The sequence below is a fragment of the Camponotus vicinus genome, unplaced genomic scaffold (genome assembly GCF_025532165.1).
Source record: "Camponotus vicinus isolate PSW18456_S1 unplaced genomic scaffold, iyCamVici1.0 SCAF_6, whole genome shotgun sequence".
NCBI lineage: Eukaryota > Metazoa > Arthropoda > Insecta > Hymenoptera > Formicidae > Camponotus > Camponotus vicinus.
In genome coordinates, this window is record NW_028141978.1 from 13,502,186 (window position 1) to 13,627,500 (window position 125,315).

The 125,315-nt window shown below is 31.0% G+C and overlaps 9 protein-coding genes, 2 long non-coding RNA genes and 2 pseudogenes across 13 annotated transcripts in view; all 13 read right to left on the reverse strand.

The window, feature by feature from the left end:
- Nucleotides 1-2,871: 2,871 nt before the first annotated feature.
- Nucleotides 2,872-6,580, reverse strand: LOC145973615 (cytochrome P450 4C1-like). Its single transcript, XM_083103140.1, has 9 exons — nucleotides 6,400-6,580; nucleotides 5,800-5,893; nucleotides 5,158-5,260; nucleotides 4,893-4,998; nucleotides 4,547-4,653; nucleotides 4,399-4,467; nucleotides 3,992-4,160; nucleotides 3,208-3,387; nucleotides 2,872-3,135 (listed from the first exon to the last, which is right to left on the reverse strand). Exons 1-9 carry the CDS (start codon nucleotides 6,485-6,487, stop codon nucleotides 2,969-2,971), a joined length of 1,083 nt encoding a protein of 360 aa, XP_082959266.1. The 5' UTR covers nucleotides 6,488-6,580; the 3' UTR covers nucleotides 2,872-2,968.
- A 688-nt stretch (nucleotides 6,581-7,268) lies between these two features.
- LOC145973627 (uncharacterized) lies at nucleotides 7,269-8,323 on the reverse strand. The gene is made up of 2 exons (XR_014439521.1): nucleotides 8,097-8,323; nucleotides 7,269-7,741 (listed from the first exon to the last, which is right to left on the reverse strand). It is a non-coding gene; the product is annotated as an uncharacterized LOC145973627 (long non-coding RNA).
- Nucleotides 8,324-11,330: 3,007 nt separating this feature from the next.
- LOC145973614 (uncharacterized) lies at nucleotides 11,331-32,661 on the reverse strand (annotated as a pseudogene). The gene is made up of 4 exons (XR_014439515.1): nucleotides 31,784-32,661; nucleotides 31,204-31,278; nucleotides 30,119-30,300; nucleotides 11,331-11,619 (listed from the first exon to the last, which is right to left on the reverse strand). The product of XR_014439515.1 is annotated as an uncharacterized LOC145973614 (transcript).
- On the reverse strand, nucleotides 16,205-18,953 carry LOC145973222 (uncharacterized). Its single transcript, XM_083102464.1, has 2 exons — nucleotides 17,712-18,953; nucleotides 16,205-17,446 (listed from the first exon to the last, which is right to left on the reverse strand). The coding sequence occupies exons 1-2, from the start codon at nucleotides 17,884-17,886 to the stop codon at nucleotides 16,215-16,217; spliced, it is 1,407 nt and encodes a 468-aa protein (XP_082958590.1). The 5' UTR covers nucleotides 17,887-18,953; the 3' UTR covers nucleotides 16,205-16,214.
- A 19,322-nt stretch (nucleotides 32,662-51,983) lies between the features above and the next one.
- Nucleotides 51,984-58,286, reverse strand: LOC145973603 (G-protein coupled receptor Mth-like). The gene is made up of 5 exons (XM_083103130.1): nucleotides 57,363-58,286; nucleotides 56,773-56,851; nucleotides 55,673-55,854; nucleotides 55,364-55,529; nucleotides 51,984-54,923 (listed from the first exon to the last, which is right to left on the reverse strand). Exons 1-5 carry the CDS (start codon nucleotides 58,228-58,230, stop codon nucleotides 54,650-54,652), a joined length of 1,569 nt encoding a protein of 522 aa, XP_082959256.1. The 5' UTR covers nucleotides 58,231-58,286; the 3' UTR covers nucleotides 51,984-54,649.
- Nucleotides 58,287-60,965: 2,679 nt separating this feature from the next.
- On the reverse strand, nucleotides 60,966-61,267 carry LOC145972954 (uncharacterized). Its single transcript, XR_014439321.1, has 2 exons — nucleotides 61,138-61,267; nucleotides 60,966-61,039 (listed from the first exon to the last, which is right to left on the reverse strand). It is a non-coding gene; the product is annotated as an uncharacterized LOC145972954 (long non-coding RNA).
- A 385-nt stretch (nucleotides 61,268-61,652) lies between these two features.
- LOC145973242 (aminopeptidase N-like) lies at nucleotides 61,653-63,612 on the reverse strand. The gene is made up of 3 exons (XM_083102485.1): nucleotides 63,351-63,612; nucleotides 62,735-63,012; nucleotides 61,653-61,835 (listed from the first exon to the last, which is right to left on the reverse strand). Exons 1-3 carry the CDS (start codon nucleotides 63,610-63,612, stop codon nucleotides 61,653-61,655), a joined length of 723 nt encoding a protein of 240 aa, XP_082958611.1.
- Nucleotides 63,613-77,084: 13,472 nt separating this feature from the next.
- On the reverse strand, nucleotides 77,085-80,290 carry LOC145973613 (putative G-protein coupled receptor Mth-like 10). Its single transcript, XM_083103139.1, has 5 exons — nucleotides 79,849-80,290; nucleotides 79,267-79,345; nucleotides 78,175-78,359; nucleotides 77,866-78,031; nucleotides 77,085-77,440 (listed from the first exon to the last, which is right to left on the reverse strand). Exons 1-5 carry the CDS (start codon nucleotides 80,255-80,257, stop codon nucleotides 77,170-77,172), a joined length of 1,110 nt encoding a protein of 369 aa, XP_082959265.1. The 5' UTR covers nucleotides 80,258-80,290; the 3' UTR covers nucleotides 77,085-77,169.
- An 11,811-nt stretch (nucleotides 80,291-92,101) lies between these two features.
- LOC145973607 (putative G-protein coupled receptor Mth-like 10) lies at nucleotides 92,102-97,315 on the reverse strand. Its single transcript, XM_083103136.1, has 5 exons — nucleotides 96,307-97,315; nucleotides 95,716-95,794; nucleotides 94,652-94,833; nucleotides 94,343-94,508; nucleotides 92,102-93,916 (listed from the first exon to the last, which is right to left on the reverse strand). The coding sequence occupies exons 1-5, from the start codon at nucleotides 97,154-97,156 to the stop codon at nucleotides 93,643-93,645; spliced, it is 1,551 nt and encodes a 516-aa protein (XP_082959262.1). The 5' UTR covers nucleotides 97,157-97,315; the 3' UTR covers nucleotides 92,102-93,642.
- A 4,320-nt stretch (nucleotides 97,316-101,635) lies between these two features.
- LOC145973245 (uncharacterized) lies at nucleotides 101,636-106,071 on the reverse strand. The gene is made up of 5 exons (XM_083102491.1): nucleotides 106,051-106,071; nucleotides 103,984-104,162; nucleotides 103,463-103,819; nucleotides 103,295-103,364; nucleotides 101,636-101,953 (listed from the first exon to the last, which is right to left on the reverse strand). Exons 1-5 carry the CDS (start codon nucleotides 106,069-106,071, stop codon nucleotides 101,813-101,815), a joined length of 768 nt encoding a protein of 255 aa, XP_082958617.1. The 3' UTR covers nucleotides 101,636-101,812.
- Nucleotides 106,072-115,141: 9,070 nt separating this feature from the next.
- LOC145973604 (putative G-protein coupled receptor Mth-like 10) lies at nucleotides 115,142-119,152 on the reverse strand (annotated as a pseudogene). Its single transcript, XR_014439509.1, has 5 exons — nucleotides 118,119-119,152; nucleotides 117,527-117,605; nucleotides 116,445-116,626; nucleotides 116,136-116,301; nucleotides 115,142-115,712 (listed from the first exon to the last, which is right to left on the reverse strand). The product of XR_014439509.1 is annotated as a putative G-protein coupled receptor Mth-like 10 (transcript).
- Nucleotides 119,153-121,210: 2,058 nt separating this feature from the next.
- On the reverse strand, nucleotides 121,211-124,931 carry LOC145973618 (uncharacterized). The gene is made up of 5 exons (XM_083103141.1): nucleotides 124,685-124,931; nucleotides 123,627-123,805; nucleotides 123,108-123,464; nucleotides 122,940-123,009; nucleotides 121,211-121,590 (listed from the first exon to the last, which is right to left on the reverse strand). The coding sequence occupies exons 1-5, from the start codon at nucleotides 124,748-124,750 to the stop codon at nucleotides 121,450-121,452; spliced, it is 813 nt and encodes a 270-aa protein (XP_082959267.1). The 5' UTR covers nucleotides 124,751-124,931; the 3' UTR covers nucleotides 121,211-121,449.
- LOC145973606 (glutamyl aminopeptidase-like) overlaps nucleotides 124,826-125,315 on the reverse strand; it is a 9,103-nt gene continuing 8,613 nt past the window's right edge. The window contains exon 7 of the mRNA XM_083103135.1: nucleotides 124,826-124,962. Within this exon, the coding sequence (XP_082959261.1) occupies nucleotides 124,941-124,962 (22 nt within the window). The 3' untranslated portion in view covers nucleotides 124,826-124,940. The remainder of the gene's footprint in view (nucleotides 124,963-125,315) is intronic.

Below are 125,315 nucleotides of genomic sequence, written 5' to 3' on the forward strand. Positions count from 1 at the left end.
TATAATGCTTTTATTCTAAAAAATGTGTTTGAGGACAAAAGTAACTTTGTGGACGAAAGTAACATGTTTCAATGCTTAAAGTAACGCGCGGCTGGTCCCATAATAACTGTACCAAAGGCGATTCTTATTACGTATGCCATAATTGTGATTCGGAATAGATCCTAATCTCTTTTGTATAAGTAGTTATCATGCAATTTTTACACTATTATTTAGAACTATTATTTAGACTTAAAAAAGTACAAGACTGGTGTGATATTAAGTATAATTATTTTATGATATTACTTATAATTATTTTGCTTAACGAAGATTATTTCTTTTAAGTTTTTCAAAGATGATAAAAATAAATATTTATTTTATTTTTTATTTTAATATAATATAATACAAATTTATAAAAAAAGTTATCTTGCTTAATAAAAGATTATAATAAAAGTTGCCTTAAATTGAAAAAAGTCATATTTATTTTATTTTTCCGAAAATAAGAACTGGTACTTTTATCCCCAGACTATGTTACTTTCGTCCCCGGCCCCCAAAATAAAAGTAACAATCAACGTACTTGCGAAAAACTATAATAGCTCTTTAAATATCTATCATTTGAGATTGAAACATAGGTATAATAATAGAGCAATAAATGGAGTATTTTAACATATAATCTTTTTTTTTATATCTCTAACGATAATTAATTAGTGACCTATAATACAAAAAATGTTATTTTTGTCCCCGGTCTCCCCTACTATACAAAAGTTGTGAAATCAACACTATTGAAATCAACAAACAAAAACTGTGCTTTTGTCAAAGAATCTCGTTCGTCAATGTTGAATTCACCGTGCAGTGCAATATACCTTCCTGTTTTATTCTCTATTTTTACATCAAGGTACGAACGACAATCTCGATGATCCAACAATAATTGATCGATCAATTCTTCTTTTTTATTCGTTATCAATCAATACATTTGTAGTCAGGAATTTCCTCGCGATCTTAAAATGAAAGACCGCAAGATTCTGCAAGTAAGACAAAATTTTGAAAATCTGATTTTGAATATCATATTTTGAATCACTTATTATTTGTAATTGGAATAAATATAAAAATTTTTTTTTGCGCGTAATGATAAAAGAAAAGCAATTCGTTCGGTTGAGTTGTCCGTTTAAGGTATACTTCCATGATTATAATATCCCACACAACACAGAAATTGCAGCAACATTGCAGCAACATTAAGGTAATATTGCTGCACTGCTGTATGGGATATTATCAAATTAAGAAAGTGTTAGTATTTCGTTCATGAGCAACAACAATAAGACGCTTTATGTATTTATGCATGAGTCGAATAATATGAACATTTTAAATGATTAAAATTTGCATGATATATTTTTCATTTTTGTTTAGCAGAATATACATTATTATTTCATTATCAAAGTATTTATATATTATGTCATTAAATTTAGATACTTCATTGCAACAGCCTTTAATATACACTAGTGTAATGTAGTGCGGATAATGCAAATTCATCATTAATACGCAGTTTTTCAACTGGTGCATGTACTTGACTCCTTTTTTTTATCTTTTTTTAAAAAGATTATATTATTATTATATAAAAAACTTTGTACAAAAAATCATGATATTAAAGATCACTACATTAATGATTTTCTGCTTTAGCCAATGCATGAGCAAATGTAGTACTTCAGTGGCTTTTAATATGTCGAACATACATGTACTCTTCTTCTTTCTCTATTCTATTTATTTATCATTTTAAAAGAGACATGAAGCGTCCGTCTGAAAAAAAGTCTGCTCATGGAACGTTAATACATCAAAAATATTCATCACCGAAAATATCGATCACCGAAAGATCGATAATATTAATGATGAATAAAAAGAATGATTAGGCGTATATTAAAACATGGTCTTCATGATAAAAATAGAATCATATATTGTTACATTTTACATAATAACATATATCATTTTTATCTTTTGCGCTCATTATATCTGCATTACATACTAAAATAAATTATATTATGTATCAACAACAAGTATGTCTTTGTTATAGGTACATCTTAATCGAAAAAACTTAATTTCCTTGTCCTATCATATTCAAGTTTTATAACATGCAAACACTTTTTGCCAATTCGTAATTAATATTTAACAAATCATTCGTGTTATATGAATAAAAATATTGATTTTTTTAATAAATATATTATTTTCTTCAGTTATTATAATCCCTCTAAAAACAAACCTTATAAAGGTAAAAAAATACGCAAAGTACATAAAAAATGTTATACCTTGTATGCAACAAAATGTTTAATAAAAAAAATCCTTAAAAATAATTTATTATAATTAATAATTTTCCCTTAAAAAATCATTTTTCTAAAAAAAATAAAACTTCAAAAAATAATTTCCCTAAAAAAATACTAAAAAATAAAATATCATAACTAAATATGAAATCAATAATTACGATAATACATATTAAATATCATAACTCTGTATATATATGCAGAGTGTCCCAGTTATCGTGTGTCAGAGAGAAACCATAAATAGATATCGCTAAACTAAACTAAAAAGTTCTAAATACCATTTTGCAAACAACCATGTAAAATTTAGAGATATTAATTAAAGAAAATCGTCTAATAAGCTCCCGATTGGCGTGATTAAGCAGTCGGCCATTTTAGCAAGGATGGCGCGGAATAATCGGATCGTATTTTTACGACATTTCCACGCAATTTATAAGAAATTTTAATCACCTTCTAGTCAAATAATTATTTTTTAAATGAGAACTATATTGATTTTTAAATGTTAAAAGTATTGAAAAATATCTATATTTTTTTTAGCAAACAATATCCATCTCCATATTTTTACAATTAAATATAATGTTCATTTACAATGTGTATTTTGTTTATAATTGCATATATAACATATATAACGATTTTCTCGCAATTTGCACATCTTACATTGATATAGTATTTGCATTAGTTTTAAACGGCTATTTGCATGTGATGGGGATGAATCTCACATGAACCGGATGAGAAGGACGAAGTATTATATCGGTCCTCAACTGAATATTCTTCAAATATTCAACCGGCTCCAAATGAAAATTGTGCACCAAAGGAGCTATCATAGCCTTCAATTCCAACAGGCCAAATCGTTGACCTAATAATATACAATATTCAAAGTCTTAAAAACTATCAGCCTGAAGAGAAACGAAAATCACGACCAATTCACCTATGCAATTTCTTGGTCCTGCGCTGAATGGTAGATAGGAATAAGGATGACGATTCTGCATCTTTTCTGGTAAGAATCTATCTGGATCAAATACTTCTGGATTTGGCCAAAAATTAGGATCTCTGTGAGCTCCGTAAATATTAAGATGTAAGGTCGTTCCAGCAGGTATGACATATGAATCTGAAGTTTTACAAAATTTGAAAATTTACAAAAATATGTTTTTTTTGAGAAAAATAAAATGTACATAATATTGTATTTGTAAAATATAATATAATATATGTATTAAATTTTTATATGTATTAAAGGATCCCGCATATTTTATATGAAAAAAGTGGCTTCGGTCAAATTGAAATATGTTGTAGTTTAGGTGGTGCTGATCAAAAGTTTCCTGGGGCAAAAAGTCCAAAAATCAAAAGTGTAAAAGATACGTTGATTTGAAGTAAGTAGTATTGAAGTTTAAAAAATATTGTAGAAGTGATACACATTATATATAAATATTTTTTTCAAACATTTATATATTAATTTAATCTATGTATTCAAAAACAGATGTTTTTTAAACTTCAATACCACCCACTTCAAATCATCGTATCTCTTATACTTTTGATTTTTGAACTTTTTGCCTCAGGAAACTTTTGATCAACACCACCTAAACTGAAACATATTTCAATTTCACCCAATTTGACCGAAGCCACTTTTTTCATATAAAATGTGCGGGGTTCTTTTACGTTCGATAATATATGCTTCGTGTTATGTGACATTTAAAAATAATAAAGTGATTAATTACGTAGTTTTACATCTTCCGCAGTATCTCGAAATATTAAAAACACACTGGGATACAAACGTAGCGCTTCTCTTAAACATCTGTCTAAATATGATAAATTTTGCAATGATTTCATGGTAAGTTTCCCTCCGTTCTCTTGCATCACGGTATTAACTTCAACCCTCACACGTTCCTATGTCATCGATAATAATTTAAAAAAATATTTTTCAATTCAGGTTTTTATGTGTATAAATATAAATAAATTCATAATAAATCAAAATATATTGTTCATATTTGTTTTGAGATATTTTAATTTTTTTCGGAATTTATATATGTATAGAAAAATATACTGTAAAAAAAAACCTGATATTTGTACTACTTTGAATAAAAATCGCAATTTAAATAGTATATCATAAGATATTGAGGTATACCTGGACATCTTTGTGTTCAGCTAATAATAATAAAGCAAACATTATACCCACTGCTGTAGTATCATGACCCTGTAATCAGATTGTCATATTGTTATATGTACTTAGATAATATGTACAAAAATTAAAACAAAATATTACATATGCGTACTTCAAACATGAAAGTATCGACTTCCTCCCTTATGTCCAAATCAGTTAAAGAACTTTCTCGAGATGCGGATATTAAAAGGTCCAACATGGCTAGCCGTTTTTTTTTAACTAGAAGTCATTAGCGATTATCTCATTTTTGCGTATAGCGCTTTAATTATATAACATTGTTCTAGTTTAAAAATTTAAACTTTCTTACAAATAGTAATAATTTATTCTTATAGCGAACATGTATTGCATCATTTCGTGTAATTATACATATATTTAGTGTAAATAGAGCAAGTATAATTTATAATTTTAGAGAGATTGTGAAGTCGAATTTAAGTTAGAAGCTCTGATTTCTTACATACTTCCAAATACTTCGACCTCTTCTGCCTCCGTCTCTTTATCATCTTCAAGATTCTTTAAGTATCGATTACCTGTGCGTTCATGATAAAGTTTTCTTTCCGCGATGACCTATACACGAGTACGATATTTAATTTTTGTATTAAATAGCAATGGCATATTGTATTATATTACAAGTATTAATAATGTAATATGCTATTAATATTACAAGATTTATTGTAATTTTTAAAAGTGCTTGAAGGACTTGAGATAACATGACTTATGACGTACTTTTTCTGTAAATCCATGCAATATCTTCAAGACCTCTTTTTGTCTACTTCCTTGTGACGATAGTGAGAATAATAAATCATTAAGCAACCAAGGCCTTATTGCTCTAAAGCGAAATTCATTTATAGTTATATAATTTCAATAATAATGTTATTTTGTAAAAGCCTTATTTAAAGTCATCATGAAGTAATAGAGTAACCTTAATTCTAAATAATCATAGATTATAGACAATATATGAAAAATTTTAAACTATATGTGTGACGAAAAAATTATGTAGAACCTTCTAAAAACATTGTATTTTTGTTTTAGCTAAATATTTTTTTATCAAAGCTAAATATTTTTTACTCTACAAATTTTATTGCCCACACAATTCATTTTTCTTAATTTTTCAATAGTTTCAAGATTGAGAGCAATTTTAAATAAAACATTTAATGGAGCATGTACAATACATGTTAATTGCTAATTGCGGACTTAAACGAATCGATATTTAATATTGATATAAACATTAGTTGTTCACCTTCACATGACTGGTTAATAATCAATCTATTTTTCAAAATGTATAGCTATATCATTATAATAATTTAAAGGATCATAGATATGTCACACATTTATAATTATTTGTTATACTCTCATATATCGAATTACCTATAAAGTATCAATTCGATTATTTCATGAATTGCATCCCGATACTGTTGTTGGAACTCGCCGAGTTTTTGCAGAGAGACGCCCATGGCAGTTTCTAAAATATATTTATTATATAGAGTGTTTCAGAATTCGTGGACATAAAATGTACAATATGATTGTTTATGCCAGAAGAAACAACTTTTTCCTCTGGTAAAAGTGCGTTTTAATACTACTTTTTAAACGAGAACAATTATTTAAATTACTCATGAATCAGGAGTGATACGCACACAGCCTGCGTTTGTAAGAACTACAACTATGCATGATATTTTTCAATATCGCTATTTTGAATACAATTTATTTAATAAGAGAACAATTTCTAATTGATAGTACTGAAACAATGATTGAAAATAAAATAAATAGATTAGATAATATGTGAATAATTTTGATTCCTACGTTTTTAAAAGAATTAAAAAATAAACATAAAATAGCGTACAGCCTCAAACACCATGCACACCTTACAATATTGGCAAATAGGTCGGGTTTTTCGTGCACGCGCAGTAAACACGGCATCAATAACGTATTTAATGTAGATAAAAAGATGAATTATTCACAGAATATTACCGCATATGGCATTTAGCGTATATTCACTAATAAATGGTAATAAATCCTTTACAACTGTCCCTCCGACATCCTTCAAAGATTTTGTCATGCAATCACTTTCCTTGATCAAGATATCAACAAACTGATTTAATATATTAAAATGGAATGCAGGAGTTAATATCTTTCGCCGTGCTTGCCATATAACGCCTGAAAGAAAAACAAGATAACGCAAAATTATGCGATAAAATACAAATAATAGAATATAAGACTTATAAATATTATAGTGCCTCTTTAGTTTAATGTTTACTGCCCAATATTAAATAACAATATTATTCTACATTTATTTCTTTTTATATCGCAAAATTCTTTTATAATCCTTTAAATATATCTTCTCATGAAATTTCTACATAAGTGTTGAAAGTATTAACTTGAATTTAATTATTATTTTGTAATCAAATCTTTATAGATTGATAAATAAAAAATTTACTAAAATTTATTAAAATATCTGTTAAGTAATGATGTTTGATTTAAAGTTGAAAATTTTTAACTGAAATATCTCATAGAGAAATCATCTCTATTACTTTTACTTAATTAAGAATATATATGTATCGGGCAAAATTATTTCTCGATATTTTCTCATTTGCAGGTTTCTTTTAAATTTATTAATTTATAAAACGAGAAGTTATATAAGTTATATTATATAAGTTCACCATTAAAGAAAGATAATATTTAAATCTAATTGTAATATTTCATTGTAGTTATTTGATTTTTTTGTGATAGAGATAAATTGATAACAAACTGCAGTGCAACCGAAATAATTAAGTATTAAATATTTCGAGTGAAAGTGAGAAAAATTATTTCAAAAGGATGTGAGTCTTATTAAAATTGAATGTGTTTGTACAATGCGTAATTTATTTGTCACACGAAAATTCTGTTACTTCAAAAAATCATATTTGCGTCACCTTCGACCGGATTTATTTATTTTTATTTTTTACAACTTTAACGTTTCGACCGGTATAGCAATTCTTATTATTTTTTTATTTATTTGGTTCATTATTTGTTTTCAACTTTGCGTTATTATGTTCACACAAGGGGGTATTAAGGGAGTATTCTAGTCTAAAAGCCGAAATTTTGTATACTATTTTCGCAAATTTAAAAAAAAAAAAGTGTGTTTTTTTTGGATGCGGTTTTTCTCACCGCATCCCAAAAATTTATATGTACATACTTGAAGTATATTTCAAAATTTTTTTACTAAAAAATAATTATAAATAAGTGCGGTACACAAAATTGAATAAGATAATAAAAAGAAATTTGGCTCCAAAGTCCATGGCTCTTATGATTCTGGCTGTTCTGCTTCTAAAATCTGAAACAAAAAAACCAGAGAGATTTTTAATTAGTATGAGTTTGGCTATAGATATCGAAATGAAGAAAATATTGAAAATTTAAAAAAATGTCATTTAGAAAATTAAATTTCGATTTTTGCCATTCTTTTTCACCAATAAAAAGCTGTAAAAATTAAAAGAATAATATTTTGACTTGATTTTGGGAGGGGCTTTAACTATATTTATGCTGAAGATGTGTACATATTTGATTGATCAACTCATATCAAATTGATCAACCGGTTTTTGAGACATCATAAGATATCATAAGATATCATGAGAAGCAAAAAAAGTATTTACAGATTTTCACATTGATTACATAGAGATAATTTTACTTACAATCAAGCTAGTGCAGGGCCATACACGGGACCTTTCTCCTGCTCATAAAAGTCCTACTGAGCTGTTCTCTCTTCCCTGCGATTTAGTTTTTCGTCTCTAACGAAATCAGTTGAACGCCGTTTCGAGCGGGTAATACGAGCTTCGTTCCGAGAATTTGCATCTTCGCTTGCTGTGACCAATAGTGACTCATTAAGTTCGTAACTTTCAAAATCGGTATAAATCCTTCATTGAAGATAAAAAAAAAAGTTGCTATACTTCAATCTTTGCTCCAGAATGAAGATGTTTTGGAGCAAAAGTCCAAAAGTCAATAAATTCAAAAAGTTTTAGTTGTTATTTTGTGTTTCTCTTAAATAACGTTCCAGCAATTCACTAGCCGAATCTAGCCGAAATATAAATGCCGACACAATGCTCTATTGTGCACCGTGCGGCCCGAATGCCGAGTGCGCGCCGGAGATCGCTCTCTACCGGGGAGCTATAACTGTGCTATAACTGTGTCAATTTTGTCAATTGGAAATCTTTTTGTAGGCATATTTTTCATATCAAATACTTGCAAAATATCCAAAAAAGTCCGACTTGCTAGACTAGAATACTCCCTTATAATATACGACAATAAACTGTAATAAAAAAGTTTGTATGTTAACAGTGTTATGTTACCTGTACTGGTGAGGAGACCTGTGCCGAACCAAGGATGTAACATATTATATAAACGACTTTTCTCGATGTGCTTAGTGCTGCTTAATATCTTCTAAAATCACCGGAAACATCTATTTATTATAGCATTCAATCTCAGATGCACAAATAATTTATTAATTGTATCTCATATTTTAATCTAATCTGTATAGAGTTCTGTATCAATCCTTTTTATGTTTTTAAGAAATATTTTCAGCAAATATCTTCTTGTGAAATACAAGATTCCTAAATCTCTAACTAAAGTAATGTCTAAAAAGAATTAAATATTTCCAGAAATTTCCATATTACCTCCAGATCATCTGGATGACGGATAGACACACTAAATTCGAATAATCCCCATACTTTCATAATAGGATAATACTTATTCCATAGTGTACACAATAATTTCCATTGTTCCACTAAAAAATATATTATAAATATCGATACAGAAATTAAATAAAATTAAATAAAATTGAATAAATTTGAAAATTATTTCGAATAATAATAATTAAAAATTAAATCAAAATTGGCAAATTAGAAACGCAGCGCAGTAGTTCGAGTGCAAGAAAGAAACAACACTTCTTTCCTTCTGATTATTCGTATATTTCAAATTAAATATAATTACACTAACAAAAGCGAACGTTTTGGATGATCTTTTAATCCCCCCTCAGTTCAATGCGCATTAAATTATAAAAATATCTGTCTTCGATAGATAACGTTAGAATAACGTAGTGTAGATAACGTTAAATTATATCTCACAGATATCTGGTACATTTTACATTATTTCAAATAATCCTTCAAATTATTGTACAGTAATGTGCCAATGTGTTAAATCCAGGGTCTGTAAACTCCTTTGTTAGTATTTGTACCAGCGTTAGTAACGCCATCTAGAAGTCTGCTTTCAAATAATATGAACTATCTTCCGAAAAAATCAATATACTGGATCAAAAACGATAGATCAAATACGCTTGAAGACATGTGTTACAATATATTGTTGTCAATTGTAGTGTTAATTAATTGTTTAACATTACAATTGACAACAATACATTACATTATCATTACATGAGACTTTATATATTGCTGTATGAATCTTTTGGCATTATGTTTTTATGACAAAACTACGAAATTTATCTAGGCCGAAATAAAATAAATCTCGTGTGATGATCGCTAAGAATTCGTTTAAATTGTTCCGAAAATCATTATTGATATGTAAGGTATTGAAATATGAAGAGGGTTTTTCTAGGGATGGTTCTCATTAAACTCTAAATTTGCTTGATTCTTGGCTAATAGCAATCTCAGATGTTCTCGTATTACATTGAAAATATAAGCTAGAGGATAACCATTGTCCAAGAGAATGCTCATTATCATAGATCAAAGTTTTTTTGATGAAATCTGGGATGTGACAATAAAAAGGCACGATATCCATCAGTCCTACAATTATTCCTCTCTTATAGCATAGTGGATGATTCCATTTATAATTTAGATATCTCCCAGAAAAAGTGATTTTATGATCTCAAATTCAATTAAATTATTGTTCGCGACTATCGTAACATCGAAGAAATTAAATTTATTATTCCTTCCTCCATTGTAAACTGAAATCTCGGATGAACAGAGTTGAAGATATCCAAGATTCCATTGAACATGGAAAAGGGAACCGCCAAAGATATATCATCGACATACCTGTAATAAAATAGCAAATTGAAAGAAATATGTCCAATTCCATCTCAAGTCCAATTGAATCTCAAGTCAACATGAGAGATACACAACGATATATCATTATCAATTTGTAAAAAGCACAGAATCTGATGAGTCATGTTTATGACTAGTAATTAAAATGTAAAGAGTTAATTTACGTATATTTCGTATATTGCATATATTACGTATATTATGTAATATTTCTTTGTATTCATATTTTTACTTGTTAGATTTACTTGGGATTTAACACATTGGCACATTAGAATACAATAATTTGAAGAATTATTTGAAACAGATATCTGCGAGATACAATCTAACGTCTATGCGTTCTAACTAATCTACGGGTCAAAGGCAGATATTTTTATAATTTGATGCGTTAAACACTTATATAATACTTTGTAATGCATATTGTTAATATCGCGCTGAAGAGGGATCAAAAGATCATCTGAAATGTTCATTCTTGTTAATGTAATTATATTATTTAATTATATTTAATTTAAAATATACGAGTAATCAGAAGCAAGGAAGTGTTGTCCCCTTCTTGAGCTCCAATTACTGCGCCGTATCTCTAATTTGCCAATTATGATTTAATCTTTAATTATCGATTCAAAAATTTTAGTGCTAATTTTATTGTTATTTTTAATATTAACGCATCTTAATCTTGAAAACAGACAAATAATAAAAAAAAATTAATTACAAATGATTATTCCAAAGGGAAGTGCTCAGATATGTAATCTGTATGCAATAATCTTGGTATACGTTTAGAGCAAAGGATTTATAAATTTAATATTTTTGCTTGAATGTATGCACGAATGACGAGTCATTTGTCAATTAACGTAAATAGAGTAGAAATTTTGTACTTGCCTGCTGAAACTTGGATTAGGAATGCATGACCAAAAATCGGAATGCTCGGAGGTCCCGGTAAAAGATGAAGAAGTCGTCCATTTCTTCCATAATGTACGTAATAATAATATATCAATAAAATAAACATGAATAATAACAATGTACTTATAAACATCGTTTCTTTACGTTGATATTCTTAACTGTTAAATTAAGCTTCTTCTCTTTATTGTTTCTTTAATTCTTCACACGTGTCCCAAATAAGTGGTATTAATTCTTCGACAAAATTGTAATTATCTTGTGATTCTAAATGGTAATCCTAAATAGAAAGAGATATAAAGAGGGAGAGAATAATAGAAAGATCACTGAAATGCGTTAATCGTACATTTTTTTATAATTAACTTTTATTTATGATTAACTTTAAAGATTCATGAAAAAGTATGATAAATTTGTTCATTATTTATATAATAAAAAAATGTATGAATCCAATAAAAATATTTTTAACTTTTTGACCATTACTTGCAATTGCTTTTTATTGTAAAAGATAAAATTTCGAGAACTTATTGCAAAATCATTTAATTAGGGCGAGTATTCCTTATCTCAAGAGTTTTCTTTATATCAATTCTTATATTAATTCTTGTCGCAAACATTTAACATATAAATTGTTTTTAGCATTTTAGTATTTTAGTTATAATTTTATTTAATCTATAGCTGTATAAATGTATAAAAATCTTAAGCGATTACATCACAATATATCCACTTAAAATTCACTTGTATGCAAATCTTTGTTCGAAAATATTTTAGATCTATAAATAAACATTTATTGTTTTATAAACAGAAGTAGATATGGGCCACTATGGTGCGTCAAAACAAACCCCCACCACTCGGCCCCTGGCGCCGTGGGCGTGGCCAGGTGAAGTGGAGGGAGGCGTTCTGATTGGTGGAAACAATGCCCCACCTCCCGAAGTCTCGATTTTAATTGGCTTGCACCATAGTAGCCCAGAGTTTGATTGGCTTGCACCATAGTGGTCCAGAGTTTGATTGGCTCGCACCATAGTGGCCCAGAGCTGCGATTGGTCGACGCCGGCTGTGTCGCCGATTTATCAAATTTTTATTTCCCTACCTCCGCGGTACTAGACTCGAAGAAGCAATCCTCCTCCCACTCCAGCCCTGGCCCACCTGTATAGGGTTCCGAGTCAAATTCCCGTTACCTAGCCCTTAGTCGCTCTCGCTACGTCTTGGCAGAACGAACCCCCCCCCCCACCTACCGACTTTCGGAGGGTAGCCGGCGGTATATGTCTCGAGGAAACAATCCTTACCTCCCCACTCCGTCTCGGGGCCCGCTATGGAATATCGAAACAAGCCCCCTCCGCTCGAACGGTTCATGACGCACTTTATCGGAAAAAGAGACAAAGCATCTCAGTAGGAGACAATAATTATTATAATTATTATAATTATTATAATTAGACTACATTGCACTACAGAGGTAAAAAGATGAACATGCGGATGATTGAACGCGAGGCGGGGGTGTTATAAAGGAAGAAGGGAAAAGTTAAAAGTATTAAACTCGAATTAAGATAAAAAATTTTTACATTTATTAATATTTTTCAAAACCAGCCATTTTTTAATAAAATTTTTGCTTATTATTAATATACAGAAATATATACAAAGAAGAATTATATTTATATTGTTATAAATTTTACATTTTTCTTATGCTACTTACAATATTTATAATTCTATTTTTTAAAATAAAATCGGTAAATGCGCGACTTTTATTTAAAAAAGAAAAAGTCACCCAAGAAATAAGAATATTGTTATACCGCCACATATCCGTATGGTAGCGAATATCTGCTATTGATAAATCTACGCTTTACTAATACCGGCGCACATATTTTTGTTTCACTTCGCGTAACAATTTCATGAAACGCCGTACGTCGAATCGCATTAAAGCGTAGATTTATCGAAGTTTCGTTATTTTCTTCTTCTTCGTTTTCCTGTGTGTGTTTTTCTCTCGCTAATAGTAGCTTTTTTATAGCATTAAAATTAATTCGTCGCGAGTTCTCGTAATTGAGAGTAATACCCTTAACTTTACAAGTTTCGTGAGTATTACCCTCCGGTGTTCGCACGAACGTCCGGTGTAGGCGTAAAATTTCGGGCCCCCGGACACGAACGCCTCGATATAGCTACCGCGGCCGTAGCTTTCGAGTTCATCCGTCATGTCGCCTAGAAAATTTCCCGTAGGCGGCATGTATTCGTTCGAATCACCGGTGCTTATAAAAATACACGAATCCGTATCGTAATATAATACACGACGATCTAAACGTTCTAGGTACTCGTACAATTTTAAACGCGCTAGTGCAGTCGTATACGCTGCTATCACGACGTTTGTTATCGGCGAGGGAACGAGAGCCTCTTGTCGCAGTCGCCACGAAACATACATTACCTCGTCATTCACGGGTAATATGTCGGTTATCTCGTATTCGGCGCTCGTTAGTAATGTCGCGAAACGTTGTTGTGTTTTTACGATTTCGGTAGTCGGCAAATTGGATCGTTGGCCGAATTTTCCCCAGAATGAATTTAAGCACAGTTTCGCAACCGAGCGTAAACCAGGATTCCGCGCGATGTTTCGCTTATCAAGAATGATACCCTCAGTTTTTTCATATTCCCTCAAGTATCGCTCTTTTGCCTCATCGTCGTTTTCCCCGCATTCGCTCGGCCAACCACTGGCTTCCTGTTTAAGCTGTAAAAACGTATTAATATATTCGGCGAACAATCCACCTTGCCGCGACGCACGATCGTATTGGCTAACTCTATATTGCCAAATTTCGCTTACCGACGTTACGAGATAACCTTTCTCGACGGCCTTGCGTAATTCGCAGGTTACCCAGGTACCCTCGAATTCACGCTCGCTATCATTATGAGTGCACGGTGTCTGAGAAAATGTTTCGCAGCAACTACGACATAACGCGAAGAGTAATTTTCCTCGTACGCGATGCGGAAGTACGGGGTGAAATAAATCACGAGGAGGGAGTACTCTACAGCGTATGAGGCCTTCGAGCGAGTCGAAATTATAATTCGGTGACCTTCCGACTAACGCGCTACATTCATCGCCGACGTAAATTTCCGGATGACCGATCGGAAAAGCGCCCGTCTTCAATACAAACGGGTATAATGAGCATACGTCGACGTAGCGTATTTTCTCCGTACCTGTGACTTCGTATTGAGTTGCGATATTTCCCGTACGCCCACCGAAAAACGCGTCGCGAGGATCGAGCGGTGGTGTTTCTACCATCGGATGGTTCGCGAGAAAATCATACATTACGCGATTGTCGCGCATTTCTTGGTCGAAGGCGCACTCCCACTTTTCCGACACTATGTATCCCCGCTGACGAAGGCGCCATGAAACTGCGAGAGTTCGTTCATATCGCGAATTTAATGTATCTCCGCGATCCTCCCCCGACGAAAGCGCTTTATCGCGATTTACAGGGAAACAAGTTGGACATCCGTGCCAAAAGCAACCGTGAAATTGCAACACGTGACGCTGCGTCCTTCCCGCAACAGACGTTTCGAAATAACCATCGACGAGCGTACCCTCGATCGTGCGATATTCCCGCGCACGCCCCGCGTGATTTATACGGCGGTCGAGTTCGCGCTCCATCCATATCAGCCATTGTAAGGCTTTACGCGAATGATTGCTCGCGCATCTGTATCCCTCCGTAGGAATAATGCCTATCGTATCGGCTTGCAAAAAGTTTTTCCGGAAAACCGTCATGCAGGTCGAAGCAATAGTTGTACATTCCTCGAACGGGCATACATTTCCGCGATCTAGGAAAATTTTTCTAAACGCTATGCACGCTCGTCGAAGAATATCAACATCGTTACGACAATAGCGCACTATCTCGCGTTGGAAGTCGAACACGGTATTTTTTTCCCTCATTTCGGTATGCCATGTGAGAAAGCGTTCGCGCTCTTGCGATTTCATGTTATCCGGAGAATAATATTGTACATCGGGTAACGGTCCGACGTACGTTTGATTTTCGATAGTATTAAATAAATGCGGAAAAATGCCCTTATCCTCAGTATCCTTTAGCCCGAAAGCCTTAGGTAATTCGGATAAGCGCAACGGCATATAATTAACGCTATCGATGAATTTTGTATGTCCCGCGGTTAAAAGAATAATTTTTGTGCCGTTTAAAATTACTTTCGGTTCAATATCCCTACAATTTTCCACGATATATTTCAAAATAAATTGCGCGTCGAACGCTTTCGCATTATGCGCTATACAAATTATGTGTTTAAAATATTTTACCGGACGCGTAACGAAATCTACAAACTGTTTAACCGGATCGCGTTGAAATACGAACTCTCGCACTCCGCACCAACGACACCACACGGACATGTTATTTTCCCCCACGCATGCTTCACAAATCTGTTGCGCGATGCATAGCGTCGGAATATGTTTTTTTATATTTCCCGTTCCTTCGACCGTCTCGTCCTGCCGCGTTTCGAAATCGTAAAATACGAAAGCCACACGTCCCTTTCCGCGTTCATATGCACGTTCGTTCTTTTCCGCGTTATCACATATGTTCCGTGCTTCTTCTTCTCTCGTGTTAGATATATCTACCTCATCCGGTACCATCGCTGATGAAGATGGCCCGGCAGAGGAAATATCGACACGTTGTCGAAGAGGTTGCATATAACACATATGATTGCGCGGTTGTTGTGAACGGCATAATTTGCAATAAGAAACGCCGCATTCGTGTTTTAAATTCGATTTAACGATACGCCCGCAACTATCGCAAAATCGCACGATGCTACAAACATTAGCGCGTGTTCTATCGTCGTACGATTTCTCGCTACGATGACGCTCGAAACACCTTGCACCGTAAAATAGCCGATTGCACGCGTCGCATTTTATTTCGGCGTAAGTGGAATCGCACGGTGGTGCGGATAAGCATCGCGGGCATTTAAGCACCGGTGACTATTGGGTCTATCGTTTCGGAAGCCTACATTACACGCTACGCAATAATCGCGAGTACCAGCGGCGGCTTTTAAATTTAAAATAGGATTATAATGTCGCGAATCCTCGTAATACATGATATTTAATCGCCGCGAGGACTCGCGTCCGAGAGAAGCGAGTATTTCGGCACCGTCATACATCGGTTTTTCGCCGCGACCGAAAGTATTAAAATTATACACAATAATCGCGATATTGTCGGCGGCGAAATAACGCTGGAAACGTTCGATTTCACGAATTCCACAACCCTCTTCCGGTATTGCGACACCGGCATTTCTCGTTAATTGCAATGCACATTCGCGTTGTAACGAAGAATGCTGATATCTTATTGCGTTCCATTTCTCATGCAGCTCACCCGTACGGATATTACCACGCTCGCTATAAGTTTGAGCTACTACGAGAGCTCGAGGGAAGCACAGGTTATCGGAATTATTAATTTCGACTATCGAACGTTTCGCGACATCCTCCCGTGTTAACGTGACGCGACCGCGACCCGAAGGCATCGAGACATTATAAACCCGTATGTTAAATTGGTCGGCGATATCGAGACCACCGGCGCTCTGTGCTAACGAACTCACAAGTCTCCAAATGTCCTCGTAACTCAAATCACGCGCCGGACGAAAAGATATACCCGCAGGACCATGCGATAAATTCGGCGAATCAAACGATAATCCTACGTAATCGCCCGGTTCACATGAATTTAACGCATACGCGTGAATTTCGCGAAACGCGTTTTCTAACGAGTGATATATATCGTTGCCTTCAGTCAACGGACGTATCGCGAAACTCGCTTCTCTACCGATTACCCGGAATCTTCTAAATTGTCGTGCATTTTCCGATATTAAATTTACAAAATTAAAATTATTATTTCCGACCTGTTGGTGAAGTTGTTGCTGCTGCTGCTGATGTTGCTGTTGTTGTTGTTGCTGTTGTTGTTGTTGCTGTTGCTGCTGGTACTCATGCTCCTCCTCCTCGTCCTCTTCACCCTCCTCGGTCTCGGATGAAATATTTTCCGAGCGGGGTAACTCGGCTACCTCCCCCTCAGTCTCATCCTCTTCCGCTTCTTCTTCCTCATTGGTGTGGGAGAGCGCAGAATTTTGTTGGCCGTCAACACCACCTCCGTATTGTACTGTTAAAAAACCGTATAAATTATAAATACTATTTTTGTTATTTTTATTATTTTAATATTTTTATACTCGAATGTAATCCGTACTATAAATATTATAATACAACGAAATAATCTCACCTTTTTAGCAATATTTGTTGTTTTTTATTCCACTACTAATATTCTGGGGAATAGCTAATCCCCTAGCGACGAGTTTCTAAAGAAAAATTAAGAATTTGGATTAAATTCGAGCATAAAAATATATCGAGAAATAAATTATTAAAGTTACCTTCTCTGGAGGGAGCGTATATATTTTCCTCTTCTTCCTCTCTCACAGTCTCTTCTTCTTCTTCTTCTTCTTCTTCCAGCACTATCACTTCTTCCTCTTCCTGCACTTCTTCTTCTTCTTCCCCACTCTCTTCTGGCTCTTCTTCGTTAATCTCCACTCTCCCGCGCTCCTCCATCTCTCGCGGAAATTCTAATAATATTTCAAGATTCGAATATTTAATATTATAGAAACAAAATTTAAAACAGTTCTAAAATTATTTTTATATTTGAATTTTCGTTTTAGCCTATTTTTTACATAATCATCATCTTTACCCGGCGAGAACACTTCGCTATCAGGGCTACTGATTGCATATGTGATGTCGTCAGCGTTCATGTTTTCCTCGTCGTCGTCGTCGTCGTCAAGAACGACAACGGGAATCGCCGGATTTTCCTCGAGTAATCGCGGTCTTTCTGAAATGTAGAATATTTTTTATTAGTATTGATTATTTTTATTACTACCGAACATTCTATCCGAGAAAAATTAGCACTCGTTTTCATTACGTGCAAAACTTACGCGAAGGACCTGCCTCGGGTTCTTCCTCTGCGCGGCGTCTACGTGAAGGTCGCACTATCGCTGTTCTCGCGAGATTATTGTTTCCTGTGATTAATTAGTAATTAAATATTTAACTTTATAATCGCGATTTTTCGTATTTTTTCTTTGAAAGCAAAAATAAATAAAATAAGTAAAATAATTACCCGTCGACTGGATCCTACTGTAGTTTCGAAGTAGGTAGGTTATATGTCCACCTACATCTTCCTCTTCTTCATATTTTTCATCTTCGCTCAAGGCTCTTCGTGCACTAATTATTTCGCCGGCAATATTTAGTAATTTCGCGTCGCCGCCGAAATGCCCCAATTTATATAAAATCGCAAGCAATGTATCGGAGCAGGCACACGCGAAATTCGAAAATACGCTGTAATTATGTTCACTTGTTTCCGTTAATTTGGAAATGTAGCTCGCGGAATTTATCTTTGGAGATAAACTCGCAGCCAACTTTGCACAACTCGATATCAAATTTTTATTACACGCCATTTTTTTTCTTAAAGGAATAACACGCGAGTGAAAATCGTACAAGTTTCCTCGGGCAAAGAAAATCTCGAAAATGCTTATATTCGGTTAAGCGTTGTCCATTTTATATATTTTCCTCCCCACTCAAAAAGGAAAATCAAACAAACCTTTATCAGCGCACGGAGAAGTCCATAAAAAATGTAAAAGTTTGAAATTTCTTGTAGTCGTATATACCGTATTGTAATTATATTTTTTACCGTAGCGCGAATAATCTATTTCATTTCTTATTTTATTTTTCGAGAAAGCAACTGACGCTAAACATTTTGCTAATTACCTTAATTAAGTAATGGTTTACGCATATGATTTCTTAAAAACTAGGCGTAATAAAAAAAATTTGTAATTATTTTATTTGTCAAAGATTTTTATTTTGCGTCGACCATAGCTATTGCTCGAATATAATAAATTTTTAAAATTATTTGTTTCTTTATAAGAAAAAATACACGTTTAATGCTAATAATAATAATAATACACGACGTGTTGCTGCGTGTTCGCAGTAAAGGACAGAAGGAGATATCGGGAAATATGTTGAAAACGTAGTAAAAAGTACTCTGTGAATTTTTTTTTTAAGAAAAACTTGTTATGTTATTTATTATATTTTATCGATGTACATTTATTTATTGGTTTTCATAAAATTTTCGTTTTTGTAAAATCGCACGAGAAATTTCATTAAATTTAAGCGAAAGTATCTCTACAAATATAATGCTGAAATATACATCTAAAAATGTTAAATTATTAATTTGAGTTCGAACACTTTGTTCGATTTGTTCATAATTTCCTTTAATTGTGAGTTTTATAATTTCGCAATCTATGTACGATGAGGGAAGTTTTAATTCTATTTCGTTTATTATATAGTTAGCACATGTATTGACAGTATCAACGATATTAATTAATTGCGACAAATGCGTATCTATGCATTTTATAATATTTTCCAAGCCGAGGAAAGTAACTTTCTGCATCACGATAGCGGTGTTATAAGTTTTTCGTTTCTTCGACGGAGGTTGTTCTTCCTTCTCGACATTACTCGCGGAATATTCGTTGGTTTCCTTGTATGCCACTAGAATAGCCCTCGAGCCATAAGCGCTGGTAAAGTTGATGGTGATATTGTTAATAATAATCGGATTTATTCCTCCCGTTCTTTTTTGATCGTCGTTCAAATACTGTCTCATATGTTCCATGCAGGATTGAAATTGCTGCCACGTGTCGGAGTCGAGACAAATCCCATCGGCATTATTGCTCGTTAATTTAACAATTGGAACAAAACAGTCTTCCTTCGTCGATTGCAATCCCACTTGTATCTTCTTAGTGAAGGATGAATTAAGTCCGTATGTTGTTGATAGCAACAAATGTCGGTTTCTTCCACCGTTGCCGATTTTATTGTCTCCATTTCCCGGCTCCTTAATATCGCAAACATGCGAGGATTTCACAAAACTGGCTATTTCGGTCGTTCCAGCCATTACTATTAACCACTCGAAACAAACTCGAAAAATGTACTGTGCAAAAAATAATCACAACAACAACGTTAGCGTATTTGCGTAGAATTTTTCTTCTTCGCTCGAGACTTAACTTCTGTTAACGACGAAATTCGAATGAATACACGGTTTGTCCTCGCGCTTATATTACTGCTTCTCCCCTAAAAAAAAAATCTAAGCAAAAAGAGTGGGGGGAAATAATATGGGCAGAAGTGAGCATAAATGCGTATTCAAACAAAATATTTTACAATAATCAAAGAAAAATACCGAGAAACTTCTATAAACGTTTCTAGAAACTTCTAAAAATTTTCTCTAAGCTATATCTCTAGTGATTCACCACGGGAAAAATATTTAGGGGATGTTTTATTAAGGAAGATTCGAATGATAAATTTATAGATATTACGGGCGGGGGTATATCTGAATGTTTAATTTAAAAAAAAATGTGAAATCTTATCAGATTTCTTAGTCGATACGGTATATATGCTGTTTCAGCATGAGAATAAAATAGGTTGAGGATTTAGGATGAGGGTTTCGCTAGGGTAGATTCAAGGTGAGAAAGATTTTCCATATCTTCCTAAATTATTTGGAAACAGAATTGTTTTCTTAATCACTATTGCAAATATAGCGGGGTTATTTTAAAATGAAAACTATTGACGGTTATCTTAAGATGAGATTATTTTATTGAATGTCTCTAGTTTTTTAACGTGTGTTTAGGGTTTTAAGAATCTCTAGATATTATTATTATATCACGGGGGGATAGTGTTTGTCTGAGTCAGCTATCGGTTGATTCATAAAATACGAGTATGTACAGGTATTTTGTAATTTAGGCGATACATCGATTTAAAATATATTTTCCAGAATTTAAGCATTTTATTTTTACTATAAGCGTATATGGAGAATCAATTATAAGCTCATTAGCGTTGGTGCTCGCGAAAGTCGCCGATGCGAGCCTACCCTCGCGCGAATACGCTTACTCGCGGTCGCGCGTCGTGTATCATCTAATCAGCGGTGCTTTCCGCTCGCACGCGTAACAGAACGCTAGCGCGAGCACGTGGCCGGCGCGGATGGGGCCCCACGCGAATAAGCTTATTTTCTTCTTACATTCCTGCAAATAATATTCGAGGAGCATGCGCATTTTTTTCTTTCTTAGATTATTGTTGTTAAATATCGTCGTTTACTTTTTTATTTATGAGATTGTTCCTAAACGCGAAATCGATTATTTTGTGTAATGGACGTGCGCTGGAAACATCCTTGGACGTCGATCGTCTGCGGCCCTACGGGATGCGGGAAAACAATTTTCGTGAAAACATTTCTTCGACATTTATCCCGCATGTCCGATGTCCGATTCGAGAGAATTTTATTTTATTACGCCGAGTGGCAAGATGCGTATCAGTGCTTACATTGCGACACGGGAGAGAGAGAAGAAGAGAAAAGCGAGAGCAAATATAGCGATAATGCTTTAATAAAATCGAGGAAAAATATAATCGAATTTCGCGAAGGGTTACCGCGTCCGGAGGATTATTCTAACGATGCGCTTTCTCCGAAATTGGTGATAATCGACGATCTTATGAGGGAATCGTCTTCGTGCGACGCTATCGTGGATCTATTTACGAAAGGAAGTCATCATAAGAATCTCAGCGTTATACTCATTTCGCAAAATCTTTTCCATCAGGGACGTGGACAGCGCGACATATCTCTCAACGCGAATTATATAGTAGTTTTCAAAAATCCGTGCGATCGTGCGCAAATTCGTCATTTAGCGCGTCAGGTATATCCCGACGATCCAAAATTTATGGAAGAAGCGTACTACGACGCTACCTCGAAGCCGCATGGATATTTATTGCTCGATTTGAAACAATCGACTCCAGACGAATACCGATTTCGCACGTGTATCTTTCCGGAGGATACTCTACATTACGTCTACATACCACGTAAATCTGTCATTAGAGCCGGAAGCGTATAAAAGAAAGGTATTCGCAGCCGCGAGTTGTAGTTGTGCGATTACGACGCAATGGTGAAAAAAGCAGACTCTAACAAAACATCATCGACAGCGACATCGAGGATATATTTATCGAATAGCGCAATAAAGACTGCAAAACGTTGCATCGGAGAGAGGAACCTGTGTCTCTTAAAAACTCTATGCTATTTGAAAAAAAATCAAAGAGCGGCGTTCTTACGCGATGCCGACAATAAATTTGTAAAGTGTATTCAGGAGTGTATTTTCAATACGCTCGAAGGTAACGTACCGCTCGAATCTAGCGAAAAAAAGCGCTTGTCCAAGCATAAAACGACTTTACGGCGCATCGCGGCAAAGCGGGGTAATTTGAAGACTAAAAGAAAACTATTGGTACAACGCGGAGGATTTTTACCCTATATTATCGGTCCTATACTCGGAGCTTTATTATCACGGATTATCGGCGAGTGAAAAGAAATACAATTCTTTATATTCTTTGTGAGGCAAAATAATAATATTTGGAAAAGTATTAAAAATGGAAAAGGCTAAAAAAATGGTTTTAATTTCTACGGAAAATCTCGAAAAAATGCAACGAATGCAGCAGCAGCAGCAGCAAAATCAACAGTCGGAAAATGTTAATAATACGGAAAATGATAATAATAAATCTGTACGGACACCGGGAACCCCTTTATCGCGACTCGATGCGGAGATGTGTCGTATTCTCAATCTCTCGACTCCCGCCGACGAGGGTGAAAGATGGAAAATGTATAAAGAAGTACTTCAACGTTATCTTTACGTTATCTTTGTTCGGGATGCAAAAAAGCGTTTTCGCAAAGATTCGCGTGGGGCTTTAAACGGCGACGCCGATGATAAAACTGAGCAAGACGAGGACATGTACTTAGAAGATGACGATACCGAAGAATTTACGCGTACTTTAATTAGTAGCGTTGAAGATGGAGGAGGAGGTGACGCTAATAGTTTCGGAAAAAAACGCGATCAATCGGCGGAAATGATTAAAAATATAATCGAAAGTGTGCCGAAAACTTATCGCTACAAAGCTCACACGCTATTGAAATATTTACTCGATGCTCCGTCGTCAAAGATCGGTTGGGATAGACAAGGACTCGTGACTATAAACGGTGCGGTTGTAACGGGTTCGAATATTAGCGATCTCATAAATGACGCGATACGCGAGAGAAAAACAGTAAAAGCAATCGGAAGAGTTCAGTTTGCGCGATTACTGCAGGACATAAACACACCTTCCAGTCTCATAGGAAATCGTAGTTTTTTACACGTAGGCAAAATAGCTCGTCGTATTAAAAGCAGCGAATTAGCAGCTGTTACTTCCACTCCGAAAACTCGTCGTTCACGCAGCAGGTTAAACGAGACAGTTGTATCCGAAGGAGATACGGTATTTATATCTGCCGATGAGGATGAGGATGAGGCCGATAAAACATTAGCAAGTAAGGACGAGAATTCCCCGACGAAGAAAGCAAGAGGTTTATTCGGTTGGAGCAAATTCTAATAAGATGGAACTCGAAAAATTATATTACGATCCTTCGCACTACGCGGGTTATTCAGCGACGGTCAATTTATCACGAGCGGCTAAGCCGAATTTCTCGCGTAACGAGGTTGTCGACTGGCTTAAATCGCAAGACGCGTACACGCTGCATCGTCCAGTACGACGAAAATTTCCGCGTTTACATTATAACGTGACAAATATCGATGATTTATGGGAGGCTGATTTAATCGATCTTCGTAATCTTAAGAGTTATAACGACGGATATACCTATCTACTGGTGGTTATCGATGTACTTAGCAAATTTGCTTGGGTAGAACCTTTGCGCGATAAAACTTCGGCGTGCGTGATAAAGGCCTTTCAGAACATATTCTCGAGAAACAAAAAACGTTTACCCGTTTACCTACAAACCGACAAAGGTAAAGAATTTATCGCGAGCGCTGTACAAAAATTCTTAAAAGAAAAAAATATCCGATTTCGTGTAGCGCGAAATCCCGATATCAAAGCAGCTATAGTCGAACGTTTCAATAGAACACTTAAGGAGAGGATGTGGCGCTATTTTACACATAAAAATACTCGCCGTTATATCGATATTTTGCAGGATATTGTTCACGCTTACAATCATACTCGTCATTCTAGCATTAAAATGCAACCAGCGATCGTTACGTTGGAAAATGCGCGTATCGCGCGAGAAAATATGAATCGACGTTGGAATATCAATGCCGAAGATGCTGAAGGAAGAAAAAATCGCGGGCGCAAACAAAAGTGTAAATACAGAGCGGGCGAGCTCGTACGCATTAGTAGAGCAAAAGCAGCGTTTGAGAAAGGATACGAGGCGGGATGGAGTGAAGAAATATTTTGAATTCATCACGTTCTCGAATGGAGAAGACCTCCTGTATACGAACTAAGCGATTTACAGGGCGAGGTTATAGACGGGATTTTTTACGAGCAGGAATTAACGCAAGTTATTAAAGACTTACGAGAGGGAGAATTTATCGTAGACCACGTGATAAAAACCAAGGGACGGGGCGACAATAAACAATTACTAGTTAGTTGGCGGGGATATCCTTCTAAATTCGATTCTTGGATATCAGCCTCGAGTTTAATATCAAAATGAGAGGGGAAGAATTTCACATAATCCTCCCGAGTAATAGTAGCATGCGCTACTTTCCGGAAAATAAAACAACGTGTTTCACCACCGAATTACCTCAGCGTATAGACTTAAGCGGTCGTTGGGAAGTAGCGCTCACGGAGATCCAGTTTCCGTGTAGCTTTTTACATATACGCCCTGGAGAAGGAACAATAAAATTTATCGATATTAATAAGAGCATCGATGCGTTTTCTCATGCGGATGTCGAAGTATCACCAGGCGTTTATTCGAGCGTACGCGATATTATAGAGACAATGAATGACGCGTGCAAACCCGTAAAAGCCCATGTCGTTTGGGAATTAAAAGCTGGTGGTAAAGTTGTTATGAGACTTTCCTGCAAAGAGAGGAAATGCGATATGGAACATCATGTGCATTTTTCCGACAAGCTTTGTCGTATGCTCGGTTTTGATTCACGCTGTGGAAGTTCGAACGATCTACTACCGATCTACTACAATCCTGACATTCCTCCTTCTTCGAGCATTGCTTTTCCAAAATTTCCTTTTGTACTCACGGGTGACGACTATATAATAGCCGACATACCAGCTAGTTTGTTGCGAGGTATTCCAGACAAACTTTTCGTCTACTGCGACATTTGCGAACCTTATATTACGGGCGATGTACAATCGCCTCTTCTTCGAATAGTCGCGCACGATGCACGAAACGATTATCCGTTTGCATCCACTCAGATAAAGCATTTTTCGCCCGCGCAATACATCGCGCTGCGGCGAACGAGTTTCCGTACGATCGAAATAGATATAAGAGATCAGCTGGGGAAGAGCATACCATTCGAATTCGGAACGTTGACGGTAACTTTGCATTTTAGGTGTATCGATTAGATATTATAAAATACACGGAATCCGCGAAAGAGAAAAACGCATCTGACCGTTCATTATTATTATTATTATTAATAGACTATTACTCGGTATATCGCGACGAATTACAGAACGGAGGCGGTCGCGGCGGAGGAATCCCGCGAGTTTTCGTCGGATCGCCCTATCAGCGCGGTCACGGAATCGGCAGTTTTCTCGGGGGATTATTCAGACGCGTACTACCATATTTAGGTAAAGCCGCGCGAGCTGTGGGAAAAGAAGCTTTACGGGCTGGCGTTAATGTAATCGAAGACGTCGAAAACAATACGCCATTTAAGGTAGCGGCCAAACACCGTTTTGAAGAATCGCGAGACAAACTCAAGAGAAAAGCCAAAGAAAAAATAAGTAGTCTAATGAAGGGTTCGGGATATAAGTCTGATGCGAAAATGCATGTAGCTCAGTTCCCTTTTGTCGGGCTTGATAATCACATCGCACGATCCGCAATAACATCGGCTCGCAAGCGACGACGGACGAGTAAGAAAATCAAAGCGGTTGGGAAAAAAAGAACGAGTACAAAAGCGCAGAGAAATAAAAAGAAGAAGAAAAGTCGTACGGTTGTGAAAAAAAGACTTAAGACGTCTGCGAAACGACGTAAAATCGGTAAAAAACGTACCGTATCCGATATATTTTCTTAAGCGGTTATATTCGGAGCATTCTAATTTAACGACGGTGGCGAGCGACGGACGACAGCGAGCAATTTGCGAAATATGTCTTTTCTTCACACGCATTCGAGCGAGTGTTTAAAGAGCGAACTAGATCTCTTCTCTCTACCACCTACGCAAACTAGCATCGAAAATTCGCAATGGATTCATTACAAATCCGTGACCTCTCTCTCGGACGACTCGCCGATAGAATTCGTCATCCCCGGACACGGAGAAGAATATTTAGATCTCACGCACACCACGCTGAGTCTTCGTCTACGTGTAGAAACAAACGCCGATTCCGCGAGACAGGCTTCAGGAACAAGCGCCGAAAGAATAGCCGCAGGCCCTGTAAATCATTTGCTTCATTCTATCTTCAATCAAATCGACGTGTATTTCAATCAAAAGCTCGTGTCGCCTCCAAACAACGCTTACGCGTACCGAGCGTACATAGAGGCGTTGTTAAATTATTCTTCACCCGCAAAAACTTCCCATCTAACTTCCTGTCTATGGGACATGGATGCACCCGGACACATGGACGATCTGTTGGAAACAAATCCCGGCAATCCCGCTCTCGCGAGACGCGCTCGTTACATTTCCGGAGGAAAGGCGTTAGATCTCGTAGGACATCTCCATTGCGACGTTTTCAATCAAGACAAATTTTTAATTAACGGTGTAGAAGTACGGTTGAGATTCGTTCGTTCGAAAGATTCGTTCTGTCTCATGGAAAGTAGCGGAACATCGAAAATTCACATTCTCGACACTACCTTGCTCGTTAGAAGGGCGAAAATAAGCTCGGGTTTGTTACTCGCGCATGCTAGAATGATGAGTAAAGTTACAGCCAAGTATCCTCTCACGAGAGTCGAGGTTAAAACATTCACGATTCATAGCGGCGTTATGGGTGAATCGTTAGATAATGTAATACTCGGTCAATTACCGAAGCGAGTAATAGTCGGTTTCGTTAGTAATAAAGCGTTTAACGGTGACAGAAAATTAAATCCGTTTAATTTCAAGAACTACGGAATAAATTTCTTCTCGCTGTACGTCGATGGCACGCAAATCCCCAGTAGGCCTTTGCAACCAGCTTTCTCCGAGGAGGAACCGCTTTACATCGAAGCTTATCAAACGCTTTTCTCGGGAACAGGTATTCATTTTTTGAACGAGGGAAATTCTATAAGCAGAGACGACTATTTCAAAGGATATACTTTATTCGCTTTTGATCTTACTCCCGATCTATCCGCTAATTGCGCTGGACATTGGAATCTCGTCAAACATGGTAGTTTATGATTAGAAGTGCGATTCGTAAGAGCACTTTCCGAGACGATTAATTGTATTATCTATGCCGAATTCGATAATGTCATAGAAATCGACTCGTCTCGTCAGGTCATCGTCGATTTTTCGGGGTAAATTTTTTATAGACGCTTAAAATTGTTCCCCCTCTACTTCGCTCAAAACTCCGACATCAGTGCGCAACGTTTCGAAAAATATTCAGTTTCGTTGGAGACACGCTCGGCGTCGTTGTTTTACATAGAGCCTCGCGTCGAATCACATAAGTTTTTTTCGTAAGATGGATATAGTCGTCGATATTCAGGGTTTCCGCGATGCGAAGAAAAAGTTTATCCCTAAGGAGGTTGCTGTTGTAACGATTGACGCTCCAATCGTCGATCATTGGATTATGATACCGACGCATTCGTTTGCCGAATTACCTGAAAAAATAAGACAAGAAAACAACTGGCTCACGCGAAATCATCACGGCATGGTTCGATGGCGAAACTAATCCGAAATATTTTACATCGCAACTGCGGCAAATTACAAGATGCGTGCGTCACATTTATGTTAGAGGAAACGAGAAAGCGAGTTATTTGAGGAATCTACTTTCTAGAAATATATATAATTTGGAAGGCATCTCACCGGCATTCAAAATTCTGACGGTAGAAGAAGAGTGCGGACATCACGGATTTCGAAAATTCGGAATCTTTCATTGTGCATTACGCAACGCTTACAAATTAAAAAGCTGGATTGTTGCGCAAAATAATTTCAGCAGCGACGGAGACAGCATTACTCAAACGACTTGCAGTTCTCCCGAAATTTTGATAGTAAGCGACGACGACGACGACGATGAAAATGAAAATATTAAAGCACAATCAAATAATAAAATAGAGAAGAAAAATCTGCAAAAAATCGAACGTGCGGCTATTAACCGCCCCGCGCAAACAGAAAATCCGTTAGCTGTACAACCCGAAAACAAGCCACCAAAAGAAATTATTCAAATAATACCGCTTGTTCGCTCGTCTTCGCTGCAAACAAATGGACTCTCGCGAAATTCTGCAAGCATTGCGTCAGCTAGATGTCAAACATGTGGGAGTCTATCCTGCCGACAGATTGCCGATGGCGTGGACGAGGTCGACGGCCATCGTCGCTAATACGGACAATCATAATCGCCCTGAAGAACACTGGATCGCTTTCTTCCTCGACGAAGACGGTACAGGGACATACTTCGATAGCTACGGAATACCGCCCTTGTATCCGGGTTTTTTCCTACGTCTCCGGCGAAATTCCAACATTTATCGATGGAATACCGAACAACTACAAGGGCTTTTCTCTCAAACCTGCGGACTCTACAGTTGTGTATTTTTATATTATATGTGCAGCGGTTACGATCTCGATGGATTTCTTAGTCTTTTTTCCGAAAATTGCAAATATAACGATCATTTAATCGTAGAATTATTTCATAAAATTTTTCTTCGCGAAAAAAAACATGAAAAATATAATGTTAATTAATAGCGTGTTTAATTGTAAGAAGATATAAAAAAAATTTTTGCGAAGTACTACGAATTGTATGCGGGTATATTAATAAATGTGAAAATTTTTTATCTTAATTCGTGTTTAATACTTTTAACTTTTCCCTTCTTCCTTTATAACACCCCCGCCTCGCGTTCAATCATCCGCATGTTCATCTTTTTACCTCTGTAGTGCAATGTAGTCTAATTATAATAATTATAATAATTATAATAATTATTGTCTCCTACTGAGATGCTTTGTCTCTTTTTCCGATAAAGTGCGTCATGAACTGTTCGAGCGGAGTGGGCTTGTTTCGATATTCCATAGCGGGCCCCGAGACGGAGTGGGGAGGTAAGGATTGTTTCCTCGAGACATATACCGGCGGCTACCCTCCGAAAGTCGGTAGGTGGGGGGGTTCGTTCTGCCAAGACGTAGCGAGAGCGACTAAGGGCTAGGTAACGGGAATTTGACTCGGAACCTATACAGGTGGGCCAGGGCTGGAGTGGGAGGAGGATTGCTTCTTCGAGTCTAGTACCGCGGAGGTAGGGAAATAAAAATTTGATAAATCGGCGACACAGCCGGCGTCGACCAATCGCAGCTCTTGGCCACTATGGTGCGAGCCAATCAAACTCTGGACCACTATGGTGCAAGCCAATCAAACTCTGGGCCACTATGGTGCAAGCCAATCAAAATCGAGACTTCGGGAGGTGGGGCATTGTTTCCACCAATCAGAACGCCTCCCTCCACTTCACCTGGCCACGCCCACGGCGCCAGGGGCCGAGTGGTGGGGGTTTGTTTTGACGCACCATAGTGGCCCATATCTACTAACATACTTCTATTTTTAAAATGAATTCTCAAAGGGTTAATTAATAAGATGTTTTGTTAATAGAGTTATGTTAATAGTGACATACACTCACCATAAGACCAAAAGCTATCGACGCAAAATTCCGGTCGGAAGTTTTTCGGCACGTTGGGAACGAAATCCATGATAATACAAATAATAATAAAAATGAAGGGACCTCCCCAAGCAAAGATATAATATATTAATTTTTTTCTCTCTTGTTTTGCTCTCTTGCTTTTTGGTAACAAGCGAAAATCTCTGCGAAATGCAGAGTTTATTTTACAATTAATTAGTAACAAATAAAACAAATTGCGATGCAAATATTAAAATAAATATGCCTTTCATCAAATATCTTGAATGTCTGCTTTATATAAACGATAAAAAATTATTCATGCTATATAATTTCTCAAAATAATAAATATTACCATATATTGAAATATATCGATATTTTACTAACATTAGCTTAATTTTGATTTAGCAAAGTGTTTAATAAAAAAATGAGAAATCAATTTCCGTTAAAAAGCTTGAGTATTTTGTATTATTATATAAAAAAAAAGAAAGAAAATTTTAAATGATATTGGCTTAGGATTTATAAAATTTAAAAAAATGAAAAATTACAAACAGGTTAGTAATATTATATTATGAATTTTGAAATTATATTATGAATTTATTTTAGAATTTAATATAACTTTATTAATAATTTAAAATATGTTATTTTAATAATATATTATTTTTCTTTTAACAATTGAATGCTTATAAAATACACATTAATTTTTTGTTTTAAAAAAAGCAGATTAGAAATTTCCAAAAAAAAAAAATATATATTTCTGAAATGCAATTTGTGTCATATCTGCACTAAAATTATCGTTTCTCAAGCCAAATAATTATTTTTATAGTACCAATTAACAAGACACGATATATTCTTTCTGATCAATGCAAATCATTATTCTTTTTTATCTTTATGGATTGTTATAGACATAATCTGAATGTATTATTTATACATATCACACATGAATATTTTATCATATCGTGTTCGCGTCGTATAAAAAATATCACAATCTTATATAAATAAATTTATATTATAGATAAAGTATAGCATATACACACACACACACACACACACATATATATATATATATATATATATAATAAACAATTTACCTAAGTGTCCACCAAATGTTGAAACTCATTGCACTTAACCAGAACTTGACAAAACACAGTAATAGCGGACTAAAGCTGCAAAAATAAAATAAACAATTTTAAATTGTCACTAATTGACAAGTATTTTATATATTATTAAGAACTGTATTATATTATAAAAAGTTTTCTTCTAACTTTAAGTAAGAATTTATCACAGAAAGCAATATAATTAATTAATATTATCAGAAAAATATTAGGCGAATTAATTTAAGTTGTGTTTTACGTTAAAGTAAAATAAAATATTATTTTAATTCTTTTCACTATTAATTCTTGTTTATAATATTTTAATGTATCGTACATTCTAGTATTATCGTAAAAAAAATTAATAAAAATTAAATACCAATGTACTTTTATTAATGTACGATACACTAAAATTTTATAAACACAAGAATTAATAGTGAAAAAGATTAAAATAATATTTTATTTTATTTTAACGTACAATAAAATTTAAATTACTTCGCCTAAATGTTTTTTACAAAAATTAACAAAGAAACTTGTACACACTGCATTGACTGCATTATTACATTTGGCTGTACTGTACCAATTATAAGACAGATGAAATATGAAAAATCTACTACGTCGATCGGATATAATGGTTGAAAACTTATAGTTTCAGTTATGTATGCGAAAAATAACAAACTGCAGTATTTGCGCAGCATGAAACTATGTATGTTACGAAGCTCCGGCAATATAGAATACACCACAAATATTGTCAGCAAAATCAACATAGACACTATACGGCAAATCACAAATAAACAACTTGTTTCGTATAAGGTTTCATTTACGAGATCATTCACCATGTCCACTTTTTTATAGATGGTTTCGTACACAGCCTCCAAACAGATAAATGCATCAAATTGATTATGATCCACAACGGCCAAATAATAAAATGTTGATTCGACAAATATGTCCAAATAAGGAAGATACAGAGAGCTGTTTGCGAAGAACATATACTTCAAGTACTTGAGATAAAAGTCCGGATAAAGATAAAAACGTATATCTTCCTGGCACGGATTTTGAACGATTAGTGGAAAAAGCTCGTCCACCTTTTTATTTCCGCTCTGTATTGAATTGTTCGAGTAGCTATATATGTTTGGGAAAACATATTCATTTTCACTAGCAATGCAATTCGTGCCAACCAAGCGATCACCGAGCGGACAACAGAGCTGAATGCAAGTTGTATTGCCGCATTTTTCGTATGGAACGATGTGATTTTTATTATTATCATTATTCGTTTTGTTTCTAATAAAGTTCGTATGATTATATGTCTCCTTCGATATGTTATCCTCTTCGTTGTCACTTGTGAAGTTTCGCGGAGTGTTTGAAGATGAATTGAAAAGTAAAACTACGCAAAACCAAAATGCAAAACTTCCACCGCACATCGTCAACAATTTGTGAACTCAATTTAATTTCTTTTTAATCTGCAATTTCTTAATCTGCTATTTTTCAAAATACGTATGATATTGTTCGTCTGCGATGGTTAAATCACGACAACAACACTCTCCTTCTAAAGACAAAACTTGTAAAACTACTTATTATAAAATAATAGATACATTCGCGCCAATAATAAGACGCAATCATCATCGACAACAAACTTGCTAATGAAACAACTTAGTTAATTGTCACAGAAGAACTTATTAATCTAAATGACGTCAGGGACCGACCTAGCTCTACCCGCTTATTTTATTATTATTTCTAAACTTATAATTGCAAGTAGCTGCTTACACTGTCACGCAATAACATATGAGAAAAAATTTTTTTACAATTAGGTTAATTTAAAATATTGTATCATGTTCTGTTCTTGTCGTTACCAATTATACATATGATATAAAATACGTTTGTATATTACAGAAAATTTTATTTCGTCATGTTATATGTTATGTCCGGTAAACTCCACGATTCTTTTCTTTCCTCGAAACGATTTCGGAAGAAAGAAATCAAGGATGGACTTGCATTTGGAATGTAAAGCGATTCTTCTTAGCAAAACTTTCACCGCACATCGTCAACAATTTGTGAACTCAATTTAATTTCTTTTTAATCTGCAATTTCTTAATCTGCTATTTTTCAAAATACGTATGATATTGTTTGTCTGCGATGGTTAAATCACGACAACAACACTCTCCTTCTAAAGACAAAACTTGTAAAATTACTTACACTAGGACCTCGATTTAGTGAACTGCGGTGGGACCGGCACCGCATCACACTTGCATAAATCGAAGGCTGTGCACGCTCCACCCAAGCAGACTCTGCGCAACTGATGTAGTCTCTTGCAGAACCGTATCAGCAGCCACGTGTAGGGACGGGTCCCCGATTTTGTTTTCGACATTTTTCAGTTAAAAATATTTTTTCACTTTTTTGGTCTAATTTGTCAATAATTTTCAACCGATCACAATATGTAATTCGAGCGCGTTTCGTCGACGTTGTCATTGTTGTTAAATATGTACCTCTCTACACACAGTGCTTAATAGCGCGCTACGCGCCTGAATGTATACGCCCGACGCTTCTCCTACCACGCTCGCCACCGATCGATATCGGTCGCATAGTGGGGAGACTTCACTATATCGAAGTTTACTAAATAGAGGTCCTAGTGTTATAGAGGCCCTGTATTATAAAATAATAGACACATTCGCGCCAATAATAAGACGCAATCATCATCGACAACAAACTTGCTAATGAAACAACTTAGTTAATTGTCACAGAAGAACTTATTAATCTAAATGACGTCAGGGACCGACCTAGCTCTACCCGCTTATTTTATTATTATTTCTAAACTTATAATTGCAAGTAGCTGCTTACACTGTCACGCAATAACATATGAGAAAAAATTTTTTTACAATTAGGTTAATTTAAAATATTGTATCATGTTCTGTCCTTGTCGTTACCAATTATACATATGATATAAAATACGTTTGTATATTACAGAAAATTTTATTTCGTCATGTTATATGTTACGTCCGGTGGACTCCACGATTCTTTTCTTTCCTCGAAACGATTTCGTGGAAGAAAGAAATCAAGGATCGACTTGCATTTGGAATGTAAAGCGATTCTTCTTAGGAGACGCAATCATCATCGACTTGCTAATGAAACAACTTATCTATTATAAAATATACTGTATGTACAGGATACTTCGCAGAAAAAACTTTATTGCTAAGCTATAGTTTTAAAAATACTATGATATTTAAGAATTTTATGAAGCAACGGATAAATAATGAAGACTTTTTTATTTATATTAAATATATCATACGATTGAAAAATTTATCTCGAAAAACAATTAAAAAATCAATTACGGATGTAAAAAAAAATTTTATTCATTTTTTTTATCTCACATTATAGATGATAATATATCTATTTAATTGGAAATTGTGGAATTTTATGCAAAATCCGGTTTGCAGTTATTTACATCTCACGTACAATCGGAGTATTTACATTCGGAAACGATTAATTAAGTATATTTTTAGGATATTGGAGATAGAATGCCCATATAGGAATAGCCAGACTTGACAACAGGGCCAATGCTTGGCCCGATATATGGTAACCGATGATTAGTCGATATTTGATATTCTATGCTTGGGGAATAATTGGGTGCCATTTACATAAGAAAACGCTACACTTTGCTACAACGCCAATGCTTGGCCCGATATACGGTGACCAATGATTGGCCAATACTTGGCTTACTGTATTCGCCCATGCCTGGCATTTTCAAATTTGCCAGAAAATTCTAGAAACTTGGCAGGTATAAATAGCCAACGAAAGAAATCCTCTGCGCAGTCCGTAACCGCTCTAAATTCGTTGTTGCACAGCATTTCTTTTTTTTCGCAGCAATTTTGCAGCAATCGCTCGAGTCCGAGTAAACGTTTTTTATTGCTTTGTTGCAGCAATAAATTATTAAAAATATATACTTATAAAATAGTTTATAGGATGTTTTTCGATTTTTTATTAAAAATACATTAACGTATAATAATTATATATAAGTATTCTTAATAAAAAGGGAAAAAATTTTTAGTAAAATATATTTTGATAAATGTATATTTGTAAAAATGTATTAACGCGATAAAGCAATAAAAAAAATAATTTGGCTAAGTCGAGCATCGTAAGAACGATATTATTAGCCAAGTATTGGCATAATAGATTAGCCATTAATGGCGAAATATTGGCAAGATATATTGACTATTAATGACCCATCATTGGTTATCATGTTTGGCCGTACATTGTTACCTATTGCTGGACCGAAGTTATCATTCCAGAGAAGTTCCATTGCTAGGCCAGTCATAGGCACCATTATCGCGCCAATATTGGTGACTTGGCAACCAATTTTGGGCCAGAATAGGACCGTTAGTAAAACCCTATATGGGTATTTACATCTCACGTACAATCGGAGAATTTACACCCGGAAACAATTAATTAAGTATATTTTTAAGATATTGTGTGTGAAGATAGAATGATGGTTCAAATGATGCTAACTGTTTTCGATTGATATTTTTTAATTTTTCTTTAAGAAAAAACTTTTTCATTCGCATAGAATTCTTCAAAATAATACAATTATACAGGAAATGTAATGTACAAATTGTGTACAAATTGTGTATTGTTTTAGATATAAAAATCGTGCATCAGAAAAATATAAGTCAATTGCAAATACCATTTAATACCATTTATTTGTATTCGATATTATGGTAGATTAAGTGATTTATATATTTAACAACTCATTTATACATTATGATGTATTTATATGTGATATATGTGATAGATTATAAATTTGATATTTTTATAAATTCATAAAAAAATATTTATATGTAAATATACATATAGATATTAATGAGACATGTAAAAGGCTTAAAAAGAAGAATAAAATTAAATGATGACAGTTGTGTGTGCTCACAGTAAAATAGTCAATAGACTCATAAAAAAGAAGTAATAATAAATTTCAAGATTTTCGAGAAGAATTTGATTCAAATATCAATTTAACATGCTTTTTTTAATGATTAATTTGTGGAGAATTAATTTTTCATACATATCATACACTTATAAATATTATATTATTTAGTGCAATTTACAAAAATATTTAAATACAAATCGCCCTCAAGTGCATAATATTATATGATAAACATTCATGGCGTTGACGGCGCAGGTGAAATATAATTATATGAAAATAAATTGAAATCAAACATATAGAGAATTTTAAACAACGGATACATTTAAAAGAGTCGTGTTCAAATATTTTTGTAATTGATTTGAATCATATCAATTTGAAAGTTAGGATTTTATTCTCTCTTTGTATATTATTTATTTTTGTGAGAGGAAATTTATCAACATTATACAATACTCTATACAGTTCTTTACAAGATCAAAATTTTTATGGGACTACAATCATTAATTTGACTCAAATGTATTAATAATGAATTGACAAAAGATTCATTGTTAGTATGAAATTAAAAATTAAAAATAAAATTTTAATTTCTATTATGACAATATTATATTTAACTGTAATAAAACTGTCTAATACATACCTCGACAACAATTTCAGATTAGTTTCGCTGGATGTAATTTCTCTTTTTACTAACATGCCAACAGATCTGATTATTGACAGCGTTTCTTCCAGATGGAGTAATATCTCGCCAAATTGTGACATACCATGCAATGAATTCCTTTTAGCAGTTAAGTTTGTATTGGATTCATCCTTTTTCACCTTTAACGACATCACTTACAAGCAATCCTTTGGCTCGCCGATGGGCTCCCCCTTGTCTCCTATTGTAGCTGACATAGTGTTGCAGGATTTGGAAAACAAAGCTCCTTTCCTTAAAGTTTACTCCCCCCTTTTATTTAAGGTAAGTTGATGATGTTCTGTTAGCCATTCCTCCTTCTTTTTTTAAAGACACTTTCAATTCTTTCCATCCTCGTCTACAATTCACAATGGAAATTGCTGTAGACAATAAAATTAACTTTTTAGATGTGACTTTAATTTCCGACAATAATTTTATAATTTTTGACTGGTACCGTAAAGATACCTTTTCCGGTAGATACCTACACTTCTTATCTCAACTCCTCTTTGCCAAAAAAGAGGCACAGTAATTGGTTTAATAGACAAGGTTTTCCGCTTGTCTCACCCTGTTTTCCATTATAAGAATATTAAATTGGCTATCAACATCCTTTTAAGCAATGGATACCCTTTAAATTTTATTTTCCACACATGTGTTGACCGCCTTAAGAAACACCTTTTCAAATCAAATTCCTTAGTGAATAATACCCAGGTCATAAACACAAATGATCACATTACTTATTTCACGATACCATACGTTCCTTCAATTTCCGAGCGTTTTAAACATATCGTTAAGGATTTGGATGTTCGACTCTCATATTATAGTATCAATAAAACTTCATCAGGGCTCATAAGGATCCTCTTCCTACCTCCAATTCTATGAATGTCATATACAAATTGAACTGCATGGATTGCGATGCGTCCTACGTTGGACAAACTTGCAGACAACTGCATACCAGAATCAACGAACATCGCAGTCACATTAGACATAACACTAATTCTCAATCAGTCATCACGAGTCACAGGGTTGGTTTTGATCATACTTTTGATTGGGATGGCGTTCAGGTTTTGGATCGGGAACCATATTTGAGTAAAAGATTGATCTCCGAAATGCTATATATCAAAAGGCAAAAAAATGATCTCAATTTGCAAACGGATACTGAACGTTTACCAGAAATTTATTTAAACATTGTCAACAACTTGCCAAAAATTTAACACAGTTTCTATCATAACAAATAGGTCTGCGACTTTGCGTATGTGTACATTTATACATTACTTGACTCTCTTTACCGTTTATATATAAGTCACATTTATCCGTTAAAGACGAGTCGATCTTTGTCTTCGGAGATGTTAAGTTGTCTCTATTCGTCTCCTCGGCGCGTCATTATCTTCGATGCCTGGAAGTAAGTTTTATTTCCGTAGTTTTAACTTCTTATCCCTTTAATCTTTTTAATTTTTATTTCTTTGACTATATGTTCAGTTTATATTTATTTAGATCATTTTTAATAAATTGACATTAAAATAACTTCAATCTCGTAATTTTCATGGTTAATTCTTAGTACTCTTTTCTTTCTTTATAACTTAATTTTTTTTCTTCTTTTTTTTTTTTACTTTATGTTCAGTTTATATTTATTTAGATCATTTTTAATAAATCTACATTTCAATCTCGTAATTTCATGTTTAATTCTTACTTTTTTCTTTCTTTGTTCATATTATTTACATTATTTATTTAACTTATTTTACTTTTTGTCCTTTGTTTTTACATAGGCATCGTCAAGATAATGAGATACCGAGACATTTATTATCGCTTTAGACAGCACCCTTTGTAACAGACTCCGATATAAAACACTTTGTTAATTTTTCATTATATTATCTCTTATTATATACTTTCGCGCTGAAGATGACCCAAAAATAGGGTCGAAACGTTCGCTATCCTCTCTTTGTATTCTTTTAATATCAATATTTATTTGATTGTATTATAAATAAATGTGTTATAACATCGACACTCGACTCGTATTGCCTTTATAACTGTTTTGTTTAATTTTATATTTCGAGTCTTATATTTATTAATTTTTGTAATATTATATTTGATATAATAACACTAGTTAACATTGATTTTATCACAAAAGAAATGACAGGTCATTTCGATAGGATTTTTCCCGTAGTTACGAATCTGAAACACAAAATGTTCCATCACGTTTTTGAGAAACAAGAAGCCAAACGGTAAAAAAATCCGTTGGGGTACTTTTTGAAGATTTGTCACAAAATAATGGGACGTGATAGAATTCTTTACGTGGGCTCAAATTAAAGCTTGAACCTTAAATTTTAATGTTATGGAGCAATCGTCCATAAGTTATAGAGCAAACGGGCTTTTATTTTTTGACGTCAAAAACGTAACGTGATGGAACATTTTGGGTTTCAGATTCGTAATCTACAAAAAAAATCCTATCGGAATGACCTATCATTCCTTTTATGACATAAAAGTGTTGAAAAATGTTGACAGTGTAATAAATAATCACATCACTATAATAAGTATGTATTTTACATTTACAAAACAAATAATAAAATTTCATTATAACTTTTGAAGTAATAGTAGATAATGCCCAAAAAATTTAAAAAGTACATATAATATCTCTTAGATTGTAAAATATATTTAAAAAAGCTTTTAAATAAATTTTTTAAAGCACAAATTATTAAATAATAAGAGAGATCGAAAAATTTTCTACGTGAAATGTGGGGTTGAGCTTTGAAGATCAAGACAAAACATTAACACATGTAATATCGTAAAGTTAATCCTCGATTAAAAAATTATGAGATATATTCCATTACTGATTAACCGTTGATTACCGATCTATATCTGATAACATTTTTTTTGAGACATTAGAGTTCAGTCTGATCGGATAAACTGTTTGTATGACAATTCCGTTGTTTGCAAGAATTCATCTTTTCCTACATGGATTTCTCTCCTGATGTGAAGGTGCTCGACGTTGCATTTATTACGCATTGAGCTTCTGGAAACAAACTGCTGCCGAATCGTTCAGTAACATCCATTTAGCTTTCTTCTTCCATAGGAATATGATAAAAATGCAGAAACTCTGTACAATGTTCATCAAATTAATAGCATACGAGTAAATTTGATGTACTATTTCCAGACAATCAGCACTGCCTTCATGAACCATTTTTGTGTTTATCACGATAAACAATACGATAAATAGCTTCAGATATGAATTAAATCTGTAAACAGTATATATAACAAGTATATATACATATACATACATACATGAAATTCTTTAAAAAGTTGTACAACTTTGAATTGTGCATTTAAATGTCTTTGTGTGAAAATAACAAATAAATGCTATTAATCAAGTTTAATTTATTTTTTAGAAACAAATTTTCGAAAAGAAAATTAAAAATCTATTTTGCTAAAAAGTTATAGTGTAACTTGGTGAAATGCTTACTGTCTTCGTTTTGTGTCAATTTGCACTTGTCAACTATCAGGAATAAAAAGAAATAAAATGGGAAAGATGTTCAAGGAAAATTTGTTATATTATATCGCGAAATATTAGTTATTTTTGCTTCCAAAAATTGACTTAACAAAATAGAAATTAACCGTTTGAAAATTTTCATGCAATAATTTCAAATTTCCAAAAAACTATTTAATTCAAATCGTAATAAAATTTCTATATTTTAAACTTATAATTGTTATAGAAGAACTTATCGATTTAAATGACGTCAGGGACTGATCTAGCCCTACCCGCTTATTTTACTATTATTACAAAACTTATAATTGCAAGTAGCTGTTTACACTGTCACACAATAACATATGAGAAAAAATTTTCTTACAATTAGGTTAATTTAAAATATTGTATCATGTTCTGTCCTTGTCTTTACCAATTATACATAGGATATAAAATACGTTTGTATATTACAGAAAATTTTATTTCGTCATGCTATATAATATAATTCAATTCTATAAAGATAATTTAAGATAAAACAAATTTTAAAAAATAAAAATATAAATATGAAACTTGACAACTTACTTGAACGTCCACATCATATCAAAGGTTACTATAATTAGCCAAACCAAACTTGATAAAAAACAGAAGTACTTAAAGAAGTTGCAAAAATGGAATAAACAACATTTTATAATTATTGAGTGTTAAAATGTAGATGAACTCACCACTACGTTTCCGTTAAAAAATAGATTTATTCTATCTTTTTGTACTAAAATTTTATGGGACTGTACTAATATATTTAATAAATACATACTGATATGAAATTAAATAATATTTGGATTCAAGACATAACTCTGTAAAATTCTAAAACATAAAAAAGATATTTATTGAAGGAAATTTCAGTTAGTTGTATATTAAAGTGCATCTAAAATTGAATTTAATTTATCATTATTTCCTATGTTTTTAAGATTTTAACAAATCATATTCAAATTATTAAAGAAATTAATATCCGAATATATTCTGTATACATGACAAATATATTTATTGCATTGCAGTTATGTAATTTAAATATACTGTATTGTAATACAAACGGGATTTTGTATAATATCCGTTTTGATTCGAATATTAACAATATCAATTGCGTATGCAAGGGATAAGACGCCGCAGTAGTTGCATAATTTGAAGTTATATATGTTTCGATGTTTTAATAATATGGAATACATCAGAATTACCGTTACCAAAAATAATATAAACATTATATGGAAACTCACATATATGATTATTATGTCATCGATCGAGGTATCATTATCAGTTATCGTATTGAAGATCTCGTTAGAAGCCTCTAGAACATAATATGATGTTGATTTGACAAATATTTTATAATAAGATAAATAAAGAAAACCATTGGCAAAAATCCTGTAATCGTACTGGTAATCCTCGGGTAACAAGAAGCGATTTTCCTGGCTGATCGTGAACAACCAGTTGAAACACTTCATCTACTGTCTTATTTTCGCTCTGCAACGAATCGTTCGTATATCCGTACACATTCGGCAAAAGATATTTTCCTCCACGGATGCAATATTTATTATCAAGTAGACGATTATCGAGAGGACAATATAACTGATAATGTAGATTGTATTGTTGCATATGTCGTATGGAACAATATTATTTTTACTGGAATTTTGAAAGAACTCGTGCGACATAAAATCGTTCCAGTCTTCGAGTCTCATGAAATTTTCATAAATTTCTCATGATGTGAAGTTTTTCTTATTGATAATCTTCGTTGAACTCCTACGAGATTGCACAGATTTGCTTATGATCCTCATGATTCTGTATGCATGCCAAGTTCATAATGCACTGAGTTATCATTGTCATCATTATACTTAAAGTTAATATGATATTTGTACTGCGTATCGATATATTGAATATTTTTAATAGAACTTTCATACAAATAATATCGTGGCTTTTCAGTTCGACCATAATTTGTGGTAGAGTTTGCGTTCAGCGCCGTCAAATTGTCATCTTTCTCTTCGTTGTTCGTAAAATTTTGCTGAAATTTTAACGACGAAACAACAAGGAGAAAAAACAAACAATACCAAAACATAAAATTATTTTTACACATTGTCGTACTATTTTATTTTTTTTTAGAACGTACAGTTTAAAAAAACAAATGAGATGCATGAACGTTTGATTTATATATTTGCTTTCAAAAACTTTTGATTATTTTTTAACACATGTACTTTGATTTTGTCTTGTGACAATCAAGATTAGTCATTACATTTGAAATCTTCGAGGAGAATCGTTTTTCACGTTTATACGTGTCCATTTTTGTATACATGTCTATTTTAATATATAAATTATAATTTAAAAATTTCTGAGAACATAGAAAATATATAAAATAATTAAATTTTCAAAACAAACGAACTTAATGTCCATTATATCTTATGTATTTTAAGTTCCGAATTTTGAATAATTAAAAAATTCCATATTACGTTTATATAACTTTAATAACTTTGAATGACTTGAATAACTTTGTCTTTACATTAATTGAAAGAATATGCGTTACACAAGTATATAATGCAAGTATGTAATCAGCTGGAATTATTATTTTTTTCTCGGCGAAATCTCGAAAGAACAGTTTTATTCTAACACTGTTATCTCTTGTAGTTACAGTTTTTAATTATATCCACTTTTAATTATATCACTAGATTTAATAAAACTAATATACTGTATATGATTTTAACTTCTCTTTCCGAAACGAACAAAAGAAGAATATGCATGTGTTCATTCGAGTCGGAGGAAATGAGATTACCAAGGACGACGAGCCATCAAGGAAATTTTCTGATTTGAAGGAGTCGTTTGGAATCTATGTATATAAAAGTATATATATATATATATATATATATATATATATATAATTATTATATAAATAGTTAAACAGAAAGTTTCATTGACAATGAAACAATTGGTACTGACTAATTCAGCAACAAAATTAATTAAACTTTTAATTATTTTTTTAAATATTTAATGCTTGAATAGAAAACCATGATATTTTTAAGAATACTAAAGTAAAAAATAGAGTGATATGCAACAACTGATAGTGATCAACATAAGTTTTTTAATTATACTATAACTAAAAGAATTTTTTAATTTTAAATTTATGTTAATAGATACTACTAGCGCACTATACGCGTCATTTATTTTATGTATATATATATATATATATATATATATACATCTTATATATATATATATATGTATATACAGTTTGATAATTATTAAGAGAAACGAAAAATTATAGTTAATATATTTACATATTTTATATATATATATATATATATATATATATATATATATATATATGTAAATATATTAACTATATATATATATATATATATATATATATAAAATATGTAAATATATTAACTATAATTTTTCGTTTCTCTTAATACTTATCAAACTGTTAATCTTTTAAATTGTCAAATTATTAATGTTCCAAATATAATGCAAAACGTAAATCGAGACAACCAATCAGCATCGCAGAAAGAAGTAATAATTGATATATTCGATTGATATATTCGAGGTTCTACTTTGCACGCCTTTCTTTAGAGAGGAATATTAAATTTTTTAAATTTGTGATAGATCAAATTTATATATTATATGAAATTTTTTAATTATTAAAATATGTGTACATGATTAAAATGAAGATTTATGAATTTATGAAGATACGAAAGCTCGTTAAAAAAAATATTGAAATTTAATCATTATTTCTCATACAATTTTAATAAAAATATAAATATTTTAGCTGTTTTTATAAAAAAAGCCATTTGCTAATTATTGGCGTTAATATTGTTCAGTAAAATCGATCGGCTTCCTTGTGCATATGATATTAAAGGTATTAAATGATGCAGTAGCGCTAATGCATCAATTCAATTAATATACCATTATTCTAATTGCTTTATAATTGATTCCATCATTTTAATAAGTGAACCATGGACCGATAAAAAGGAATTTGTACAAACTTGTAATGTCAGTTCGTTTCAAAAACCGCGGAGGTAATGTAATTATGGCGACCACTATAGAAGAAGCTTTATATCCTTTGCTGCTGACTTCGTCGCTTCTCGGTTTTGGTGCTTACTTGCCAAAGAAAATTTATTTAAATATTTTTTATAATCTGATAGTTTGGATTATTTATCCTTGTCTATTTTATTACCTAATAATCCAGTTTAAAATAGAAGAGTGGTTTTATAAAACTTCTCATGTAACCGCTGTACTGATTTCCTATTTGATCCTCATCATATCTATTATTACGAATATTTATTATAACAAGGTACGTATATACACACATACACACACGCGCGCGCACACACGTGTATACATATTCTCAATATTGAAATTAATAATGGAAATAATTAAATTATTATATTTTGTGTAAAATGGATGCAGTTTTTATGCAAAGTTATATATTGTACATTATAAATAGAAAATTAAATATATTCTGAATACTGCTTAATATTGTTCTCGTTTAATATTGTTTAGAGATTTTGGATATTTATAAAAAGACTTGCTGCTGTAGACAACACGTTAGAAAAATTAGGCACTCCAAAGGTATATCACAAATTGAACGTATATGCAAAACGGTTGTTAATTGGATGGTTAGTGTCTACAAATATAATCAATATGAATGATATGATATGATGGAAAACGATAGAAAAACAATACGTCTTAATTTTCATTTGTATTATAAACCACCATATCCACGTTAACACATTTATGGATATATTATTTGTAACTCTTCTATGGTTAGTATTGTATCCAAAATATATCTATTTTACTAGATTTTAATAATAAAAATAATTAATGCTTTAAATATATATTACAAATTAAATATATATGTGTGTCTGTGTGTATGAGCGCATAATACTGATAAAAAGTATAAAATATTTTATATGACAAAAATATAATATTTTTTAAAATGTTTTCCCAAATACAATATATAATGTTTTCAAAATAAAAATGTTTTTAAGACAGCTATTATTCATGTATATTTCGCAATTTTTTCTCATAGATCATTTTTATAATTTTTAATATCAAAATAATATAGAAAATTTATATAAAAATTTTCTCTTAATAGGTAGACATAATAATTTATGTTTGATATATTTTAGACTATATATAAGTGCTTTTATTTTAATACATTTTACATTAACACAGGTATATTGGTATCAGATTTGACGAAGTAAACAAGCACATGAGATGTCTGCTAATAAAACAGGAATATGGGTTGCGATGCACGTGGAAAAACACTGCATTGACTCATAGATATATCATACGTACTAACTATTACAAACATATACTATGGACATTAATGTAAATCGACACACATATCTGTTCAAATATATCTGTAATTTCTGGATATTATATAAAACTAATAAATTTAATAACTTTGATTTAAAACATTTAGTACATTTGAAAATTGGTGGAGGAATTCGATTTATCCAAATATCACATAACAGTTCTTTTCTTTATATAAATGTGTTTTTTCTATGTTTCTTCATTAATAAATCTTGTTTTTTTAAAGGCATCTCCATTTGGAATTGTGTCGAATTTCTCGCGAATTAAACGAAATATTTGGCATACAGATGACTATGCAAATGATAACTTATATGATATGTTTCGCAACATTTTGTGCAGTTTTTTATCTACTTGGACAAACGAAATTTCTCTCACAATTATCACTATTATATTGGCTTGATATCCAATTATGGTTATTCTTATATGGGATTAGGATCTTTTGTTTAAATTATGTTTGCGAACATGTCAGCGCTAAGGTAAATTTTTAATACAAAGTGATTCACATAACTCATAAAATTGTTTGTTTTCAGACACAGATTACGAAAAATATTTATTTTATATTCATTTGAGATTTTAAAGTTGCGCTTTGTGTTTGGAAGAAGATCTTAACGTAGATTTAAAGGCTCAGTGATTTATAACCCAGGTAGCAAGCACACGTCATTTTGACGTTTCAAATTAGTCATTCATTGACTATTCTTGACGTCACGAGTTGACGTTTTTATGATGTAAAAGTGACGGTCTAATGTCACAGATTCTTGACGTCATGATATATACCGCATTTTGACGTCATAAAATGTACCATATTTTGACGTCTTTTTCTTAGCATAATAATGTATTTAATAGCGTTGTCCAATAAAACAGATTAACCGATTCGAGAGCAACATTGAACAATTACAGCCATTCTATTCTTCAGAAGAATCTCGGATTGATTAAACTGCTTTATTCGAAAACGTTGTTAAACGCAAATATGGTAAGAAAATAGATCATAAGTTTTATATTTGTTATTATTATTTTATTTAAACGTAAATAAACTTACTTCTAATATCATATAATATTTTAACAAATAATGTCTTTCGTTGCCTGCGTTTTATAAAAATATATTTTGCCAATCAACTGTATTATAAAAGAAATGTGTATATTTTTTGGGACTTTAATTACACTCGATTGATATAGCTAATATTTTCACTGTGCACTAATTTAATGAGTACTTGAGTGGTTAAGCAACATGAGTCGTACACAGATAAACGCATGCCTCGAAAGAAAAATTGTTAAAGTCTGATCGCGAAAGTTATTTTATATAAAAAATTTTAAAAGATTTTTTTATCGGATCGATGTACTATCTAATCATATTAATAATAAAATAATCGTTAGTTTATAACTGAAATATGACGTCAAAATAATGTTATATCAAGACGTCAATATAAAGTCATGTAGCAAATTATTTATTTTGACGACATATGACCAAAAATGACCAGTTTGGAACGTCAAAATGACGTGTGCTTGCTATCTGGAAAAATTCAAGATCAAATCATTAAAATTGATCTCATAGTTCTTGAAAGTGTTAAAATGTTAACAGTTATGTGAACCGCTATAAATATATATACATATATATATATATATATATGTATATATATATATATATATATATATATATATATATATATATATATATATATATTTACATATTAATAATTACATATGTAATTGATTATTATTATTAATAAAATATTGATTATTTCTTTAGGCTAATGAAATGGAAAGAATTATTCATCAACTAACAGATTTTCTCCGATATGCTGATATTCGTGACGAAGTAAAATAAAATTTTTATAATACAAAAAAATATTTTACATAAATTGCTTAAATAATAATAATTCTGTATATGTGTATATGTGCATAAGAATTCTGTTCGTACAGATTTATCAGTTTACATTGTATATGATATACCATCCACTAAAATTCACTGGATTGGGTTTCTTCTATTTTGGCAGTGATCTTCTGAGAAAAGTTAGTTTTTCTATATAATTATCTTCTTACTATACTTTATCATACTATAAATTATTATCAATAATTATATTATTTTATCATACTATAAATTATTATGTTACAAATTATTATTTATATACTTTTTTATCGCATTTTACATGTTTATTATTATATTCAATTATGTAATGAAAATTTATATTTTATAAATTAATCACACAGAAATGTTATTCTTTTTTTCCGTGTCTGTCCTTTTTTATGAAATAGTTTTAGATGCAATTAATTTATAATCTTTATTATAAATTCATTGTCTGCAAGATAATTTAATCTACATATTTTTGTTTAGTTTATCATGGTGTTAATAACAGTTATGGTCATCATAATACAGATGTTTCCAATATCAATATATGACAATGTTGGGCATTATTTAGATAAAATTTTATTTAGATAAGGATAAGATTTTATGCGATAAAATTTTATTCGTTACTTGTAAATTAATATCTATTCAAATAAACATTTATTTACAAATCAGAAAAAAAATGAATATTTTACTAGATATATTATGGTTTATGTAAAATTAAGATATTATTTTAAGCCTCATAACTCGAAAAGTACTCAATGAAAAAATACTTAATTATACTGTTTTGGAAAGCTCTCGAGATGAGCTGCAAGAATATGCAATAAAAAGTTTAAAAGGCAGTTCCGTTTAAAAAATTGAAGGTGACCTTCAAGTAACTATTCAAGATCAAATTAATGATACCATCTTATGGCCCCCTTTAAGCCATACAACTATTGTCTGAAACATTTTTTTCTAACTCTAAGTAATATCGAGATATTTGACTGACAAAAATAAAATGGGACACCCTGTATATATGAAACTGTCTCCAAGATATGATGAGTCAGGTACAAAAGTAGCAAAATTAAAGAAACCGATTTATGGATTAAAACAATCCGGTCGAAATTGGAATAATACTATTGATATATTTCTAACTAAAAACGGATTCCAAAGATTGAAAAGCAATAATTGCGTATACATGTATGAGAATGATCTTATATTAACTATATATGTAGATGATATCGTGTTATTTACTAAGAACATAGATAAGTTAGAGAGAGTTAAGTTATTGTTGATGTCACAATATGAAATAAGAGACTTAGGAACAGTATCATATTTATTAGGCGTAAGAATAGATTACAGCGAACAAAACATAAAATTATCTCAAGAGTTAAACATAGAAAAATTATTAAATAAGTACAACATAAATGAATGTAGAACAACGAAAACACCCGTTGAATTAGGTATAAAGTTATCAAGACATGATAGTTCTTCAAATGAATATGAAAAAGAAGAAATGAGAAATGTACCATATAGGCAACTCATTGGTTCTTTAATGTACGTAGCATTAGACATATTACGACGCGTCCAGACATATTATATACAGGGTGTCCCATTTTAAATAATACGCTCAAATATCTCCGAAACGGTGCGTTAAATAAAAAAATGTTTCAAACAAAAGTTGTATGGCTTGAAAGGGACCATCAGATGGTGGCAGTTATTAGACCTTGGAGAGTCATTTGAAGGTCACGTGAAGATCACCGTCAATTTCTTAAACGGAACCCCCTATTTTTTATTGCATATTCTTATAGCTTATTTCGAGGGCTTTCCAAAACACTATAATAAAATATTTTTCCGTCAAGTAATTTTTGACCAATGACTCCATCTTATAGCCCTCTTCAAGCCATACAACTTTTGTTTGAAACATTTTTTTATTTAAAGCACCGTTTCGGAGATATTTGAGCGTATTATTTAAAATGGGACACCCTGTATACTCAAAATACAACAAAATTATCACAATTTATTTCAAATCCCGGAAAGATACATTGGATGCAGGCTAAAAGAGTTTTGAAGTATTTAGCTACGACAAAAGATAAAGTTTTAACATATAGCATAGATAATAATGAAATAGAGATATTTAGTGACGCAGATTGGGCATCAGACCTGGACGATAGGCATTCCTACAGCGGAATGGTAGTATTTTTAGGAGGAAACGCTATTTCATGGAAATCGAATAAACAAAAGTCTATATCTACTTCCACAATGGAAGCTAAATACACAGAAAAAAAGGACATTCTTGTTTTGAAAATATATTTAGTTTTAACATGGAAATCTTCAAATGAGATTATATTGCGTTAATTAAAGAAAAATATAATTGCTTGAATAATTGCCTACTTGAATGAAGTTATTTTATATAGTTCAATCAAGAAAAATATATTCTTATGATTTAAGATTTAATTTTCTTGAATGGAAAAGGAACAATGTTAGATAGAAAATAACATTTTTAAATCAAAGATTATAATTTGAGTGTTGCTTGCATTGGACTCTTTTGTGTTGGACCAGCCTTGATGGGCTTGTGGAACTCTCCGCGACTTTGTATGTATGTGACTATGTAACTTCTCTTTTCGCATTTGTCACTATTATTGCGTTTTTAGTATTATTGCATTTGATTCCTGTTGTAATTTTTGTTATTGGAATCACTGAAGAAGACTCGAATTGAGTACGAAACGTTTGATAATAAAGACGCTAAGATCATTTATACTGAAGAAGAATGGATTGTTGATTTGAAGTGAACGTCCTCAAAAAATTTCACGCCTCACAACTGCGTTGGCTCTTTATAGCCTTCTTACCAGATTTTCTAGTTTGATTATAATTTTCTTAAAGTAGAATTAAATAATTATATATTCTTGAAGTGACAATTACAATATTAAAATAAGACTATAATATTGTTAAAATTTAAAATTATTAAATTCTTCTAAGAAAATTATAAATTGTTGCGAATATACGAAACAACTCAATAAACACTGTTTTGTAACTTTTACAGAACATTCACAAAACAGCTGTTCGCTGTTGTGGTAACTGTTATGTCCACGATTAAGTAACGTTTAGATGGAAATGTCAGCAACATTATGCTTGTATATAATACATAATAAATACATAAAATTTAAACGTAATAGACACAAAATTAAAACGTAATAGATATATAAAATTTATATATGAAATTACGTAATTGTAACAGAACATAGTAAACACTGTTCTGTAACATTTACAGAATAAATATGGTAACCGATAAAACGTAATAAATACATAAAATTTATATATAAAATTACGTCACTGTAACAGAACATAGTAAACACTGTTCTGTTACAAATTATTTACTAAGTGTTACATCGCATTTTTATTGTCTTACATTTAACTAGATACAGTACAATATCCTTTGTAATCACGTGTATATATATATATATATACATATATATATATATATATATATATATATATATATATATATATATATATATATATTGATTTCCGACATTGATTTCCGACATTCACCCGACATAAAAAAAAATTATATTCGTATATTTATCTCGAAATTTTATTACTTTTTTTAACTACGTTTGTTTTTTAAGATGCAGCCTATATGATGATTCTATCTGAAAATTAGCGTTTTTTGTAATGGATTAAATGTTTCCTCGTATTTGGCAAACACACTTACCTTGGTGGGACTCGAACTCGGGACCTCTGGATTGTGAGCCAACTGCCTTACGTGGTAGACTACTTCTTCATTTAATTTAAGTGTTATATATTATCTACATATGTTATAACTAGCGCAAATATATAATTTTCCATAAATTATTTTAAGAACCAAATTTATTATTAAGAAACAAATTCAGTTTTAAGAAAGTAATAAAATTTCGACATAAATATACGAATATAATTTTTTTTTTAATGTCAGGTCAATGTTCAAAATACATAGTTGTTTTGAAGAAAAAATATGTAATTTGCAATTAACAATTCCATATTTTTTCTTAAAAACAACTATGTGTTTTCGTTACACCAATTGATTCCTCTCATTATTTTGTACATAAAAGTATTAAGGTAAGATAATCGAAAAATGAATATTTTACAAGATATTTTACGGTTTATGTAAAATTAAGAAATTATTTCAAGCCTCATAACTCAAAAAGTACTTAACGAAAAGGTACTTAATTATAGTGTTTTGGAAAGCTCTCGAGATAAGCTACAAGAATATGCAATGACAAATAGTAGGTTCCATTTAAGAAATTGAAAGTGACCTTCATGTGACCTTCAAATGACTCTTCAAGGTCAAACCAATGATACCATCTTATGGCCCCCTCGAAACCAAACAACTTTTGTCTGAAACATTTTTCTCTCCCGGGCTTGGTTTTCGAGTTATTCTCCATTAAAGGTTAAAATGGTCCACCCTGTATATATATATATATATATATATATATATATATATATATATATATATACCTGAAAGCAATAGCGAAACGGTTATAGAAAGCATAATATTAGAAGAAAATTTATTTTACATTTATTTATATCAACAGTGAGATAATTTTATGATTATTTATTTATTGACATCGTATCTAGATCTTTTGCAATGTGTATACATATAAGTATATCCCAATCACAGTTATTAAGCACAAAACAAAATGTTTCACCTATCTGTTGTTCATGAGTGCATTGAGGAAAAGATACATATACATTTCGATCAAAATTTCTCGTTTATATAGAATCGTATACAATTATGCATGATTGTATCTGAACTATATTTGTTACTTATATATATTGATATATGACGCAAGACTTATATATATAATTATATATTAAACTAACAGAAATCCATATATAATTATACATAAAACATTGTGAACATTATATATAAGTATGCAAAATGCGCACTTATATATAATTATATGTAACAGTTATTGCATTTATATATAAATATATATAATGTCCTGTACTCTATCATTTATAATTATACATATTTTTGCACAATTATATATAGTTTTGTACAATTATATTCAATTCTGCATGAATATACATGAAAAATTTTTTACCGGGTTATCGCTTTTAAATTATATATAAATATATCGCAACTTTTCTTTCTCAAAATCTTTCATTTTCTTGTTTCTGCATATTTCTCCTCTTTTTACGAATTCTTTTTACAAGATTTAAACAAAAATGTATACATTCACATCAATAAAATACTGTTAATGTTACATGTTTAAAATAACGTTACAATTATGTCGTTAAAGTTGCATAGCATTCATGAAGTTTTTAAAGTGTACCCATTTACATTCACCAAAATACATAAATATTATGTATTTAACATAACGTTTCAATTATATCATTAGAGATACGTAGCATTTATGAAGTTTTTAGAGTCTACACATTTACATTCACCAAAACACATAAATATTACGTATTTAACATAACGTTACAATTATATCGTTAGAGTTACATAGCATTTACAAAACTTTTAAAGTATACACATTTACGTTCAACAAAATACATAAATGTTACGTATTTAACATTACGTTTCAATTATATCGTTAGAATTACGTAGCATTTACGAAACTTTTAGAGTATACACATTTACATTCACCAAAATACATAAATGTTACGTATTTAACATTACTTTTCAATTATACTGTTAGAGTTACGTAGCATTTACGAAATTTTTAGAGTATACACATTTACGTTCACCAAAATACATAAATGTTACATATTTAACATAACGTTACAACTGTGTCGTTAGAGTTACGTAGCATTAACGAAACTTTTAGAGTGTACACATTTACGTTCACCAAATTGCATACATATTACATAACAAAGTAACGACAAAATTACATAACAATTTTATGTAAGAATTATAGATTCATTATGTTATTGACATAACTGATACGTTATAGTTTCATTTTAATGATCTGTAATATATACATATAGAACATTATGTAATTGTTACGGAAATGAGTCCTGCGTGTTTACTGGGAATGAATGCGTTAGTTTAAGTATATAAGTTTTGATTTGACACTTATTTTCTTTCTGTGTATGTAGCGTTGGCGAATGCTGTTAAAGAAATCATAAGTATGCATATGATGTTTGATGAATTACGAAATTCACTCAATATTGATGTACCATGTAAGCCATGCTTACATGGTACATCAATATTGAGTGAATTTGCTTTAATTTTGTTATCTTGACACATTTCTAATGTTACAGATCACTTTAACGAGTATTTAAAAAGAATGGAATATTGATACGTGACAGAAAGAGTTGAAATAATTTGCATAATCATGATATAAAATAATTTTGTTACGTTTATCACTATTTCTCATGCTTTCGCTAACAAGTTATATCTGTTTACCTTGTAGCGTTCTTTTAGCGATAAATATTTTATCTCCAAAAATTATTATAAAACAAGACTGCAATTTTATCGCACAATATCCTGTACGTTATATTGCATTTTAGCAAAATACAATGTAATACATGAAAGAGGAAGGTATGAATATATTTGTTTTATTTCAAAATCTACTACTTATTCCAAAGTCTGTTATTTATTATCTTGTCACTCATATATCTATTTCAACTTATTTTTTTTAAAGTTAAATTATTTTCTTTTTTAAACCTGTTTATGCATATATTTCTGGTAGTTATATGTTTTTAAATTTGGAAAAATGTTCTTTATAAGTTATTTATATATATTATCTGTAATATCACCCTCTCTCTCTCTCTCTCTCTTTCTCTCTCTCTCTCTCTCTCTCTCGCTCCCTGTTGCTCTCGTTCTTTTTTATACATTAAGTTTGCCAAAAATGTTAATTTCTATAAATCGATTAGGATATTATTGAAAAATTTTTTTTTTTCGAAGAAAGTAATACGTAAAAATTTTATAATAATGCATAAAATTTGTTTTTTATAAATAATAATAATTTTTAAATTGCTGCAAAACAACTGACATCATATTTAAATATGTACAAATTAAAATAAAAATATGAGATAAACACATCTAATGGAATTAGAGATATATCAGAGATACATAAATGTACACACTTATGCATCACATATCAAATTAGATATTCTAATCTTGACAAGGATAAATATATATAAGATTATATATTCTCAGACAAACTTTTTGTGTGACGGTTCGCTTTTCCATAATTAATGTTTTTCCATAAAAAAATTGACATGGTACAGTTATTCAAACCTGTAACCGTTTCATGTCGAAGTTTTGGAAAAACATTTGCAATTCGGACAGAAACGCTTCAATAGCTGTCGCATGATTGTCTTCTTACACACGAATATGATGAACATACCGATATCTTGCATGGTATCCATCACATATATACTACGTATGACGTACGACTGTTTAACCACCAAATCATTATCAGCGTCATCATTAAAAGGCCAATAGTTTATCGCTGCTTTCATAATCCAATTTATGGCCATTATGATAAACAGCATGATAAACAGTCTCAGATACAGATTTAACCTGCAAATGAATATATCTCTTTTATATTTTTTGAAGTTATGATAAATTTGATTCTAAAAGTATGTTATGAGCGGACGCATTTTAAGTAATTTGTTTCATAAAGATAAATATTTCCTTCGAAAAAATCATAAGTATTTTCCCATTATTAAATATATTTAAATAACTATATAATAAATAACTATATAATAATACTACTAACTTAAATTAAAATTGAAAACAACGATGTGTTTGTACAAGTGAGCTCGTATTTATGAAAATATATTGTCGCCAATAAAGAAGTCTCAAAATGATTATCCCTCTCTTTCTTTTGTATCGGATATGATCAAAAAAGCAATTGATTTTATTAAAAGCAATACCGTTGACAAGTGAATACAGCGGCACATGTCTTATTATTAAACAAGACTGATAATACATTGATATAAAAATGTTTGTGTACAAACCATCGCTTGTTGTCATTATAAAATCTGCTTTCTGAATCTGTCAGATGACGGGATGTGTCCTTTTCATAACGCATAATTTTCAATGCAGTGTAAATAGATAAGCAAGTGCTACTAATAACACAGACACTTTTCGGCCCGTAAAAATACAATCCATACGCCGCATTCTCTAAAATAAATAATAAACTTCTTTACATCACATGTTGCAAATAAAACAGAAGAACATACTTCTATTTTTAAGATGAATTCTCAAAGGATTAATTAATTAAATGTTTTGTTAATAGAGTTATGTTAATAGTGACATACACTCACCATGAAACCGAATGCTATCAACGCAAAATTCCGGTCGGAAATTTTTCGGCACGTTGGGAACGAAATCCATGATAATACAAATGATAATAAAAATGAAGGGACCTCCCCAAGCAAAGATAGAATATATTAATTTTTTTCTATCTTGTTTCGCTCTCTTGCATTCTGGTAACAAGCGAAAATCTCTGCGAAATGCAGAGTTTATTTTACAATTAATTAGTAACAAATAAAACAAATTGCGATGCAAATATTAAAATAAATATGCTTCCATCAAATATCTTGAATGTCTGCTTTATATAAACGATAAAAAATTATTCATGCTATATAATTTCTCAAAATAATAAATATTACCATATATTGAAATATATCGATATTTTACTAACATTAGATTAATTTTGATTTAGCAAAGTGTTTAATAAAAAAATGAGAAATCAATTTCCGTTATAAAGCTTGAGTATTTTGTATTATTATATAAAAAAAAAGAAAAACAAATTTTAAACGATATTGGCTTAGGATTTATAAAATTTAAAAAAATAAAAAATTACAAACAGGTTAGTAATATTATATTATGAATTTTGAAATTATATTATGAATTTCTTTTATAATTAAATATAACTTTATTAATAATTTAAAATATGTTATTTTAATAATATATTATTTTTCCTTTAACAATTGAATGCTTATAAAATACACATCAATTTTTTGTTTTAAGAAAAGCAGATTAGAAATTTCCAACAAAGAAATGTACATGTTTCTGAAATGCAACTTGTGTACCTGTCATATCTGCACTAAAATTATCGTTTCTCAAGCCAAATAATTATTTTTATAGTACCAATTAACAAGACACGATATATTCTTTCTGGTCAATGCAAATCATTATTCTTTTTTATCTTTATCGATTGTTATAGACATAATCTGAATGTATTATTTATACATATCACACATGAATATTTTATCATATCGTGTTCGCGTCGTATAAAAAATCTTCACAATCACAATCTTATATAAATAAATTTATATTATAGATAAAGTATAGCATATACACACATATATATATATATATATATATATATATATATATATATATATAATAAACAATTTACCTAAATGCCCACCACATATCGAAACTCATTGCACTTAACCAGAAAAAGCTTGAGATAAAACAGAAATAGTTGACTAAAGCTGCAACAATAAAATAAACAATTTTAAAATGTCACTAATTGACAAGTATTTTGTATATCATTAAGAACTGTATTATATTATAAAAAGTTTTCTTTTAACTTTAACAGTAAGAATTTATCACAGAAAACAATATAATTAATTAATATTATCAAAAAAATATTAGGCGAATTAATTTAAATTGTGTTTTACGTTAAAGTAAAATAAAATATTATTTTAATTCTTTTCACTATTAATTCTTGTTTATAATATTTTAATGTATCGTACATTCAAGTTTTATCGTAAAAACATTAATAAAAATTAAATACCAATGTACTTCTATTAATGTACGATACACTAAAATTGTATAAACACAAGAATTAATAGTGAAAAGAATTAAAATAATATTTTATTATATTTTAACGTACAATAAAATTTAAATTACTTCGCCTAAATATTTTTTTGGTACAAAAATTAATAAAAGAACTAATGTACTGCATTGACTGCATTATTACATGATTTGATTGTACTGTACCAATTATAACACAGATGATATATGAAATATCTCTTATGTCGATTAGATAGAATGATTGGAAACATATAGTTTCAATTATGTATCCGAAAAATAACAAACTGCAGTATTTGCGTAGCATGAAACTGTGCATATTACGCAGCTCCGGCAGTATAGAATACACCACAAATGTTGTCAGCAAACACAATATAGACACTATACGGCAACTCACAAATAAAGAGCTTATTTCGTATGAAGAGCTTATTTCGTATATTTTATTTACGAATTCGAACTGCTTTTTCTTTCCTTTTAACCGTTTACACGTTTTACACGCTTTTATCAAATCCTCCTGGCAGATAATTGCAGCAAATTGATTATGATCCACAACGGCCAAACAATAAGATGTTGATTCGACAAATATGTCGAAATAAGGAAGATACAGAGAGCTATTTGCGAAGAACATACAGTTGTCGTACTTGAGATAATTGTCCGGATAATGAAGAAAACGTATAGTTTCCTGGCACGGATTTTGAACGATTAGTGGAAAAAGTTCGTCCACCTTCTTATTTCCCCTCTGTATCGAATTGTTCGAGTAGCTATATATGTTTGGGAAAACATATTCATTTTCACTAGCATTGCAATTCTCGTCAACCAAGCGATCACCGAGCGGACAACAGAGCTGAATGCAAGTAATATTGCCGCATTCTTCGTATGGAACGATGTGATTTTTATTATTATTATTCGTTTTGTTTCTAATAAAGTTCGTATGATTATATGTCTCCTTCGATATGTTATCCTCTTCGTTGTCACTTGTGAAGTTTCGCGGAGTGTTTGAAGATGAATTGAAAAGTAAAACTACGCAAAACCAAAATGCAAAACTTCCACCGCACATCGTCAACAATTTGTGAACTCAATTTAATTTCTTTTTAATCTGCTCTCACTCCCGCTCGTTCTCGACAGCGAGACTGGATTCTCGAGACTCAGATTATATAGAAATCTACCCCCACTCCGTCTAATAGAGCATCGATATTATAAGGAAACATAGTGATGAGTTCATCTGCATTTTAACATTCAATAGTTAAGATGTTATTTTGCAGCCTTCTCCTGTTTTTTATCAAGTTTGGTTTAGCTAATTATAGTAACCTTTGATATGATGTGAACATTCAAGTAAGTTATCAAGTATTTCATATTTATCTTTATTTTTTAAAAATATGTTTTATCTTAAATTATCTTTATAGAACTGATTTATATCATATAACATGACAAAATAAAATTTTCTGTAATATACAAACGTATTTTATATCATATGTATATTTGGTAACGACAAGGACAGAACATGATACAATATTTTAAATTAACCTAATTGTAAAAAAATTTTTTCTCATGTGTTATTGCGTGACAGTGTAAGCAGCTACTTGCAATTATAAAGTTAGTAATAATAATAAAATAAGCGGGTAGGGCCCTGACGTCATTTAGATTAATAAGCTAAGTGGGTCCCTGATGTCATTTAGATTAATAAGAGGCTAAAGATCCATTTTTCTACATAGAACCAATTCTACATTATTAATTGTAGAGGTTAAGAACGGCATTCATCGTCATGCACAGTAGCCACAATCGATAAATTTATAAAATTTTATTATTGTAATTTTGAGTTCGAAATAAACTAACAATAAAAAAGAAGGAAATGTTGTTTCTTTCCTGCGCTTCAATTACCGTGCTGTGGCTCTCATGTGTCAATCTCGATTTAATTTTCTATTCTATGTTATTTCTTATTTTAATTTTATAAACAATAAACGAGCCAACAAAACGGCTGCATATTTTGATGTTATACTTGCTTAGCTGTGTTTCTTCATAGCAAAGAAGAGAGAAAAATTAAACAAATTTTAATTTACATTTCTTCACTCCTTCTTAACTTCCTTATTTCAAAAATGTAAAGAATATTCGTCGTCTTTCAATTTGGTCTACTTTGATTAAAGATCAAAATTTATAGATTTAAATGTCAAGAAACATTTCCTTTCTCAACAGATCATCAATATTTATAATGAATTAAACACACAACTTTGAATTCGTTAGTATCGAATAAGTGTTACTACATTGGTCGATTATTGAAAAATACAGGATACGTGCAGTATTAATAACATATTTAATTGAGCTTCCTATATACATATGCTAAGTATTATACTTTCGTAATACATAAGCATAGATTAAGAAGAACATTATTTACAAAGATTATATAAAGTGTAATTATTTACCTACTTTTCATTTTTTGGATTAAATTAAAAATTATAATGGTAAATACTATATAATAGCGAGTAACAAAAATATTTGAGTTTAATACACATATTTAGTAAATTTAGTTAATACTAAATTTTAATATTAAGTAAAAATATATAAGAATACTTAATTAATGTCATAAATATATACATATATGTATATATTTATATTTATTTATACGTTATATATACGTTATATATATACATATATGTATTTGTAATAAATATTACATAAATATAATTAACTATATACAAACATTAAATTACAAAAAAGTCAATATATATGAAAATTACTTAACATATAATTAAAACCAATTAAAGAACTATTAACAATTATATGAAAATACTGATTAATTACGTCAATTCATATATCTTATCCAAAACAATTATGCTACATTTTTGGTTTCTAAACAGTTCGACACACTATAGATCTTTATATTTTTAGTTGGTAAACAAAGATTGAAGAAATTTTATCTGTCTTTTGATCTCCGACCGGCGTATTTCTATCTTGTGGTCAATAACATGAAGAGCTTCAAAAGGATACCGGGATTTTTCAACCTTATTTCTGATGAACGTTTTTATCTAAAAAAAATTTTAACAAGTGTCATCAATAAATGATTTTGTAATTGTTGCATTATCATATAGGCAGAGTTTCATTGACAGAGAGCATTATTGACAGAATTATGTAACAAGGTATATAGAAGATTGTGTATAAAATATATAACATACAAATTGTGTGTTTTATTCGCTGTTACAAACTTCTATAGTAGGTATGGGAGCTAATATTGAATACTTTTTGATAATAAACTTATGTTCGCAAATTTATAGTTTCATTGTGATAGCAAATAAAATGTGATACTTTCAGTCTAGCGCCTTGATGAAGACAACCTATCGAACGCTACTGGTAAGTGTGTGGCAGAATCCTGTACGAGCTGTGCGCTAGTCGACTTATGGGGCCTATTTTCCTATACACTGATTGAATGGCAGAGGAAGTGAAATAGAAATGTTTTGTTATATTCTTATTTTAAAATTATTGTTTTTTTATTTCAAAAAATATTTCAACAATTGCTCAAAATGAATAAATTTGTCGTATGCACAACATCGGACTATGTTTCTGTTAATTCTACCAAAAATCTAATCATCTCTAGCAAGGCTCTGAACAATATGAGTATCATTTCTGGATCGTTACGTTAAAATTATGAATTTGCGAACATAAATTTACTATCGCAAAATTCAATTTTAGCACCTCTATCCAGCAAAAATATGTGTAACATTAACCTTGAAACAACATTTTGTAAAAAATATATTTTATAATAAAAATTTAACGATAAATATCAAACTGTGTTTATTAAAATTACCTCGCCCAATTGTTCCTCAGAATACACATTATTAATTATAACAGTTAATACCGCCATCTCATTGACTGTCCTGTAAGAACAAAATAATACATTTCAAATACATATTAATAATTAATATGTAGAATAAATTTTCGTATCTATGTATTTTCAATTATGAAACATCATTACCAGTAATAATATGTAAATTTTCTGAAATTATTTAATATGTCTTTAAGCATATATTTAGTATTTTTGGCAATAGTAGAAAGAAAAATGTTAGCAATTAAGGCTTCAGTTCGCTCTATCGATTTGGATTCATCATAAGATAGATTGGTCATAAAAATATCCTTAAATGTTTCAAAACTAGCTGGTAATTTTTCCTCTAAATAATTGAATATGATTTGAAAACTTTCGCTGTAAGATAAACATTCTAAAATTGTGTAATCAATCTCTTTCATGGAAAAATTAAAAGTTCTATTCCATGTAATAACATCTGGTAGTTTCAAACCATTACAATATGTCCACCTCTTCCATCCAGGCGAAAGTCTACAGAAGAAAATCCAGAAAATAAGTAAAAATATTCTAGCGAAATTGTGCTAATTGTTCTAGTATTACATAAATAATTTTTGACGCGTTATAATTAATTTCTCAAACATGCACATATAAAAAATACCTCTATAAAAAATCAAGTATTATAAGAAGAATTACTTGTTTCTTATAGGATTTATCAGATTCCATTTCAATTGTTCATATGCCGTCTCTTTGCATATGTAATCATTCATAAGACATTTCCACTTTGCGAGTTCTTGCTTTAAACATTCAGTATGCTCATCATAGCTATCTTTGCTGAACAAATTCCATTCTAATTCAAGCGGCTTTCGCACTTCCTAAAAAAGCATCATTTTATTTAAATTTTTTTCATATCTTCTTTTTTCGATGTTATATATAAATATGTCTTAAATGTACATATCACATACAAATATCGGTTTTAAAAATTTCAAATTTGTAAATACTCGTTTCTTATAAAACAGATATTTACAAATAGATTAATATGTGCTATATAGAATGTGATAAAATTAAAAATTTAAGTCAATTTGTATAAAATATTTTATGAAGTTTCTAATATCGCCACAAATATTTTATAACCGAGGAAAATTAATATAAAGCAAATAATTGTAATTGTATTCTATAATTTTCTAAAATTAAGTATAATTTATATTATTTATACTATAAATTTCACAATATTAATATTACAAGAAAATAGCAATTCGAAAAATTCAAAATTTAAAAAATGTAATTATTAATTATTTATTTTCTAACGACATCCCGAACATTGAAAAGGATCTTGAAAAGATCGAAACATACGTATGTATTATTTTCTTTTTTCAATCGAATCAATTTTTTCAGACATATTTTTGTATTTTTATATCTAACTGATTATTAATATATTATGTCTCTTACTTAGATCTTTTATTATTATTTCTATTTTCTTTACGCTCTAACATCCTGCGCCACAGTCTTTTAGTCTTCCTTTTTATTGCGTTTTGTAATTATTAAATTATATGTATATTAATTAAATTTAAAAACATAAGCGTTTCTTGAAATTAAATTTTTGAGTTTTGTTGGCGAAGAAGAAACTATATCATTAAGTTCATTTTTTTCAATTCTTTACATAAATCTAATTTTTAAAGAATTATTTCACTATCGGTATATCGATGTATAAAATCACGATTATGATATGTATTATGCATTGGCTTAATAGAAAATTTCTAGATTTTGTGTTTACCTTGAATTGAGGATAAAATTCAAAGAATGCGAAAATATTCGACATAAATTCAAAAGCTTTGATCATAGGATACCATGCTATATAATCTTTCTCTTTTTGCAAATAAATAGCAAGTTCCCAAAATACGGAGAATTCAAGTTTCTTCTCTATCGCAAAATGGAATGCGTCATCGACGATTTGCGCTCGATTGAGAACATGTACATTTCTGTATTCTTCAGAATTTAAGTATCGCGCAATTTTTCGCCAATTCTCGGTATCATAATTGACGCGATAATATCCTATTATAAAACAAATTGCTTTCGTCGATTACTAGATATTTTAAAATTACATATATTGATTCAACATATTTCGAAATGTTAAACATATTTCGATGTTAAATGTATTATTATATTTAAAGATATTTGTGTTTTTTATTTGTGTGTGTGTGTTAGATTTTATATGTTTCTTTATTATTTTTATTTAAAATCTTACATAAGATAATTCAGTGATTTTGAAAAACTTTAATGTGTTAGAAATTTTGTATAAACTTAACTTGGTTTGACTATAATCACAATGTTGAAATTATACATACAATATGATAGATAATAAAAATATAAGTTTATCATTCACTTTTTACCAGCTTGTTGTAAGTTTAAAATGATCCATTGATCTTTCTCAACAAAGAGTTCAATTTTTGAATTTGATGGTGTTAACAAAATATTTGACCAAGTTATGATAAAATTGGACTTCGATTCCGTAGTATAAGTAATAGGTATATAATATTGTTTCTCATCTAACTTGTTGTGAAATTGTGCTGATATAGTTACAATATTATTAGAATAATTTCGCATCACCTTCAATATGGGAAAACATCTCTGCATGGCCCACAAATATACCATGCTTTTTACATTAAACTGATACTTATAATCTAATTCATCTATGATAGTTTGCATAACGATCCATAAATTATCGGAAGTTGTTTTCAAAGGCTCACCATGTCTATAAGATTTAACATTGTGGCAATAATATTAAACATTGTGTATAATTAATCAGCATCATAAAAGAAAATAATTTACGTAATTTATAGTTACACATTTTAATGTTATAATATAAGTCTTATAGAAATATAGAAATTTTTAAATTTTAATATAATTTGTTATAGTCCGAAAGACTATAACTAATTATTAAGACTATAATTAATTATTTTACCATTAATAAATTTTATACGCTTTAGATGCGATAGAATGTTCGCGAACCGCGTAAAACCGCTACCTCAGCGAACCACGCGCGAGTTCGCCGGAAACGTGAAAATGCCAACGAAAAGATTCAACTTTGAACCTCCTTCGTTTGCACTTGGACTTGACCGCCACGAAAATCTTCCATAACCATATATGGTCATGTCGCTAGGCGATCCCCTCCAAAACACCCCTAAAATGAGGTGTTAAAAACCGTCCACCGCGGGTTCGCGGCGGACAGTCGTTAATTAGAAATTAATTGTTAACAAGTGCGAATCTGGGCTAGTTACTATAACACTTAAAATCTAACCGCTATTCTGTGCATCGAACGCTAAAGGAAATCTGTTTAAGCTCGAAAGTTAGCGATATCAAGGAAAGAAACTTGAAACTCCCGAGAAGGATCGAAATCAGATATATTTAAAACAAATTATATACTAATCCATATCTTGAAATAAACGATTTTATAATAAAAGAAATATTAAGAGAATAAAGCTACACGACGGTCCGTGACTTCCTTCGGAATCTCCCGGCTACCCCACATCCCGTGCCGCTCCCGGCACAACATTTTGGTGGCAGCGGTGGGATAGCCGAGAAAGAGTACCGCCGAAGAAGAAAGCTGGACCTCTAATATCTGCAATAAAAAGAAAATATAAAATTAATAAAGTGGACGGAGTGAACTGCTATATTAAAGCAGACGGACTCAAGCAGATCACAGCACATATATCGCATAAAGCCAACAAGTGATAAGTGACCACGGTCAAGCAGCTGTATCTGAAAGGGAGCACCAACGCCCAAGGACCAATGTCGATCCATGACCTTCGCCAAGGCAACGCATCGCCGACGGACAACGCATCGCCGACGGACAGTGCATCACCGATGGACAACGACCCATATCCACTAGCAGCGTCAGCAGTCGAGCGAACCGATAAGCGACCATGCGATTCACCGTACTACTACTGTAAGTCGAAATTCAATTTAAATGTCGGAACCGTTAAACCGAGTTCGATTTAATAGCCCGCGATTTTTGAGCGTGCCAGCACGATTGGCAAATAGATTAGGTCTTGTAACACCGTTCCAAGTCGCGGAAGAAGCTACTCGCGATATACGAGATAGCGTGCGAAGAAACTTAGAGAACCAATATTCGAGTTCCGAATCTTCCGAAGCGCGCGAACAAGACGATAACGATAATTTAGAATAGGACCGACCAAGCGTTAGTCGAATTACTGTCAGGAGAAATTATTCACCAATATCCGTTGATATTAGTCTCTTTGAGCCAAATCCCGCGAGAAATATGGATAACGAAGCCGTCGATAGAGAAATCGAACGCTTACGAGCGCAACAGGCCGGACAAAATGCAGCCGCGAATTATGAAGACGCCGGTCACCCGGTCGAAAGCACTAGTAACATATTATTAGCCGAACTCGTACATAGTTTTCGCGAAATGCAAGAGGAAATGCGAGATTTACGCGAACAAGTGCGAAACGTACCTAGTATTCACGAAATGCGAGAGGAAATGCGAGAATTACGCGATCAAACGCGAAACGCACATATTAACCAAGGAAACTTTAACAAGCCACGAGCAAATACAAACGATGTCCCACACGACGTGACGTACGGACGTACCGAACGCGATATTAGAAACAGACGTAGCGCAGCCCCGCACTATCTACCATTAAAAGAAGCGCGATCTATGATTCCCGAATTTGACGGATCATCGCGACAAAAACTGCAAGAATTTTTAAACGCTTGTACATACGCGGTACAAAATATTAATCCCGCGGACGAAGAATCGCTGATGCAAGCCATTTTGTATACTAAACTAAAAGGAAAAGCCATGCAAGACTTCGAGACGCGAAATATACAAACGTTCGAAGATTTAAAACAACAACTTGAAACGTGCTATCAAGCAAAACAAAGCACAACGCATTTACAAATAGAATTCAATTCGCTAAAACAAAAATCAAGCGAAACCGCACATGCATTCGGGCAACGTGTCGATATACTCGCCATGAAGTTATATGAGTCTATGGTAGAAGGAGAAGAACAACCTCCTTCATTCAAACAAGCTATACAAGCAACCATTAAAAAATAAGCTCTAATAAACTTTCAAATCGGATTACGCGACGAATTAAAAATCCTCGTGCGATCACAACGATATACTTCGCTCCAAGAAGCGATAAACGGCGCGAGCGCGGAAGAGAAGCTTATCGGACCGTCTGTCACACGAGCACCCGGCTTCTCTAATAAAAATAAATACGACGCTAAACACACCAACTCGACCAACGCTAAACACACCAACTCGACCAACGCGACCAACTCGAGATACAAACATACAATGCTATAAATGCGGAAAATCTGGACACTACGGACGCGATTGCCGTAGCAGTAATAAATATGCATTATCAAAACCGGAAAAATCTACGCGAATAAATACTATAAATAAATTCTGCAAATATTGTAAAAAATCCGGACACAGCCGCGACGAGTGCTGGAATTTAAATGGACGACCAAAAATTAATATTAAAAATAATAAACAAACTAATAAAAATAATTATAAAGATAATACGCGTAAACAAAAGACTTCGCATCGACAGCGGAAAAAGAGCACCGACTCTGCAAGCAATAGGGAAGAGGAGCAGGGAGAAACGAAGAAGCAACCGCGACCTGCCCTAGAATATCACGTAACGCATGTTAAAAATATGCATGCACCATCGAAGGACGAATTATTACAAGTTACACTACCAATTCGCGAAGTAAAAGGAGAAAAAATAAACATGTTGTACGATTCCGGGTCAACAATTTCCTTAATAAAATTAAAACATTTAAAGGACGAAACATTAATATACGAGAAGAAGATAGCATTGATAGGAATAAGCGGACATAAAATATATACATTAGGCAAAATGTACGCCACGATAAAAATAAACAAACATAAAATTAAACATGCATTTTATGTAATAAAAGACGATACCGCCATAGAACACGAGGGAGTTCTAGGACTAGACTTCCTTAAAAAACAAACAGCTAAATGTGACTATGAGACTAACGAAATAAAAATACAAGACAGTACATTAAAACTCCATCCTTGCAACAAAATAATTCTAAATCCGCGTAGCGAAACAATAATAAAAGCTGTGACTAATCGTAATCGGATAGGGATAGTCCGAACAGAAGAAACCACACCAGGAGTTTATATTGGAAGCTGTCTAGTAGAACCAAAAAATTTTTCATGTCCTGTGAGCGTAATAAATACGACCGATGAAACCATCGAGTTAACAACTCCCATCGTCACAATAGAGGACATGGAAGACAAAATTAGCACTGCCGAAATAAATACAGTAAAATCAGTAACGAAGAATAAAATCAACACTCCGCGAGTCCAGCGCATTTGACAATTATTGCGAACTCAACACTTAAATAAGGAAGAGGGGCACTCTTAAAAATCTGCGAAGAATTCAGCGATACATTCCACTTGGAAGGAGAACCACTGACTTGCACCGCGACGGTAGAACATAAACACGCGTGCCGACACCGCGCCGGTGAACGTGAAGCCGTATCGTTTACCCGAGAAACATAAGACAGAGGTAAATAAACAAATTCAAGAAATGCTAAAGGACGAAATTATTCGAACTAGCACGAGTCAATGGAACGCACCGTTATTAGTAGTGCCGAAAAAAGCAGACGCATCTGGAAAACCGAAGCTCCGAGTAGTAATAGATTTTCGGAAGCTAAATGAATTAACGATAGGCGATTCATTCCCATTGCCTAATATAACCGATATCCTAGATCAGCTGGGAAATGCGAAATATTTCACCACACTAGATTTAGCATCAGGATATCACCAAATCCCAATGGCTGAGAGGGATAAAAATAAAACAGCTTTTTCAACTCCCTACGGACATTACGAATTCAATCGAATGCCGTTCGGATTAAAAAATGCGCCAGCAACATTTCAACGACTGATGAATTCGGTCTTAACAGGAATACAAGGACTTAGATGCCTGGTCTATCTCGACGACATCGTGATATACGGATCGAGTTTAGAAGATCATAATAAACGTTTAAAGGAAGTACTACAAAGACTGCGAAAAACTAATTTAAAATTGCAGCCGGATAAATGCGAATTTTTACGCAAAGAAGTAATTTATTTAGGGCATATTATTTCGGAAAACGGAATATCGCCAGACCCGTCAAAACTAACGGCAATAAAAGAATTCCCAACGCCGAAAAAGGTAAAGGATATCCAATCCTTCATAGGACTTGCAGGATATTACAGAAAATTTATTGAATACTTTTCAAAAATAGCTAAACCATTAACAAAATTAACGAAAAAATCGGAGAAGTTCGAATGGACAACGGAACAGCAAGCAGCATTTGAACTACTTAAGAAAAAATTAATGACTGCACCAGTGTTGAAGTACCCTGACTTCACACAAGAATTCATAGTGACCACCGATGCCTCCGACTATGCGATCGGAGCAGTGTTATCACAAGGAAAGGTAGGCAACGACCGACCGATTGCTTACGCCAGCAGAATATTGACAAAGGCGGAGCAAAATTATAATACCACTGAAAAAGAATTACTAGCAATTGTATGGGCCGTAAAACATTTTAGACCATACGTATATGGAACAAAATTTAAAATTGTGACCGATCACAAACCGCTAATATGGTTGTTCAACGTAAACGACCCCGGTTCAAGACTAATCCGATGGAGATTAAAATTAGAAGAATACGACTATGAGATTATACATAAGGCCGGACGAACAAACGCGAACGCCGACGCATTAAGTCGCAACGCGATACCGGGACCCTCAAATGAAAATAATAATCATGCCGTCTTAATAATAGAAGAAGAAGAAGACGAAGAAGAAGAACAAGAAGACGAAGCAAGCAACGAACAACCTAAAACATATACAGAAGAGGAGAAAAAGCAAATACTCTCCGAATATCATGATGCACCTATAGGAGGGCATCAAGGAATAGAATGGACAATAAGAAGAATCCGACTTCAGCACAATTGGAAAGGCTTGAGAAAAGACGTCGAACGATATAGTGCAAGATGCGAATCTTGCCAAAAAAATAAATTATCGCGAAAAAATAAAGTACCGTTAATTATTACAGATACGCCTAATAAACCATTTGAAAAATGCGCGTTAGACATTGTCGGACCGTTAACAATTACTAATAGTGGAAATAAATATCTACTCACGTTCCAAGATAACTTAACTAAATTTAGTAAGGCAATACCGATTCCGAATCAAGAAGCGAATACAATCAGCAAAGAATTTGTTATAAAAATAATATTTGAACACGGAATACCGGAAAAAATTTTAACGGATCAAGGAACTAATTTTATGAGCGAAATATTTAAAAATACTTGCAAACTATTAAAAATAAACAAAATACAAATAACCGCGTACCATCCGGAAAGCAACGGCGCGTTAGAACGATCACATCGCACATTAGCCGAGTATCTACGACACTACCTAAACGAAGATCAAACGAACTGGGACGAGTGGATACCATTCGCGATGTTTACCTATAATACAACGCCGCATACCGCTACAGGATATACACCTTTCGAATTGGTGTACGGACACCAAGCCGAAATTCCGACAGCGCTAACAAAACCGCCTAAACCAACGTACAATTATGACGATTACGCGCAGGAATTAAAAGAAAGACTAAGAGCGACAAATCAACTCGCGAAAGAACACTTAAAAGAAGAGAAATATAAGGCTAAAAAACAATACGATAAAAGCACAAAGGAAACACAATTCAAAGTAGGAGACAAAGTATTAGTATACGACGAAACATTACGACGAGGAAGATCAAAGAAACTAGAATCACTATGGACAGGACCATATACAATTCTAGAGAAAAACTCCGACGTTAATTACACCATAAAAAAGGGAAGAAAAACGACACGCATGCACGTGAACAAATTAAAATTATTTATAGAATATTAAAAATATAAAAAAGTACTTACCCAGGTGAGCGACCACGACCACGTCCGATGGGGGGCATCCTCTCATTCAGCCGGGGAAGAGGCCCTAACGGTAACGGCCCCATACGCTGGCCACCCCCGCCGAGCCTGAGAAGTCGCTCAAATCTCCGACGCCCCCGCAAGGCAGCGAAATCCCGGGCCTCCTGTGCCCGGAAAATATCCAGAAAATCCCAGAACCAATGTAGGGTGGCTCTGGGATAGGGCACCACTTCATGTACACTGCGCTCACCCGTATTAACGTCTAAAATTATCCGTAAGGATAACGGGCCATTCGCGTATACGCGCAAACATGCCCGTTCAAACCGGTCGCGCGGCAAAGGCGGGCCACACAACACATCCCGTGCCGCACCAGACACATTTTGGCACGGGCCACACACTTCATCTCTACTATTGTCGGATAACTCCTCCGACGAGGTAGGGTAACTCGTATCAGACATTTGTTACTTACTGGGAAGACAGCGAGCGATTGAAGCTCGTAAAAGAATATAAAGCATAGCGAAGCTAGTCAAGGAAAATTAAAACCATTGTCACAATAATAGACGAAACTGACAAACCATACGGAATGCCTAGACCAATATTAAAAAGAAATAAAAGTACACGATTTTAGAATAAATAAATTTTAACTTACATATAAGAAACGATTATAATAAACATTGTAAGCGGGAAATATATTGTATTCAAAACAGGGATAGATATACGTATAGAAAAACTTCGTTTAGAACCTCCGTTTTTCTTTTCCAACGGGGGAGGGATGTTATAGTCCGAAAGACTATAACTAATTATTAAGACTATAATTAATTATTTTACCATTAATAAATTTTATACGCTTTAGATGCGATAGAATGTTCGCGAACCGCGTAAAACCGCTACCTCAGCGAACCACGCGCGAGTTCGCCGGAAACGTGAAAATACCAACGAAGGGATTCGACTTTGAACCTCCTTCGTTTGCACTTGGACTTGACCGCCACGAAAATCTTCCATGACCATATATGGTCATGTCGCTAGGCGATCCCCTCCAAAACACCCCTAAAATGAGGTGTTAAAAACCGTCCACCGCGGATTCGCGGCGGACAGTCGTTAATTAGAAATCAATTGTTAACAAGTGCGAATCTGGGCTAGTTACTATAACACTTAAAATCTAACCGCTATTCTGTGCATCGAACGCTAAAGGAAATCTGTTTAAGCTCGAAAGCTAGCGATATCAAGGAAAGAAACTTGAAACTCCCGAGAAGGATCGAAATCAGATATATTTAAAACAAATTGTATACTAATCCATATCTTGAAATAAACGATTATATAATAAAAGAAATATTAAGAGAATAAAGCTACACGACGGTCCGTGACTTCCTTCGGAATTTCCCGAACTACCCCACATCCCGTGCCGCTCCCGGCACAACAAATTATATATATTTTTTTCTTTTGTAATATAACATATATAATTTTATTAATGATTAAAGCTGATTTACCCTGACTAAATAAATAATGGTTTTATAATTTTTATGTTATAAAGATTAAAATTTTATATTATCCATATGTTTATATGTATTACTTGGTTTTTGAAATATTATATAATTTGCATTTGAAATATTATACAGGGTGTCAGGAAAATTTTGGTCCATACGAAATAAGAAGGTAGATTGGCTCAAATTAAGAAGGAAGGACTTGTCCTGTTTTGTGATATTCGCAATAATTAACGAAAAATTAAATAAAGAATATCGGCCAATCTGCGTGAGTAGAAGCGCGCGGCGACGAGAGTCGTCCCACTGTAATCTTATACTAGGCGCGCGGCGAAGCGATGGGCGGATCGCTCTCCGAGACATGATGGTGGCGTGCGATATATCGCAATACCGCGCCGAAAAATGACCCGTCCTTTTAGTGGCGAGAAAATGATGCGCTATCATTTCCACACCACCTTGCGGTAGATAGCATGGTGCGCTTTTTTTATAGTGGTTTCCCCCATAGGCCTATTCCACTCTCAATTTAAATATTTGTGAAAATTGTTCAAAATGCCGTAACTGTACGCTGAATGTATCGTAAATGTAAAAAATTGATGATGACAGTACCTTCACAAAAATTGATCCGTGGTTGAAAATCCCTCGAAATGTGTTAATATGTTACATGTAAAATGTGTTACACACGTTGGTAATGATACGGACGTAATCCATTACACGTAAAGCGTAATGTACCGCGTATCGCGAAAAACCACATTCGTGTGTCACATGACGCACGCTAGTTCCAGGATTTTCATAAAATGCTTCCAGAATCCTTTCTTCATCTCGTACACGAAGACGCACTGCTGGACTATTATATAATGGCTATTATATAAAAGTATATATATAGTGTATATGTATATATATATATATATATATATATATACTTTTATATAATAATTATATATATATATATATATATATATATAATTATTATATAAATAGATAAACAGAAAGTTTAATTGACAGGTGGTACTGACTAATTCAGCAACAAAATAAATTAAACTTTTGATTATTTGTTTAAATATTTAACACTTAAATAGAAAACCATTATATTTTTAAAAATACAGAATGTTACGGCATAATATAAGCGTCGTGCACGACTGCGATATATATACATATAAGAACAAAAAACAAAAATAAAACGAATTTCGCGACCCGAGTGATCCCCAGGCGTCGTCGCGATCCGAGTCATCAGCTCGAGACGTCATCGCGACTCAGAATCACTTCGAGACGTCGTCGCGAAGAAAGCGAATAAAATATAATAAAATATAATAATACGATTCTAGCGACCCGAGTAATTCCCAGGCGTCGTCGCGATCCGAGTCATCAGCTCGAGACGTCATCGCGACTCAAAATCACTTCCAGATGTCGTCGAGGAGAAAAGGAAGACAATAGTAACCAATAAATTAAAACGAGGCTTTCGCATAAGAGATCGTCTTTCGACGCCACAATGCCGAAGGACTCGTAACGTCATAAAATTCAGCGAAAGAACCAGCGGAAGGGTCACGAGTGGTCAACACATGTCGTTGCGCTAGCAACGCGCGAGTGTGGCCCTTTGACCTGAGTACATTGTAGTCTCGACAGCGGAGAGTAACGGTTGCGTTTAGTCTTGAACTATGACGAGTCATATCAAATCATTTAATTATTAATATCACGCAATCTCGTTCTACGATTTTGTACGAAAGTGTAAATTATAATTATTTGAATAAACTGAATTATAAACGAAACTACAGAGTGAACACGAGTGTTGACGCTGACTGAACACAGAAGTAAAAAATAGACTGATTTGCAGCAACTGATAGTGATCAATATAAATTTTTTAATTATATTATAAATAAAATTTTTTTAGATTTTAAATTTATATTAATAGACACTACTAGCGTACTATGTGCGTCACTTATTTTATTTATTTATATATATGTATATATATATATATAAAATTACTTACATACGCACATATGATTGATTTATATGATATTTATGTTAGTTATAAAAAAATATAGATATGATGGTATTTATTTTAAAATATAATATACACTCGTCAACAAAATTATCGCATAGGTAATTTCATGTCAAATTTTCCCATAACTTCAAATAAGTATAACTCCGTCAAAAATGGTCGTATTTGAAAAATCTTTTTCATTCTCAAGCTTAAAGCCTCTATTTTAAAAATCATTTGTCAGATTTAGAATTTATCCTTTCCCTCTCTCGTCATCTCCTTAAAAGTAAGAACGTTTCTTCTTCAAAAATTTACATAATTAGACGCATTCCACGGGGTGAAATAAATTTTTTCGTAAATTTATGATATGAATTTATGATAATCATCATAAAATATGGACTTTTATGTGTGAATTAAAAAAAAATGAAGTTTGTATGATTTTTTTTCGTGGAATTACGACACATCAAAGTTATCTATACATTTTTGTTCATTTACCGCCAACATTAGCATTACCTGATGCTCACCACAAGGAGGTTGCTGGTCGGATTTGACGTATCGTGTGTGTGTGTGTGTGTGTGTGTGTATGTGTGTTGGAAGACGGGAATATGGAAATGATCACAGCGCTAAATCAAATATGGAATGAAAGTCCTCAGGGAATAATTAGAGCCTGCAATAATATGCATGAGCATCTGCAAGAGATTATCCGAAGAAGAGGCGGCAATACACATTTTTAAATGTGAACATTTCCGCATTCTCGTCCTCCAACACACACACAGTCACACAACGTCAGAAAATAGCATTCATAGTCTATATACGGTGTCATATAATTACATAATATTCATTAGACATTTTATGTTTATAACTTTTTAATAAATAATGACCGCCGACTAAAACCTCCACAACATTACTCAGAGTGATGATCTTGATAACATATGTGAGAATTATTGAAATCGGGAGGTGGTCCATATAAGTAAATAATTGCCATATATTATTATAATTAAAAAGGAAAAGTATGATGTAATTTACTTTTTCGATAATCGTCCAAGTAATGATTTATTCTGTGACTTTCAGATGAACTAATAAATGTGCCTAACAAACCGTCGATTAGAGGCTGGAATAAAAACCAAAATTTGCAATGGCCAATATAAATAAAGAGCGAATTGTTCATCACAGTATATCATCCAGAAAAAGAAGAAAAATAATCTTTACTACAATTTTTCAAAATTATTATTTACATACTTTAATTATTGGCAATTATATATTTCAATTATTGACAACAACAACTTCATAAACAGGTGACTGCTGAGTGTAGATATTATGTGTGTATGTGTGTACGTGCATGCATGCATGTGTGCATGTGTGCATGTATCAATATAATGCGAGTGATCTGACTCGCGTCGTACTGTAACGTTTCAACCGATAGGAATATTTTTGTACCAGCAAAGAATAAAATTTAATTTTTACTTTTATGACAACTTATAAGACATGTATTAGCAGAAGAACGATCGATAAATAAATATCTCAAATTCTTGATTTGCCGAGAACAATACCATCATTGACTTGACAAAAGGTTAATTTTTTAAGTTTCATAATTTGACAGCATTTTTAGCATTTTTAACTGCATTCCTTTATATTTTTTATAATAATTTTTAATATTGATATTAACAATATGTTTAGGATCGTCAAGTAGTAACGAGATTAATTATTATGTATAATTTTTGAAGAAAAGGGGACCCCGCACATTTCATATGAAAAAAGTAGCTTCGGTCAAATTGGCTGAAATTGAAATATGTTGTAGTTTAGGTGGTGCTGATCATAAGTTTCCTGAGACAAAAATCCAAAAATCAAAAGTATAAAAGATACGATGATTTTTAAAGTATAGTATTGAAGTTAATGTGTGTCACTTCTATAATATTTAATGATTCCAAGTCATTTCTGTTATATATGTGTACATGCGTACGTACCATGTGTGCGCACGCGCGCGCGCGAATTGTATGTACCTGATCTGCGTAACAGACACGTATGACAAAAAGAGTTTAGAATCATTAAATATTGTAGAAGTGACACACATTATATATAATACATTATATATATTTGACACACATTATATACATTTTTTTCAAATATTTATATATTAATTTAATCTATGTATTCAAAAACAGACGTTTTTTTAAACTTCAATACCTATTTTAAATCATCGTATTTCTTATAATTTTGATTTTTGGACTTTTTGTCTCAGAAAACTTTTGATCTGCATCACTTAAACTACAACATATTTCAATTCCAGTCAATTTGACCGAAGCCACTTTTTTCATATAAAATGATTGGAATCCTTTATTTTACATGTTTATTGTCAACGTTATATGTGAAAAATCTACAAATCTATTTCAAAATAATTAGCTAATCAATCGAGTTTAATGTTAGATATTACTATTTTATGTAAGCATCAAATTTTGAAAACTTGAAAAATTCTAATATTAAATTTTAGTATTAAATTTTTATTCTATATTAAATTCAGGTGTATAAATAATCTTTTTAATAAAAAAATTTAATAATAAAAAATAAAAAGATTTCTTTTTCTTTTAATATAAATCTTAGAAATGACATCAAAAACTAAAAGAGATAGAGAGTGTAATCTATCTTAATACGAAATCTATCCTTAATTTTTTATTTATGATCGCTACTTTTAATGAGCAAAAGACATAAAATTGTAGTATCATCTCATTTACACAGAACGCTGTCTTTTGCTTTAATTTTGTTATCTTGATACATTACTAATGTTACAGATCACTTTAACGAGTATTTAAAAAGAATGGAATATTGATACGTGACAGAAAGAGTTGAAATAATTTGCATAATCATGATATAAAATAATTTTATTACGTTTATCACTATTTCTCATGCTTCCGCTAACAAGTTATATCTGTTTACCTTGTAGCGTTCTTTTAGCGATAAATATTTTATCAACACAAATTATTATAAAACAAGACTGCAATTTTATCGCACGATATCCTGTACGTTATATTGCATTTTAGCAAAATACAATGTAATACATGAAAGAGGAAGGTATGAATATATTTGTCTTATTTCAAAATCTACTACTTATTCCAAAGTCTGTTATTTATTATCTTGTCACTCATATATCTATTTCAACTTTTTATTTTTTTTAAAGTTAAATTATTTTCTTTTTTAAACCTGTTTATGCATATATTTCTGGTAGTTATATGTTTTTAAATTTGGAAAAATGTTCTTTATAAGTTATTTATATATATTATCTGTAATATCACTTTCTCTCTCTCTCTCTCTCTCTCTCTCTCTCTCGCTCCCTGTTGCTCTCGTTCTTTTTTATACATTAAGTTTGCCAAAAATGTTAATTTCTATAAATCGATTAGGATATTTTTGAAAAATTTTTTTTTTTTCGAAAAAGTAATACGTAAAAATTTTATAATAATGCATAAAATTTGGTTTTTATAAAAAATAATAATTTTTAAATTGCTGCAAAACAACTGACATTATATTTAAATATGTACAAATTAAAATAAAAATATGAGATAAACACATCTAATGGAATTAGAGATATATGAGAGATACATAAATGTACACACTTATGCATTACATATCAAATTAGATATTCTAATCTTGACAAGGATAAATATATATAAGATTATATATTCTCATCAGACAAACTTTTTGCGTGACGGTTCGCGTTTCCATAATTAATGTTTTTCCATAAAAAAATTGTTCTTGACATGGTACAGTTATTCAAACCTGTAACCGTTTCATGTCGAAGTTTTGGAAAAACATTTGCAATTCTGACAGAAACGCTTCAATAGCTGTCGCATGATTGTCTTCTTACACACGAATATGATGAACATACCGATATCTTGCATGGTGTCCATCACAAACGTAATACGTAAGACGTACAACAGTTTAATCAACAAATAAACATCGTAACCATTAATAGACCAAAATATTAACGCTGCTCCCATAATCCAATTTATGGCCATTATGATAAACAGCATGATAAACAGCCTCAGATACAGATTTAACCTGCAAATAAATATATCTCTTTTATATTTTTTGAAGTTATGATATATTTGATTTTAAAAATATGTTATGAGCGGACGCATTTTAAGTAATTTGTTTCATAAAGATAAATATTTTCTCCGAAAAAATTATAAGTATTTCACATTATTAAATATATTTAAATAACTATAAAATAAATACTACTAACTTAAATTAAAATTGAAAACAACGATGTGTTTGTACAAGTGAACTCGTATTTATGAAAATATATTGTCGCCAATAAAGAAGTCTCAAAATGATTATCCCTCTCTTTCTTTTGTATCGGATATGATCAAAAAAGCAATTGATTTTATTAAAAGCAATACCGTTGACAAGTGAATACAGCGGCACATGTCTTATTATTAAACAAGACTGATAATACATTGATATAAAAATGTTTGTGTACAAACCATCGCTTGTTGTCATTATAAAATCTGCTTTCTGAATCTGTCAGATGACGGGATGTGTCCTTTTCATAACGCATAATTTTCAATGCAGTGTAAATAGATAAGCAAGTGCTACTAATAACACAGACACTTTTCGGCCCGTAAAAATACAATCCATACGCCGCATTCTCTAAAATAAATAATAAACTTCTTTACATCACATGTTACAAATAAAACAGAAAAACATACTTTTATTTTTAAAGTGAATTCTCAAAGGATTAATTAAATAGATGTTTTGTTAATAGAATTATGTTAATAGTGACAAACATTCACCATAAAACCAATACCCATCGACGCAAATTCCCGGTCGGATTAAGTTTTCCGGCACGTTGGGAACGAAATCCATGATAATACAAATGATAGTAAAAATGAAGGGTCCTCCCCAAGCAATGATAGAATATATTAATTTTTTTCTCCCTTGTTTCGCTCTCTTGTTTTTTGGTAACAAGCGAAAATCTCTGCGAAATGCAGAGTTTACTTTAGAATTAATTAGTAACAAATAAAACAAATTGCGATGCAAATATTAAACTAAATATGCCTTCCATCAAATATCTTGAATATCTACTTTATATAAACGATAAAAAATTATTCATGCTATATAATGTCTCAAAATAATAAATATTACCATGTATTTAAATATATCGATATTTTACTAACATTAGATTAATTGTGATTTAGCAAAATGTTTAATAAAAAAATTAGAAATCAATTTCCGTTAAAAAGCTTGAGTATTTTGTATTATTATATAAAAAATAGAAGAAAGAAAATTTTAAATGATATTGGCTTAGGATTTATAAAATTAAAAAAAATGAAAAATTACAAACAGGTTAGTAATATTATATTATGAATTTTGAAATTATATTATAAATTTATTTTAGAATTTAATATAATTTTATTAATAATTTAAAATATGTTATTTTAATAATATATTATTTTTCTTTTAACAATTGAATGCTTATAAAATACACATTAATTTTTTGTTTTAAAAAAAGCAGATTAGAAATTTCCAACAAAAAAATATATATATTTCTGAAATGCAATTTGTGTCATATCTGCACTAAAATTATCGTTTTCCAAGCCAAATAATTATTTTTATACTACCAATTAACAAGACACGATATATTCTTTCTGATCAATGCAAATCATTATTCTTCTTTATCTTTATGGATTGTTATAGACATAATCTGAATGTATTATTTATACATATCACACACATGAATATTTTATCATATCGTGTGCGCGTCGTATAAAAAATATCACAATCTTATAAAAATAAATTTATATTATAGATAAAGTATAGCATATACACACACACACATATATATATATATATATATATATATATATATATAATAAACAATTTACCTAAATGCCCACCACATGTCGAAACTCATTACACTTAACCAGAAAAAGCTTGACATAAAACAGAAATAGCTGACTAAAGCTGCAACAATAAAATAAACAATTTTAAAATGTCACTAATTGACAAGTATTTTGTATATTATTAAGAACTGTATTATATTATAAAAAGTTTTCTTTTAACTTTAACAGTAAGAATTTATCACAGAAAACAATATAATTAATTAATATTATCAAAAAAATATTAGCCGAATTAATTTAAATTGTGTTTTACGTTAAACTAAAATAAAATATTATTTTAATTCTTTTCACTATTAATTCTTGTTTATAATATTTTAATATATCGTACATCCAAGTTTTATCGTAAAAAAAATTAATAAAAATTAAATACCAATGTACTTTTATTAATGTACGATTCACTAAAATTTTATAAACACAGGAATTAATAGTGAAAAAAATTAAAATAATATTTTATTTTATTTTAACGTACAATAAAATTTAAATTACTTCGCCTAAATATTTTTTGGTACAAAAATTAATAAAAGAACTAATGTACACACTGCATTATTACATTTGGCTGTACTGTACCAATTATAACACAGATGAAATATGGAAAATCTGCTATGTTGATTGAATATAATGATTGAGAACTTATAATATCAAATATGTATGCGAAAAATAACAAACTGCAGTATTCGCGCAGCATGAAACTATGTATGTTACGAAGCTCCGGCAGTATAGAATACACCACAAATATTGTCAGCAAACACAACATAGATACTATACGGCAACTCAAATATAAAATGCTCAATTCGTTAAAAATTTCATTTAGATTGTTATTCATGTTATCCATTTCTTTATCGATGGTTTCGTTCACAGCCTCCAAGCAGATAATTGCATTAAATTGATTATAATCCACGACAGCCAAACAATAAAATGTTGATTCGACAAATATGTCGAAATAAGGAAGATACAGAGAGCTGTTTGCGAAAAACATATACTTGAAGTACTTGAGATAAAAGTAGTCCGGATAAAGATAAAAACGTATAGTTTCCCGGCACGGATTTTGAACGATTAGTGGAAAAAGTTCGTCCACCTTCTTATTTCCGCTCTGTATCGAATTGTTTGAGTAGCTATATATGTTTGGGAAAACATATTCATTTTCACTAGCAATGCAATTCTTGCCAACCAAGCGATCACTGAGCGGACAACAGAGCTGAATGCAAGTTATATTGCCGCATTTTTCGTATGGAGCGATGTGATTTTTATTATTATCATTATTCGTTTTGTTTCTAATAAAGTTCGTATGATTATATGTCTCCTTCCATATGTTATCCTCTTCGTTGTCACTTGTGAAGTTTCGCGGAGTGTTTGAAGATGAAGTTAAAAGTAAAACTACGCAAAACCAAAATGCAAAACTTCCACCGCACGTCGTCAACAATTTGTGAACTCAATTTAATTTCTTTTTAATCTGCAATTTCTTAATCTGCTATTTTTCAAAATACGTGTGATATTGTTCGTCTGCGATGGTTAAATCACGACAACAACACTCTCCTTCTAAAGACAAAACTTGTAAAACTATTTATTATAAAATAATAGACACATTCGCGCGAATAATAAGATGCAATCATCATCGACAACAAACTTGCTAATGAAACAACTAAGTTAATTGTCACAGAAGAACTTATTAATCTAAATGACGTCAGGGACTCACCTAGCCCTACCCGCTTATTTTATTATTATTACTAAATTTATAATTGCAAGTAGCTGCTTACACTGTCACGCAATAACACATGAGAAAAAATTTTTTTACAATTAGGTTAATTTAAAATATTGTATCATGTTCTGTCCTTGTCGTTACCAAATATACATATGATATAAAATACGTTTGTATATTACAGAAAATTTTATTTCGTCATGTTATATGTTACGTCCGGTAAACTCCACGATTCTTTTCTTTCCTCGAAACGATTTCGTGGAAGAAAGAAATCAAGGATCGACTTGCATTTGGAATGTAAAGCGATTCTTCTTAGGAGACGCGATCATCATCGACTTGCTAATGAAACAACTTATCTATTATAAAATATACTGTATGTACAGGATACTTCGCAGAAAAAACTTTATTGCTAAGCTGTAGTTTCAAAAATACTATGATATTTAAGAATTTTATGAAGCAACGGATAAATAATGAAGACTTTTTTATTTATATTAAATATATCATACGATTGAAAAATTTATCTCGAAAAACAATTAAAAAATCAATTACGGATGTAAAAAAAAATTTTATTCATTTTTTTTATCTCACATTATAGATGATAATATATCTATTTAAATGGAAATTGTGGAATTTTATGCAAAATCCGGTTTGCAGTTATTTACATCTCACGTACAATCGGAGAATTTACATTCGGAAACGATTAATTAAATATATTTTTAGGATATTGGAGATAGAATGCCCATATAGGAATAGCCAGACTTGACAACAGGGCCAATGCTTGGCCCGATATATGGTAACCGATAATTAGTCGATACTTGGTATTCTATGTTGGCCCATGCTTGGGGAATAATTGGGTGCCATTTACATAAGAAAACGCTACACTTTGCTACAACGCCAATGCTTGGCCCGATATATGGTGACCAATGATTGGCCAATACTTGGCTTACTGTATTCGCCCATGCCTGGCATTTTCAAATTTGCCAGAGAATTCTAGAAACTTGGCGGGTATAAAATAGCCAGCGAAAGAAATCCTCTGCGCAGTCCGTAACCGCTCTAAATTCGTTGTCGCACAGCATTTCTTTTTTTCGCAGCAATTTTGCAGCAATCGCTCGAGTCCGAGTAAACGTTTTTTATTGCTTTGTTGCAGAAATAAATTATTATAAATATATACTTATAAAATAGTTTATAGGATGTTTTTCGATGTTTTATTAAAAATACATTAACGTATAATAATTATATATAAGTATTCTTAATAAAAAGGGAAAAAATTTTTAGTAAAATATATTTTGATAAATGTATATTTGTAAAAATGTATTAACGCGATAAAGCAATAAAAAAAATAATTTGGCTAAGTCGAGCATCGTAAGAACGATATTATTAGCCAAGTATTGGCATAATAGATTAGCCATTAATGGCGAAATATTGGCAAGATATATTGACTATTAATGGCCCATCATTGGTTACCATGTTTGGCCGTACATCGTTACCTATTGCTGAACCGAAGTTATCATTCCAGAGAAGTTCCATTGCTAGGCCAGTCATAGGCACCATTATCGCGCCAATATTGGTGACTTGGCAACCAATTTTGGGCCAGAATAGGACCGTTAGTAAAACCCTATATGGGTATTTACATCTCACGTACAATCGGAGGATTTACACCCGGAAACAATTAATTAAGTATATTTTTAAGATATTGTGTGTGAAGATAGAATGATAGTTCAAATGATGCTAACTGTTTTCGATTGATATTTTTTAATTTTTCTTTAAGAAAAAACTTTTTCATTCGCATAGAATTCTTCAAAATAATACAATTATACAGGAAATGTAATGTACAAATTGTGTACAAATTGTGTATTGTTTTAGATATAAAAATCGTGCATCAGAAAAATATAAGTCAATTGCAAATACCATTTAATACCATTTATTTATATTCGATATTATGGTAGATTAAGTGATTTATGTATTTAACAACTCATTTATACATTATGATGTATTTATATGTGATATATGTGATAGATTATAAATTTGATATTTTTATAAATTCATATAAAAAATATTTATATGTAAATATACATATAGATATTAATGAGACATGTAAAAGGCTTAAAAAGAAGAATAAAATTAAATGATGACAGTTGTGTGTGCTCACAGTAAAATAGTCAATAGACTCATAGAAAAGAAGTAATAATAAATTTCGAGATTTTCGAGAAGAATTTGATTCAAATATCAATTTAACATGCTTTTTTTAATGATTAATTTGTGGAGAATTAATTTTTCATACATATCATACACTTATAAATATTATATTATTTAGTGCAATTTACAAAAATATTTAAATACAAATCGCCCTCAAGTGCATAATATTATATGATAAACATTCATGGCGTTGACGGCGCACGTAAAATATAATTATATGAAAATAAATTGAAATCAAACATATAGAGAATTTTAAACAACGGATACATTTAAAAAAGTCGTGTTCAAATATTTTTGTAATTGATTGGAATCATATCAATTTGAAAGTTAGGATTTTATTCACTCTTTGTATATTATTTAATTTTGTGAGAGGAAATTTATCAACATTATACAATACTCTATACAGTTCTTTAAAAGATCAAAATTTTTATAGGACTACAATCATTAATTTGACTCAAATGTATTAATAATGAATTGACAAAAGATTCATTGTTAGTATGAAATTAAAAATTAAAAATAAAATTTTAATTTCTATTATGACAATATTATATTTGATATAATAACACTAGTTAACATTGATTTTATCACAAAAGAAATGACAGGTCATTTCGATAGGATTTTTCCCGTAGTTACGAATCTGAAACACAAAATGTTCCATCACGTTTTTGAGAAACAAGAAGCCAAACTGTAAAAAAATCCGTTGGGGTACTTTTTGAAGATTTGTCACAAAATAATGGGACGTGATAGAATTCTTTACGTGGGCTCAAATTAAAGCTTGAACCTTAAATTTTAATGTTATGGAGCAATCGTCTATAAGTTATAGAGCAAACGGGCTTTTATACTTTGACGTCAAAAACGTTACGTGATGGAACATTTTGGGTTTCAGATTCGTAATCTACACAAGAAAAATCCTATCGGAATGACCTATCATTCCTTTTGTGACATAAAAGTGTTGAAAAATGTTGACAGTGTAATAAATAATCACATCACTATAATAAGTATGTATTTTACATTTACAAAGCAAATAATAAAATTTTATCATAACTTTTGAAGTAATAGTGATAATGCCCAAAAAATTTAAAAAGTTTACATATAATATCTCCTAGATTGTAAAATATAATTAAAAAAGCTTATAAATAAATTTTTTAAAGCACAAATTATTAAATAATAAGAGAGATCGAAAAATTTTCTACGTGAAATGTGGGGTTGAGCTTTGAAGATCAAGACAAAACATTAACACATGTAATATCGTAAAGTTAATTCTCGATTAAAAAATTATGAGATATATTCCATTATTGATTAACCGTTGATTACCGATCTGATAATATTTTTTTTGCGACATTAGAGTTCAGTCTGATCGAATAAACTGTTTGTATGACAATTCCGTTGTTTGCAAGAATTCATCTTTTCCTACATAGATTTCTCTCCTGATGTGAAGGTGCTCGACGTTGCATTTATTACGCATTGAGCTTCTTGAAACAAACTACTGCCGAATCGTTCAATAACATCCATTTACCTTTCTTCTTCCACAGGAATATGATAAAGATACAGAAACTCTGTACAATGTCCATCAAATTAATAGCATACGAGTAATTTGATGTACTATTTCCGGACAACCACAGCACTGCCTTCATGAACCATTTTATTCCCATCACGATAAACAATATGATAAATAGCTTCAGATATGGATTAAACCTGCAAACAAGTATATATACATATACATACATGAATTTTTTTAGAAAATTGTACAACTTTGAATTGTGCATTTAAATGTCCTTGTGTGAAAATAACAAATAAGTACTATTAATCAAGTTCTTCAAAAAGTAATGAAACAAATTATATTTCTAAAAAAAAGAGATACAATGGTACAATTTTTTAAAGATTCTTTAAAAGATTTTCTTCATGTGAAATAAATGCATTCATTAACTCTTTATTTCATTCCATTAACTTTTAAACTCTCACTATTTCTCACATTCGGAAAATTCCAAACTTTTGCAAAGAAATACGCGCTTGATTGAAGTAGTAGCAAGATATGTTTATGTAAAAAATTGTAAGTAATTAAAAGAAAAAAAAGGAGAGAAAAATAAAAGAATAAGAATGAAAAATAATATTTCTTCTATCATTTCTTCTTTTTTATTAGGAACGCAAATCTTTGGATGTGAAACTGTTGGCAGAGACGTTGGTAAAAATATATCGGCATAAATTTCATTAACAAGATAGATTATTATACATTGATACAAAAATGTTTGAATACAAACCATTTCTTCGTCACTATACTGCTTGTTTTCCGAAACTGTCAGACGTATCTGGTCTGTATCCTTTTTCATAACGATCTTCTATCAAGTTTAATTTATTTTTTAGAAACAAATTTTCGAAAGGAAAATTAAAAATCTATTTTGTTAAAAAGTTATTGTGTAACTTGGTGAAATGCATACTTTCTTCGTTTTGTGTCAATTCGCATTTATCAACAATCAGAAATAAAAGGAAATAAAATAGGAAAGAAGTTCAAGGAAAATTTGTTATATTATATCGCGAAATATTAGTTATTTTTGCTTTCAAAAATTGACTTAACAAAATAGAAATTAACCGTTTGAAAATTTTCATGCAATAATTTCAAATTTCCAAAAAACTGTTTAATTCAAATCGTAATAAAATCTCTATATTTCAAACTTATAATTGTCACAGAAGAATTTATTGATCCAAATGACGTCAGAGACTGACCTAGCCCTACCCGCTTATTTTACTATTATTATTAAACTTATTAAACTTAATTGCAAGTAGTTGCTTACACTGTCACGCAATAACACATGAGAAAAAATTTTCTTACAATTAGGTTAATTTAAAATATTGTTCTGTCCTTGTCTTTACCAATATATACATATAATGAAGGAGAGTGAATCCGTAGGACTGCCCAAGTGCTTGAGTATTTTCCTAGAAATAAACAGATAGACCACCCGAGCACTTGAGTTATGTATAAACAGATAGGTCGCCCGAGCATTTTTCGGTCCGCGATACGAGTAGTCTCTGTGTCGTTGCGAGAGCGCGAAGACGTACGTTAGACGAGCGTATCTCTTTGTTCGTATTAATCCTGTAATCCAACGAATAAATAATAGTCATTTGCCCTAAAAAGTATTCTATTCCATTTTACATCCTTACACCAAAATATCCTACAATTTGGGGACTCGTCCGGGATGATAACGGATAATAACGGGATAATAACGGTGCATAACGGGATAATAACGAGTCAATGGAATATTTGAACATTTAATCGGTCATTTTCGAGAAGTTTCCGCGAGCAGTGTTGTGAGTTGTGCGAAAGAGAGAGAGACAAAGGACGAGAGATCTTCGAATAGTGTGCGAGAGAGTTTTCGAACAAGAATATTCGAGCATTCGATCGTCTTCAAGAAGGTTCCGCAGTGTGTCCGCGGGATATCGCGTTATATTGTGTGGAAGAGAGAGGACGAGAAAGTGTTCAAGTAGTGTAGAGATGAGAGATCTGAATAAACTCACGGTTTGCTCAGTAATTTCAGCGGTCAATCTAGTGATTATGAGATTTGGGAAAAGCAAGTCAAGCTACTCAAAGCGACATATAAATTGGAAGACGATACTGCGAAAATACTTGTGGGCATGCGGCTTAAAGGAAAAGCACTCGAGTGGCTACATTACAAACCGGAATACATTGCGATGACATTTGATCGTCTTCTGGACGAGCTGAGAGCTATGTTTCATGATACTTGAGTACGTGATTGAAGGCATTCCAGACGAGGCACTTCAAAACCAGGCGCGTATACAACGATTTACGACAACAGATGGATTGCTAGAAGCACTTGAGAAGGTAACTCTTCGAGACCGAGCAGGCACACCAGGATCATCGACATCGAACAAACGAAATGGTAATCAAAATAAAGGCGAGCGAAAAGAGACTGTTAACGGTGGAGGAAACAAAAAGCATTCGACTAAAGTTTTACGTTGTTTTAATTGCGGCGAGCGCGATCATGTAAGTGCAAGCTGTCCGACAAAAGAGCGAGGTGCTAAATGCTTTAAATGTGGCGAGCGTGGGCATATCGCATCGAAATGCTCCGAGAAGACGAACGCGAATAAAGAAAGTTGCGCGGTGACGGGGGTTTCGCCTTGTAAATATTTTAAAAATGTTCTGCTTAACGGTTGCGAGATTGAGGCGGTGATAGATTCAGCAAGCGATGTTACCTTAATTCGCGCGAATGAACATGTTAAGCTTGGATCTCCTCGATTAAGTTTAGGCGAAATATATTTCGACGGCGTGGGTTCGAGCAATAATGTGACGTTAGGAGGGTTTCAAACAGAAATCATTGTAGACGGGCATTCATATCCGATTTGCGTACATGTAGTTTCAAATAATCTGCTCCGGTATAAGCTATTGATAGGAACGAGCTTTTTAAACATGACTAATGTTAATCTTAAAGGCGTCGAAGAAGTAACTATTAGTCCGTTATCGGAAGCGACGTATGCAGACGCGGGATGCGAAGATAGCGTACCCGAGGTATTAAAGATTGACGTAGCTAACAACGAGGTGCATCGAGCGGATCTCATAGACGTTTCGCACGTTAAAAATTCCGATCAACGTTTAGCGATAGAAAATCTCGTAAGTAATTACAGGCCGAATAAGACGCGTGAGCCGGACATAACGATGAAACTTGTACTTAAAGATGAAGAACCCGTATATCAATCTGCGAGACGTTTATCCGCATCTGAAAAAGAGATAGTTAATACGCAGATTGATCAATGGATTACGGATGGAATTGTTCAGCCATCTACCTCTGACTATGCTAGTCCAGTGGTACTCGTTCGAAAAAAAGATGACTCTTATAGATTATGCGTTGACTATCGGATGGTGAATAAGAAAATTGTTAAAGATAGATATCCGTTGCCGTTGATCGAGGACCAGTTAGATTTATTGCAGGACGCTCGTGTCTTTAGTACACTCGACCTCAAAAATGGATTTTTCCATGTGCGGATGGACAAGTCGAGTCAAAAATATACTGCGTTTATTGTACCGGACGATCATTACGAATTCTTGCGAGTTCCTTTCGGTCTTTGCAATTCGCCGGCAGTATTTCAGCGATTCGTTAACACGATATTTAGAGATCTTATACGAGAAAAAATAGTTTTAGCTTATATGGATGACTTAATTGTTCCATCTGACGACATTGAGAGCGGCATAAAGAATCTTAAAAAAGTTTTAGCGACAGCTAGTGAAGCGGGTCTTATAATTAATTGGAAAAAATGTTGCTTCATGCAAACTACAGTCGAGTTTTTGGGCCACGTAATTAGCAACGGTTGCGTCCGTCCTTCAGATCGTAAAACAGAAACGGTTCGGCGATTTCCGAATCTTACGAATGCCAAGCAGGTACAGAGTTTTCTTGGGTTAAGTGGGTACTTTCGTAAATTTATCCCTGGGTATTCTACTATTGCGCGACCCTTGACGAATCTGCTGCGAGCAAACACTAAATTTTATTTTGGAGAGGCTGAGAAAAATGCATTCGTGCGGCTTAAAAATATAATGAGTGAAAAACCGGTGTTATATTTGTATCGAAGTGGAGCGGAGACGGAGTTGCACATGGATGCTTCTGCGCTAGGGTACGGTGCGATTTTACTGCAACGAAGTAGTGAAGATCAGAACTTTCATCCCGTTTATTACTCTAGCGGTAAAACTACTCCTGCGGAGTCGAAATATGCTAGTTACGAACTGGAAGTTTTAGCGATAATAAAGGCGTTGAAGAAGTTTCGCGTTTACTTATTAGGTATCGCTTTTACGATTGTTACTGATTGTCGCGCGTTCGCTCTCACTATGAATAAGAAAGATCTTTGCGTGCGTGTTGCTCGATGGGCGTTACTTTTGGAGGAGTTTAATTATTGTATAGAGCATCGGCCAGGAAAAAGAATGATACACGTCGACGCACTCAGTCGGAATCCACTTCCGGTCTGCTTTGTGATCGATGAGTCTGGTTTGACGGCTCGTTTGCGAAAGGCTCAAGAGGAGGACGACAGCGTGAGAAAGCTCCGAGATCTAATAATGCAGAACAAAACGAAAGATTACATAATACGAGGTGATCTAGTTTATAGAGAATTCGGCGGTGATGTCCAACTTGTAGTACCGAAGAGAATGCAGACACAGCTCATACGACGAGCTCACGAGCGCGGACATTTTTCAGCTGGAAAGACTGAAGCCCTTGTGCGTACTGATTACTGGATCCCGAATTTGCGACAACGAGTTGAAAAGGTTATACGAAATTGCGTTGCATGCATTCTGGCGGAGAGAAAACATGGAAAACAAGAAGGCTTGTTAAATCCGATCGAGAAAGGAATTGTTCCTTTAGATACGTTGCATATCGACCACTTAGGACCTCTACCCTCTACTAAGAAGTCATATCAATATATATTTGCTGTGATTGACGCTTTTTCAAAATTCACATGGCTGTATGCTACCAGATCTACAGGCACAGCTGAAGTTATTGTACGCCTTAAAAAGCAAGCTGCAATTTTCTGCAATCCACGACGGATTATTTCCGACAGAGGTACAGCATTCACGTCGAATGAATTTAGAGAGTATTGTCGTGACGAAAATATAGAGCATTCTTTAATAACGACGGGAGTTCCCAGAGCTAACGGACAAGTTGAGCGCCTCAACCGGCCGCTCATACCATTATTGACAAAATTAGCTGCACCAAAATCTGATGAGTGGTATAAATATTTGGATTCTGCTCAGCAATGTCTAAACGCAACTATACATCGAAGCATCGGCATGTCGCCGTTCAAACTTCTTTTGGGAATACGTCCACGGCTTAAAGATTTTCCAGATATCAAAGAGTGGCTCGAAAAGGAATGGGTTGAGTCATTCCAAGACAAGCGTGACGAACTGCGAGCCCAAGCGAGCGAAAATATAGCAAAAATCCAGCGTGAGAATAAACACACTTATAACAAGAAAAGGCGACAGGCTTCAAGTTATCGTGAAGGAGATTTAGTCGCCATCAAACGCACTCAACAAGGTCCGAGATTAAAAGTCGCTCACAAATATCTTGGCCCTTACGAGATCATTCGAGTTCTGCGTAATCAACGATTTGTGGTACAGAGAGTCGGCGATGGAGAAGGTCCCCAACGAACGTCAACATCAGCCGACAATATAAAGCTATGGGTCAACACTAACTCATCGGAAAGTGAAGACAGTGATGACGGAGACATTCGGGACGAATGTATGAGCAGGACGGCCGAGTGAAGGAGAGTGAATCCGTAGGACTGCCCAAGTGCTTGAGTATTTTCCTAGAAATAAACAGATAGACCACCCGAGCACTTGAGTTAGGTATAAACAGATAGGTCGCCCGAGCATTTTTCGGTCCGCGATACGAGTAGTCTCTGTGTCGTTGCGAGAGCGCGAAGACGTACGTTAGACGAGCGTATCTCTTTGTTCGTATTAATCCTGTAATCCAACGAATAAATAATAGTCATTTGCCCTAAAAAGTATTCTATTCCATTTTATATCCTTACACTAAAATATCCTACAATAATATAAAATACGTTTGTATATTACAGAAAATTTTATCTCGTCATGTTATATGATATAAATCAATTCTATAAAAATAATAAAACGGAGGAAATGAGACTAAAGACGACGAGTCATCAAGGAAACTTTCTGATTTGAAGGAGTGGTTTGGAATCTATGTATATAAAAGTATATATATGTATATACAGGATTCAGGGAGTCAGGGCTATCTGTTTAAAAAAAAAGCTCTTGTAGCTTACCTCGAGAGCTTCTCAAAACACTATAATAAAGTATTTTTTCATCGAGTACATTTCGAGTTATGAGCCTTGAAATCATTTTTTAATTTTTACATAAATCATAAAATATCTAGTAAAATATGCATTTTTCGATTATCTTACTTTAATACTTTTATGTACAAAATAATGAGAGGAAACACATAATTGTTTCGAAGAAAAAATATGTAATTGATAATTGCAAATTCATCATGTCACAATTCACCATTCACAATTCCACCATGTTTTATTCTATTGTGCGCATTCATAATATACATTTGCTTCTCGAGAGGAATATACAGCTTTGCGCTTTTTAATATCGAGTCTATCTATAATAGAACTTGTATTATTTTTGTAGAAGAATTGATTTTAGATTTGTACACGACATTTTTTAATAATTAAAATTCTGGAATCATAATTTGATTATGTTGTAAACTTCAAAAATTGTTTATTATGTGATATTATTGTATTTTAAATTAATAATACTTTAGTCATATTTTTAATAATTATTAAATGAAAATTTAATAGAATTATAATAATGTTACTAAATTTTCAGCACTAATGCGTCATTGTCATTGATCAGTATCATCGAAGAAACTGCTGAAGATCAACAACGTCACCAAAGAGGTTTAATCATTTTCTCGATGACGATGTCACTTCTATTATTACATCATCGAAAAGATTTGTTTCGTAGAACATGGTCAAATGTTGAATGAATCAAGATATTAATTGTTTGATCTATTATAAAGAATATCTATTCCACATCGAAGAAAGAATTTAATGAGTGATGTTGTTTTTGAACATATTAAATAATAGTAACATATACACATACATATATACATTATAGAATTTCAATTTTAAGCGATATAAATTTAAATATAAAATATATTATTTATAAATTTAAATATATTAATATATTATTATTATATATTTAAATATATTATCATAATTATAAAGAAAAATAATGATGTAATTTACTTTTTTGATAATCGTCCAAGTAATGATTTATTCTGTGACTTTCAAATGAACTAATAGATGTGCTTAGTAAACTGTCGATTACAGGCTGGAATATGGACCAAGATTTGCAATGGCTAATATAAATGAAGAGCAAATTGTTCATCACAGTTTATCATCCAGAAAAAGAAGCAAAATAACCTTTATTATAGTTTTTTTCAAAATTACTATTTACATACTTCAATTATTGGCAATTACATATTTTAATTATTGACAACAGCAACCTCATAAATAGGTGACTACTAAGTGTAAATATTATTACATATATGTATATGTGTGTATGTGTGTGCGTGTATGCATGCATGTGTGCATGTGTACATGTATCAATATAATGCGAGTGATCTAACTCGCCTCGTACTGTAGCGTTTCAACCGATAGGAATATTTTTGTACCAGGAAAAAATGAAATTTAATTTTTACTTTTATAAGACATATTATTTTATAAGACAACTTACAAGACATGTATTTGCAGAAGAACGATATCGTTAAATAAGTGCCTCAAATCTTTGATTTGCCGAGAATAATACCATTCTTGACTTGACAAAAAGGTTAATTTTTTAAGTTTCACAATATGACAACATTTTTAGGATTTTTAACTGCATTTTTTTATATTTTTTTTATAATAATTTTTAATATTAATATTAACAATATGTTTAGGATCATCAAGTAGTAACGAGATTAAAAAGAATGGAATACTGATACGTGACAGAAAGAGTTAAAATAATTTACATAATTATGATATAAAATAATTTTATTACGTTTATCACTATTTCTCATGCTTCACAACGCTAACAAGTTATATCTGTTTACCTTGTAGCGTTCGTAGCGATAAATATTTTATCTCCAGAAATTATTATAGAACAAGACTACAATTTTATCGCACGATATCCTATACGTTATATTGCATTTTAGCAAAGTACAATATAATACATGAAAGAGAAAAGTATGAATATATTTGTTTTATTTAAAATTTAGTGTATTCCACAATCTGTTATTTATTATCTTGTCACTAATATATTTATTTCAATTTTTTATTTTATTCAAAGTTAAATTATTTTTTTTTCAAACCTGTTTGTACGTATATTTCTGGTAGTTACACGTTTCTAAATTTGAAAAAATGTTCTTTATAAGTTATTATATATATTATCTATAATATCTCTCTCTCTCTCTCTCTCTCTCTCTCTCTCTCTCTCTCTCTCTCTCTCGCTCCCTGTTGCTCTCGTTCTTCTTTATACATTAAGTTTGCCAGAAATGTTAATTTCTTCTATAAATCGATTAGGATATTTTTGAAATTTCTTTTTCAAAAAAAATAATGTGTAAAAATTTCATAATATGGCATAAAATTTGTTTTTTATAAAAAATAATAATTTTTAAATTGCTCAAGCTGCAAAATAATTTTTATTACATTTAAATATGTACAAATTAAAATTAAAAGATGAGATATACACATCTCATGGAATTAGAGATATATCAGAGATACGTAAATGTACACACTTATGTAGCATATATCAAATTAGACATCCTAATTTTGACAAGAATAAATATATATAAGATTATATATTCTCATCAGACAAACTTTTTGTGTGACGATTCGCTTTCCCATAATTAATGTTTTTCCATTAAAAAATTGTTCTTGACATGGTACAGTTATTCAAACCTGTAACCGTTTCATGTCGAAGTTTTGGAAAAAAACTTGCAATTCTGACAGAAACGTTTCAATAGCTGTCGCATGATTGTCTTCTTACACACGAATATGATGAACATACCGATATCTTGCATGGTATCCATCACATATATACTACGTATGACGTACGACTGTTTAATCACCAAATCAATATCATCGTCATCATTAAAAGGCCAATAGTTTAACGCTGCTTTCGTAATCCAATTTATGGCCATTATGATAAACAGCATGATAAACAGTCTCAGATACAGATTTAACCTGCAAATGAATATATCTCTTTTATATTTTTTGAAGTTATGATATATTTGATTCTAAAAGTATGTTATGAGCGGACGCATTTTAAGTAATTTGTTTCATAAAGATAAATATTTCCTTCGAAAAAATCATAAGTATTTCACATTATTAAATATATTTAAATAACTATATAATAAATACTACTAACTTAAATTAAAATTGAAAACAACGATGTGTTTGTACAAGTGAGCTCGTATTTATGAAAATATATTGTCGCCAATAAAGAAGTCTCAAAATGATAATCCCTCTCTTTCTCTTGTATCGGAAATGATCGAAAAAAGCAATTGATTTTATTAAAAGCAATACCGTTGACAAGTGAATACAGCGGGACATGTCTTATTGTTAAACAAGACTGATTATACATTGATATAAAAATGTTTGTGTACAAACCATCGCTTGTTGTCATTAGAAAATCTGCTCTCTGAATTTCTCAAATGACGGGCTGTGTCCTTTTCATAACGCCCAATTTTCAATGCCGTGTAAATAGATAAGCAAATGCTACTAATAACACAGACATTTTTCGGCCCGTAAAAATACAATAGAAATGCCGCATCCTCTAAAATAAATAATAAACTTCTTTACATCACATGTTGCAAATAAAACAGAAGAACATACTTTTATTTGTAAGATGAATTCTCAAAGGATTAATTAATTAAATGTTTTGTTAATAGAGTTATGTTAATAGTAACATACACTCACCATGAAACCGAAAGCTATCAACGCAAAATTCCGGTCGGAAATTTTTCGGCACGTTGGGAACGAAATCCATGATAATACAAATGATAATAAAAATGAAGGGACCTCCACAAGCAAAGATAGAATATATTAATTTTTTTCTCTCTTGTTTCGCTCTCTTGCATTTTGGTAACAAGCGAAAATCTCTGCGAAATGCAGAGTTTATTTTACAATTAATTAGTAACAAATAAAACAAATTGCGATGCAAATATTAAAATAAATATGCCTTCCATCAAATATCTTGAATGTCTGCTTTATATAAATGATAAAAAATTATTCATGCTATATAATTTCTCAAAATAATAAATATTACCATATATTGAAATATATCGATATTTTACTAACATTAGATTAATTTTGATTTAGCAAAGTGTTTAATAAAAAAATTAGAAATCAATTTCCGTTAAAAAACTTGAGTATTTTGTATTATTATATAAAAAAAAAAGAAAAAAAAATTTTAAACGATATTGGCTTAGAATTTATAAAATTTAAAAAAATGAAAAATTACAAACAGGTTAGTAATATTATATTATGAATTTTGTAATTATATTATGAATTTCTTTTATAATTAAATATAACTTTATTAATAATTTAAAATATGTTATTTTAATAATATATTATTTTTCCTTCAACAATTGAATGCTTATAAAATACACATCAATTTTTTGTTTTAAAAAAAGCAGATTAGAAATTTCCAACAAAAAAATGTACATGTTTCTGAAATGCAACCTGTGTACCTGTCATATCTGCACTAAAATTATCGTCTCTCAAGCCAAATAATTATTATTTTTATAGTACCAATTAACAAGACACGATATATTCTTTCTGATCAATGCAAATCATTATTCTTTTTTATCTTTATGGATTGTTATAGACATAATCTGAATGTATTATTTATACATATCACACATGAATATTTTATCATATCATGTTCACGTCGTATAAAAAATATCACAATCTTATAAAAATAAATTTATATTATAGATAAAGTACAGCATATATATATGTATATATAATAAACAATTTACCTAAATGCCCACCACATGTCGAAACTCATTGCACTTAACCAGAAAAAGCTTGACATAAAACAGAAATAGCTGACTAAAGCTGCAACAATAAAATAAACAATTTTAAAATGTCACTAATTGACAAGTATTTTGTATATCATTAAGAACTGTATTATATTATAAAAAGTTTTCTTTTAACTTTAACAGTAAAAATTTATCACAGAAAACAATATAATTAATTAATATTATCAAAAAAATATTAGGCGAATTAATTTAAATTGTGTTTTACGTTAAAGTAAAATAAAATATTATTTTAATTCTTTTCACTATTAATTCTTGTTTATAATATTTTAATGTATCGTACATTCAAGTTTTATCGTAAAAAAAATTAATAAAAATTAAATACCAATGTACTTCTATTAATGTACGATACACTAAAATTGTATAAACACAAGAATTAATAGTGAAAAGAATTAAAATAATATTTTATTTTATTTTAACGTACAATAAAATTTAAATTACTTCGCCTAAATATTTTTTTAGTACAAAAATTAATAAAAGAACTAATGTACTGCATTGACTGCATTATTACATGATTTGATTGTACTGTACCAATTATAACACAGATGATATATGAAATATCTCTTATGTCGATTGGATAGAATGATTGGAAACATATAGTTTCAATTATGTATCCGAAAAATAACAAACTGCAGTATTTGCGTAGCATGAAACTGTGCATATTACGCAGCTCCGGCAGTATAGAATACACCACAAATATTGTCAGCAAACACAATATAGACACTATACGGCAACTCACAAATAAAGAGCTTATTTCGTATAAAGAGCTTATTTCGTGTATTTCATTTACGAAATCGAGAAAGTGCCATTCTTCATACATGGTTTCTTTCACAGTCTCCACACAGATAAATGCATCAAATTGATTATGATCCACGACGGCCAAACAATAAGATGTTGATTCGACAAATATGTCGAAATAAGGAAGATACAGAGAGCTATTTGCGAAGAACATATAGTTGTCGTACTTGAGATAATTGTCCGGATAAAGAAGAAAACGTATAGTTTCCTGGCACGGATTTTGAACGATTAGTGGAAAAAGTTCGTCCACCTTCTTATTTCCCCTCTGTATCGAATTGTTCGAGTAGCTATATATGTTTGGGAAAACATATTCATTTTCACTAGCATTGCAATTCTCGTCAACCAAGCGATCACCGAGCGGACAACAGAGCTGAATGCAAGTAATATTGCCGCATTTTTCGTATGGATAGATGTGATTTTTATTATTATTATTCGTTTTGTTTCTAATAAAGTTCGTATGATTATATGTCTCCTTCGATATGTTATCCTCTTCGTTGTCACTTGTGAAGTTTCGCGGAGTGTTTGAAGATGAAGTGAAAAGTAAAACTACGCAAAACCAAAATGCAAAACTTCCACCGCACATCGTCAACAATTTGTGAACTCAATTTAATTTCTTTTTAATCTGCAATTTCTTAATCTGCTATTTTTCAAAATACGTATGATATTGTTCGTCTGCGATGGTTAAATCACGACAACAACACTCTCCTTCTAAAGACAAAACTTGTAAAACTACTTATTATAAAATAATAGACACATTCGCGCGAATAATAAGATGCAATCATCATCGACAACAAACTTGCTAATGAAACAACTAAGTTAATTGTCACAGAAGAACTTATTAATCTAAATGACGTCAGGGACCCACCTAGCCCTACCCGCTTATTTTATTATTATTACTAAATTTATAATTGCAAGTAGCTGCTTACACTGTCACGCAATAACACATGAGAAAAAATTTTCTTACGATTAGGTTAATTTAAAATATTGTATCATGTTCTGTCCTTGTCGTTACCAATTATACATATGATATAAAATACGTTTGTATATTACAGAAAATTTTATTTTGTCATGTTATATGATATAAATTCTATAAAGATGATATAATTCTATAAAGATATAATTCTATAAAGATAAATATAAAGATAATTTAAGATAAAACATATTTTTAAAAAATAAAGATTAATATGAAATACTTGATAACTTACTTGAATGTCCACATCATATCAAAGGTTACTATAATTAGCTAAACCAAACTTGATAAAAAACAGGAGAAGGCTGCAAAATGGAATAAATAACATCTTAACTATTGAATGTTAAAATGCAGATGAACTCATCACTATGTTTCCTTATAAGGAAATAGATTTACTCTACCTTTTTGTACTAAAATTTTATGGGACGGTACTAATATATTTAATAAATACATACTGATATGTAATTAAATAATATTTCGATTCAAGATATAACTCTGTAAAATTCTAAAACAAAAAAAAATATTTATTGAAGGAAATTTCAGTTAGTTGTATATTAAAGTGCATCTAAAATTAAACTTTTATTTATCATTAATTCCTACGTTTTTAAGATTTTAACAAATCGTATTCAAATTATTAAAGAAATTAATATCCGAATATATACTGTATACATGACAAATATATTTATTTCATTGCAGTTATGTAATTTAAATATACTGTATTGTAATACAAACGGGATTTTGTATAATATTCGTTTTGATTAGAATATTCACAATATCAATTGCGTATGCAAGGGATAAGACGTCGCAGTAGTTGCATAATTTGAAGCTATATATGTTTCGAAGCTTTAATAATATGGAATACACCAGAATTATCGTCACCAAAAATAATGTAAACATTATGTGGAAGCTCACAAATATGATTATTATGTCATCGATCGAGGTATCATTATCAGTTATCGTATTGAAGTTCTCGTTAGAAGCCTCTGAGCAAATGGTCACTTCGAACTTATCCCCATTCACATGGCGACACAATATGATGTTGATTTGGCAAATATTTTATAATAAAATAAATAGAGAACCATTGGCAAAAATAGTGTAATCGTACTGGTAATCCTCGGGTAACAGGAAGCGATTTTCCTGGCACGGATCGTGAATAACCAGTTGAAACACTTTATCTACTCTTTTATTTTCGCTCTGCAACGAATCGTTCGTATATCCGTACACATTTGGCAAGAGGTATTTTCCTCTACAGATGCAATATTTATTATCAGGCAGACGATTATCGAGAGAACAATATAACTGAATGTAGATGTATAGATGATTGTATTGTTGCATATGTCGTACGGAATAATATTATTTTTACTGGAATTTTGAAAGATCTCGTGGGACATAAAATCGTTTCTGTCTTCGAGTCTCATGAAATTTTCGTAAATTTCTCGTGATGTGAAGTTTTTCTTATTGATAATCTTCGTTGAACTCCTACGAAGTTGCACAGATTTGCTTATCATCCTCATGATTCTGTATGCTAAGTTCATAATGCACCGAGTTATTGTCATCATTATACGTAGAGTTAATGATATTCATACTGCGTACCATTATATTGAGTATTTTTAATAGAACCTTCATACAAATAATATCGTGGCTTTTCAGTTCGATCGCCATAATTTATCGTAGAGTTTGCGTTCAGCACCGTCAAATTGTTATCTTTCTCTTCGTTGTTTGTAAAATTTTGCTGAGATTTTAACGACGAAACAACAAGGAGAAAAAGCAAACATTACCAAAACGTAAAATTATTTTTACACATGTGAGAATGTGTACACACACACACACACTGATTGTTACAGTCATCGCATATAGCAATCAGCTGATCGCGGCGAGCGCCCCACGTAATCGCCTATATCGCGCCGTTCCTGCCTACCTCTTGTACTCGTTCTGTAAGTAGTTAATTATTTTCCTTTATAGTTTAAAAACTAAGCTCCGGGCAAAATTTTGCAAGAGGAAAAATCGTCTTAGAATTCATTCAAGAATTTGACATTTTAAAGACAAACGTTTGTTCAGAATCACCCTGTATATATATATATATATATATATATGTGTATATATATATATATATGTATAAATTATAATAATAAATTTTATTTAAATTTAAATATTAATAATATTAATATTATAAATAATAATAATTAAATTATAATGATAAATTTGGTTTTATTTCAATATTAAATATGTGAAAAATTATTTTGACATATATTATTTAGAAAAATTTTAAAAATTATTATTTTTTAGTATTTCTATAGTAATATAAATATTATAGAAATACTAAAAACTAATTCTTAAATTTTTTTAAAAATAATATATGTCAAAATAATTTTTCATATTATTTCACAATATTTTTCATATTTTTTTGATATTATTGACGAATTATTGCAAAATTCTGCTGTACATTCATCCATTTTATTTTTATTTCTTAACTACGCAAGAATATTAACAGACACATCTGCAAACACATACATTCGTGCACATTCGTGTAAGTGAAATCTAGAGTCTCTGCATAGATTCTATATCTATCTCTCTCGCAGGATTTTGCATAAACATGGACGAAACATACTCTCAATATGCGCTCACTCTATCTGATAGCCAGTCTCTTATTAGAGGGTCTCTAGGCTGTACCTACTCCGACTCTCGTATTTTCGTTGTCATGCAATCACAAAAATAACGAAATATATTTGACTACATATATTATTAAAGAAGTAATTATTGTTTCTAGATTGTAACGAAATAATCTACTTTTCGATGATTCAAATATGGCATCGAAACGTTCGAATAATTAGCATAACAAAAAATTCTCCGTGATATTGTTTAATAAATAATTAATTTATAACTTAAAATATACTTGTACAATTTAATATTTCGTGTATATGTATGTACAATAAATAAAGAAGAGTTGTCCATATCGTATCGTAAGAGTTATTTATCATTAAAATATTCGTATCATTAAAATATTTTATATTATATTTCCTATTCGGCACTAATTTGTACACAAATTAACATATTCGATCATTTAACCGCTATAGAGGCTAAAGATCCATTTTTCTACATAGAATTAATTCTACATTATTAATTGTAGAGGTTAAGAACGGCATTCATCGTCGTGCACAGTAGCCACAATCGATAAATTTATAAAATTTTATTATTGTAATTTTGAGTTCGAAATAAACTAATAATAAAAAAGAAGGAAATGTTGTTTCTTTCCTGCGCTTCAATTACCGTGCTGTGGCTCTCATGTGTCAATCTCGATTTAATTTTCTATTCTATGTTATTTCTTATTTTAATTTTATAAACAATAAACGAGCCAACAAAACGGCTGCATATTTTGATGTTATACTTGCTTAGCTGTGTTTCTTCATAGCAAAGAAGAGAGAAAAATTAAACAAATCTTAATTTACATTTCTTCACTCCGTCTTAAATTCCTTATTTCAAAGATGTAAGGAATATTCGTCGTCTTTCGATTTGGTCCACTTTGATTAAAGATTAAAATTTATAGATTTAAATGTCAAGAAACATTTTCTTTCTCAACAGATCATCAATATTTATAATGAATTAAACACACAACTTTGAATTCGTTAGTATCGAATAAGTGTTACTACTTTGGTCGATTATTGAAAAATACAGGATACGTGCAGTATTAATAACATATTTAATTGAGCTTCCTACATACATATCCTAAGTATTATACTTTCGTAATACATAAGCATAGATTAAGAAGAACATCATTTACAAAGATTATATAAAGTGTAATTATTTACCTACTTTTCATTTTTTGAATTAAATTAAAAATTATAATGGTAAATACTATATAATAGCGAGTAACAAAAATATTTGAGTTTAATACACATATTTAGTAAATTTAGTTAATACTAAATTTTAATATTAAGTAAAAATATATAAGAATACTTAATTAATGTCATAAATATATACATATATGTATATATTTATATTTATTTATACGTTATATATACGTTATATATATACATATATGTATTTGTAATAAATATTACATAAATATAATTAACTATATACAAACATTAAAATTACAAAAAAGTCAATATATATGAAAATTACTTAACATATAATTAAAACCAATTAAAGAACTATTAACAATTATATGAAAATACTGATTAATTACGTCAATTCATATATCTTATCCAAAACAATTATGCTACATTTTTGGTTTCTAAACAGTTCGACACACTATAGATATTTATATTTTTACTTGGTAAACAAAGATTGAAGAAATTTTATCTGTCTTTTGATCTCCGACCGGCGTATTTCTATCTTGTGGTCAATAACATGAAGAGCTTCAAAAGGATACCGGGATTTTTCAATCTTATTTCTGATGAATGTTTTTATCTAAAAAAAATTTTAACAAGTGTCATCAATAAATGATTTTGTAATTGTTGCATTATCATATAGGCAGAGTTTCATTGACAGAGAGCATTATTGACAGAATTATGTAACAAGGTATATAGAAGATTGTGTATAAAATATATAACATACAAATTGTGTGTTTTATTCGCTGTTACAAACTTCTATAGTAGGTATGGGAGCTAATATTGAATACTTTTTGATAATAAACTTATGTTCGCAAATTTATAGTTTCATTGTGATAGCAAATAAAAAAATAATACTTTCAGTCTAGCGTTTTAATGAAGACAACCTATCAAACGTTGCGTGGTAGGTGCATACTAAAGTCCTGCACGGGCTGTCGATTTATGAGACCTATTTTCCTATACACTGATTGAGCGGCACAGGAAGTGCAATAGAAGTGTTTTGTTATATTTTTATTTTTAAATTATTGTTTTGTTCTTTTTTTTTTCAAAAAATGTTTCAAACAACAATTGCTCAAAATGAGCTAATTTGTCGTTGTATGCATGGCAATGTCGGACTATGTTTCTGTTGATTCTATCAAAAATTTAACATCTCTAGCAAGGCTCTGAACAATATGAAAGTATTATTTTCGGATCGTGTTAAAATTATGAATTTGCAAACATACGTTTACTATCAAAAAATTCAATTTTAGCACTTCTACCTAGCAAAAATGTGTGTAACATCGATCTTCAAACAACATATTGTAAAAAATAAATTTTATAATAAAAATTTAACGATAAATATCGAATATTGAATACTTTTTGATAATAAACTTATGTTCGCAAATTTATAGTTTCATTGTGATAGCAAATAAAATGTGATACTTTCAGTCTAGCGCCTTGATGAAGACAACCTATCGAACGCTACTGGTAAGTGTGTGGCAGAATCGTGTACGAGCTGTGGGCTAGTCGACTTATGGGGCCTATTTTCCTATACACTGATTGAATGGTAGAGGAAGTGAAATAGAAATGTTTTGTTATATTCTTATTTTAAAATTATTGTTTTTTCATTCCAAAAAATATTTCAACAATTGCTCAAAATGAGTAAATTTGTCGTATGCACAACATCGGACTATGTTTCTGTTAATTCTACCAAAAATCTAATCATCTCTAGCAAGGCTCTGAACAATATGAGTATCATTTCTGGATCGTTACGTTAAAATTATGAATTTGCGAACATAAATTTACTATCGCAAAATTCAATTTTAGCACCTCTATCCAGCAAAAATATGTGTAACATTGACCTTGAAACAACATATTGTAAAAAATATATTTTATAATAAAAATTTAACGATAAATATCAAACTGTGTTTATTAAAATTACCTCGCCCAATTGTTCCTCAGAATACACATTATTAACTATAACAGTTAATACCGCCATCTCATTGACTGTCCTGTAAGAACAAAATAATACATTTCAAATATATATTAATAATTAATATATAGAATAAATTTTCGTATCTATGTATTTTCAATTATGAAACATCATTACCAGTAATAATATGTAAATTTTCTGAAATTATTTAATATGTCTTTAAGCATATATTTAGTATTTTTGGCAATAGTAGAAAGAAAAATGTTAGTAATTAAGGCTTCAGTTCGCTCTATCGATTTGGATTCATCATAAGATAGATTGGTCATAAAAATATGCTTAAATGTTTCAAAACTAGCTGGTAATTTTTCCTCTAAATAATTGAATATGATTTGAAAACTTTCGCTGTAAGATAAACATTCTAAAATTGTGTAATCAATCTCTTTCATGGAAAAATTAAAAGTTCTATTCCATGTAATAACATCTGGTAGTTTCAAACCATTACAATATGTCCACCTCTTCCATCCAGGCGAAAGTCTACAGAAGAAAATCCAGAAAATAAGTAAAAATATTCTAGTGAAATTGTGCTCATTGTTCTAGTATTACATAAATAATTTTTGACGCAAGTCATAATTATTTTCTCAAACATGCACATATAAAAAATACCTCTATAAAAAATCAAGTATTATAAGAAGAATTACTTGTTTTTTATAGGATTTATCAGATTCCATTTCAATTGTTCATATGCCGTCTCTTTGCATATGTAATCATTCATAAGACATTTCCACTTTGCGAGTTCTTGCTTTAAACATTCAGTATGCTCATCATAGCTATCTTTCCTGAACAAATTCCATTCTAATTCAAGCGGCTTTCGCAGTTCCTAAAAAAGCATCATTTTATTTAAATTTTTTTCATATCTTCTTTTTTCGATGTTATATATAAATATGTCTTAAATGTACGTATCACGTACAAATATTGGTTTTAAAAATTTCAAATTTGTAAATACTCATTTCTTATAAAACAGATATTTACAAATAGATTAATATGTGCTATATAGAATGTGATAAAATTAAAAATTTAAGTCAATTTGTATAAAATATTTTATGAAGCTTCTAATATCGCCACAAATATTTTATAATCGAAGAAAATTAATATAAAGCAAATAATTGTAATTGTATTCTATAATTTTCTAAAATTAAGTATAATTTATATTATTTATACTATAAATTTCACAATATTAATATTACAAGAAAATAGCAATTCGAAAAATTCAAAATTTAAAAAATGTAATTATTAATTATTTATTTTCTAACGACATCCCGAACATTGAAAAGGATCTTGGAAAGATCGAAATATACGGATGTATTATTTTCTTTTTTCAATCGAATCAATTTTTTCAGACATATTTTTGTATTTTTATACCTAACTGATTATTAATATATTATGTCTCTTACTTAGATCTTTTATTATTATTTCTATTTTCTTTACGCTCTAACATCCTGCGCCACAGTCTTTTAGCCTTCCTTTTTATTGCGTTTTGTAATTATTAAATTATATGTATATTAATTAAATTTAAAAACATAAGCGTTTCTTGAAATTAAATTTTTGAGTTTTGTTGGCGAAGAAGAAATTTATCATTAAGTTCATTTTTTTCAATTCTTTACATAAATCTAATTTTTAAAGATTTATTTCACTATCGGTATATCGATGTATAAAATCACGATTATGATATGTATTATGCATTGGCTTAATAGAAAATTTCTAGATTTTGTGTTTACCTTGAATTAAGGATAAAATTCAAAGAATGCGAAAATATTCGACATAAATTCAAAAGCTTTGATCATAGGATACCATGCTATATAATCTTTCTCTTTTCGCAAATAAATAGCAAGTTCCCAAAATACGGAGAATTCAAGTTTCTTCTCTATCGCAAAATGGAATGCGTCATCGACGATTTGCGCTCGATTGAGAACATGTACATTTTTGTATTCTTTAGAATTTAAGTATCGCGCAATTTTTCGCCAATTCTCGGTATCATAATTGACGCGATAGTATCCTATTATAAAATAAATTGCTCTTGTCGATTACTAGATATTTTAAAATTACATATATTGATTCAACATATTTCGAAATGTTAAACATATTTCGATGTTAAGTGTATTATTATATTTAAAGATATTTGTGTTTTTTATTTGTGTGTGTGTGTGTGTTTGTGTGTATGTGTTAGATTTTATATGTTTCTTTATTGTTTTTATTTAAAATCTTACGTAAGATAATTCAGTGATTTTGAAAAACTTTAATGTGTTAGAAATTTTGTATAAACTTAACTTGGTTTGACTATAATCACAATGTTAAAATTATACATACAATATGATAGATAATAAAAATATAAGTTTATCATTCACTTTTTACCAGCTTGTTGTAAGTTTAAAATGATCCATTGATCTTTCTCAACAAAGAGTTCAATTTTTGAATTCGATGGTGTTAACAAAATATTTGACCAAGTTATGATAAAATTGGACTTCGATTCCGTAGTATAAGTAATAGGTATATAATATTGTTTCTCATCCAACTTGTTGTAAAATTGTGCTGATATAGTTACAATATTATTAGAATAATTTCGCATCACCTTCAATATGGGAAAACATCTTTGCATGGCCCACGAATATACCATGATTTTACATTAAACTGATACTTATAATCTAATTCATCTATGATAGTTTGCATAACGATCCATAAATTATCGGAAGTTGTTTTCAAAGGCTCACCATGTCTATAAGATTTAACATTGTGGCAATAATATTAAACATTGTGTATAATTGATCAGCATCGTAAAAGAAAATCATAATTTGCGTAATTTATAGTTACACATTTTAATGTTATAACGTAAGTCTCATAGAAATATAGAAATTTTTTAATTTTAAAATATAATTTAATATTTAATACACTCGTCAACAAAATTATTGCATAGGTAATTTCATTCAAATTTTCGCAAAACTTCAAATAAGTACAACCGTCAAAAATGGTCACATTTGAAATTTTTTTTTTCATTTTCAAGCTTAAAGCCTGTATTTTAAAAATCATTTGTCAGATTTAGAATTTATCCTTCCCCTTTTCTCGTCATCTCCTTAAAAGTAAGGACGTGTTTCGTCTCCAAAAAATTGCATAATTTGACGCACGGAATGGAATAAATTTTTTTCGCAAATTTCATGATAATCATCGTAAAATATGGATTTTTATGTGTGAATTAAAAAAAAGTAAAATTTGTACGATTTTTTTTCGCGAAGTTACGACACATCAAAGTTACGTATACATTTTTGTTCATTTACCGCCAACATTTGCATCACTTGATGCGCACCACGAGGAGGTTGCTAGTCGGATTTGGCGCATCGTGTGTGTGTGTGTGTGTGTATGTGTGTATGTGTGTATGTGTGTCTGCGTGTGTGTGTTGGAGAAATGTGGAAATGTTCACATTTAAAAATGTGTATTGCCGCCTCATCTTCGGATAATCTCTTGCAAACGCTCATGCATATTATTGCTCTAATTATTGCCTGAGAAATTTCATTCCATATTTGATTTAGCGCTGTGATCATTTCCACATTTCCGTCCTCCAACACACACACGATGCGCCAAATCCGACCAGCAGCCTCCTCGTGCGCATCAGGTAATGCTAATGTTGGCGGTAACAAAAATATATACGTAACTTTGATGTGTCGTAACTTCGCGAAAAAAATCATACAAACTTTACTTTTTTTTAATTCACACATAAAAATCCATATTTTACAATGATTATCATGAAATTTGCGGAAAAAATTTATTTCACCGCGTGGAATGCGTCAAATTATGCAATTTTTTTGGAGACGAAACACGTCCTTACTTTTAAGGTGATGACAAGAGGGGGGAGGACAAATTCTAAATCTGACAAATGATTTCTAAAATAGAGGCTTTTAGCTAGAGAATGAAAAAACAATTTTTCAATTTGACGACCATTTTTCACGTTGTACTTATTTGAAGTTATGTGAAAATTTGACATGAAATTACCTATGCGATAATTTTGTTGACGAGTATATATTGTATATATATATATATATACAGGGCGATCCTGAAAAACGATCCGTCTATAAAATGACATATTCCTGACACCATTCTAAGACAATTTTTCCTTTACCAAAATTTGATTTGAAGCGTAGTTTTTGAATTATGAGCAAAAATAGTTAGTAAATCACGCGTCGGGTACAGAAGGCAGGCAGGAGCGGCGCGGCGTGCCGCGAGCGCGGGCGCAGCTGACCGCCCGACGGGTGATTATCACCGCATGAGTCGCTAACTATTTTATCTTATAACATAAAATTATGCTTTAAATAAAATTTTGGTAAAGAAGAAAATGTCTTAGAATTACGTCAGAAATACGTGTTGCTTAAAATAACGTTATTTTAATAATGAAAAGTTGTTCCGGATCGCCGGCCGTCCGACGTTGCAATCAGCTGATTGCTACACGCGATGTGTGTATGGCGGAGTGTGTGCGTAAGAGAGAGAGAGAAAGAGAGAGAAAGAGGGAGAGAGGGAGGGTAGGAGGGACAGACATTCATACACACGCACGCACTTTTTTTCTCGCTCTCTTTCTCTCTTTTACGCAACACTCATACACTCTCTCATTCAGTCTCTCACTCACACTCTCTCGATCACTCACTCACTCACTCACCTGCTTACTCACTTGCTCATTCACCTTGTAGCAGCGTAGCGAATCTTCATGCTATGTATTGTTGTATCTGCTGCACGGTTATGATTGCTAGAGATGCGCGACACATTGAAATTTTTTTCGATTATTAGTCTCACACTCGATTGACACAATACAGATTACGCGATAACGAGTTTACTGTTTATTCACTCACTATTGATTTATCGATACCAAAAATTACTTTCAAAGAAACGCGAATGCAAACAGCACATGACTCGACGCGAAGCGACGGACCGCGGAGACTGCGCGACCACAAGAGTTATGTTGCCAGAAACGCGACACGCGACATCTAACAAACGACTTGCGCGTGGCGCGTGATTGACGCGAGATAAGACGAACGATCGGCTAAAACCTTCGCATTGCGAATGCGGTAGAAAACATGAAACGTATAATGATTATTTATAATAAATAATTAATTTTTTAAGTATGTCATTATTAAATATTTCTTATAATCTGATAGTTTAGATTATTTATCCTTGTCTATTTTATTACCTAATAATCCAGTTTAAAGTAGAAGAATGGTTTTATAAAACTTCTCATGTAACCGCTGTACTGATTTCCTATTTAATCCTCATCATATCTGTTATTACGAATATTTATTATAACAAGGTACGTATACACACACACACACACACACACACACACACACACACACACACACACACACGTGTGTGTGTGTGTGTGTGTGTGTGTGTGTGTGTGTGTGTGTGTGTGTGTTTACATATTCTCAATATTGAAATTAATTCATAATGGAAATAATTAAATTATTATATTTTGTGTAAAATGGATGCAGTTTTTATGCAAAGTTATATATTGTACATTATAAATAGAAAATTAAATATATTCTGAATACTGCTTAATATTGTTCTCGTTTAATATTGTTTAGAGATTTTGGATATTTATAAAAAGACTTGCTGCTGTAGACAGCACGTTAGAAAAATTAGGCACTCCAAAGTTATATCACAAATTGAACGTATATGCAAAACGGTTGTTAATTGGATGGTTAGTGTCTACAAATATAATCAATATGAATGATATGATATGGTGGAAAACGTTAGAAAAACAATACGTCTTAATTTTCATTTGTATTATAAACCACCATATCCACGTTAACACATTTATAGATATATTATTTGTAACTCTTCTATGGTTAGTATTGTATTCAAAATATATCTATTTTACTAGATTTTAATAATAAAAATAATTAATGCTTTAAATATATATTACAAATTAAATATATATGTGTGTGTGTCTGTGTGTATGAGCGCATAATACTGATAAAAAGTATAAAATATTTTATATGACAAAAATATAATATTTTTTAAAATGTTTTCACAAATACAAAATATAATGTTTTTAAAATAAAAATATTTTAAGACAGCTATTATTCATGTATATTTCGCAATTTTTTCTCATAGATCATTTTTATAATTTTTAATATCAACATAATATAGAAAATTTATATAAAAATTTTCTCTTAATAGGTAAACATAATAATTTATATTTGATATATTTTAGACTACATATAAGTGCTTTTATTTTAATACATTTTACGTAACACAGGTATATTGGTATCAGATTTGACGAAGTAAACAAGCACATGAGATGTCTGCTAATAAAACAGGAATATGGGTTGCGATGCACGTGGAAAAACACTGCATTGACTCGTAGATATATCATACGTACTAACTATTACAAACATATACTATGGACATTAATGTAAATCGATACACATATCTGTTCAAATATATCTGTAATTTCTGGATATTATATAAAACTAATAAAATTAATAACTTAGATTTAAAACATTTAGTACATTTGAAAATCGGTGGAGAAATTCGATTTATGCAAATATCACATAACAGTTCTTTTCTTTATATAAATGTGTTTTTTCTATGTTTCGTCATTAATAAATCTTGATTTTTTAAAGGCATCTCCATTTGGAATTGTGTCGAATTTCTCGCGAATTAAACGAAATATTTGGCATACAGATGACTATGCAAATAATAACTTATATGATATGTTTCGCAACATTTTGTTTTTTATCAGCAGTTTTTTATCTACTTGGACAAACGAAATTTCTCTTACAATTACCACTATTATATTGGCTTGATATCCAATTATGGTTATTCTTATATGGGATTAGGATCTTCTGTTTAAATTATGTTTGCGAACATGTCAGCGCTAAGGTAAATTTTTAATACAAAGTGATTCACATAACTCATAAAATTGTTTGTTTTCAGACACAGATTACGAAAAATATTTATTTTATATTTATTTGAGATTTTAAAGTTGCGCTTTGTGTTTGGAAGAAGATCTTAACGTAGATTTAAAGGCTCAGTGATTTATAACCCAGGTAGCAAGCACACGCCATTTTGACGTTTCGAATTAGTCATTCATTGACGTCATGATATATACCGCATTTTGACGTCATAAAATGTACCATATTTTGACGTCTTTTTCTTAGCATAATAATGTATTTAATAGCGTTGTCCAATAAAACAGATTAACCGATTCGAGAGCATCATTGAACAATTACAGCCATTCTATTCTTCAGAAGACTCTCGGATTGATTAAACTGCTTTATTCGAAAACGCTGTTAAACGCAAATATGGTAAGAAAATGGAATCAACGCTCGTGCTATAAATAGTTATATCATGACTACTTCATTCTGACTTTGGACGAGAAAGACATTTTTCGCAAAGATTGCTCCAAATAACATAAAACTAATATTAAAAATTAAAATCATATTAAGAAAAGTAGTATAATTTTTGCAGTATCATTAATCTCAAAGATAATTACACGTGCAGAAAAATCACCCGCACATATGATTGATTTATATGATATTTATGTTAGTTATAAAAAAGTATAGATATGATGGTATTTATTTTAAAATATAATATACACTCGTCAACAAAATTATCGCATAGGTAATTTCATGTCAAATTTTCCCATAACTTCAAATAAGTATAACTCCGTCAAAAATGGTCGTATTTGAAAAATCTTTTTCATTCTCAAGCTTAAAGCCTCTATTTTAAAAATCATTTGTCAGATTTAGAATTTATCCTTTCCCTCTCTCGTCATCTCCTTAAAAGTAAGGACGTGTTTCTTCTCCAAAAATTTACATAATTAGACGCATTCCACGGGGTGAAATAAATTTTTTTCGTAAATTTATGATATGAATTTATGATAATCATCATAAAATATGGACTTTTATGTGTGAATTTAAAAAGAATGAAGTTTGTATGATTTTTTTTCGTGGAATTACGACACATCAAAGTTATCTATACATTTTTGTTCATTTACCGCCAACATTAGCATTACCTGATGTTCACCACAAGGAGGTTGCTGGTCGGATTTGGCGTATCGTGTGTGTGTGTGTGTGTGTGTGTGTGTGTGTGTGTGTGTGTGTGTGTGTGTGTTGGAAGACGGGAATATGGAAATGATCACAGCGCTAAATCAAATATGAAAGTCCTCAGGGAATAATTAGAACCTGCAACAATATGCATGAGCATCTGCAAGAGATTATCCGAAGAAGAGGCGGCAATACACATTTTTAAATGTGAACATTTCCGCATTCTCGTCCTCCAATACACACACAGTCACACAACGTCAGAAAATAGCATTTATAGTCTATATACGGTGTCATATAATTACATAATATTCATTAGACATTTTTTGTTTATAACTTTTTAATAAATAATGACCGCCGATTAAAACCTCCACAACATTACTCAGAGTGATGATCTTGATAACATATGTGAGAATTATTGAAATCGGGAAGTGGTCCATATAAGTAAATAATTACCATATATTATTATAATTAAAAAGAAAAAGAATGATGTAATTTACTTTTTCGATAATCGTCCAAGTAATGATTTATTCTGTGACTTTCAGATGAACTAATAAATGTGCCTAACAAACCGTCGATTAGAGGCTGGAATAAGAACCAAAATTTGCAATGGCCAATATAAATGAAGAGCGAATTGTTCATCACAGTATATCATCCAGAAAAAGAGGAAAAATAGTCTTTACTGCAGTTTTTCAAAATTATTATTTACATACTTTAATTATTGGCAATTATATGTTTCAATTATTGACAACAACAACTTCATAAACAGGTGACTGCTGAGTGTAGATATTATGTGTGTATGTGTGTGCGTGCATGCAAGCATGTGTGCATGTGTGCATGTATCAATATAGTGCGAGTGATCTGACTCGCGTCGTACTGTAACGTTTCAACCGATAAAAATATTTTTGTACCAGCAAAGAATAAAATTTAATTTTTACTTTTATGACAACTTATAAGACATGTATTAGCAGAAGAACGATATCGATAAATAAATATCTCAAATTCTTGATTTGCCGAGAACAATACCATCATTGACTTGACAAAAGGTTAATTTTTTAAGTTTCATAATTTAACAGCATTTTCAGCATTTTTAACTGCATTCTTTTATATTTTTTATAATAATTTTTAATATTGATATTAACAATATGTTTAGGATCGTCAAGTAGTAACGAGATTAATTATTATGTATAATTTTTGAAAAAAAGGGGACCCCGCACATTTCATATGAAAAAAGTGGCTTCGGTCAAATTGGCTGAAATTGAAATATGTTGTAGTTTAGGTGGTGCTGATCATAAGTTTCCTGAGACAAAAATCAAAAAATCAAAAGTATAAAAGATACGATGATTTTTAAAGTATAGTATTGAAGTTAATGTGTGTCATTTCTATAACATTTAATGATTCCAAGTCATTTCTGTTATATATGTGTGCATGCGTACGTGCCATGTGTGCGCACGCGCGCGGGCGAGCTGTATGTACCTGATCTCTGCGTAACAGACACGTATGACAAAAAGAGTTTAGAATCATTAAATATTGTAGAAGTGACACACATTATATATAATACATTATATATATTTGACTCACATTATATATATATTTTTCAAACATTTATATATTAATTTAATCTATGTATTCAAAAACAGACGTTTTTTTAAACTTCAATACCTACTTTAAATCATCGTATTTCTTATAATTTTGATTTTTGGACTTTTTGTCTCAGAAAACTTTTGATCAGCATCACTTAAACTACAACATATTTCAATTCCAGTCAATTTGACCGAAGCCACTTCTTTCATATAAAATGTGCGGGGTCCTTTATTTTACATGTTTATTGTCAACGTTATATGTGAAAAATCTACAAATCTATTTCAAAATAATTAGCTAATCAATCGAGTTTAATGTTAGATATTACTATTTTACGTAAGCATCAAATTTTGAATACTTGAAAAATTCTAATATTAAATTTTAGTATTAAATTTTTATTTTATATTATAAGTTCAGGTGTATAAATAATCTTTTTAATAAAAAATTTAATAATAAAAAATAAAAAAATTTCTCTTTCTTTTAATATGAATCTTAGAAATGACATCAAAAACTAAAAGAGATAGAGAGTGTAATCTATCTTAATACGAAATCTATTTTTAATTCTTTATTTATGATCGCTATTTTTAATGAGCAAGAGACAAATTGATAAAATTGTAGTATCATCTCATTTACACAGAACGCTATCTTTTGCTTTAATTTTGTTATCTTGATACATTACTAATGTTACAGATCACTTTAACGAATTAAAAAAAATGGAATACTAATACGTGACAGAAAGAGTTAAAATAATTTATATAATTATGATATAAAATAATATTTTATTACGTTTATCACTATTTCTCATGCTTCCACTAACAAGTTATATCTGTTTACCTTGTACCAATAAATATTTTATGTCCAGAAATTATTATAAAACAAGACTGCAATTTTATGCACGATATCTTGTACGTTATATTGCATTTTAGCAAAATACAATATAATACATGAAGGAGAATAGTATGAATATATTTGTTATATTTCAAAATCTACTGTATTCCAAAGTCTGTTATTTATTATCTTGTCACTCATATATCTATTTCAATTTTTTATTTTTTTTAAAGTTAAATTATTTTCTTTTTCAAACCTGTTTATGCATATATTTCTGGTAGTTATGTTTTTAAATTTGAAAAAATGTTCTTTATAAGTTATTTATATACAGGGTGTTAGGGAAATTTTGACCCACACGAAGTGAGGAGGTAGATTGGCTCAAATTAAGAAGGAAGGACTTGTACTGTTTTGTTATTGGCAATAATTAACGAAAAATTAAATAAAGAATATCGGCCAATCTGCATGAGTAGAAGCGCGCGGCGACGAGAGTCGTCCCATTGTAATCTTAAGGTGGAAGCACATAAAATTGCAGGAGCGCATAACCATAAGCATAAGAAAATTGATTGGTTCATTTTCTTATGCATATATTTGTGGACCAATCAATTTCCTTATGCTTATGGTTATGTGCTCCTGCAATTTTATGTGCTTTCACCTTTATACTAGGCGCGCGGCGAAGCGATGGGCGGATCGCTCTCCGAGACAAGATGGTGGCGTGCGATATATCGCAATACCGCGCCGAAAAATGACCCGTCCTTTTAGTGGCGAGAAAATGATGCGCTATCATTTCCACACCACCTTGCGGTAAATAGCATGGTGCGCTTTTTTTATAGTGGTTTCCCCCATAGGCCTATTCCACTCTCAATTTAAATATTTGTGAAAATTGTTCAAAATGCCGTTACTGTACGCTGAATGTATCGTAAATGTAAAAAATTGATGATGACAGTACCTTCACAAAAATTGATCCGTGGTTGAAAATCTCTCGATAAAATATGTTACACACGTTGGTAATGATACGAGCGTAATCCGTTACACGTAAAGCGTGATGTACCGCGTATCGCGAAAAACAGTACAAGTCCTTCCTTCTTAATTTGAGCCAATCTACCTCCTCACTTCGTGTGGGTCAAAATTTCCCTGACACCCTGTATATTATCTGTAATATCACTTTCTCTCTCTCTCTCTCTCTCTCTCTCTCTCTCTCTCTCTCTCTCTCTCTTTCTCTCTCGCTCCCTGTTGCTCTCGTTCTTTTTTATACATTAAGTTTGCCAAAAATGTAAATTTCTATAAATCGATTAGGGTATTTTTGAATAATTTTTTTTTTTTCAAAAAAAGTAATACGTAAAAATTTTATAATAATTCATAAAATTTATTTTTTATAAAAAATAATGATTTTTAAATTGCTGCAAAACAACTGACATCACATTTAAATATGTACAAATTAAAATAAAAATATGAAATACACACATCTAATGGAATTAGAGATATATGAGCGATACATAAATGTACACACTTATGCATCACATATCAAATTAGATATTCTAATCTTGACAAGAATAAATATATATAACATTATATATTCTTATCAGACAAACTTTTTGTGTGACGGTTCGCTTTTTCATAATTAATGTTTTTCCATTAAAAAATTGTTCTTGACATGGTACAGTTATTCAAACCTGTAACCGTTTCATGTCGAAGTTTTGGAAAAACATTTGCAATTCTGACAGAAACGCTTCAATAGCTGTCGCATGATTGTCTTCTTACACACGAATATGATGAACATACCGATATCTTCTATGGTGTCCATCACAAAACTACTACGTAAGATGTACAACATTGTAATATTATTAAATGGCCAAAATTCGAATGTTGTTGATATAATCCAATTTATGGCCATTATGATAAATAGCATGATAAACAGTCTCAGATACAGATTTAACCTGCAAATGAATATATCTTTTATATTTTTTGAAGTTATGATATATTTGATTCTAAATGTATGTTATGAGCGGACGCATTTTAAGTAATTTGTTTCATAAAGATAAATATTTCCTTCGAAAAAATCATAAGTATTTTACATTATTAAATATATTTAAATAACTATATAATAATACTACTAACTTAAATTAAAATTGAAAACAACGATGTGTTTGTACAAGAGAGCTCGTATTTATGAAAATATATTGTCGCCAATAAAGAAGTCTCAAAATGATAATCCCTCTCTTTCTCTTGTATCGGAAATGATCGAAAAAAGCAATTGATTTTATTAAAAGCAATACCGTTGACATGTGAATACAGCGGGACATGTCTTATTGTTAAACAAGACTGATTATACATTGATATAAAAATGTTTGTGTACAAACCATCGTTTGTTGTCATTGTAAAATCGGCTCTCTGAATCTCTCAGATGGCGGGCTGTGTCCTTTTCATAACGCACAATTTTCAATGCAGTGTAAATAGATAAGCAAATGCTACTAATAACACAGACATTTTTCGGCCCGTAAAAATACAATAGAAATGTCGCATCCTCTAATATAAATAATAAACTTCTTTACATCACATGTTGCAAATAAAACAGAAGAACATACTTCTATTTTTAAGATGAATTCTCAAAGGATTAATTAATTAAATGTTTTGTTAATAGAGTTATGTTAATAGTGACATACACTCACCATGAAACCGAATGCTATCAACGCAAAATTCCGGTCGGAAATTTTTCGGCACGTTGGGAACGAAATCCATGATAATACAAATGATAATAAAAATGAAGGGACCTCCCAAAGCAAAGATAGAATATATTAATTTTTTTCTCTCTTGTTTCGCTCTCTTGCATTCTGGTAACAAGCGAAAATCTCTGCGAAATGCAGAGTTTATTTTACAATTAATTAGTAACAAATAAAACAAATTGCGATGCAAATATTAAAATAAATATGCCTTCCATCAAATATCTTGAATGTCTCCTTTATATAAACGATAAAAAATTATTCATGCTATATAATTTCTCAAAATAATAAATATTACCATATATTGAAATATATCGATATTTTACTAACATTAGATTAATTTTGATTTAGCAAAGTGTTTAATAAAAAAATGAGAAATCAATTTCCGTTATAAAGCTTGAGTATTTTGTATTATTATATAAAAAAAAAGAAAAACAAATTTTAAACGATATTGGCTTAGGATTTATAAAATTTAAAAAAATAAAAAATTACAAACAGGTTAGTAATATTATATTATGAATTTTGAAATTATATTATGAATTTCTTTTATAATTAAATATAACTTTATTAATAATTTAAAATATGTTATTTTAATAATATATTATTTTTCCTTTAACAATTGAATGCTTATAAAATACACATCAATTTTTTGTTTTAAGAAAAGCAGATTAGAAATTTCCAACAAAAAAATGTACATGTTTCTGAAATGCAACTTGTGTACCTGTCATATCTGCACTAAAATTATCGTTTCTCAAGCCAAATAATTATTTTTATAGTACCAATTAACAAGACACGATATATTCTTTCTGATCAATGCAAATCATTATTCTTTTTTATCTTTATCGATTGTTATAGACATAATCTGAATGTATTATTTATACATATCACACATGAATATTTTATCATATCGTGTTCGCGTCGTATAAAAAATATCACAATCTTATATAAATAAATTTATATTATAGATAAAGTATAGCATATACACACACATATATATATATATATATATATATATATAATAAACAATTTACCTAAATGCCCACCACATATCGAAACTCATTGCACTTAACCAGAAAAAGCTTGAGATAAAACAGAAATAGTTGACTAAAGCTGCAACAATAAAATAAACAATTTTAAAATGTCACTAATTGACAAGTATTTTGTATATCATTAAGAACTGTATTATATTATAAAAAGTTTTCTTTTAACTTTAAACAGTAAGAATTTATCACAGAAAACAATATAATTAATTAATATTATCAAAAAAATATTAGGCGAATTAATTTAAATTGTGTTTTACGTTAAAGTAAAATAAAATATTATTTTAATTCTTTTCACTATTAATTCTTGTTTATAATATTTTAATGTATCGTACATTCAAGTTTTATCGTAAAAAAAATTAATAAAAATTAAATACCAATGTACTTCTATTAATGTACGATACACTAAAATTGTATAAACACAAGAATTAATAGTGAAAAGAATTAAAATAATATTTTATTTTATTTTAACGTACAATAAAATTTAAATTACTTCGCCTAAATATTTTTTTGGTACAAAAATTAATAAAAGAACTAATGTACTGCATTGACTGCATTATTACATGATTTGATTGTACTGTACCAATTATAACACAGATGATATATGAAATATCTCTTATGTCGATTGGAAACATATAGTTTCAATTATGTATCCGAAAAATAACAAACTGCAGTATTTGCGTAGCATGAAACTGTGCATATTACGCAGCTCCGGCAGTATAGAATACACCACAAATATTGTCAGCAAACACAATGTAGACACTATACGGCAACTCACAAATAAAGAGCTTATTTCGTATAAGGAGATTATTTTGTATATTTCATTTACGAAATCGCCCCGATATGGCACAATTTTTTCCCATTTACACGTTTTACACGCTTTTTCGAAAGCCTCCCAGCAGATAATTGCATCAAATTGATTACTATCCAGGACGGGAGCCAAACAATAAGATGTTGATTCGACAAATATGTCGAAATAAGGAAGATACAGAGAGCTGTTTGCGAAGATATAGTTGAAATCCTTGAGATAGTTGTCCGGATAAAGATTAAAAATTGTAGTTTCCTGGCACGGATTTTGAACGACTAGTGGAAAAAGCTCGTTCACCTTCTTATTTTCGCTCTGTATCGAATTGTTCGAGTAGCTATATATGTTTGGGAAAACATATTCATTTTTACTAGCAATGCACTTCTTGCCAAACAAGCTCTTACCGGGTGGACAACAGAGCTGAATGCAAGTAATATTGCCGCATTCTTCGTATGGAACGATGTGATTTTTATTATTATTATTCGTTTTGTTTCTAATAAAGTTTGTATAATTATATGTCTCCTCCCATATGTTGTCCTCTTCGTTGTCACTTGTGAAGTTTCGCGGAGTGTTTGAAGATGAAATGAAAAGTAAAACTACGCAAAACCAAAATGCAAAACTTCCACCGCACATCGTCAACAATTTGTGAACTCAATTTAATTTCTTAATCTGCTATTTTTCAAAATAAGTATGATATTGTTCGTCTGCGATGGTTAAATCACGACAACAACACTCTCCTTCTAAAGACAAAACTTGTAAAACTACTTATTATAAAATAATTAGAGGCGTGCAAATCTGCTCTCACTCCCGCTCGTTCTCGACAGCGAGACTGGATTCTCGAGACTCAGATTATATAGAAATCTACCCCCACTCCGTCTAATAGAGCATCGAGATTATAAGGAAACATAGTGATGAGTTCATCTGCATTTTAACATTCAATAGTTAAGATGTTATTTTGCAGCCTTCTCCTGTTTTTTATCAAGTTTGGTTTAGCTAATTATAGTAACCTTTGATATGATGTGAACATTCAAGTAAGTTATCAAGTATTTCATATTTATCTTTATTTTTTAAAAATATGTTTTATCTAAAATTATCTTTATAGAACTGATTTATATCATATAACATGACAAAATAAAATTTTCTGTAATATACAAACGTATTTTATATCATATGTATAATTGGTAACGACAAGGACAGAACATGATACAATATTTTAAATTAACCTAATTGTAAAAAAATTTTTTCTCATGTGTTATTGCGTGACAGTGTAAGCAGCTACTTGCAATTAGTTTAGTAATAATAGTAAAATAAGCGGGTAGGGCTAGGTCAGTCCCTGACGTCATTTAGATTAATAAGTTCTTCTGTGACAATTAACTTAGTTGTTTCATTAGCAAGTTTGTTGTCGATGATGATTGCGTCTTATTATTCGCGCGAATGTGTCTATTATTTTATAATAAGTAGTTTTACAAGTTTTGTCTTTAGACGGAGAGTGTTGTTGTCGTGATTTAACCATCGCAGACAATATCATACGTATTTTGAAAAAAATAGCAGATTAAGAAATTGCAGATTAAAAAGAAATTAAATTGAGTTCACAAATTGTTGACGATGTGCGGTGGAAGTTTTGCATTTTGGTTTTGTGTAGTTTTACTTTTCACTTCATCTTCAAACACTCCGCGAAACTTCACAAGTGACAACGAAGAGGACAATATATGGGAGGAGACATGATACAATATTTTAAATTAACCTAATTGTAAGAAAATTTTTTCTCATGTGTTATTGCGTGACAGTGTAAGCAGCTACTTGCAATTATAAGTTTAGTAATAATAGTAAAATAAGCGGGTAGGGTAAGTCAGTCCCTGACGTCATTTAGATTAATAAGCTAGATGGGTCCCTGACGTCATTTAGATTAATAAGAGGCTAAAGAACCATTTTTCTACATAGAATCACTTCTACATTATTAATTGTAGAGGTTAAGAACGGCATTCATCGTCATGCACAGTAGCCACAATCGATAAATTTATAAAATTTTATTATTGTAATTTTGAGTTCGAAATAAACTAATAATAAAAAAGAAGGAAATGTTGTTTCTTTCCTGCGCTTCAATTACCGTACTGTGGCTCTCATGTGTCAATCTCGATTTAATTTTCTATTCTATGTTATTTCTTATTTTAATTTTATAAACAATAAACGAGCCAGCAAAACGGCTGCATATTTTGATGTTATACTTGCTTAGCTGTGTTTCTTCATAGCAAAGAAGAGAGAAAAATTAAACAAATCTTAATTTACATTTCTTCACTCCTTCTTAAATTCCTTATTTCAAAGATGTAAGGAATATTCGTCGTCTTTCGATTTGGTCTACTTTGATTAAAGATTAAAATTTATAGATTTAAATGTCAAGAAACATTTTCTTTCTCAACAGATCATCAATATTTATAATGAATTAAACACACAACTTTGAATTCGTTAGTACCGAATAAGTGTTACTACTTTGGTCGATTATTGAAAAATACAGGATACGTGCAGTATTAATAACATATTTAATTGAGCTTCCTACATACATATCCTAAGTATTATACTTTCGTAATACATAAGCATAGATTAAGAAGAACATCATTTACAAAGATTATATAAAGTGTAATTATTTACCTACTTTTCATTTTTTGGATTAAATTAAAAATTATAATGGTAAATACTATATAATAGCGAGTAACAAAAATATTTGAGTTTAATACACATATTTAGTAAATTTAGTTAATACTAAATTTTAATATTAAGTAAAAATATATAAGAATACTTAATTAATGTCATAAATATATACATATATGTATATATTTATATTTATTTATACGTTATATATACGTTATATATATACATATATGTATTTGTAATAAATATTACATAAATATAATTAACTATATACAAACATTAAAATTACAAAAAAGTCAATATATATGAAAATTACTTAACATATAATTAAAACCAATTAAAGAACTATTAACAATTATATGAAAATACTGATTAATTACGTCAATTCATATATCTTATCCAAAACAATTATGCTACATTTTTGGTTTCTAAACAGTTCGACACACTATAGATATTTATATTTTTACTTGGTAAACAAAGATTGAAGAAATTTTATCTGTCTTTTGATCTCCGACCGGCGTATTTCTATCTTGTGGTCAATAACATGAAGAGCTTCAAAAGGATACCGGGATTTTTCAATCTTATTTCTGATGAATGTTTTTATCTAAAAAAAATTTTAACAAGTGTCATCAATAAATGATTTTGTAATTGTTGCATTATCATATAGGCAGAGTTTCATTGACAGAGAGCATTATTGACAGAATTATGTAACAAGGTATATAGAAGATTGTGTATAAAATATATAACATACAAATTGTGTGTTTTATTCGCTGTTACAAACTTCTATAGTAGGTAGGCTTCTATGGGAGCTAATATTGAATACTTTTTGATAATAAACTTATGTTCGCAAATTTATAGTTTCATTGTGATAGCAAATAAAAAAATAATACTTTCAGTCTAGCGTTTTAATGAAGACAACCTATCAAACGTTGCGTGGTAGGTGCATACTAAAGTCCTGCACGGGCTGTCGATTTATGAGACCTATTTTCCTATACACTGATTGAGCGGCACAGGAAGTGCAATAGAAGTGTTTTGTTATATTTTTATTTTTAAATTATTGTTTTGTTCTTTTTTTTTTCAAAAAATGTTTCAAACAACAATTGCTCAAAATGAGCTAATTTGTCGTTGTATGCATGGCAATGTCGGACTATGTTTCTGTTGATTCTATCAAAAATTTAACATCTCTAGCAAGGCTCTGAACAATATGAAAGTATTATTTTCGGATCGTGTTAAAATTATGAATTTGCAAACATACGTTTACTATCAAAAAATTCAATTTTAGCACTTCTACCTAGCAAAAATGTGTGTAACATCGATCTTCAAACAACATATTGTAAAAAATAAATTTTATAATAAAAATTTAACGATAAATATCGAATATTGAATACTTTTTGATAATAAACTTATGTTCGCAAATTTATAGTTTCATTGTGATAGCAAATAAAATGTGATACTTTCAGTCTAGCGCCTTGATGAAGACAACCTATCGAACGCTACTGGTAAGTGTGTGGCAGAATCCTGTACGAGCTGTGGGCTAGTCGACTTATGGGGCCTATTTTCCTATACACTGATTGAATGGCAGAGGAGGTGAAATAGAAATGTTTTGTTATATTCTTATTTTAAAATTATAGTTTTTTTATTTCAAAAAATATTTCAACAATTGCTCAAAATGAGTAAATTTGTCGTATGCACAACATCGGACTATGTTTCTGTTAATTCTACCAAAAATCTAATCATCTCTAGCAAGGCTCTGAACAATATGAGTATCATTTCTGGATCGTTACGTTAAAATTATGAATTTGCGAACATAAATTTACTATCGCAAAATTCAATTTTAGCACCTCTATCCAGCAAAAATATGTGTAACATTGACCTTGAAACAACATTTTGTAAAAAATATATTTTATAATAAAAATTTAACGATAAATATCAAACTGTGTTTATTAAAATTACCTCGCCCAATTTTTCCTCAGCATACACATTATTAATTATAACAGTTAATACCGCCATCTCATTGACTGTCCTGTAAGAACAAAATAATACATTTCAAATACATATTAATAATTAATATGTAGAATAAATTTTCGTATCTATGTATTTTCAATTATGAAACATCATTACCAGTAATAATATGTAAATTTTCTGAAATTATTTAATATGTCTTTAAGCATATATTTAGTATTTTTGGCAATAGTAGAAAGAAAAATGTTAGCAATTAAGGCTTCAGTTCGCTCTATCGATTTGGATTCATCATAAGATAGATTGGTCATAAAAATATGCTTAAATCTTTCAAAACTAGCTGGTAATTTTTCCTCTAAATAATTGAATATGATTTGAAAACTTTCGCTGTAAGATAAACATTCTAAAATTGTGTAATCAATCTCTTTCATGGAAAAATTAAAAGTTCTATTCCATGTAATAACATCTGGTAGTTTCAAACCATTACAATATGTCCACCTCTTCCATCCAGGCGAAAGTCTACAGAAGAAAATCCAGAAAATAAGTAAAAATATTCTAGCGAAATTGTGCTAATTGTTCTAGTATTACATAAATAATTTTTGACGCGTTATAATTAATTTCTCAAACATGCACATATAAAAAATACCTCTATAAAAAATCAAGTATTATAAGAAGAATTACTTGTTTCTTATAGGATTTATCAGATTCCATTCCAATTGTTCATATGCCGTCTCTTTGCATATGTAATCATTCATAAGACATTTCCACTTTGCGAGTTCTTGCTTTAAACATTCAGTATGCTCATCATAGCTATCTTTGCTGAACAAATTCCATTCTAATTCAAGCGGCTTTCGCACTTCCTAAAAAAGCATCATTTTATTTAAATTTTTTTCATATCTTCTTTTTTCGATGTTATATATAAATATGTCTTAAATGTACATATCACGTACAAATATCGGTTTTAAAAATTTCAAATTTGTAAATACTCATTTCTTATAAAACAGATATTTACAAATAGATTAATATGTGCTATATAGAATGTGATAAAATTAAAAATTTAAGTCAATTTGTATAAAATATTTTATGAAGTTTCTAATATCGCCACAAATATTTTATAACCGAAGAAAATTAATATAAAGCAAATAATTGTAATTGTATTCTATAATTTTCTAAAATTAAGTATAATTTATATTATTTATACTATAAATTTCACAATATTAATATTACAAGAAAATAGCAATTCGAAAAATTCAAAATTTAAAAAATGTAATTATTAATTATTTATTTTCTAACGACATCCCGAACATTTAAAAGGATCTTGAAAAGATCGAAACATACGTATGTATTATTTTCTTTTTTCAATCGAATCAATTTTTTCAGACATATTTTTGTATTTTTATACCTAACTGATTATTAATATATTATGTCTCTTACTTAGATCTTTTATTATTATTTCTATTTTCTTTACGCTCTAACATCCTGCGCCACAGTCTTTTAGCCTTCCTTTTTATTGCGTTTTGTAATTATTAAATTTAAAAACATAAGCGTCTCTTGAAATTAAATTTTTAAGTTTTGTTGGCGAAGAAGAAACTATATCATTAAGTTCATTTTTTTCAATTCTTTACATAAATCTAATTTTTAAAGAATTATTTCACTATCGGTATATCGATGTATGAAATCACGATTATGATATGTATTATGCATTGGCTTAATAGAAAATTTCTAGATTTTGTGTTTACCTTGAATTGAGGATAAAATTCAAAGAATGCGAAAATATTCGACATAAATTCAAAAGCTTTGATCATAGGATACCATGCTATATAATCTTTCTCTTTTCGCAAATAAATAGCAAGTTCCCAAAATACGGAGAATTCAAGTTTCTTCTCTATCGCAAAATGGAATGCGTCATCGACGATTTGCGCTCGATTGAGAACATGTACATTTTTGTATTCTTCAGAATTTAAGTATCGCGCAATTTTTCGCCAATTCTCGGTATCATAATTGACGCGATAGTATCCTTATAAAATAAATTGCTTTTGTCGATTACTAGATATTTTAAAATTACATATATTGATTCAACATATTTCGAAATGTTAAACATATTTCGATGTTAAATGTATTATTATATTTAAAGATATTTGTGTTTTTTATTTGTGTGTGTGTGTGTGTGTGTTTGTGTGTATGTGTTAGATTTTATATGTTTCTTTATTATTTTTATTTAAAATCTTACATAAGATAATTCAGTGATTTTGAAAAACTTTAATGTGTTAGAAATTTTGTATAAACTTAACTTGGTTTGACTATAATCACAATGTTGAAATTATACATACAATATGATAGATAATAAAAATATAAGTTTATCATTCACTT

Coding starts and splice junctions, on each gene's coding strand:
- LOC145973245 (XM_083102491.1), bottom strand. CDS start 106,071: ATGTTAAATCTTATAGACATG. Junction 103,820..103,983: donor ATAAATCCTATAAAAAACAA/GTAATTCTTCTT, acceptor TTTCTTCTGTAG/ACTTTCGCCTGGATGGAAGA. Junction 101,954..103,294: donor CTGAGGAACAATTGGGCGAG/GTAATTTTAATA, acceptor AATTTTTTTTAG/ATAAAAACATTCATCAGAAA.
- LOC145973613 (XM_083103139.1), bottom strand. CDS start 80,257: ATGTTTTTCGCAAACAGCTCTCTGTATCTTCCTTATTTCGACATATTT. Junction 79,346..79,848: donor TTTCATCTGTGTTATAATTG/GTACAGTACAGC, acceptor TTATTGTTGCAG/CTTTAGTCAGCTATTTCTGT. Junction 78,360..79,266: donor GACATGTGGTGGGCATTTAG/GTAAATTGTTTA, acceptor TGCATTTCGCAG/AGATTTTCGCTTGTTACCAA.
- LOC145973618 (XM_083103141.1), bottom strand. CDS start 124,750: ATGATCAAAGCTTTTGAATTTATGTCGAATATTTTCGCATTCTTTGAA. Junction 123,465..123,626: donor ATAAATCCTATAAGAAACAA/GTAATTCTTCTT, acceptor TTTCTTCTGTAG/ACTTTCGCCTGGATGGAAGA. Junction 123,010..123,107: donor AAATTTACATATTATTACTG/GTAATGATGTTT, acceptor TTGTTCTTACAG/GACAGTCAATGAGATGGCGG.
- LOC145973222 (XM_083102464.1), bottom strand. CDS start 17,886: ATGGAGGAGCGCGGGAGAGTGGAGATTAACGAAGAAGAGCCAGAAGAG. Junction 17,447..17,711: donor ATACGCTCCCTCCAGAGAAG/GTAACTTTAATA, acceptor GTTTTTTAACAG/TACAATACGGAGGTGGTGTT.
- LOC145973607 (XM_083103136.1), bottom strand. CDS start 97,156: ATGTGCGGTGGAAGTTTTGCATTTTGGTTTTGCGTAGTTTTACTTTTC. Junction 95,795..96,306: donor TATCATCTGTGTTATAATTG/GTACAGTACAAT, acceptor TTATTGTTGCAG/CTTTAGTCAGCTATTTCTGT. Junction 94,834..95,715: donor GACATGTGGTGGGCATTTAG/GTAAATTGTTTA, acceptor TGCATTTCGCAG/AGATTTTCGCTTGTTACCAA.
- LOC145973615 (XM_083103140.1), bottom strand. CDS start 6,487: ATGACAAAATCTTTGAAGGATGTCGGAGGGACAGTTGTAAAGGATTTA. Junction 5,261..5,799: donor ATCGAATTGATACTTTATAG/GTAATTCGATAT, acceptor ATTTCGCTTTAG/AGCAATAAGGCCTTGGTTGC. Junction 3,136..3,207: donor AGGACCAAGAAATTGCATAG/GTGAATTGGTCG, acceptor GTATATTATTAG/GTCAACGATTTGGCCTGTTG.
- LOC145973242 (XM_083102485.1), bottom strand. CDS start 63,612: ATGGTATATTTGTGGGCCATGCAGAGATGTTTTCCCATATTGAAGGTG. Junction 63,013..63,350: donor TTTAAACTTACAACAAGCTG/GTAAAAAGTGAA, acceptor GTTTTATAATAG/GATATTATCGCGTCAATTAT. Junction 61,836..62,734: donor AATTTTATCCTCAATTCAAG/GTAAACACAAAA, acceptor ATGCTTTTTTAG/GAAGTGCGAAAGCCGCTTGA.
- LOC145973603 (XM_083103130.1), bottom strand. CDS start 58,230: ATGTGCGGTGGAAGTTTTGCATTTTGGTTTTGCGTAGTTTTACTTTTC. Junction 55,530..55,672: donor TGATAGCATTCGGTTTCATG/GTGAGTGTATGT, acceptor TATTTATTTTAG/AGAATGCGGCGTATGGATTG. Junction 54,924..55,363: donor TATAATGACAACAAGCGATG/GTTTGTACACAA, acceptor ATTCATTTGCAG/GTTAAATCTGTATCTGAGAC.